The following is a 144,179-nucleotide window of genomic DNA, read 5'->3' as shown; positions in this document are numbered from 1 at the left end:
CCTGCAAGCCTCATCACGCCACTTATATACACTTTTTTGTATTCTTTTATATACATCAAAAACACTTCTTGCACAAATTGCACATATGTATGTATGTTTGTAATTCTTTAACTTGTTTACTTACTTCTCACTTTATATCTATATATATATATCTTATATATATAAATCTCCTGTCACGATGTTTGTCCGCGATGGACTCCTAAACTACTTAACAGATTTTAAATTCAATTGGCACACCGTGAGCAGTCTGGTCCAACTTGAGAGATAGGATAGCTGAAATCTTTAATTATAGTCGCAATTTTATTTTATTGCAAATTATTTGTCTATAATAAATTGACAGTCACAATATCTTTCAGCATTGCCAGATACGATTATATTTGACTTCACAAGCAAAGCGCGAAATTTGAATGTAAAAACCGGTATGTCATTACCAAACAACCTAATATATAAAAGGAAGTTGTGTTAGTTACATCACTTATAACTCAAGAACGGCTGAACAGATTTGGCTGAAAATAGGACATAGGATACTTTTTATCCCAATCCACATACCAACAAGAAAGGAAGCTAGCTTCGGCAAGCCGAAGCTTATATACCCTTGCAGTCATCAAATATTTCGAACAGAATACACAAAGGCTAAAAAACATCGAAGCAACGACGACTTTTCTATTCATTTTTCATATTTTTGACTATTGTTCATATGACAGCTTTATGATATAGTCGTCCGATTTTGATGAAATTTTATTTGTTATTCAAGAGTCGTTAGAAAACTCTATATTCCAAAAATCATGATTTTCTGATGAGAAATAACGATGTTATCATTTTATTTCCGTTAATTCTATATAGATTTTTCGATCTTTCCTATGGCAGCTATATGATATAGTTGTCCGATTTTTATGAAAATTTTTTTATGAACCAAGTCTAGTTAAAAAACTTGATACTCAAAAAATCATAGTCGTGTGATGAAAAACAATCACCTTATCAATTAATTTCCATTAATTCTATATATATTTTTTGATCTCTCCTTTGGCAGCTATATGATAGAGTTATCCGATTTCGATAAAATTTAACCCGAAAATCAATAGTAACTAGAAAACGCCATGTGGAAGAAATCAAGTCGATCTGATCAAAAACAACGGCGTTAGAATTTTGCATTTCAATCTCTTGTATGGGAGCTATCCTATATAGTCGCCCGATCCGGCCCGTTCCGGCTTATATACTGCGTGCAATAGCTACACACCTTTTGGGAAAGTTTCAGCAAGATAGATTTAAAAAATGAGAGACTAGTTTGGGCAGAAACGGACAGGAGGACAGACGGACAGACGGACAGACAGACAGACAGACAGACGGACAGACGGACAGACGTACAGACGTATTTCGATTCAGATGGTGATGCTGATCAAGAATATATATACTTTATGGGGTCTAAGGTGTCTCCTTCACTGCGTTGCAAACTTCTGGCCAAAATTATAATACCCTTTGCTCTGCAAGGGTATAAAAATCGCATATAAAGTGAGTTACTACCTCATCACACCGACAAACACACGCTACCATAGCATTTTGACTCAATTTTTGTGGTTTTGGTGAATTTCAGTGAAGTGAAGTTTTTTGTGGTTTTGGTGATGGGTTTGTTTTGAGTAACATTTCGTCAGCGTTCCCGTGTGACGGGAAATCTTCTAAAAAATTTTCTGTACGCGTGTTAGTCATTGAACTCCTCCCAAACGGCTGGATCTTTTTTTTATGAAATTTTTGTGTGTATTCCAGGCGGTTTGAGGATGGTTTAGATTCACAATATTTAAAAAAATATTTATTATTTTTAGGGTTTTTAATGTTTTAATAATTTTACAAATTTTTCCGCTTATACATTGCAAACTCAGTAGGTAATCACACTAATATTATAAAGAGGTCAAATTTGTTTGTTTTTTTGTAAAGAATAGGCTCCGGAAATACTGGCCCGATTTAAAAATTCTTTGACCGATAAAAAGCTACATTATCGGGGAGTAACATAGGCTATAATTTATTTTGAAAAAAATTTGTGAAAGGTAACTATTTAAAAAAAAACCGGGCGAGGGGCGACCGCCGTGTAACGTACGCGATTTTTAAAGAAAAAAAATTAAAAAACGAAAGGTGAGGAAAGAAAGTTAAAAGTTATTTTAATTTTAAATTTAACGATCTAATTTTGTGCCAGAAATGTTATTATTGATCTTTTTAGGAGTTCCAGAGAGTCAGAAGAAGATACTATAGAATACAGTCTATTATAGTCTGAACAAAGTACCCTGAAAGGCTCATGCACGTCGTAATTAGATCTACAAAGATTTAAAACTAAAGGAGCATAATTTCTAGTAATTCTACTTGGTACTGAGAAATTTAGTCTACTCAGCAAGTATGGACAGTCAATTTCACCACGTATAAGGTTATGAATAAATACAGTACCAAGCACCGTTCTACGGTTAGTAAGGGAGGGCAAGTTAATGAGGAGCAATCTATGAGAATATGAGGATAGGAATAGGTTTGCATTCCAGTTTAGGCGGCGTAGGGCAAAAATTAAAAAGTTTTTTTGTACTGATTCTATGCGATCAGCATGTACTCCGTATTGAGGACTCCAAACGGGTGCCCCATACTCAAGGATTGGCCGGACCAACGATATAAATAAAGCCTTGGTAACGTAAGGATCCTCAAATTCCTACGACCATCGTTTAATAAATCCAAGCATTCCCCTAGCTTTATTAACCATGTTCGAAATATGAGCAGAGAATTTAAGTTTGGGGTCCAATTGGACGCCAAGATCGTCAACAAGCGCTATTCTTTCCAAGGCACCACCACTTAGTGAATAGGTGACATTTTGTGGATTGACCCGACAAAACCTCATCAGCTTGCATTTAGAGCTGTTTAATTTCAGTAAATTTTCGTTACACCAGTTTTGAAAATTGTTTAGGTCTGCTTGAAGGTTTAAGTGACGGGAGTAATCATGCAGACACAGTTTTACATCGTCCGCGTACATAAGTACGCGGGAATGCGCAATGATCGATGGAAGATCATTGATAAACAAGGTAAAAAGTAATGGTCCCAGATGGCTTCCTTGTGGTACACCAGAGGTAACTCTGAGGATACTACTTAAGGAATTTTTGAAAAGGACTCTTTGCGTTCGGCCACTGAGATAACTAAAGATCCAACTTAAAAGATCTGCTGGAAACCCCATCATGTCAAGTTTGCGAATCATTAGGAAGTGATTTACAGATTCAAATGCTTTACTGAAGTCTGTGTAAATGACATCAGTTTGGAAATTATTTTTAAAGCCATCTATCACGAAGGATGTGAGCTCTAAAATATTTGTTTTGGTAAACCTGCGTTTCATAAATCCGTGTTGGCATGGAGTTATGATTGATCTACAAAGGTGCTGCAAGTGGGGGTTACTGCACGTTCGAAAAGCTTTGGAATTGCTGACAATTTAGAAATACCTCTATAATTGCAAGCATCAGACTTGCTTCCCTTTTTATGAAGGGGAATAACAAATGACTCCTTCCAAATAAGGGGAAACTGACAAGTTTGTAGGGATAGGGTAAACAGCTTGAATCCCGTCAGGACCTGGGGAGTAAACTGGTGTAACACGTTGAAGATCCAAAAGTAGGGAGCTTTCGTTTAAGGTGGGACGAAATATTAGGTTCGACTTAGGTATTGCGTATAAATATTGCTCACTTGAATGAGACACTGTTGAAAGAATTGGGCAAACAGATCGGCTATTGCCTGATCATTGTTTGCCGTCTTACTTTCAAACGAAAGCGAAGGCGGAAAGGAACATGATCTGCGCTTAGTGTTGACAAAATTATAGAACTGTTTGGGATCCCGTAAAAACTGAGACCTGCAACGGACTAAATAATTTTTGTAACACTGAGCGTTAAGCACGGTAAAGTTTGACCGAGCTCTTAAGTATTTTCCAAAAACAGACTGACAACCTGAAATTTTATATCTATATATATAAAAGCAAGTTGTGTTAGTTACACCACTTATAACTTAAGAACGGCTGAACAGATTTGGCTGAAAATTGGTAGGAAGGTAGCTTAGAGCCCGGAATAGGACTTAGGGTACTTTTTATTACGTTCGACATACCAAAAATCGCATATAAACTGAGTTATTACCTCATCACACTGACAAGCACACTACCATAGCATTTTAACTCAATTTTTTTGAAGTGAATTGAAGTTATTTGTGATTTTGGTGAATTGAAGTGAAGTGAAGTTTTTCGTGCTTTTTGTGAATTGAAGTGAAGGGAAGTTTAATTAATAATGCCGCGACCAAGACGATCGAATCTTTCCCGACAAAGCCGTAATTCAAGAAGATTACAAAATACTGCAAATGAAAGGACTGAAGGAGAACAAAATATTGCATGTGAACAGCGCCGCGTTGGTATGGGTCGACTTCGTGCTTCTCAATCAGCAGAGCAAAGAGAGGCAATCCGTAATACGGCTCGGTTGACAATGCAGAATCGTCGAGCTTACAACAGAGGTCAAGAAATAGATCATTTGCGACGCAGAAGAAATTTATCAAGTGCTGATTTGAATCGAGCAGCGTTTCAATACGATTGCATCACTGATTACAGCTTGCATCCTAGCGTTTGCATTGGGCAAATGGACGTTGTTTGCGAGTATTGCGGTGCACTGAAGTTTTCCGGAGAAACGCCTGGATTATGCTGCTTTAATGGTAAAGTTAAATTGCCATTGTTGACTCCGCCACCTGAGCCATTGTATTCGTTGCTTTGTGGTGAAACACAAGAATCACGCCACTTTCTTGCAAATACCCGAAAATACAATGGTTGTTTCCAAATGACGTCATTTGGGGCAGATATTATCGAAGAACGAGGATTTAATCCGACATTTAAGGTTTTTTTTTTTTTTTATTACATAGAATATAGTTAAAGAATAACTTACTTTATCTTAGATACAAGGGCAGATTCACCATCGAATTGGATCATTACTACCTTTCGAAGATACACAAAAAAAATTTTTACAAATATATTTCATGGGCAACATGGAAGAACAACTTGATCGACGTCTAGCGATCAATGCAGGGATGAAGCGAGCAATTCTTCAAGACTTGCAGTGTCTGCTTCATGAAAATCATGCGATGGTCAGGTTGTTTAAGAGTGCTTTAGAGCGCATGCCAAATGATGACTATAAAGTTGTCATAAAAGCAGATAAACGACCATCTGGAACACACGAAAGGACATTTAATGCTCCAACAATAGACAAGTTCGCCATCCTGATTGTGAACAATTTGATGAATGAGGAGATACATTATCGGGTTTTACTCTTGATCGAAGATAATATATGTGTTACCTCATGTGCGGTAATATATTAATCAGGTTAGAATGCCAGCGCCAAATCGTGAAATGAATGAGGCATTTAATCGAGAATTAGAACGGGAACGTGAATATGATCACCAGGAATTAAATTTATTAGTTCAAGCGAATGTACCCCTGTTGAATTCCCAACAGAAGAAAGTTTATAATACTTTAATGAAGGCAATCGATGAAGAAAATGGTGGTTTATATTTCCTAGATGCCCCTGGTGGTACTGACAAGACATTCCTCATGTCATTAGCTTTAGCAACTGTTCGGGCGAGATCCAACATAGCTGTTGCAGTTGCTTCTTTGGGAATAGCAGCCATATTGTTAGAAGGATGCCAAACGGCTCATTCAGCATTAAAATTACCGTTAAATCTTCAAATTATTGAGGAACCAAAGTGTAATATTGCAAAACACTCGGAAATGGCCAAAGTTTTAATGGTATCGAAATAAAATTTTTCCTTTTCATATATAAAACAAAAAAAAATTTTCTTTATCTTTTAAACACCAAACGAAGTTTTACCTAAAACTATCGCCATCTGGTGGCGGAACGGAGTTCGCTGGGTTTACTAGTTTTTTATAAAGTCTGGACTTTAAATTCCTAAGGTGTGTCAACTCTTTGCTAAACCAAGGTGGTTTATGGGATGTTGACGGGTTAAATAGCGGAACACACGAGTTAAAAAACAGTTTGATTGCCGAATAAAAAATTGTAATGGCGTCTTCCATATTATTGCAGGAATAGAGATCGGACCAGTCATTGCCAGATATAAGATGATTAAGTCTCAGAAAGTTAGCCTTGCGAAAACAATGAATTCGCTTGGCTGGCTTTGTAGCATTATTTTAAACTGTTATACCAGTGTCGATGGTCACCTCGAAAGCAGGGTGATATGGATCTTCAGGCAGCGTAAGTGGAGTTGCTCTAGAGAGAACAACACTTTCAGGATTTGAGACGAGGCACAAATCAAGTAAGCGATCTAAAGAATTTCGAACATGGTTTACCTGACACAGAGGTATGTCAAGTAGACCGTCAATGAAATCATTTTGGCCTATGGGTTGTAAAGCGTTGGAATTATCATCCGAGGACCACGTAGTTCCAGGTATATTAAAATCACCTAGAACTACTAACTGATCCATATCGGACAAAGAACTCGAAATTGACTTTATGACTGAAAGGTGCCTAAAATAGTCCTCAAGTTCGGACGAAGGAGGTATGTAAGAGCAGGTAATAAAAATTAACCTGCCAGCGACAGACAGTTTTACGCATAAAAATTCTATCTCAAAGTTCAAATGATCTTCTGTCAAAACCTCTTCTGACGTAAGGTTAGCGTCCACTGCAATAAGGACGCCCTCTCCCCGTCTAGAGGGACGGTCATGCCTATATATTGTGTACTTACCGGGAAAAATTTCGGAGCTAAAGATCTCCGGCTTTAACCAGGTTTCTGTGAACACAATAACTTGGGATGCAAACGAAAAGCTATCAGTATACAATTTGGCTAGCTTGCTACGCAAACCTCTTGTATTCTGATAGCTAATTAGGAAGTTAGTGATTAGTTTTTTGAGGAAGGAGCTAAGGACGGCGCAGTTTGTTGGTCCCGGCCGGGGAGTTTAATTCCCGTAGGGCCTTTCTTTTTTATTTTCGCTACGAATATAGTATATATATTATTCTTGTGACCTCCCAAACCCTTGGCCAGGGGACGAGTGGTAACTGGCGCAGTCGATTTTTACTCCAAATCCACTACTGGAAGGAGAGAACCTGATTCAACAGTGAAATATAAAAAAAATTATAAAAGCGTAAGCGAATAAGACGCATTATATAAGATATCTAGAGGTCCTGTGTCCGCTTCGCTGGTCAACACAATTTCAACATAAAAGTCAATGTTGGAACATTTTTCAAATATATGGAAGTATAGAAAGATGGTGATTTAACACTTTTCCAGTTTGACTCTTCAACTTGCGCAGCACAATCCAGCCGTTTCTCTTTTAAACTTTAACGCACTGCAATATCGGTATATAGTCGCCATTGGTCCAATATCTAAATTTTCATTATCACTGTAGTTCGCAGTGGGGTCATATTGGAATGCCAAGCGATTGTATGATGCCAATGATCTCCATGTGCTCGTTTGTCATTCTTCGCTTAAGTTTTGTGAATATACTCGTTGCTGGCTTATATATCTGCGGCCAATGTTTTCACGTCGTCCCCTAAGCATTTTGGACAGAGTGGTGAATTTATCCTCAAATGCACGATCCACATAATTTTCACAGTTCAATTTAAATTGAATAAAAATTCTTTTTTTTTCACAATTTCACAGTGAACACAAAAATTGAGTTAAAATGCTATGGGAGCGTGTGTGTCAGTGTGATGAGGTAGCAACTCACTTTATATGCGACAATATTGCAATTTTCTTACGGATCCCTAATTTTTTTCAAAATAAATTATAGCCTATTTAACTCCACGATAATATAGCTTTCTATCGGTGAAAGAATTTTTTAAATCGGACCAGTAGTTTCGGAGTCTATTCGCTGCAAACAAACAAACAAACAAACAAACAAACAAACAAACAAACAAACAAACAAACAAACAAACAAACAAACAAATTTTACCTCTTTATAATATTAGTATAGATATACATACATATACATATGTCGGAGTTTATTTAGAATAATCAGATTTAATCATTAGGATTAAGTCTCTCAGAGTATCGAAATATGAAATGAATAAAAATCAAAAGAAATAAGAAGAGAATGACACATAGAAAAGCTTTAGATTGAGAGCGCGGTAGGGAAGGGGAGAGAAATCCTTACTGAGCGTGGCGCAAGGATAGGAAGAGAGGTGTACTGTGAAAAGCAGCGGAGAAGGGCAGTCTATGCTAGCCTTCGCGAGTGGATAGACACAAAAAGACATCCTTGCGACTCGCTGCGTTCCGCTGAAGTAAAAGGAAAGTAAAAGAAGTGAACTAGTGAGCAAATTGGCCAATGTACCTGACCCCTCATCTCCAACATCAGAAGTGGGATCACCACCCCTACAAGAAAACTCGGAGAATAGCTGGCGCACTCTTCTAGAAACACAAAATAGAGTGATAGCGGAATTACTTAAAGCTACACAGTCTGGACCGGGGCCTGCCTCTCGAGAAGTTTCGGCAGTGCTGCCATCGTTCGACCCTGAGGCTACCGACGCTGATGCTGCAGCATGGTGCATGACATCTAACATGATTTTATGTGAACATCCACAAGAAGGCGCATCACTGGTGATGACTCTTAGCAAGTCGCTTCTCGGTAGTGCATCACAATGGCTATCGCAGATTTGCTTTCCTGGAATGAGCTGGGTACAATTCAAGGAGCTCTTCATGGAACGCTACGAAGGCAATGAGACGCCGGCTGCACTGTTGCTCAACATGCTTAAGGGACGCCCAAATCCCAATGAATGTCTTTCGGTGTATTCTAGCCGTCTGGTGACATCCCTGTTGACCCAGTGGAAAGGGATGAAACATGAAGAAATCGCCATATCATTGGTTTTGGCGCATACATCGCAAATTGATCCCAGACTGCAACGTCTAGTTTTTACAACAAACGTAAAAACACGAACAGAGCTACAACAACAACTCAAAGCTCACTCGTTCGCCAGAAAATCCGAAGTCCTCGGATCGGAGCGGGGCCCTGAAAAGAAGAGGATGAAAATGCTAACACCGATAAGATGTCACAATTGTGGTAAACTCGGACATAAGGCAATGGAGTGTCGCAAGCGGAAAACGGACGATAGAGAGACGAGACATGGTCACAACAACAACAAACCAGCAATAACCTGCTATAGATGTGGCGGCGCTGGACATATTGCATCAGTGTGTACGAAAGGGACAGCATCACCGAATATCGTAATCGAGGGAAGAGTGGACATGTGTGCGGTACTTCAGCCTAATGGGACAGCAATACAATTTGGTGAGCGGTTTCCATTTTTCTTTGATTCCGGTTCCGAATGCTCTCTGGTAAAGGAAATAATTAGCGAGAAACTTGCCGGCAAAAGGTGCCATAATCTAGTAGTTTTGAGAGGCATAGGCGACAATGTTTTCAAGAGCAATGTGCAAATCTTGTCCACCGTACAAATCTCTGAATTTCATTTTGAATTATTATTTCATGTAGTAGATAACAATTGCCTCAAATATGATATGATAATTGGACAAGATATTTTTCAACTTGGTTTTGGAGTAATGATGGAAAATAATAAATTGGATATTTATAAAAGTCAAACCGTATTGTCAGTAAACAATGATGTCATATCAAATAAGATCGACTATATGAATAATGTAAACCTAGACTTAAATGATAGTGATAAATTAAAATTAAACAACATGTTGGCCAAATATTCAAAATTCTTTATCGATGGTATCCCTAATAGACGTGTAAATAAAGGTTGTTTGGAAATCCGTTTGCTAGATGGAAATAAGACGGTTCAAAGGAGACCGTATCGCCTCAGTGAGAATGAAAAATTGATAGTAAGAGATAAAATTCAGCAAATGTTAGAAGCAAATGTAATAAGACCTAGCAGTTCTCATTTCGCTAGCCCAATGCTGTTAGTTAAAAAGAAAGACGGCAGTGATAGATTATGCATTGATTATCGGGAACTTAATTCAAATACAGTATCGGACAAATATCCACTACCATTAATCTCGGACCAAATTGATCGCCTCAGAGGCAGGAAATATTTTTCCAGCCTAGATATGGCCAGTGGTTTTTATCAAGTGCCTATCCATCCCGATTCCGTAGAAAGGACTGCATTCGTGACAACGGAGGGTCAATATGAATTTCTAGCAATGCCTTTCGGACTTAAGAACGCGTCTGCTGTTTTCCAACGAGCCATAGTCCGAGCCTTGGGGGATTTAGTTAATACCTATGCAGTGGTCTATATAGATGATGTGTTAATTGTTTCAAAATCAAAAGAGGAAGCATATGAGAGACTAGAGGAGGTGTTGAGTGTGTTATCAAAGTCAGGGTTTTCTTTTAATGTAAAAAATGTCAATTCTTACACACACAGATTGAATATTTAGGTTTTCTTATAAAAGAGGGTGAAATAAAGTCCAACCCACGAAAAATCCAAGCATTGTCTCAACTCCCTAAACCAGCTTCAGTAACACAGATTAGACAATTTATAGGTTTGGCATCCTATTTTAGGCAATTTGTTCCACGTTTTTCGGAAGAAATGAAGCCGCTATATCAATTGACTTCAAAATTAAATGAATTTGAATGGAAAGAAGAACATGAAAAAATTCGTCAGAAAATTATTAAAGTTTTAACTAGTGACCCTGTATTGATTATATTCGATCCCAAATTTCCGATTGAGCTGCACACAGATGCAAGTGCCAATGGATATGGTGCTATGCTTATACACAAAGTAGACGGCAACCGCAGGGTAGTAGAATAGTTCAGCAAATGCACTACACTATCAGAATCGAGGTATCACTCATACGAGCTCGAAACGCTGGCGGTATATAATGCCATCAAACATTTCAGGCATTACCTTAGTGGTAGAAAGTTCACCGTATATACAGATTGCAATTCCGTTAAGGCGAGTCGAGAGAAAACAGTACTGACCCCACGGGTGCATCGATGGTGGTTATTTATGCAGCCGTTTGAATTTCAAGTAGAGTATCGAAAGGGAAGCCAAATGGCACACGTTGATTGCTTATCAAGAAATCCTGTTTCGGTAGTAGCTCAGACGAATACAAACAAAATAAGTGAAGTACGAGTTGACTTGGCAACTATCACTCACAACTGGCTAGTATCCGAACAGCAGCGCGATGAAGATATAAAGAGAATTATAAATGAATTAAATAGTGATGAAATGCAGAAAGAGATGGCAAACACATATGAAATTAGGAAAAGTTTGTTGCATCGCATTATTCAAAGAAATGGCAAGACGCGATGTTTACCTGTTGTTCCGAGAGCGTTTAATTGGTCGGTAATTAATCACATTCACGAGAGCATAAAAGACGTTAGATAAGGCCTACGAGAAGTATTGGTTTGAAAATATGAGTAAATATGTCCGAAAATTCGTAGAAAATTATGTGACATGTAAATTGTCAAAATCGCCATCGGGCAAAACACAATCAGAACTACACCCCATTCCCAAAATCGAGATACCCTGGCACACAATTCATATCGATATTAGTGGGAAATTAAGTGGCAAAAAAAACGAAAAGGAGTACGTCATCGTACAAATTGATGCCTTCACTAAATTCGTCTATTTACATCATACTTGGAACCTAGATTCCATAAGCTGCATACAGTCGGTAAAATCTGCCATGTCAATATTCGGTGTCCCCAGTAGGATTGTAGCGGACCTTTACAAGTGGCGAGTTTCGCAAGTTCTGTTCTACAAATAAAATTGAATTACACACAATAGCGACAGGTGCTAGCTGGGCGAATGGCCAGGTAGAGCGCGTGATGAGTGTGTTGAAGGGCATGTTAACGGCAATAGAGACTAGCGAGCGTTCGTGGCAGGAGGCATTGGGAGAAATACAATTGGCTATTAAATGCACTACTAATCGGGTGACTCAACATAGTCCATTAGAGTTATTGATAGGTAAAGAGGCGAGGCCTATGGGAATGTTGACTATCAATGAAGAAATGCAAGTCGACTTGGAGAAAGCAAGGGTTGATAAGAAGCATGAACAAATAGTGAAGCATAAAATTGGGGATCATGTATTGTTGAAGAGCGAGGAACGACACCAAACAAAATTGGCTCCCAAATTTAAGGGTCCATTTGTTATTACTGAACTGCTAGATGGAGATCGATATTTGTTGAAATCATTAACTACAAAGCGAGTGTACAAGTACCCACATGATAGTGTGCGTAGTATACCTGATGAGCGAGAGGTTAGCGAGTTAATAGAAGAATTCGATGATGGCGAGAGAGGCATACGAACAAGAAGCAAATCGGTGACCTAGAAGAGGTGAAAGTGGAGCCATACACAGGGACTAAGTTTGAAGGAAAGTAATCAAACAGAGAGTGTGGCACGGTGGTGCGTAGCGTCGCAGAAATGTGGCAAGAGTCCGAAACTGTGGTATGAGCGAATTGGTATGGTCGAGTTCATGTAGAAGAGAGTGATTGTACTCTATGAGTAAGAGAATAGCCTACTGAACTGACATTTGATGGTTTGAAAGATTGATAGCCAGACGATTGGGCTTGAGCAGAAGAGAGCTCGTACTCTAAGAAGATGGTAGATTGGTATCCTGCTAAGTCAATGTCTGATAGAGTGTGAAGTGAATATCCGAGTTGTTGGATTTGTGCGGAAGAGATCTGGTACTCTAAAGGAAAGAAAAAGAGATTATCCCGCCAAATTAACATTCGAAGATAAGAGAAAGTGTATGCGAAATGGCTTTGAAGAGTTAAAGCCGATTAAAATTAAATTGAATGCCATCTTTAGTTAGACTAACTAACACGAGGACGTGTTATAGTCAGGAAGACCGTGTCGGAGTTTATTTAGAATAATCAGATTTAATCATTAGTATTAAGTCTCTCAGTGTATCGAAATATGAAGTGAATAAAAATCAAAAGAAATAAGATGAAGAGAATGACACATAGAAAAGCTTTAGATTGAGAGCGCGGTAGGGAAGGGGAGAGAAATCCTTACTGAGCGTGGCGCAAGGATAGGAAGAGAGGTGTACTGTAAAAAGCAGCGGAGAAGGGCAGTCTATGCTAGCCTTCGCGAGTGGACAGACACAAAAAGACATCCTTGTGACTCGCTGCGTTCCACTGAAGTAAAAGGACTAAAGTAAAAGAAGTGAAAGAAAAGAAGTGAACTAGTGAGCATAATGGCCAATGTACCTGACCCCTCATCTCCAACATATATATATATATATATAATATATATATATATATATATATCACAAGAATAATGTGGGCTTTGTCGTATTCAAACTCTGTATTGGTTTTGTAATAATAGCAACCGCCTCCGTTGAGTGTCAAAACAAGAATCAGTGAGTCAGAACTTCCTTGCATGTACATCCGAATTGAATTATCTCTCGTGCTTCGTGGAACCCGTTAGATCGTGGAAAGAGAGGATCTGTTACCATTCATTCCAGCAGTTCTCTCTGGCGCTGATCTAGGATGCTGTTGTTGTAGCGAGGTGGCATCGTAACTCCCGCATACCTTTTTCCCCTTCACCTACGCTAAGCTTATCTGGTATCTCTCTGGACAGAGGTATGTCAAGTAGACCGTCAATGAAATCATTTTGGCCTATGGGTTGTAAAGCGTTGGAATTATCATCCGAGGACCACGTAGTTCCAGGTATATTAAAATCACCTAGAACTACTAACTGATCCATATCGGACAAAGAACTCGAAATTGACTTTATGACTGAAAGGTGCCTAAAATAGTCCTCAAGTTCGGACGAAGGAGGTATGTAAGAGCAGGTAATAAAAATTAACCTGCCAGCGACAGACAGTTTTACGCATAAAAATTCTAACTCAAAGTTCAAATGATCTTCTGTCAAAACCTCTTCTGACGTAAGGTTAGCGTCCACTGCAATAAGGACGCCCCCTCCCCGTCTAGAGGGACGGTCATGCCTATATATTGTGTACTTACCGGGAAAAACTTCGGAGCTAAAGATCTCCGGCTTTAACCAGGTTTCTGTGAACACAATAACTTGGGATGCAAACGAAAAGCTATCAGTATACAATTTGGCTAGCTTGCTACGCAAACCTCTTGTATTCTGATAGCTAATTAGGAAGTTAGTGATTAGTTTTTTGAGGAAGGAGCTAAGGACGGCGCAGTTTGTTGGTCCCGGCCGGGGAGTTTAATTCCCGTAGGGCCTTTCTTTTTTATTTTCGCTACGAATATAGTATATATATTATTCTTGTGACCTCCCAAACCCTTGGCCAGCGGACGAGTGGTAACTGGCGCAGTCGATTTTTACTCCAAATCCACTACTGGAAGGAGAGAACCTGATTCAACAGTGAAATATAAAAAAAATTATAAAAGCGTAAGCGAATAAGACGCATTATATAAGATATATACATACATATACATATGTCGGAGTTTATTTAGAAAAATCAGATTTAATCATTAGGATTAAGTCTCTCAGAGTATCGAAATATGAAATGAATAAAAATCAAAAGAAATAAGAAGAGAATGACACATAGAAAAGCTTTAGATTGAGAGCGCGGTAGGGAAGGGGAGAGAAATCCTTACTGAGCGTGGCGCAAGGATAGGAAGAGAGGTGTACTGTAAAAAGCAGCGGAGAAGGGCAGTCTATGCTAGCCTTCGCGAGTGGACAGACACAAAAAGACATCCTTGCGACTCGCTGCGTTCCGCTGAAGTAAAAGGAAAGTAAAAGAAGTGAAAGAAAAGAAGTGAACTAGTGAGCATAATGGCCAATGTACCTGACCCCTCATCTCCAACATCAGAAGTGGGATCACCACCCCTACAAGAAAACTCGGAGAATAGCTGGCGCACTCTTCTAGAAACACAAAATAGAGTGATAGCGGAATTACTTAAAGCTACACAGTCTGGACCGGGGCCTGCCTCTCGAGAAGTTTCGGCAGTGCTGCCATCGTTCGACCCTGAGGCTACCGACGCTGATGCTGCAGCATGGTGCAGGACATCTAACATGATTTTATGTGAACATCCACAAGAAGGCGCATCACTGGTGATGACTCTTAGCAAGTCGCTTCTCGGTAGTGTATCACAATGGCTATCGCAGATTTGCTTTCCTGGAATGAGCTGGGTACAATTCAAGGAGCTCTTCATGGAACGCTACGAAGGCAATGAGACGCCGGCTGCACTGTTGCTCAACATGCTTAAGGGACGCCCAAATCCCAATGAATGTCTTTCGGTGTATTCTAGCCGTCTGGTGACATCCCTGTTGACCAAGTGGAAAGGGATGAAACATGAAGAAATCGCCATATCATTGGTTTTGGCGCATACATCGCAAATTGATCCCAGACTGCAACGTCTAGTTTTTACAACAAACGTAAAAACACGAACAGAGCTACAACAACAACTCAAAGCTCACTCGTTCGCCAGAAAATCCGAAGTCCTCGGATCGGAGCGGGGCCCTGAAAAGAAGAGGATGAAAATGCTAACACCGATAAGATGTCACAATTGTGGTAAACTCGGACATAAGGCAATGGAGTGTCGCAAGCGGAAAACGGACGATAGAGAGACGAGACATGGTCACAACAACAACAAACCAGCAATAACCTGCTATAGATGTGGCGGCGCTGGACATATTGCATCAGTGTGTACGAAAGGGACAGCATCACCGAATATCGTAATCGAGGGAAGAGTGGACATGTGTGCGGTACTTCAGCCTAATGGGACAGCAATACAATTTGATGAGCGGTTTCCATTTTTCTTTGATTCCGGTTCCGAATGCTCTCTGGTAAAGGAAATAATTAGCGAGAAACTTGCCGGCAAAAGGTGCCATAATCTAGTAGTTTTGAGAGGCATAGGCGACAATGTTTTCAAGAGCAATGTGCAAATCTTGTCCACCGTACAAATCTCTGAATTTCATTTTGAATTATTATTTCATGTAGTAGATAACAATTGCCTCAAATATGATATGATAATTGGACAAGATATTTTTCAACTTGGTTTTGGAGTAATGATGGAAAATAATAAATTGGATATTTATAAAAGTCAAACCGTATTGTCAGTAAACAATGATGTAATATCAAATAAGATCGACTACATGAATAATGTAAACCTAGACTTAAATGATAGTGATAAATTAAAATTAAACAACATGTTGGCCAAATATTCAAAATTCTTTATCGATGGTATCCCTAATAGACGTGTAAATAAAGGTTGTTTGGAAATCCGTTTGCTAGATGGAAATAAGACGGTTCAAAGGAGACCGTATCGCCTCAGTGAAAATGAAAAATTGATAGTAAGAGATAAAATTCAGCAAATGTTAGAAGCAAATGTAATAAGACCTAGCAGTTCTCATTTCGCTAGCCCAATGCTGTTAGTTAAAAAGAAAGACGGCAGTGATAGATTATGCATTGATTATCGGGAACTTAATTCAAATACAGTATCGGACAAATATCCACTACCATTAATCTCGGACCAAATTGATCGCCTCAGAGGCAGGAAATATTTTTCCAGCCTAGATATGGCCAGTGGTTTTTATCAAGTGCCTATCCATCCCGATTCCGTAGAAAGGACTGCATTCGTGACAACGGAGGGTCAATATGAATTTCTAGCAATGCCTTTCGGACTTAAGAACGCGTCTGCTGTTTTCCAACGAGCCATAGTCCGAGCCTTGGGGGATTTAGTTAATACCTATGCAGTGGTCTATATAGATGATGTGTTAATTGTTTCAAAATCAAAAGAGGAAGCATATGAGAGACTAGAGGAGGTGTTGAGTGTGTTATCAAAGTCAGGGTTTTCTTTTAATGTAAAAAAATGTCAATTCTTACACACACAGATTGAATATTTAGGTTTTCTTATAAAAGAGGGTGAAATAAAGTCCAACCCACGAAAAATCCAAGCATTGTCTCAACTCCCTAAACCAGCTTCAGTAACACAGATTAGACAATTTATAGGTTTGGCATCCTATTTTAGGCAATTTGTTCCACGTTTTTCGGAAGAAATGAAGCCGCTATATCAATTGACTTCAAAATTAAATGAATTTGAATGGAAAGTAGAACATGAAAAAATTCGTCAGAAAATTATTAAAGTTTTAACTAGTGACCCTGTATTGATTATATTCGATCCCAAATTTCCGATTGAGCTGCACACAGATGCAAGTGCCAATGGATATGGTGCTATGCTTATACACAAAGTAGACGGCAACCGCAGGGTAGTAGAATAGTTCAGCAAATGCACTACACTATCAGAATCGAGGTATCACTCATACGAGCTCGAAACGCTGGCGGTATATAATGCCATCAAACATTTCAGGCATTACCTTAGTGGTAGAAAGTTCACCGTATATACAGATTGCAATTCCGTTAAGGCGAGTCGAGAGAAAACAGTACTGACCCCACGGGTGCATCGATGGTGGTCATTTATGCAGCCGTTTGAATTTCAAGTAGAGTATCGAAAGGGAAGCCAAATGGCACACGTTGATTGCTTATCAAGAAATCCTGTTTCGGTAGTAGCTCAGACGAATACAAACAAAATAAGTGAAGTACGAGTTGACTTGGCAACTATCACTCACAACTGGCTAGTATCCGAACAGCAGCGCGATGAAGATATAAAGAGAATTATAAATGAATTAAATAGTGATGAAATGCAGAAAGAGATGGCAAACACATATGAAATTAGGAAAAGTTTGTTGCATCGAATTATTCAAAGAAATGGCAAGACGCGATGTTTACCTGTTGTTCCGAGAGCGTTTAGATGGTCGGTAATTAATCACATTCACGAGAGCATAAAAGACGTTAGATAAGGCCTACGAGAAGTATTGGTTTGAAAATATGAGTAAATATGTCCGAAAATTCGTAGAAAATTATGTGACATGTAAATTGTCAAAATCGCCATCGGGCAAAACACAATCAGAACTACACCCCATTCCCAAAATCAAGATACCCTGGCACACAATTCATATCGATATTAGTGGGAAATTAAGTGGCAAAAAAAACGAAAAGGAGTACGTCATCGTACAAATTGATGCCTTCACTAAATTCGTCTATTTACATCATACTTGGAACCTAGATTCCATAAGCTGCATACAGTCGGTAAAATCTGCCATGTCAATATTCGGTGTCCCCAGTAGGATTGTAGCGGACCTTTACAAGTGGCGAGTTTCGCAAGTTCTGTTCTACAAATAAAATTGAATTACACACAATAGCGACAGGTGCTAGCTGGGCGAATGGCCAGGTAGAGCGCGTGATGAGTGTGTTGAAGGGCATGTTAACGGCAATAGAGACTAGCGAGCGTTCGTGGCAGGAGGCATTGGGAGAAATACAATTGGCTATTAAATGCACTACTAATCGGGTGACTCAACATAGTCCATTAGAGTTATTGATAGGTAAAGAGGCGAGGCCTATGGGAATGTTGACTATCAATGAAGAAATGCAAGTCGACTTGGAGAAAGCAAGGGTTGATAAGAAGCATGAACAAATAGTGAAGCATAAAATTGGGGATCATGTATTGTTGAAGAGCGAGGAACGACACCAAACAAAATTGGCTCCCAAATTTAAGGGTCCATTTGTTATTACTGAACTGCTAGATGGAGATCGATATTTGTTGAAATCATTAACTACAAAGCGAGTGTACAAGTACCCACATGATAGTGTGCGTAGTATACCTGATGAGCGAGAGGTTAGCGAGTTAATAGAAGAATTCGATGATGGCGAGAGAGGCATACGAACAAGAAGCAAATCGGTGACCTAGAAGAGGTGAAAGTGGAGCCATACACAGGGACTAAGTTTGAAGGAAAGTAATCAAACAGAGAGTGTGGCACGGTGGTGCGTAGCGTCGCAGAAATGTGGCAAGAGTCCGAAACTGTGGTATGAGCGAATTGGTATGGTCGAGTTCATGTAGAAGAGAGTGATTGTACTCTATGAGTAAGAGAATAGCCTACTGAACTGACATTTGATGGTTTGAAAGATTGATAGCCAGACGATTGGGCTTGAGCAGAAGAGAGCTCGTACTCTAAGAAGATGGTAGATTGGTATCCTGCTAAGTCAATGTCTGATAGAGTGTGAAGTGAATATCCGAGTTGTTGGATTTGTGCGGAAGAGATCTGGTACTCTAAAGGAAAGAAAAAGAGATTATCCCGCCAAATTAACATTCGAAGATAAGAGAAAGTGTATGCGAAATGGCTTTGAAGAGTTAAAGCCGATTAAAATTAAATTGAATGCCATCTTTAGTTAGACTAACTAACACGAGGACGTGTTATAGTCAGGAAGTTTATTTAGAATAATCAGATTTAATCATTAGTATTAAGTCTCTCAGTGTATCGAAATATGAAATGAATAAAAATCAAAAGAAATAAGATGAAGAGAATGACACATAGAAAAGCTTTAGATTGAGAGCGCGGTAGGGAAGGGGAGAGAAATCCTTACTGAGCGTGGCGCAAGGATAGGAAGAGAGGTGTACTGTAAAAAGCAGCGGAGAAGGGCAGTCTATGCTAGCCTTCGCGAGTGGACAGACACAAAAAGAAATCCTTGTGACTCGCTGCGTTCCACTGAAGTAAAAGGACTAAAGTAAAAGAAGTGAAAGAAAAGAAGTGAACTAGTGAGCATAATGGCCAATGTACCTGACCCCTAATCTCCAACATATATATATATATATATAATATATATATATCACAAGAATAATGTGGGCTTTGTCGTATTCAAACTCTGTATTGGTTTTGTAATAATAGCAACCGCCTCCGTTGAGTGTCAAAACAAGAATCAGTGAGTCAGAACTTCCTTGCATGTACATCCGAATTGAATTATCTCTCGTGCTTCGTGGAACCTGTTAGATCGTGGAAAGAGAGGATCTGTTATCATTTATTCCAGCAGTTCTCTCTTGCGCTGATCTAGGATGCTGTTGTTGTAGCGAGGTGGCATCGTAACTCCCGCATACCTTTTTCCCCTTCACCTACGCTAAGCTTATCTGGTATCTCTCTGGACAGAGGTATGACAAGTAGACCGTCAATGAAATCATTTTGGCCTATGGGTTGTAAAGCGTTGGAATTATCATCCGAGGACCACGTAGTTCCAGATATATTAAAATCACCTAGAACTACTAACTGATCCATATCGGACAAAGAACTCGAAATTGACTTTATGACTGAAAGGTGCCTAAAATAGTCCTCAAGTTCGGACGAAGGAGGTATGTAAGAGCAGGTAATAAAAATTAACCTGCCAGCGACAGACAGTTTTACGCATAAAAATTCTAACTCAAAGTTCAAATGATCTTCTGTCAAAACCTCTTCTGACGTAAGGTTAGCATCCACTGCAATAAGGACGCCCCCTCCCCGTCTGGAGGGACGGTCATGCCTATATATTGTGTACTTACCGGGAAAAACTTCGGAGCTAAAGATCTCCGGCTTTAACCAGGTTTCTGTGAACACAATAACTTGGGATGCAAACGAAAAGCTATCAGTAAACAATTTGGCTAGCTTGCTACGCAAACCTCTTGTATTCTGATAGCTAATTAGGAAGTTAGTGATTAGTTTTTTGAGGAAGGAGCTAAGGACGGCGCAGTTTGTTGGTCCCGGCCGGGGAGTTTAATTCCCGTAGGGCCTTTCTTTTTTATTTTCGCTACGAATATAGTATATATATTATTCTTGTGACCTCCCAAACCCTTGGCCAGCGGACGAGTGGTAACTGGCGCAGTCGATTTTTACTCCAAATCCACTACTGGAAGGAGAGAACCTGATTCAACAGTGAAATATAAAAAAAATTATAAAAGCGTAAGCGAATAAGACGCATTATATAAGATATATACATACATATACATATGTCGGAGTTTATTTAGAATAATCAGATTTAATCATTAGGATTAAGTCTCTCAGAGTATCGAAATATTTAATGAATAAAAATCAAAAGAAATAAGAAGAAGAGAATGACACATAGAAAAGCTTTAGATTGAGAGCGCGGTAGGGAAGGGGAGAGAAATCCTTACTGAGCGTGGCGCAAGGATAGGAAGAGAGGTGTACTGTAAAAAGCAGCGGAGAAGGGCAGTCTATGCTAGCCTTCACGAGTGGACAGACACAAAAGACATCCTTGCGACTCGCTGCGTTCCGCTGAAGTAAAAGGAAAGTAAAAGAAGTGAAAGAAAAGAAGTGAACTAGTGAGCATAATGGCCAATGTACCTGACCCCTCATCTCCAACATCAGAAGTGGGATCACCACCCCTACAAGAAAACTCGGAGAATAGCTGGCGCACTCTTCTAGAAACACAAAATAGAGTGATAGCGGAATTACTTAAAGCTACACAGTCTGGACCGGGGCCTGCCTCTCGAGAAGTTTCGGCAGTGCTGCCATCGTTCGACCCTGAGGCTACCGACGCTGATGCTGCAGCATGGTGCAGGACATCTAACATGATTTTATGTGAACATCCACAAGAAGGCGCATCACTGGTGATGACTCTTAGCAAATCGATTCTCGATAGTGCATCACAATGGCTATCGCAGATTTGCTTTCCTGGAATGAGCTGGGTACAATTCAAGGAGCTCTTCATGGAACGCTACGAAGGCAATGAGACGCCGGCTGCACTGTTGCTCAACATGCTTAAGGGACGCCCAAATCCCAATGAATGTCTTTCGGTGTATTCTAGCCGTCTGGTGACATCCCTGTTGACCAAGTGGAAAGGGATGAAACATGAAGAAATCGCCATATCATTGGTTTTGGCGCATACATCGCAAATTGATCCCAGACTGCAACGTCTAGTTTTTACAACAAACGTAAAAACACGAACAGAGCTACAACAACAACTCAAAGCTCACTCGTTCGCCAGAAAATCCGAAGTCCTCGGATCGGAGCGGGGCCCTGAAAAGAAGAGGATGAAAATGCTAACACCGATAAGATGTCACAATTGTGGTAAACTCGGACATAAGGCAATGGAGTGTCGCAAGCGGAAAACGGACGATAGAGAGACGAGACATGGTCACAACAACAACAAACCAGCAATAACCTGCTATAGATGTGGCGGCGCTGGACATATTGCATCAGTGTGTACGAAAGGGACAGCATCACCGAATATCGTAAACGAGGGAAGAGTGGACATGTGTGCGGTACTTCAGCCTAATGGGACAGCAATACAATTTGGTGAGCGGTTTCCATTTTTCTTTGATTCCGGTTCCGAATGATCTCTGGTAAAGGAAATAATTAGCGAGAAACTTGCCGGCAAAAGGTGCCATAATCTAGTAGTTTTGAGAGGCATAGGCGACAATGTTTTCAAGAGCAATGTGCAAATCTTGTCCACCGTACAAATCTCTGAATTTCATTTTGAATTATTATTTCATGTAGTAGATAACAATTGCCTCAAATATGATATGATAATTGGACAAGATATTTTTCAACTTGGTTTTGGAGTAATGATGGAAAATAATAAATTGGATATTTATAAAAAGTCAAACCGTATTGTCAGTAAACAATGATGTCATATCAAATAAGATCGACTATATGAATAATGTAAACCTAGACTTAAATGATAGTGATAAATTAAAATTAAACAACATGTTGGCCAAATATTCAAAATTCTTTATCGATGGTATCCCTAATAGACGTGTAAATAAAGGTTGTTTGGAAATCCGTTTGCTAGATGGAAATAAGACGGTTCAAAGGAGACCGTATCGCCTCAGTGAGAATGAAAAATTGATAGTAAGAGATAAAATTCAGCAAATGTTAGAAGCAAATGTAATAAGACCTAGCAGTTCTCATTTCGCTAGCCCAATGCTGTTAGTTAAAAAGAAAGACGGCAGTGATAGATTATGCATTGATTATCGGGAACTTAATTCAAATACAGTATCGGACAAATATCCACTACCATTAATCTCGGACCAAATTGATCGCCTCAGAGGCAGGAAATATTTTTCCAGCCTAGATATGGCCAGTGGTTTTTATCAAGTGCCTATCCATCCCGATTCCGTAGAAAGGACTGCATTCGTGACAACGGAGGGTCAATATGAATTTCTAGCAATGCCTTTCGGACTTAAGAACGCGTCTGCTGTTTTCCAACGAGCCACAGTCCGAGCCTTGGGGGATTTAGTTAATACCTATGCAGTGGTCTATATAGATGATGTGTTAATTGTTTCAAAATCAAAAGAGGAAGCATATGAGAGACTAGAGGAGGTGTTGAGTGTGTTATCAAAGTCAGGGTTTTCTTTTAATGTAAAAAATGTCAATTCTTACACACACAGATTGAATATTTAGGTTTTCTTATAAAAGAGGGTGAAATAAAGTCCAACCCACGAAAAATCCAAGCATTGTCTCAACTCCCTAAACCAGCTTCAGTAACACAGATTAGACAATTTATAGGTTTGGCATCCTATTTTAGGCAATTTGTTCCACGTTTTTCGGAAGAAATGAAGCCGCTATATCAATTGACTTCAAAATTAAATGAATTTGAATGGAAAGAAGAACATGAAAAAATTCGTCAGAAAATTATTAAAGTTTTAACTAGTGACCCTGTATTGATTATATTCGATCCCAAATTTCCGATTGAGCTGCACACAGATGCAAGTGCCAATGGATATGGTGCTATGCTTATACACAAAGTAGACGGCAACCGCAGGGTAGTAGAATAGTTCAGCAAATGCACTACACTATCAGAATCGAGGTATCACTCATACGAGCTCGAAACGCTGGCGGTATATAATGCCATCAAACATTTCAGGCATTACCTTAGTGGTAGAAAGTTCACCGTATATACAGATTGCAATTCCGTTAAGGCGAGTCGAGAGAAAACAGTACTGACCCCACGGGTGCATCGATGGTGGTCATTTATGCAGCCGTTTGAATTTCAAGTAGAGTATCGAAAGGGAAGCCAAATGGCACACGTTGATTGCTTATCAAGAAATCCTGTTTCGGTAGTAGCTCAGACGAATACAAACAAAATAAGTGAAGTACGAGTTGACTTGGCAACTATCACTCACAACTGGCTAGTATCCGAACAGCAGCGCGATGAAGATATAAAGAGAATTATAAATGAATTAAATAGTGATGAAATGCAGAAAGAGATGGCAAACACATATGAAATTAGGAAAAGTTTGTTGCATCGCATTATTCAAAGAAATGGCAAGACGCGATGTTTACCTGTTGTTCCGAGAGCGTTTAGATGGTCGGTAATTAATCACATTCACGAGAGCATAAAAGAAGTTAGATAAGGCCTACGAGCAGTATTGGTTTGAAAATATGAGTAAATATGTCCGAAAATTCGTAGAAAATTATGTGACATGTAAATTGTCAAAATCGCCATCGGGCAAAACACAATCAGAACTACACCCCATTCCCAAAATCGAGATACCCTGGCACACAATTCATATCGATATTAGTGGGAAATTAAGTGGCAAAAAAAACGAAAAGGAGTACGTCATCGTACAAATTGATGCCTTCACTAAATTCGTCTATTTACATCATACTTGGAACCTAGATTCCATAAGCTGCATACAGTCGGTAAAATCTGCCATGTCAATATTCGGTGTCCCCAGTAGGATTGTAGCGGACCCTTACAAGTGGCGAGTTTCGCAAGTTCTGTTCTACAAATAAAATTGAATTACACACAATAGCGACAGGTGCTAGCTGGGCGAATGGCCAGGTAGAGCGCGTGATGAGTGTGTTGAAGGGCATGTTAACGGCAATAGAGACTAGCGAGCGTTCGTGGCAGGAGGCATTGGGAGAAATACAATTGGCTATTAAATGCACTACTAATCGGGTGACTCAACATAGTCCATTAGAGTTGTTGATAGGTAAAGAGGCGAGGCCTATGGGAATGTTGACTATCAATGAAGAAATGCAAGTCGACTTGGAGAAAGCAAGGGTTGATAAGAAGCATGCACAAATAGTGAAGCATAAAATTGGGGATCATGTATTGTTGAAGAGCGAGGAACGACACCAAACAAAATTGGATCCCAAATTTAAGGGTCCATTTGTTATTACTGAACTGCTAGATGGAGATCGATATTTGTTGAAATCATTAACTACAAAGCGAGTGTACAAGTACCCACATGACAAGCAAATCGGTGACCTAGAAGAGGTAAAAGTGGAGCCATACACAGGGACTAAGTTTGAAGGAAAGTAATCAAACAGAGAGTGTGGCACGGCGGTGCGTAGCGTCGCAGAAATGTGGCAAGAGTCCGAAACTGTGGTATGAGCGAATTGGTATGGTCGAGTTCATGTAGAAGAGAGTGATTGTACTCTATGAGTAAGAGAATAGCCTACTGAACTGACATTTGATGGTTTGAAAGATTGATAGCCAGACGATTGGGCTTGAGCAGAAGAGAGCTCGTACTCTAAGAAGATGGTAGATTGGTATCCTGCTAAGTCAATGTCTGATAGAGTGTGAAGTGAATATCCGAGTTGTTGGATTTGTGCGGAAGAGATCTGGTACTCTAAAGGAAAGAAAAAGAGATTATCCCGCCAAATTAACATTCGAAGATAAGAGAAAGTGTATGCGAAATGGCTTTGAAGAGTTAAAGCCGATTAAAATTAAATTGAATGCCATCTTTAGTTAGACTAACTAACACGAGGACGTGTTATAGTCAGGAAGACCGTGTCGGAGTTTATTTAGAATAATCAGATTTAATCATTAGTATTAAGTCTCTCAGTGTATCGAAATATGAAATGAATAAAAATCAAAAGAAATAAGAAGAAGAGAATGACACATAGAAAAGCTTTAGATTGAGAGCGCGGTAGGGAAGGGGAGAGAAATCCTTACTGAGCGTGGCGCAAGGATAGGAAGAGAGGTGTACTGTAAAAAGCAGCGGAGAAGGGCAGTCTATGCTAGCCTTCGCGAGTGGACAGACACAAAAAGACATCCTTGCGACTCGCTGCGTTCCGCTGAAGTAAAAGGAAAGTAAAAGAAGTGAAAGAAAAGAAGTGAACTAGTGAGCATAATGGCCAATGTACCTGACCCCTCATCTCCAACATCAGAAGTGGGATCACCACCCCTACAAGAAAACTCGGAGAATAGCTGGCGCACTCTTCTAGAAACACAAAATAGAGTGATAGCGGAATTACTTAAAGCTACACAGTCTGGACCGGGCCCTGCCTCTCGAGAAGTTTCGGCAGTGCTGCCATCGTTCGACCCTGAGGCTACCGACGCTGATGCTGCAGCATGGTGCAGGACATCTAACATGATTTTATGTGAACATCCACAAGAAGGCGCATCACTGGTGATGACTCTTAGCAAATCGCTTCTCGGTAGTGCATCACAATGGCTATCGCAGATTTGCTTTCCTGGAATGAGCTGGGTACAATTCAAGGAGCTCTTCATGGAACGCTACGAAGGCAATGAGACGCCGGCTGCACTGTTGCTCAACATGCTTAAGGGACGCCCAAATCCCAATGAATGTCTTTCGGTGTATTCTAGCCGTCTGGTGACATCCCTGTTGACCAAGTGGAAAGGGATGAAACATGAAGAAATCGCCATATCATTGGTTTTGGCGCATACATCGCAAATTGATCCCAGACTGCAACGTCTAGTTTTTACAACAAACGTAAAAACACGAACAGAGCTACAACAACAACTCAAAGCTCACTCGTTCGCCAGAAAATCCGAAGTCCTCGGATCGGAGCGGGGCCCTGAAAAGAAGAGGATGAAAATGCTAACACCGATAAGATGTCACAATTGTGGTAAACTCGGACATAAGGCAATGGAGTGTCGCAAGCGGAAAACGGACGATAGAGAGACGAGACATGGTCACAACAACAACAAACCAGCAATAACCTGCTATAGATGTGGCGGCGCTGGACATATTGCATCAGTGTGTACGAAAGGGACAGCATCACCGAATATCGTAATCGAGGGAAGAGTGGACATGTGTGCGGTACTTCAGCCTAATGGGACAGCAATACAATTTGGTGAGCGGTTTCCATTTTTCTTTGATTCCGGTTCCGAATGATCTCTGGTAAAGGAAATAATTAGCGAGAAACTTGCCGGCAAAAGGTGCCATAATCTAGTAGTTTTGAGAGGCATAGGCGACAATGTTTTCAAGAGCAATGTGCAAATCTTGTCCACCGTACAAATCTCTGAATTTCATTTTGAATTATTATTTCATGTAGTAGATAACAATTGCCTCAAATATGATATGATAATTGGACAAGATATTTTTCAACTTGGTTTTGGAGTAATGATGGAAAATAATAAATTGGATATTTATAAAAGTCAAACCGTATTGTCAGTAAACAATGATGTCATATCAAATAAGATCGACTATATGAATAATGTAAAGCTAGACTTAAATGATAGTGATAAATTAAAATTAAACAACATGTTGGCCAAATATTCAAAATTCTTTATCGATGGTATCCCTAATAGACGTGTAAATAAAGGTTGTTTGGAAATCCGTTTGCTAGATGGAAATAAGACGGTTCAAAGGAGACCGTATCGCCTCAGTGAGAATGAAAAATTGATAGTAAGAGATAAAATTCAGCAAATGTTAGAAGCAAATGTAATAAGACCTAGCAGTTCTCATTTCGCTAGCCCAATGCTGTTAGTTAAAAAGAAAGACGGCAGTGATAGATTATGCATTGATTATCGGGAACTTAATTCAAATACAGTATCGGACAAATATCCACTACCATTAATCTCGGACCAAATTGATCGCCTCAGAGGCAGGAAATATTTTTCCAGCCTAGATATGGCCAGTGGTTTTTATCAAGTGCCTATCCATCCCGATTCCGTAGAAAGGACTGCATTCGTGACAACGGAGGGTCAATATGAATTTCTAGCAATGCCTTTCGGACTTAAGAACGCGTCTGCTGTTTTCCAACGAGCCATAGTCCGAGCCTTGGGGGATTTAGTTAATACCTATGCAGTGGTCTATATAGATGATGTGTTAATTGTTTCAAAATCAAAAGAGGAAGCATATGAGAGACTAGAGGAGGTGTTGAGTGTGTTATCAAAGTCAGGGTTTTCTTTTAATGTAAAAAATGTCAATTCTTACACACACAGATTGAATATTTAGGTTTTCTTATAAAAGAGGGTGAAATAAAGTCCAACCCACGAAAAATCCAAGCATTGTCTCAACTCCCTAAACCAGCTTCAGTAACACAGATTAGACAATTTATAGGTTTGGCATCCTATTTTAGGCAATTTGTTCCACGTTTTTCGGAAGAAATGAAGCCGCTATATCAATTGACTTCAAAATTAAATGAATTTGAATGGAAAGTAGAACATGAAAAAATTCGTCAGAAAATTATTAAAGTTTTAACTAGTGACCCTGTATTGATTATATTCGATCCCAAATTTCCGATTGAGCTGCACACAGATGCAAGTGCCAATGGATATGGTGCTATGCTTATACACAAAGTAGACGGCAACCGCAGGGTAGTAGAATAGTTCAGCAAATGCACTACACTATCAGAATCGAGGTATCACTCATACGAGCTCGAAACGCTGGCGGTATATAATGCCATCAAACATTTCAGGCATTACCTCAGTGGTAGAAAGTTCACCGTATATACAGATTGCAATTCCGTTAAGGCGAGTCGAGAGAAAGCAGTACTGACCCCACGGGTGCATCGATGGTGGTCATTTATGCAGCCGTTTGAATTTCAAGTAGAGTATCGAAAGGGAAGCCAAATGGCACACGTTGATTGCTTATCAAGAAATCCTGTTTCGGTAGTAGCTCAGACGAATACAAACAAAATAAGTGAAGTACGAGTTGACTTGGCAACTATCACTCACAACTGGCTAGTATCCGAACAGCAGCGCGATGAAGATATAAAGAGAATTATAAATGAATTAAATAGTGATGAAATGCAGAAAGAGATGGCAAACACATATGAAATTAGGAAAAGTTTGTTGCATCGCATTATTCAAAGAAATGGCAAGACGCGATGTTTACCTGTTGTTCCGAGAGCGTTTAGATGGTCGGTAATTAATCACATTCACGAGAGCATAAAAGAAGTTAGATAAGGCCTACGAGCAGTATTGGTTTGAAAATATGAGTAAATATGTCCGAAAATTCGTAGAAAATTATGTGACATGTAAATTGTCAAAATCGCCATCGGGCAAAACACAATCAGAACTACACCCCATTCCCAAAATCGAGATACCCTGGCACACAATTCATATCGATATTAGTGGGAAATTAAGTGGCAAAAAAACGAAAAGGAGTACGTCATCGTACAAATTGATGCCTTCACTAAATTCGTCTATTTACATCATACTTGGAACCTAGATTCCATAAGCTGCATACAGTCGGTAAAATCTGCCATGTCAATATTCGGTGTCCCCAGTAGGATTGTAGCGGACCTTTACAAGTGGCGAGTTTCGCAAGTTCTGTTCTACAAATAAAATTGAATTACACACAATAGCGACAGGTGCTAGCTGGGCGAATGGCCAGGTAGAGCGCGTGATGAGTGTGTTGAAGGGCATGTTAACGGCAATAGAGACTAGCGAGCGTTCGTGGCAGGAGGCATTGGGAGAAATACAATTGGCTATTAAATGCACTACTAATCGGGTGACTCAACATAGTCCATTAGAGTTGTTGATAGGTAAAGAGGCGAGGCCTATGGGAATGTTGACTATCAATGAAGAAATGCAAGTCGACTTGGAGAAAGCAAGGGTTGATAAGAAGCATGCACAAATAGTGAAGCATAAAATTGGGGATCATGTATTGTTGAAGAGCGAGGAACGACACCAAACAAAATTGGATCCCAAATTTAAGGGTCCATTTGTTATTACTGAACTGCTAGATGGAGATCGATATTTGTTGAAATCATTAACTACAAAGCGAGTGTACAAGTACCCACATGATAGTGTGCTTAGTATACCTGATGAGCGAGAGGTTAGCGAGTTAATAGAAGAATTCGATGATGGCGAGAGAGGCATACGAACAAGAAGCAAATCGGTGACCTAGAAGAGGTAAAAGTGGAGCCATACACAGGGACTAAGTTTGAAGGAAAGTAATCAAACACAGAGTGTGGCACGGCGGTGCGTAGCGTCGCAGAAATGTGGCAAGAGTCCGAAACTGTGGTATGAGCGAATTGGTATGGTCGAGTTCATGTAGAAGAGAGTGATTGTACTCTATGAATAAGAGAATAGCCTACTGAACTGACATTTGATGGTTTGAAAGATTGATAGCCAGACGATTGGGCTTGAGCAGAAGAGAGCTCGTACTCTAAGAAGATGGTAGATTGGTATCCTGCTAAGTCAATGTCTGATAGAGTGTGAAGTGAATATCCGAGTTGTTGGATTTGTGCGGAAGAGATCTGGTACTCTAAAGGAAAGAAAAAGAGATTATCCCGCCAAATTAACATTCGAAGATAAGAGAAAGTGTATGCGAAATGGCTTTGAAGAGTTAAAGCCGATTAAAATTAAATTGAATGCCATCTTTAGTTAGACTAACTAACACGAGGACGTTTTATAGTCAGGAAGTTTATTTAGAATAATCAGATTTAATCATTAGTATTAAGTCTCTCAGTGTATCGAAATATGAAATGAATAAAAATCAAAAGAAATAAGATGAAGAGAATGACACATAGAAAAGCTTTAGATTGAGAGCGCGGTAGGGAAGGGGAGAGAAATCCTTACTGAGCGTGGCGCAAGGATAGGAAGAGAGGTGTACTGTGAAAAGCAGCGGAGAAGGGCAGTCTATGCTAGCCTTCGCGAGTGGACAGACACAAAAAGACATCCTTGTGACTCGCTGCGTTCCGCTGAAGTAAAAGGACTAAAGTAAAAGAAGTGAAAGAAAAGAAGTGAACTAGTGAGCATAATGGCCAATGTACCTGACCCCTCATCTCCAACATATATGTATATATATATATATATAATATATATATGGGTGATTCCATATCAGATTTACAGTCGATATCGGGAAATTCGACGAGATATTTTTTTCATGCTCTTTATCGAAAATAAATCGACACGTATTTTTTATTTGGCTCAGAAAATTTTTTTGACAAAGTTATGATTTTTGAATTTTTGATGAACTGCCCTTTTTTTGATGACAGTCGCGTTTTCCAGCCCCAATAACTCGAAAACCGTACGTCGCAGAAAAAAAATGAATAGGAAGTAAAAATTTCATCCTTCCTTCTTCTTTGCAAAACTTTCGTGAAAACATTTTTTAAACAATTTTTCACCACAAAAAGTTCAAATGTTTATAACAAATTCATTTTTCTCCAACTTGGACATTTTTGATTTTTTTTTTTTCACAATAAATCCTTCAATTTCTTCTGATGAACATACTAAAATTTCAGAATGGGATCAAAATTAGTTTTTGAGTTATAGAATTTTAAAGATTATCATGCACGGTCCGCGCGCTCGGTCTCAGGGCGTGCGCCGACCAACGACTCTAACGAGCGTCAATTCGCTTCGCGCGCGCATAGTAAGGGTCAATGAAATGAATTTTTAATGCTATTTAATTCTATAACTCAAAAACTAATTTTGATCCCATTCTGAAATTTTAGTATGTTCATCAGAAGAAATTGAAGGATTTATTGTGAAAAAAAAAAAATCAAAAATGTCCAAGTTGGAGAAAAATGAATTTGTTATAAACATTTGAACTTTTGTGGTGAAAAATTGTTTAAAAAATGTTTTCACGAAAGTTTTGCAAAGAAGAAGGAAGGATGAAATTTTTACTTCCTATTCATTTTTTTCTGCGACGTACGGTTTTCGAGTTATTGGGGCTGGAAAACGCGACTGTCATCAAAAAAAAGGGCAGTTCATCAAAAATTCAAAAAATCATAACTTTGTCAAAAAAATTTTCTGAGCCAAATAAAAAATACGTGTCGATTTATTTTCGATAAAGAGCATGAAAAAAATATCTCATCGAATTTCCCGATATCGACTGTAAATCTGATATGGAATCACCCATATATATAGTGACATATCCATAGCACCACCACATAAACTATGTACATGTCTACACACCCATACACTCACACACACACATCTAATACTTGCTAGAACTTACCCTTGACACTTAGATTCAGATATGCAAATGTACCGAACATGATCCTTAACCAAATTAAACCTAAACATAATTGAGGATGGAAAAGTACTTGTAAACCAATCCTCAGACTAAACATTTTAGATAGAAACGCGCATTCAGCACGTTCCCATAATTCAGATTCCCAAACCAAAGTCGTAAACTCAAATTTCGGGACCAAGGCCATAAACAAATTCAAATCCAAGAATCCAAAGTCCAATCGGGAAAGTTCTTAGCCTAAACAATAAAACACACTCAAGTAAAGCTCGAAAGCTCCACAACCGAGGAATGATCGTAAAGGAAGTCAGAGTTAGGAGTGGAGTTCAGTTTGAGACGTGCAAGTGACAGGTCGGTGTTCTTCCAACTAAAGAATATTTGTAACCAGTTGAAGATAAGAAATAAAGTTAAATTTTTTTTATTGAAAACTTATGGTTCAAACATTTAATTGGCGCAGTCGGTAGGATTTCTTAAAAAAGTCCTTTAAGGGGTTATATCCAGTTGCGATTTTGAAAAAATCGAAATTTTTTTTTTTGCCTATTTTGAATGTATATATATCTAAGAAGATTGTCTGAAATTTTCAAAGTATTCCGGTAAATAGTATTGGAGTAATCAGTGTATTTGTAAAGACGCCTCCCATGTAGTTCAACTAGTAGCCAAAACTTTAAGTGCGTTTTTCTCGAAACTATGTCTTCAAAGTCGGTGAGCAAAATTTCTCAGAGACGGCTTGTCCGATTGACTTGAAACTTTCACATTCTCTTCTTAGATATTTTTTTCAGGTAATGAAACTTGGAATTTTGGCTCCGACAAAAACTTCGATTTTTTAGCCACTTCAAAGTTGAAATTTTTGTGCCAAAAACAAAGTTTTATGTTTGGGAAGCCGCCATTTTGTCAAAAATCAAAATTTTGAAAATCCCAAGTCTCATTACCAGCATTTGTCTATTCTTTACGTAATCCTTTTGGTTTTTTGCATTTCAGATAATTTGGACCGGAGATATTTTGCTCACCGCAAAACCTTTTTTGAAGTGGACCCTCGGGAGATCCTCTACAGGACCGACGGAGTCCAAAATTTTTTTTTTTTTAAATATATTCTAAAACTAGAAAAAATGACCTATCTTTTCATATAAGTTAACAGTGCAGTTATCTCCCCTACCCTCGTCGCTCCAGCGATGAGCCAAAACTGCACACGCGCATCCGGTTACAGCCCTACGTTCACACGCACCCTGCGCCGAGTCAGCAATCTCAGGTGCCGCTGAAGCAGCGGTCCCGTATCCGCTGCCCTGTTGCCCAATATCAGCAAGTTCGAGGCCAGCGACGTTTCTCAAGTGCCGTTGACTTGGATGGAGCCGCGGCACAACAACAAGCCGCTGAGCCAACGGTCCGATATCCGCTGCCCCATTACCCAACACCAGCAAGTTTGGGGCCAGCGACCCAACAACATACAGCGGTCAAGAATTGCAATGCCTGCAATTCGGCCACTAAGCACAACACCTCTGCCGACGTCAAGTTTGGGGCCAGCGACACAACAACACACAACGGTCAAGAATTGCAATGCCTGCAATTCGGCCGCTAAGCGCCTCGCCGCTGCCGGCGTCGCCGCGAGCTCTGCCGGCGAGCAGAAGCTTGATAAGAAATGGAACGAGTGGAGAGCGATACTTCTAATTGGACTGGAGAACGATCAAGTCGATTATCATTTTTATAATTTACAAACAATAAATTTATAACGTTTATTTAAACTTAATCTCACCTAATCTCTTGACTTGGGGGATCGGAACGGAGAAACAGAGCTACGAATCTATATTGCGAGTCCTGCACGCGTCGGGATGTGCAAGGACTTAACTGGCGCCCGAACAGGGACCCTATCGAAAAAAACGATGGGGATTCCCGAATCAAAAATCAAAATAAGGAGAAGAATAAGTTCGTGAAATTGAGAGGTTGTGTGTGAGGTGTGAAACAAGTGGAGAAAATAAGAAGAAAATATTAAAAATGAAAAGTGGAGAAAATATGAAATTAAAATTAAAAAAAGTGAAACACAATCAATTCCTCGATTACAAAATAAAATGAAAAATTATTTAAATGTTGCAATAAAATAATAAAAGTAACAGACCCGCTGCGGTGATTTTTTCAAATCACGAGCGCAAAAAAACGTTACGAATAAATAATAGAAGTGACAAACCCGCTGCGGTGATTTTATTACGAGCGCAAAAATGTTACACTGAAAGTAAAAGAAGTGACAGACCCGCCGCGGTGATTTTTTTAAATCACGGGCGCTAATTGTGCGTCACAGAAATTATAATAATCGGACAAAACAACCGCTGCGGTAAAATTGATTACGAGCGGCCCCTTATAAAGAATAAGTTTATAACGAAAAAGATGGTGGTGGTAGCTTACTAGATACGCTCAGTGTAACCAGCACAGTGAGGGCCGCCTAGTGAGCTGTGTGGTTAACCGTACCTTAGTAGGCAGTAAGCCAAAGGGGAACAACACGGCCCACCGTGCCTAAAGCCTTCTAAAATGGAATTAGAAAAATGATTGTGAAATAAAAAGTCCACTGGGGAAAAAATGTTACACCCCGAAAAATTAGAATTGTTATGAAACAAGTCCACTGGGAAAAATTATATCCCACACACGCACCTAACTTCTCAAATGTTTACGAATTAATTATTTTGAACACCACTAAAATCACTCTTTATGTTTAGGATCTGCACGTTGTAAGTGACGGCACCAACCATCAACCCTACGCAAACGACTCATACGAATACACCAAGAATCACACAAAGAAAAACGGAATACCGGTGAGTGAAACGTCTTCAGGCATAAAATAAAAAATATATTAAACAAGATATATTAAATATTGAAATATTAAAATATTAAATATATTAAAATATAAAACCCGAGTCTTAACAGTCGCTCTGTACTCTTATAATAAAATCCTACTAAGTTTCGCCCGTGTTAATTTACCTAAATATGGAGGAAATGAAGGCAGCTCTTACTAAATTCGAAGCCACTCTAGCCTTGTTGCTTGGCCAGATGGTCGATGTTAGAGAGGATGTGAAGAAAGTTAGTGACAAGGTAGTGAGTCTAGAGGCGGCTCAAGAAAAGGTTAACGAAGTTGTTCCCCAACCGAAGCCCTTGAATCCCGCTCGCACGGAGTACGAGTTAAAAGAGATAGCTAGATTGCCGGATTGCGTAAAAGAACTACAGGTGTTTGAAGGTGAAGCTGGTAGCTACGATTCTTGGATGGGTAGAGCGGAGTCTATTCTGAAAGATTATGAAATAATTAAGGAAAGACCTCTTTATCGTTCTATAGTCGTTAGCATTAGACAAAAGATTAGGGGTAATGCTGAGACGACCCTTCTGTCGTACAACGTGGCAGAAGACGACTGGCCCGAGACAAAACGCGTCCTAACGCTCCATTATGCCGATAAGCGAGATCTACGCACATTAGAATATCAGCTGGGTCAAATGACTCAGGGGGCGAAGACCATGGAAACATTTTACTCGGGAATAAATGCTCATTTTGCCCTGATTATACGCTGCCTCAAAAACAGCAACCAAAACCCGGAAATTCTTGGTGCGCTGGTCGAAACTTATAGGGACAGAGCCTTGGATGTTTTTATTAGAGGGCTGAGCGGCGACCTCTCGAAACTACTGGTAATTCGTGGCCCAAAGAATTTGCCGGAAGCCTATGCAATCTGTTTAGAGTTGCAGAATCTGACCTCAACGGATCATGGGACGTACCCTAACAAGTTTTCATCCCCCCAGCCTTACCGCCAAAAGTACTCTTGGCCCCAATCTAATTACCCTTCCTATAATAACCAATACCAGTACCAGAACACAAACAGGAATTCCCAGTCCCCGCATAGGTATTCGAATCCCAGAGCGATCAAAATGGAGCCCCACCAGTCTGGCCACTCCTATCGCTCAAACCAGGGAACCAGTAATCCAAGCGTTAAGCGCAGTCCCAGCACCTCATCTAACCTTAACCCCTTCCGAAAATCGCAAAGATTGTATCAGTTAAATGCTGCCCCATCCTCGGGCGGGGGCACTTTGAGCCAACATGAGGAAGAAACCGTCAGTGAGGCTTACGGCAACGAAGCCTCACCAGACAACCAGGCAGGCCACCCGCACACGGAGGCTGGCAATACTGGGACGGTAAATTTTATGGCCGACGCCTCTCTAGCGTTCCATACATAGAGTATGGCGTGAAAGATGGGGCTAAGCTACAATTTTTGATAGACACTGGCGCAAATAAAAACTTCATTAGCCCCCAGATAGCCAAGGGATGCCAGCCCTTGCCGAAACCCTTCCCAGTCCAATCCGCTGGAGGGGAGATAGAAATAACACACCAATTGACCGGACCTTTTTTCGGGCCCATAGGTAATGACTCTCCGATCACCTTTTTTGTTCTTCCCGGTTTAACTGCCTTCCATGGCATTATTGGGGACGACACTTTAAAATCCCTTAAGGCAATTATTGATAGGAAGAATGATTCTTTAACTATAACACCAGGAATAAAAATTCCGCTACTCGCGATGCCCTCACTAAATGTCCATTCGCTAATTGACAGCAATCACCCAGTAGAGGCAAGGGAATGCCTTGAATCCCTGATTTCCGAATTCTCCACAATTTTCGATCCACTCTCGCCAGGCGAGGCTGTGGATACAAGCGTTCGAGCTGAAATCCGGACGAGTACCCAGGAACCCATTTATTCAAAAAGTTACCCCTACCCCGCAAACATGAGAGGGGAAGTGGAGAACCAGGTCGACGAGCTCCTGCGCGAGGGAATAATTAGACCCTCCAAGAACCCCTACAATAGCCCGGTGTGGGTAGTCCCGAAAAAACCAAAGCCCAATGGGGAAAAACAGTACAGAATGGTGATAGACTTCAAGCGTCTCAACGCAGTCATCATCTCCGACACTTATCCGATCCCTGATATAACGTCCACCTTGTCCAGCCTTGGGGAGGCAAAGCTATTTACCACTCTTGATTTAACGTCCGGGTTCCATCAAATTCACATGAAGGAATCCGACATACCCAAGACAGCGTTCTCTACCCTGAACGGGAAATATGAGTTTCTGCGCCTGCCATTCGGGTTGAAAAACGCTCCGGCTGTTTTCCAAAGAATGATTGACGACGTGTTGCGAGAGCACATAGGTAAAATTTGTTACGTCTACATCGACGATATTATCGTCTTTAGCAAAGACTATGAGTCTCACTGGCGTAACCTTCGCGCCATATTTGAAAAATTGAGGCAGGCCAAGTTGCAGGTGAATTTGGAAAAGACACAGTTTTTGCGCACCCAAGTTGAATTCTTGGGTTACGTGGTAACAGCGGATGGGATCCGCGCAGACGAAAAGAAGGTCAGAGCCATTAAGGAAATGCCTCCACCCACGAATTTGAAAGAACTTAAAAGTTTCCTAGGAATGACCTCCTATTATAGGAAATTTATCTGCGATTACGCTAAAGTCGCGAAGCCCCTGACGAACCTCACGAGGGGAGACCATGCCCAGATCAAGGCTTCTCAATCTAAGAATATTTCAATTTCGCTTGATGAAGAGGGCATGAGGGCCTTCGATGATTTAAGCACCATCCTCGCCTCATCGGAGGTTTTAGCATTCCCAGACTTTAATAAGCCTTTCCATCTGACTACCGATGCTTCCAATTATGCTATAGGGGCCGTTCTCTCTCAAAGTGACGGCGGCAAGGACCGCCCAATCGCCTATATTTCTCGGTCCTTGAATAAAACAGAGGAGAACTACGCAGTAAACGAGAAGGAAATGTTGGCAATAGTATGGGCCCTTGATAATTTACGATCCTACCTCTATGGTGCCGCGTCAATTAAAGTTTATACCGATCACCAACCCCTAACCTTTTCGTTAGGTAATCGGAACTATAATGCTAAGCTTAAACGCTGGAAAGCGCGCATAGAAGAGTACAACTGCGAGCTTATTTACAAGCCGGGCAAATCCAATGTGGTTGCTGATGCTCTCTCCCGCATCATCTCGAATGTGAACTACCTCAATGCCGATACGGCCTCGACTTCGACAACGGATTCCGTTGCCACCGTCCATAGTGCGCTTCAAGACGCATCGGACTTAATCCCTCACGTGGAAGCCCCTATTAACGTGTTTAGGAATCAACTTGTTTTTGACCCAGATAGGCTGGAATATTCTTGTGAAACTCCGCATACAGGATACGTGCGTCACTGGATCCCCATTGATTGCACACAAGATTTACTACCCTGTTTAATGAAATACTTGAAGCCATTAATTATTAATGGCATAAAAATTCCTGAGAACTACTTACAGTCTCTGCAAGAGTGCTGCCAGGAGAATCTCCCGGGGTACAAACTTCGCATTACTCAAAGATTAGTAACTGATGTAGCGGGCGAAGAAGAGTCGAATGGAATAATAAACAAAGAACATTCTAGAGCCCACAGAAATCCGAAAGAGATGAAGATACAGATCTTGGAAAAGTTTTATTTCCCCAGAATGGCTAGCCGCATTAAGTCGTTGGTCTCTTCTTGCTCAGTTTGCAAAATGTTTAAATATGATAGGCACCCCAACAAACCAGAGCTTCAGCTAACCCCTGTTCCAACCTACCCATGCGAGATTTTGCATATCGATCTTTTCATGATCGAAAACTTAAAATTTCTAAGTTGTATAGACAAATTCTCCAAATTCGCAAAACTTTTCCCAATTGCGTCCAAGTCATCATTACACCTACGTGAGAGACTGACCGAGGTGCTACATTACTTCACTGCACCTAAAACCATGGTATCGGACAATGAAAGAGGCTTACTTTGCCCAACGGTACTAAACTACCTGCAATCTCTAGGAATCGCCGTGTACCACACGCCATCCCAGAAAAGTGAGGTAAACGGCCAGATCGAGAGATTCCACTCGACCTTTCTCGAAATTTATAGGTGCTTAAAGAAGGACAACCCAGACCTTAAAGTTATCGAACTGGTTTTTATAGCCGTAGACAGATATAACAACTCTGTCCATTCGGTTACGAACCATAAACCAGTCGATATTTTCTTCGACCGAACCTCCCGAATAAACTACCAAGGCCTCTCAAATTTTAAAGAGACTACCCAGGAGGATATAAGGGGGTTATTATTACACAAACAGAAAATGTTCACCGATAGGCTTAATAAAAATAGAAAAAAGCCTATCGTTTATAATCAGGGTGAAACTGTTTATGCCGTCAATAAACAAATCAAAAGTAAAGACAGGCATCTCTTCAAACCCGAAGTGGTACACGAAGACCGCAGAGTAACCGTTAAGACCAAATCGGGGAAACTTTTGCATAAATCTCACCTTAAAAATTAATAACAAATGCCCTGAAACCGTTTTACGCGCTTAAAATTCCATTAACGCAAATAGAATAAGAACATAAACATAAAACAAAAACAAAAAACTAATACACAAAAAAACCAACCAACTTGTAATACACAAAATTAGAACAATAAGTAATAAATTTTCTCCAAGAATCGCGATCGTTCATATCGCAACAACTCTCCACATCTTCCAATATGATAATGAAACCAAGCGGCGATGATCTTCATTATGGTCGCCCTACTGTATGTCGTGTGGCGGAAGATAACATCTACCAAGGGCATTCCGGCACATCGAGGCATAGACGGACTGGAAGCATACTGTGCCAGTTCGACCCCCCCGAAAGACCACTGATCTGCGGGACGCAGATCTTTAAAGGGGGAGGAGTTAACAGTGCAGTTATCTCCCCTACCCTCGTCGCTCCAGCGATGAGCCAAAACTGCACACGCGCATCCGGTTACAGCCCTACGTTCACACGCACCCTGCGCCGAGTCAGCAATCTCAGGTGCCGCTGAAGCAGCGGTCCCGTATCCGCTGCCCTGTTGCCCAATATCAGCAAGTTCGAGGCCAGCGACGTTTCTCAAGTGCCGTTGACTTGGATGGAGCCGCGGCACAACAACAAGCCGCTGAGCCAACGGTCCGATATCCGCTGCCCCATTACCCAACACCAGCAAGTTTGGGGCCAGCGACCCAACAACATACAGCGGTCAAGAATTGCAATGCCTGCAATTCGGCCACTAAGCACAACACCTCTGCCGACGTCAAGTTTGGGGCCAGCGACACAACAACACACAACGGTCAAGAATTGCAATGCCTGCAATTCGGCCGCTAAGCGCCTCGCCGCTGCCGGCGTCGCCGCGAGCTCTGCCGGCGAGCAGAAGCTTGATAAGAAATGGAACGAGTGGAGAGCGATACTTCTAATTGGACTGGAGAACGATCAAGTCGATTATCATTTTTATAATTTACAAACAATAAATTTATAACGTTTATTTAAACTTAATCTCACCTAATCTCTTGACTTGGGGGATCGGAACGGAGAAACAGAGCTACGAATCTAGGAGAAAGTCTTAATACCTGGACACATGTTTAGGTAATATTGCGAGTCCTGCACGCGTCGGGATGTGCAAGGACTTAACTTATATATTACGTATTCATACAATAAATAGCCTTTCCAAAAATAATTTTCAAAAAAGCTCATTTTTTTGGCCTCGCAACTGGATATAACCCCTTAAAAAGTCATCGGTACTGATCAACAAGAAGGATAATACTATACGACTAGTTTATCCTGATCAGCGTAAAAATCCGTGAATAAAGAAAGTGATTAAAAAGAAATCCGCAAAAGAATTTATGTGCAGCGCGACTGTATATAAAGACAATTAACTAAAAATTCAATTCGGTCAATAACTCCGCGAATTTTCGTGTGACAATATTGCAACAATATCTTCAAAAAGAGTAAAAACTTCAAAAGACGATAACATGACGACATCACAGTTAGCCCAACTATCCGAGATCCATCTCAATCAGTTGATTGGGCAGATCAAAGAATTACCTTATTTCGACGGTAACCCAATAGAGCTCAGCCGGTTCATCACACGGGTCGAGTATCTGTTGCAGTTGTACCCAACACAGGATGTGAGGCAAAACCATATCATCTACGGGGCCATCGAAAGGACTATTGTGGACTCAGCACAAGCCGTCATCCCAGAAGAAAAAGCTACAACATGGATGCAGACGAAAATGGCCCTGATTAAAGCGTTCAAGGACCACAGGCCATATGAGGATGTCATCCGCAATGTACACCAGACACCTTACCAGGGAAGCATCAGTAAGTTCGTAAATGAACTTAAGATCAGATCCTCCGTAGTTTTAAATAAGTTAGAATTAGAAATGGACCAAACAGATAAGGCAATTTACACAAGTTCATTGAACAGAACAATCTGGGATTGTATCGAGAAAAAATTACCGGACAGATTATATAATTCCTTATCGAAAAAAGATATCACAACCATCACTAACTTAAAAGAAGCAGCAATGACTCTAGGCCATTGGGACTCAGACCCATATGATAATTATAAACCCAGGCATTATGACCATCGTAGGAATTCGGGAAATTCAAAGCAGAATCATTACTATCAGAAAAATAATTCAAATCATTATTCTCGATATAATTATTCAAATTATAATTCAGGATCACATAATTCAGCACATACTCCGAATTCACCTAACAAAAATCAAAATACTAATCAATACCAGCAGGGTAATTATCACGAATATAAAAGGAATTTAAACCAAGGTAGAGCTCAAAACCCTATGAATCATCAAACCCAATCCACTAATTCACCCAACGCACCTGTCAAAAGACAGAGGGAAAGCGAAAGCGCACAGAATAGAATGGACGTAAATTTTCAGCAAATAGCCTCGGAAACGGAAAACACTATCCGTATATCAGAGTAATAATTAAAGATAAAACTTTGAAAGCAATGATAGTACAGGATCTTCCATTAACATCATGAAGGAAAATCTAGGAAATTTCAAAGAAACCAGTGAAAATCAGAAAGTCTATACAATAAGTGGGCCTACCAATCTACTTAAAAGCGTAACATTAAGCCCCAGCAAAATTTGCCCAGTAAAACAAAAATTCTACTTGCATAATTTTTCAGATAATTATGACATACTAATAGGCAGAGATTTTCTGAAAGAATGTAAAGCCAAAATAGATTATGAAGAAGAATCAGTCACATTAGGAAACAAAAAACTTTTTTATGAATATGGTGAAGATAATAAAGAGGGCAAGACCGCACCAAAGTGCCTTAGCCCAAAATCATCTGAAAAGAAAGAGAAAAAGGATAAGATCGCACAAGAGTGCCTTAATCCACCTCTATCAGAAGATGATTCATTTAATTTTGCCATAAAAAATGAACTCAGGGAATGTAACGAATTCCGTCTTGAACATTTAAATGAGGAAGAGAAAGAAAAATTAAAAAAGGTTTTGTTTGAATTTAAAGACATTCAGTACAAGGAAGGTGAAAATTTGACTTTTACTAGTACAATAAAGCATTCAATACAAACAAAACACGAGGACCCAATATATAAGAAGCCATACAAATATCCACAAACTTTTGATGAAGAAGTCAATACTCAAATTAATGAAATGATTGAACAAGGAATAATTCAAAAGTCAAAATCTCCTTATTGTTCACCCATTTGGATAGTACCAAAGAAAAGTGATGCTTCAGGAAAGAAAAAATTCAGATTAGTAATAGACTACAAAAGTTTAAATGAAATCACAATAAATGACATATTCCCAATCCCTAGAATGGATGAAATTCTAGACAAACTAGGAAAGTGTCAATATTTCACAACAATCGATTTAGCCAAAGGCTTCCACCAAATTCAAATGGATGAAAACTCCATAGCAAAAACAGCATTTTCGACTAAGCATGGCCATTACGAATACACTCGTATGCCATTTGGTCTCAAAAACGCCCCTGCGACTTTTCAAAGATGTATGAACAATCTCTTAGAAGATTTAATCTATAAAGATTGTTTAGTATACTTAGATGACATTATAATTTACTCCACTTCGTTAGAGGAACATATTTTGTCTCTTAAGAAAGTCTTTGGAAAATTAAGGAACGCAAATTTGAAATGACGCTAGATAAGTGCGAGTTCATGAAAAAAGAAACTGAATTCTTAGGTCATGTTGTAACCACAAATGGTTTCAAACCTAACCCTAATAAAACAAATGCTATAACAAATTTTCCAATACCTAAGACTCCAAAACAAATAAAGTCATTTTTGGGACTATGCGGCTTCTATCGCAAATTTATTCCGAACTTCGCGAATATAGTAAAACCAATGACAGCAAAATTAAAAAAAGGAGCAGTAATAGACATAAAATGTAAAAATTACATAGAAGCATTTGAAAAATTAAAAGTACTTATTACTTCAGATCCAATTCTTATTTACCCCGATTTCAATAAAACATTTTTTTTAACCACTGATGCAAGTAATATAGCAATCGGTGCCGTATTATCACAAAACCATAAACCCATATGTTATGCAAGCAGAACTCTAAATGAACACGAAATTAATTATGCCACAATAGAAAAAGAATTGCTAGCAATCGTTTGGGCAACAAAATATTTCAGATCCTACCTATTCGGAAGACCCTTTCAAATACTTAGTGACCACAAACCCCTTGTTTGGTTGAACAATATTAAAGAACCAAACATGAAGTTGCAAAGATGGAAAATAAAATTAAATGAATTCGATTACGAAATCAAATACCTACCTGGAAAGGAAAACTATGTAGCTGACGCTCTATCCCGAACAAAAATAGAAGAAAACATGCTAGGAGAAGTAGCAGACAGTGTAGACGCTACTGTACACAGTGCACAAGAAGATAATCAAAATTACATACCAATTACGGAACGACCATTTAATTATTTTTCTAGACAGATTGAACTAATCAAAGGAAATGAAGACAAAACAGACGTTCAACATTATTTCCATAAAATCAAAATCAAAATAACTTATAAAGAAATGACAGAAGACCGAGCGAAAGACATAATCAAAGAATACTTGTGTACTAAGAAAAGCGCTATCTACATGCATAACGAACCAGATTTCCCAACATTCCAGAAAGTTTTCGTTGAAATAATTAATTCAAATCATTTAACAAAACTAGTGAAATGCACCATCAAATTAGTAGACATATTAACGTATGCAGAATTCAAAGAAAAGATATTAAGCAATCATAAAGAACTACTACATCCCGGAATAGAAAAGACAATCAATTGGTTCAAAGAGAAATATTATTTCCCCGATCATCAGAATCTAATCCAGAACATTATTAACGAGTGCGAAATTTGTAATATATCTAAAACGGAACACAGAAACACAAAACTTTCTTTCGAAAGCACCCCAGAAATTCAAAACATCCGTGAAAAATATGTAATGGATTTTTATATAGTGGGTAATCAACAGTTTTTGTCTTGTATTGATGTGTATTCGAAATTCGCCTCATTAGTAGAAATATCAAGTAAAGACTGGTTAGAAGCGAAAAGGGCTATAATGAAAATATTCAACGAAATGGGAAAACCGCAGGAAATTAAGGCAGACAAGGATTGAGCATTTATGTGTGTAGCTTTACACAATTGGTTAAATTCAGAAGGAGTAAAAATTCAGGTAACAACAAGTAAAAACGGTATATCAGACGTGGAAAGATTCCATAAGACAGTTAACGAAAAATTAAGAATTATCGGAAGCGAAACAAATATCGAAAATAGGTATACCAAATTCGAATTGATACTCTACATTTATAACCACAAAACAAAACATAACGCCACAAACAGAATACCAGCCGACATTTTCATGTATGCAGGAACACCCGATTATAATACTCAAGAAAAGAAAATTAATAAAATTAACCAGTTAAATAAAAATAGACACGACTATGAAATAGATACCAAATATAAGCAGTCACCATTAGTAAAATCAAAAACAACTAACCCATTCAAAAAGACAGGAAACATCAGACAAGTAGATGAAAAACATTTTGAGGAAACCAATAGAGGCAGGAAAATCACTCATTATAAGTCTAAATTCAAAAAGAAAAAGATTATTAATGAAAGCAAATATGATAATTCCAGACAAACCGAAGAAACTTACTGGATTCGTCAACCTCTATAAAATCATTATGTTTATGAGCATACTAACAACTTCACTTCAAATGGCGAAAGGACAAAGTATCGAAATTAATCCAATAAAAGCCCAAAATGGATACTTGATGTTTAAAACAGGCACGATAGATATTCCAACTAATTACGAAAACCATTTTATAAGTATTAATATCACGAAAACAGAGCAAATCTTTGAAAAATTAATAGAAGAAGCAAATGAATTCAAAGGAATAGTGCAGATAGAATACTTAGTGGGAAAGCTCCAAAGAGAAATTAATGGAATTAAAATCGCAAAACGTAGTAAAAGAGGGTTATTAAACATCGTAGGAACAACTTACAAATATCTATTTGGAACAATGGATCAGGATGACAAAGAAGAATTAGAACAGAAAATCGATACCTTAGCCGAAAATAGTATCCAAAGCAATGATTTAAATAAGATTATCGACGTCATAAATAATGGATTAGATTTAATCAATAAATTCAGAGACGAAAAAGAGAAAGAACAACAAGCTAATGTACTAATATTTAACCTACAACATTTCACAGAATATATAGAAGACATTGAGTTAGGAATGCAACTAACAAGACTTGGAATTTTTAACCCCAAACTACTAAAACACGATAATTTAAAACAGGTGAATTCCGAGAAATTGCTCAAAATCCAAACTTCTACTTGGCTCAAAACTGATACAAACGAAATTCTGATTATTTCCCATATTCCTACCTAAATATTTAAAGCCCCTGTTTTCGAAATTATTCCATATCCAGATGAAGATAACAACATACTAACAGAGAGTACAGTCAATAAATATTTCCTACACGAGGAAAAAGTATTTGATAAAGAAACAGGAAAGATAGTATTTGACGAATGTATAAATGGAGTAATTAGACAAGAAGACACAGGCTGTAAATAAACTAAAACTCATTAAAATTTCCAAATTAATTATATTGAACCAAACATTTTATTGACATGGAATATCCCTAAAACGTTTTTAAATCAAAACTGCATTAATAAAGAAATTTCTATTAGCGGAAATAACTTGATTAAAATCCTTAATTGTTCAGTTCAAGTGGACGAGTTCATCCTCTCAAACACAATGTCAGATTACACTCAAACCGTTTATGTCAGCAATAATGTAACAAAATTAGAACCACTAGCTTACATCCAAACAAAAGAAATTATAGAAACACATACAAAATATTATAATGTATTCCAAATAATAACTACAACTACATTTGTAATTACAATTATAAGTTTATCTTTGTATTTATTCTATAAGTTCAAAAATATTCCAAGAAAATTAATTGTTAAATATGTAAAACCAAAGGAAGAAACACCGAAAGATCCAGAAATTGTAAACGATCAACCTAGCATGAACATAGGAGAAAACATAATGTTATACCCAAGTTTATCGTCCTGAGGACAGGCCGCATTCAAAGGTTGGGGGAGTGACATATCCATAGCACCACCACATAAACTATGTACATGTCTACACACCCATACACTCACACACACACATCTAATACTTGCTAGAACTTACCCTTGACACTTAGATTCAGATATGCAAATGTACCGAACATGATCCTTAACCAAATTAAACCTAAACATAATTGAGGATGGAAAAGTACTTGTAAACCAATCCTCAGACTAAACATTTTAGATAGAAACGCGCATTCAACACGTTCCCATAATTCAGATTCCCAAACCAAAGTCGTAAACTCAAATTTCGGGACCAAGGCCATAAACAAATTCAAATCCAAGAATCCAAAGTCCAATCGGGAAAGTTCTTAGCCTAAACAATAAAACACACTCAAGTAAAGCTCGAAAGCTCCACAACCGAGGTATGATCGTAAAGGAAGTCAGAGTTAGGAGTGGAGTTCAGTTTGAGACTTGCAAGTGACAGGTCGGTGTTCTTCCAACTAAAGAATATTTGTAACCAGTTGAAGATAAGAAATAAAGTTAAATTTTTTTTTATTGAAAACTTATGGTTCAAACATTTAATTATATATATCACAAGAATAATGTGGGCTTTGTCGTATTCAAACTCTGTATTGGTTTTGTAATAATAGCAACCGCCTCCGTTGAGTGTCAAAACAAGAATCAGTGAGTCAGAACTTCCTTGCATGTATGTACATCCGAATTGAATTATCTCTCGTGCTTCGTGGAACCCGTTAGATCGTGGAAAGAGAGAATCTGTTACCATTCATTCCAGCAGTTCTCTCTGGCGCTGATCTAGGATCCTGTTGTTGTAGCGAGGTGGCATCGTAACTCCCGCATACCTTTTTCCCCTTCACCTACGCTAAGCTTATCTGGTATCTCTCTGGACTTTTTAGTATTTTATCCAGGATCGATACCGTGGGTGGGGTTTATGACCTCGCTTTATATTCTGATCCCAAATAAACTTTGCTTTAACGTAATTATATGTGTATTTGGCTCCTTGCCGCCGACTTCAGAGTTTTTTCTCTTATATCTATAATAAATCCTTATAACTATAAAACCAAAACAATACTTCATAACGCTTTTCTCCTAGAACTAATGATAATAATAGTAATAATAATATTGAGAATAGTTCTCAATCCCATCGGTGCGTTTCTCCGCTGGCTGTGACGGTCTGGCCAACCGGCCGCATCGTCACAACGTTTTTTGTAGTCTTTCGTCAAAAAAAATACCCCATCTCTGTTGCAAATTTTTTTTTGAATTTTGTAAGACTGTGTTATTAGAACTTTAGATGTCAAATCTGTCGCATAACGTCATTTGCAGTAAGCGCAGATTTTTCATCTATTTACAATATGATTAGCACTTATGCAGTGTATAAACAGTGAGTTAAATTTATAAATAAACTTTATGAATAATATTTTGTGATAAACTATCTACCGACGAACATTCGGCTCTTGATTGCCAAAACCTGTTTGCTTCAACAATATTGTTCGATATGTATACGGTCTGAGGTTGTATGATCATGTCTCGACACTAGCATGTAATATATTAGGATTAAGTATAAAAGACTGGTCAATTAGCTGGATCAATTGGGGCGACGGAGCATCCGACGATCTCACTCCACCCAGATCAGTCGCAGTGTTTTCACGCTGACGCTTGGTAACAGGTGGCATTTTGTTACGTTGTTATTACGTTTGAGTGCTTTTCTTAAGGGTTTTTTTCTTGAGTGCTTTGTTTCCCGTTCTGTTTTGAGTGATTCCGCTTAGTTTCGATTGGGTCTTGTGCTGTTGTTTTCCCCAATTCTGTTTTCGACAAAAATTTTGACGCGCCAAATATAATTTGGAAGTTTGCACAGATATTTATTTGTTAATTGACCAGATTGTATTTTGCGGTCTAAGTTCGTTATCTGATCTTGTGTTTAACGCACTTTTGCGAGATAAAAATCGTCTATTTTCGAAGTTTTTTGGTTACACGGCGGAGCGATTTAAAAACATGTCTGCTAGGCTTGATTGTTTGTTTTATTCAAGTTTTAGAACTTTAATATTACTGCACAAGATTATTTATTCAAAAGAACCAGCGTACCTGTACAGAAAACTTCAGTTTGCCTCTTCAGAACGAATGAAAAACATTATAGTTAAAAGACACAGAACATTGACCTTTCTGAGGTCAATTCTTTATTCACGCTATTCGCATTTGGAATCAATTACCTGTTCAATAAAACTAATTGGGAATGAAACGCTCTTCAAAAGGGCGCTATTAAGTATATATCAAAATACAGCATAATGAAAATAAAAAATAAAAATGAAAATAATATTAAAAATGAAAATAAAATTAAAATTAAAAAGTAAATAAAAACTAAAAATAATTCAAGTTTTAGATCTCAAATTCAAGCAAAGCCTTTTTAAATTTTAAATTTCTAAATGATAGTTTTAAGTCACTTTAAGCATATATATATATGTTAAATTTTAATTCAATGTGACTAGGGCAATAATAAATAAGCAATAGCTTGTAGCCCTGGGAAAATAATTAAATAAATAATAACAATAATAATAAAAATTTTAAATTCGTCTTGTAAGCAGTCGTCCTAAGCAGTTACTCAAAGTAAGTAATATTATATAAGTTAACAGTGCAGTTATCTCCCCCACCCTCGTCGCTCCGGCGTTGAACTAAAACTGCACACGCGCATCCGGTTACAGCCCCACGTTCAAACGCACCCTGCGCCGAGTCAGTGATCTCAGGTGCCGCTGAAACAGCGTCGCCGCGAGCTCTGCCGGCGAGCAGAGGGTTGATAAGGAATGGAACGAGCGGAGAGCGACCCTGCTAACTGGACTGGAGAACTATAAAGTTGATTGGCATTATTATAAGTTACTTAAACAATAAATTTAAAACGATTATTTCAACCAAATCTCTTAACTTGGGGAAGCGGAGCAGAGATACAAATCTCTAGGAGAAAACCTATAAACCTGGACATGTTTAGGTAATATTACGAGTCCTGCACGCGTCGGGATGTGCAAGGACTTAACTGGCGCCCGAACAGGGACCCTATCGAAAAAAATGATGGGGATTCCCGAATCAAAAATTAAAATGATAAGAAGAATAAGTTCGTGAAATTAGGAGACTGTGTGTGAGGTGTGAAAAGAGTGGAAAATAAGAAGAAAATATTAAAAATGAAAAGTGGAGAAAATATAAAATTAAAATTAAAGGTGAAACACAATCAATTGCTCTGATTGCGCTGAATTTTTCAAATCACGAGCGCAAAAAACGTTACGAATAAATAATAGAAGTGACAAACCCGCTGCAGTGATTTTATTACGAGCGCAAAAATGTTACACTAAAAGTAAAAGAAGTGACAGAACCACACAAAGAAAAACGGAATACCGGTGAGTGAAACGTTTTCAAGCATAAAACAAAAAATATATTAACAGAAAAACCCGAGTCTTAACTGACGCTCTGTACTCTTATAATAAAATCCTACTAAGTTTCGCCCGTGTTAATTTACCTTAAAATGGAAGAGATGAAAGAAACCCTGACGAAGTTTGAGGGAACCTTGGCAGCATTGCTTGGCCAGATGGCCAATGTTAAAGAAGATATAAAAAAGGTTACGGATAAGGTAGTGGGGTGAGAGGACTCCCGGGACAAGCAGAACCAAATTATCCCGCAGTCGAAGCCCTTGACGCCCGCGCGCTATGTGTACGAACTAAAGGAGATTGCAAAGCTGCCGGACTGCGTCAAGGAGCTACATGTTTTTGAGGGCGAATTTAGCAGTTATGATTCTTGGATCGGCAGAGCCGAGGCCATCCTAAGGGACTACCAAATAATCAGGGACCGACCCCTTTACCGATCTATAGCCCTTAGCATTAGGCAAAAAATAAGGGGAAATTCCGAGACTACACTTATTTCTTATAACGTCCCGGATAACGATTGGCCAGAAATCAAACGGATTCTCACCCTCCATTATGCCGACAAACGCGACCTGAACACCAGATGGGTCAAATGAGCCAGGGAGCGAAAACCGTGGATGCATTTTAATAAAGCGTCAATAACCATTTTGCCTTAATAATTCGCTGTCTTAAGAATGGGAACCAAAGCTCTTGTGGAATCATATAGGGACCGTGCGTTGGATGTGTTTATTAGAGGATTGAGTGGCGACCTATCAAAATTGTTAATCATTCGAGGCCCGAAAAATCTGCCAGAGGCATATGCTATCTGTCTAGAATTACAAAACCTTACCTCAAAAAGTCACACGACTTACGCGAACCATTCACAGACACACCAACCATATTACCACAAATATTCCTGGGGATCGCAGAACACTTATCCTATACCCAATAACCAAATAACAGCAGGTAACCATTATCAGAACGCGGGCAAGAATTTTCAATCCGCCCAAAAATACGCGAGTCCCAGAGCTATCAAGATGGAATCAAATCAATCGGGAAATTCTTATCGCTCCAACCAAAGCCATTGCAACGGCAATTCTAGTGTCAAGCGCTCTCCGAGTGCTTCAGTTAACCATATGGGCCGTTCCTTGGGGACCGCTTCGAGCGAGTTCGAGGGCAGCCCTAATGGTGAGACCCATTATGAAGATGCGTACCGGCATAGCGCCACACAACTGTCAAACGGTCAAACTGTCGACCAATTCCCCGCTGAGGGCGAAGATGGCAGCGCAGATAAGGTAAATTTTATGGCCGACGCCTCTCTAGCGTTCCATACATAGAGTATGGCGTGAAAGATGGGGCTAGGCTACAGTTTCTCATAGAAACTGGCGCCAATAAGAACTTTTTTAGCCCCCAGCTAGCCAAGGGTTGTAAACCCTTGTTGAAACCTTTTCAAGTTCAATCAGCAGCAGGCGAATTTAACATAACCCATCAACTATCCGGACCGTTTTTCAAGGCTATAGGTAATGACTCTCCAATTACATTTTTTGTCCGCCTTCCATGGCATTATTGGAGAAGATACCTTAAAATCACTCAAGGCAGTACTTGACAGGGAGAACGATTTCCTAACACTAACTCCCGGGGTAAAAATCCCGCTATTGGCTAAAGAATCTCATAACGTCCACTCGTTAATTGACTGGCAGCACACGGAAGAAGTAGGAATGTCGCTTGGTAGGTTAATTAAGGAATATTCTATTATTTTCGAACCACTTTCACCAGGCGAGGCCGTGGAAACGAGCGTAAGAGCCGAGATCCACACCAGCACTCAAGAACCAATATATTCAAAAAGCTACCCTTCTCCCGCTAATATGAGGGGTGAGGTGGAAAAACAGGTTGGCGAACTCCTGCGCGAGGGAATTACAAGGCCTTCAAAAAGCCCTTATAACTCCCCTGTATGGGTGGTTCCTAAAAAACCGAAGCCTGGTGGGGAGAAACAGTACCGGATGGTGATCGACTTCAAACGTCTTAACGCGGTCACGATCTCCGACACCTACCGATCCCCGACATAACATCGACCTTGTCTAGCCTAGGCGAAGCTAAGTTCCATTTTTGAGAAACTTAGGCAAGCCCGATTCCAAGTAAACCTAGAAATGACACAATTCTTGAGCACTCAGGTGGAGTTCCTGGGTTATTTTGTAACCTCAGACGGGATCCGCGCCGATGAGAAAAACGTTAAAGCCATAAAAGATATGCAGCCACCATCAAATGTGAAAGAACTTAAAGGTTTCTTAGGAATGACTTCCTATTTTAGGAAGTTTTTTTGCGATTATGCGAAAGTGGCCAAGCCCCTGACGAACCTCAGTAGAGGGAAACATGCTAATGTCAAGGCATCAAAGTCGAGGAAAATTCCAATTGTGCTCGATGAAGAGGGCTTGAAAGCTTTTAAGGACTTGAAAACTATTCTTGCTTCTTCGGAAGTCTTAGCGTTCCCAGACTTTAATAAACCATTTCATCTAACCACTGATGCCTCAAACTACGCCATCGGCGGTGTTCTCTCTCAGAATGACAACGGGAATGACCGGCCTATCACCTACACATCTCGATCACTGAGCAAAACAGAAGAGAACTATGCCGTAAACGAGAAGGAGATGCTGGCGATAGTGTGGGCATTGGACAACCTTCGAAATTTTCATTAGGAAACAGGAACTACAACGCTAAATTAAAGCGATGGAAAGCACGCATAGGGGAGTATAACTGCGAGCTTATTTACAAACCAGGGAAGTCTAACGTAGTTGCTGATGCCCTTGCTCGCATCACGTCAAATCTCAATCATCTTGGCTCCTCCTCTGTTTCAACCACCGAATCCATTGCAACTGTCCACAGTGCCCTTCAGGACCCATCAGATTTAATTCCACACGTAGAAGCCCCCTTAAACGTATATAGAAATCAACTAGTGTTCGACCCTATGAGATTGGATTACGCTCGCGAAGACCCACATGCGGGGTACGTACGCCATTTGATTCCGCTTAAAAGCGATACTTTGCAGACCTTACAGACTTCTTTAAAAAATTATTTAAAGCCGTTGGTGATTGATTTTTTTTTTTTTTTTTTTTAGACTTTGCTTGTTTATTTTGAATCTTCTCTTACGAGACTAACAAAATGTGTTAAAATCTTAAAGTACTACATTATTCTAACAATTTGTTAAACTGTATTTATGTTAAACGGTCCTAATAATTATCGCTGGATGGGAAGGTCGTTACGACGAAGGCGGGAGCGGCTACATACCAACGTCAATGCTCTAGCGAGGTGGTTTGGATGAGTTGACAGCTTTGTGTAGTAATTTTGCATGTGCTGCGCTATTACATCTCGGACGGGGAGTACATTCAAGTCTCTCTGAATATTTACACTCCGAACGTACCACGGTGCCCCAGTGATAATTCTTAGGATCTTTGCTTGGGCTCTCTGCACGATTTCTACGTTGCTGTTGCTGGCGCTGCCCCACAACTGGGAGCCATAAGTCCAGATTGGTTTCAAAACTGTTTTGTAGGTAAGGACCTTGTAGTCCAGACTGAGTGGGGAGCTGGAGTTGATTAGCCAATGCAAACTATTTGCCTTCAGCCTTAGATGAGTTCGTTTAGCTTCAATATGCGTGCGCCAGGTAAGCCGTCTGTCGAGATGTACGCCAAGATATGTTACATCATCTGACTGGGGGAGCACGATGTTGTTTAGTGTAAGGTTTGGGCAGTTTCGTCTATTTAAGGTAAATGTTACTTGTTTACATTTTTGCTCATTTACTTTTATTCGCCAGTCTGAGAGCCATTTCTCCACTACTTCTAGATGTGCCGCAAGTTGCGCTGAGGCTTGTTGTGGACATCTAGATCGGCTGAGGATCGCGGTGTCGTCGGCAAACGTGGACATAGTCAGTTGACTGCTCGTAGGAATATCAGAAGTGTAGAGTAGGTATAAAGTTGGCCCGAGAACGCTCCCTTGAGGAACTCCTGCTTCGATGTTACGTTCAGCTGATATGGAAGTATTGCATCTCACCACAAATATTCTGTTGTAAAGATATGACTTCAAGAGTTTATGCGTGCTATTAGGGAGCATTATTTTGATTTTATGCATTAGGCCGTCAAGCCATACTCTGTCGAATGCTTGGGAGACGTCCAAAAATACCGCAGTGCAGTATTCCCTATTTTCAAATGCACTTCGAATTTCTGAAGTTATGCGGTTCACCTGTTCGATAGTTCCATGTTTTTCGCGAAAGCCGAATTGATGTGCTGGGATAATATTATGTCTTCTGAAGTATGGTATGATACGGGTCAGAAGGCATTTTTCAAAGAGTTTTGATAGACAGGAAAGTAAACTTATCGGTCTGTATGAGGAGGCGAGGGTGTGGTCTTTTCCTGGTTTTGGTATCATTATGATGATTGACTTTTTCCACCTCTTTGGGAAGCAGCCCAGTCTTGTCATCGCGTTGAACAGCTGGCATATGGTACCAACGGCGCATAGTGGGAGTTCTATAAGCATTTTTGGAGTTATTAGATCGCAGCCTGGAGATTTTCTCGGTTGTAGCTCCTCTTTTATAATTTTTATGACTTCGCATGGTCGAAATACAATTGGTTCGGCAATAGGAAGGTCGTCTTCAGTTTGCGATCTTATATTACGCACGTTTGTTACTGGATTTGGCTGGAACACATTTTCAAGGTGGGCAGCGAATGTGTCGGCTCTGTCTTTGTCGCTTCTGGCCCAGCAGCCTGCAGGAGTCCTTATTGGCGTAACCGTTACTGTTGGAGGGCTCAGTGTTGAGTGGGCTTTCCATAGTGGGAATTTTGAGCTGAATGGAGATAGTTGTTCTATATAGCGATGTTGGGACCTGTCTTCTTCTTGTCGTAGTGCCTTGGTGAGTCTGCGTGAAGCTTCTTTTAACTGTTGCTTTGCAGATGGCGATCGAAGAGATTGCCGTACACGTCGGGAACGACGCTTTGCTAGGACTAGCTGCTCTATTTCTGCGTTTGTATTCTTTATGTTATGTGTTGTGTTTTGCCTTGGTGGTGTTGCGATTCGTGCCGCTGAGGCCAAAACTGACTCTAGCATGCATACGGTTCTGTTGATGTCGTCTTCGCCGGTTAGCTGTGGTGTAAGTTCGATGTGCGAACTTACGTATTTTTTGAATTTGAGCCAGTCTGTGCTTCTAGAAGTTAGCATGACGGGGTTGTCATTACTAACTGGCTGTTGGTTTAGGCTAAAAAGTACAGGCGAGTGATCTGATGATAGTTCCGAGAGAGAACTGGCGCTAATTAGATTTCGTGGGATGTTTTTTGTAACTGCGAAGTCTATCAAGTCTGGCAGTTTTCTGGGGTCGCTAGGCCAGTGTGTAGGTGATCCAGGGGAAACGCAGTCAAGTTTGTTGCTAGGATTTATAATTGCATAATACAATTGTCTACCTTTCGGCGTCACGAGGCGAGATCCCCAGTGCGTATGCTTGGCGTTGTAGTCTCCTGCTGCTATGAAGTATTTGCCTAGTGAGTTGAAGTAGTCAGTAAACTGGGCTTCGGATATCATGAATCGAGGAGGACAGTATACCGCTGCTAGAGCTAGATTGTGACAACCCAACTGTATATTGATAGATGTGGCTTGCAGGTAGTTAGTAGCAAACGTGTTGTGAAAGTGGTGCTTGATGCGGTTTTTAATCAGGACTCCAGTGCCTCCGTGGGCCTTTCCATCAGGATGATTGGTGTTGTAAAACATATACCCTCGGATTTGGAAATTATATTTGTTGGTAAGGTGGGTTTCTGCAAGTAACATTACGTCGATTTCATTGTCGTTCATAAATTGTGCTAGCTCAAGTTTGTGCCGTGAAACACCGTTGGCATTCCACAGTGCAATGCGCAGGGGAGCCATTGATTATTTTGATAAAGTGTTTTGGAGCATCTGAATCAAAATATTCTGATTTGTCAACATACTTTGCATGGTCGTCCGCATAAATGAAATGAATTCATCCATACTTTGTTGCAAACTGAGCATCATCGTTTCCATTCTATTTTCTGTGTGCTCTGCTAGTTGGTGAGAGACTGAAGGTGGTGGTTGGACATTGTAAGCGGGGCTCGCATGACCCGATTTTAAAACGCTTGCAAAACTTACGTTTTTATTTGTAGTGGAACTGCCGAGTGATGATCGGGCTGCTGACGAAAAGAAGACTTCAGGTGTGAGTTTAGAGGGTATCAATGGTGTGTGGTGAGATCGTGCTGTTGAGACTCTTTGGTTTATCCGACTTTTTAACTCCTTGTATACTGGACAGCCTCTGTAGTTTGCTGTGTGGTCTCCTCCGCAGTTACTACACTTTTTGCTATTTGGCTCATTTTTTAATTCACACTTAGCTGAGGTATGCAGCCCTCCGCAGGCGACGCATACAGAGCGGAGTGTGCAGTAAGATTTGGTGTGTCCGTATTCCTGGCAATTTGCGCACTGGACTGGGCCATTGCGTTTATGCGGCTCTTCAACCGTGATTCTGCGATGCATTAGAAACTGGAGATTGTAGATGGGATGGACTTCATTTTTCTTAAGCGCCTTAGATTCAGGTGCAAGTTCCACTTTAAAGAGAGGTTGCGGTTGTTTATTTCGGTTACGTATGTTTATAACTGTTTTTACGTTAAAACCTTTGTCTTTTAGTGCCTGCTCGACTTCAGCAGTGCTTACGTCTGGTTCTATTCCTTTTATAACAACTTGTTGACCTTTACTACTTTTTAGCTGGTAGGTGTAGTAGTTCTTTTTCTTGGCGTCTAGGAGCTCCGTCAGTTTTCTAAAGCTTTCTTCGCTTTTGACTTGGACCTTTGTTTCATGTATTTCTCCTTTAGTCAAGGGGATTACGTGGAAGCTATCTTTACCAATCAGATCGATTATTATATTAACGAGGTTGTTGGAGTTTTTCTCTCGAATGTAAAGCGGAGGCGGCCTCGGTTTCTTTTTGTCCGTATCCAAAACTGTAGAAGCGATTTCATCGGACGTGTCAGCCAAAAGTTGAAATCTATTTGCAGTATTAGAGTTTTGCACGGTTCCTTGGCTTGGGAAAGCCCTATTGATTTTTGCGGCGTTGCCCATTTTCGTTCCCTGTGGGCTTAGTTTTCTTTTAATGTTTATGTAGCGATCCATGCCAGTCTGTATGGACGGACCTTGCTTTTTAGTTGAAGCTTCTGACGGTGCTGCGCTAGCTGCAGTTGATAAATTCGCTGAGACAGCAGGTAAAACGCTCGACTGTATTGGGCATGCCGACGAAACTGATGTTGTTGTTGTCATTGCATTTACAGTTGCTAATGACGTTACTGTGCTGGTAACCGTGGCCAGGCATGTGGGCAGTTGGGGTGAGGCAGGGCCAGGAAGAGGGGAAATGCATTTGTCGCTTACCCCGCTTTGCATCGCCGCTGACATATATGGAGAAAGAGAGCGCGCCCTATCGTAAAGAATAGGCTTGAGTTCGTTGGAAGGTGTTGGGGTTAACGATCTCGGTTGATCGACTACTGCAGAAGCTTTTGTTGTTGGTGCTTCTGCTGTCGATACGAAAGAGAAGTATGCATTGCTCTTTTGCAGAGAGAGCCGGCGCTCGTCTTGCTTACGTTGGCGCTGCGCCCGAACTTCGTTTGGGTTCATCACCTTATTTGTTTGATTTTTTTATTTGGTTTTATTTGTATTTCAGTATTAGATGCACTAATTAAAAACACAAAATAATATTAACTTGCGACTTTTCATCGCGATAAGCGTCTTTTCGCCGTTTATTTTTATTTTATATAGGGGTTTTTGTTTTTTGTTTTTATCGATTGTCTTTCGGAGCACAAGAGAAATAAATAAATGCACGTCTGCACTCGCCGACGTTCGAATTTGTTATGATTGATGGCATTAAAATTCCAGAAAACTATTTGCATCTTTTACAGACTTGCTACCAAGAAACATTTTTCGGATACAAAATCCGCCTGACCCAGAGGTTAGTAGCAGATTTAGAAGATTAAGAGGAAGTGTGCAGGATAATTGGTGAAGAACACGCAAGAGCTCACAGAAACCCCAAAGAAATGAGGGTACAAATTTCAGAAAAATTCTATTTAAGCACAAGTGTCTTCTTGCTCGGTTTGTAAAATGTTTAAATATGATAGGCACCCCAACAAACCAGAGCTTCAGCTGACCCCTGTTCCAACTTACCCATGCGAGATTTTGCATATCGATCTTTTCATGATCGAAAACCTCAAATTCCTAAATTGTATAGATAAATTCTCTAAATTCGCCAAACTTTTTCCAATTGCATCCAAGTCGTCAATACATCTACGCGAGATATTGACTGAAATGCTGCATTACTAAAACTAAAACTACCTAAAACTATGGTATCAAATAACGAAAGAGGCCTACTTTGCCCAACCGTACTAAACTACCTGCAATCTTTAGGAATCGCCGTATACTACACGCCATCCCAGAAAAGCGAGGTAAACGGTCAGATCGAGGGATTCCACTCGACCTTTCTCGAAATTTAGGTGCCTAAAGAAGAACAACCCAGACCTTAAGGTTATTGAACTGGTTTTTATAGCCGTAGACAGATACAACCACTCTGTCCATTCGGTCACGTACCGTAAACCAGTCGATATTTTTTTCGACCGAACCTCCCGAATAAATTACCAAGGCCTCACAAATTTTAAAGAGAATACCCAGGAGGATATAAGGGGATTATTACAACATAGGCAGAAAATGTACACCGATAGGCTTAACAAAAATGGGAGAAAGCCTATCGTTTATAACCAGGCCGAGACTGTTTATGCCGCCAATAAACAAATTAAAAGTAAACACAGGCACCGCTTCAAACCCGAAGTGGTACACGAGGACCGCAGAGTAACCGTTAAGACCAAATCGGGGAAACTTTTGCACAAATCCCACCTCAAAAACTAATACCAAATGTCCTGAAAACGTTTTACGCCTTTAAATTCCATTAACACAAATAGAATAAGAACAAAAATAAAAAAAAAAAAAAAAAAAAAAAAAAAAAAAAAAATACATAAAAAAAACAAACACAAAAAAACAAACAAACTTATAATACACAAAAAATTAGAACAATAAGTAACAAATTTTCTCCAAGAATCGCGATCGTTCACATCGCAACAACTCTCCACATCTTCCAATATGATTCACCGGTCGTCCCACTACAACGAGGCGTGGTATGGCGCGTAAATGGAATGTTCAAACTGGCACAAGTAATCGATCTAAAGCAAATACAGCAGATGATCGACAGGACCGCATCGACGCGTTACTGATCACCGATAACAGAATTGGATTGCTGTTGAACCATTACCTGGAGAAAGCTACAGATGGCATTGCTAAGATGATCACCACACACCGTAGGCCCCGTTCAATTCAGTGGCTGGGGTCTGCCTGGAAGTGGGTCGCTGGGTCACCCGATGCCTCGGACTGTAACACAATCCTTCAGTCACAGGATAACGTGGTCCGAAACAACAACCAACAAATCAAAATAAACACGAGGCTGTTCGACGCATCGCATGACGCATTGCAGAAACTAGACGACGTAATGGCTAGGGTGAACGCCATCGACGGAGACGTTCATGTAGCCACGGTACTGATGCAAAAGGCCATGATCCTCGCGAACCTGGTCGACGAAATCACGAGGGCCTGGTAACTAGCGAAGATATCAGTGGTAAAAACCAACCTGCTGGACCAAAAAGAAGTGGAAACCTTGTTGGCAGAAACGAGCAGCCGACCCTACCAAAACGTAGTAGAAGCAGTGGAATTCGCACAGCCATCGATTTTAACCAATGGAACCTCTCTATTATACGTTCTGTCGATGCCCAATGTCGTGGATAAAAATACCGATTGATGCTTCTATACCCAACAATCAATACTGGGAAACAGGTGGTACTGGAATTTAGTAAATTAGCAATGGATCCACTAGAAACCTATGCTGTAATGGGAAATTGCCTCTCCATTGGAAATACGACGGTTTCTCAAGAGAAAGACTTAAAGAAATTGGACGAGACAAGCTGCATTCCTAGACTGCTAAAAGGAGGCCACGCCTTTTGTGACTACCTAAGAAACGACCAGGAGGTGGTAGAATTAGTGGACGACGGCACCCTGTTCCTGACCAACTTCAACGGTACAATCATCGCGGACTCTGGAAACCGTCAAGTGCTCGGCTCATTTATAGTCCTATACGATAATGAGACCGTGAGCATCGAAAATATGTCGTATAGCAGCTATATGTCAACTCCCGTGATGGCCATGCCGGCCGTTTTAATCAATTTAACGGCCGCGGGGTACAAGCTTTCCCTGAAATACGTTCACGACTTTAGCCTTCAAAACCTAAAAGGACTATCGACTGTATCTAATAATTTTTTATTTTTAATTTTAACAGAAGCAGCGATGATCTTCATTGTGGTCGCTCTACTGTATGTCGTGCGGCGGAAGATAACATCTACCAAAGGCATTCCGTCACATCGAGGCATAGACGACGGGGGAGGAGTTAACAGTGCAGTTATCTCCCCTACCCACGTCGCTCCGGCGTTGAACTAAAACTGCACACGCGCATCCGGTTACAGCCCTACGTTCACACGCACCCTGCGCCGAGTCAGCGATCTCAGGTGCCGCTGAAGCAGCGGTCCCGTATCCGCTGCCCTGTTGCCCAATATGAGCAAGTTCGAGGCCAACGACGTTTCTCGGGTGCCGTTGACTTGGCTGGAGCAGCGGCACAACAACAGCCCGCTGAGGCAGCGGTCCGATATCCGCTGCCCCGTTACCCAACATCAGCAAGTTTGAGGCCAGCGACCCAACAACACACAGCGGTCAAGAATTGCAATGCCTGCAATTCGGCCACTAAGCACAGCACCGCTGCCGACGTCAAGTTTGGGGCCAGCGATATAACAACACACAGCGGTCAAGAATTGCAATGTCTGCAATTCGGCCGTTAAGCGCCACGCCGCTGCCGGCGAGCAGAGGGTTGATAAGGAATGGAACGAGCGCAGAGCGGCACTGCTAACTGGACTGGAGAACTATAAAGTTGATTGGCATTATTATAAGTTACTTAAACAATCAATTTATAACGATTATTCGAACCAAATATCTTAACTTGGAGAAGCGGAGCAGAACTACAAATCTCTAGGAGAAAACCTTCAAACCTGGACATGTTTAGGCAATATTACGAGTCCTGCACGCGTCGGGATGTGCAAGGACTTAACTTATATCTTTAATATTCGTTTATTCATATTGTTTGGTCCAGCCCAAACAACTGAAATAATATTCCTTTTGTTTTCTTAACATATAACTAAAACTATTGTAGACTGCCCTGCGAGGCAACTCTCTTAAATTCTCTTGCCCTGCGAGGCAATTCTCTTAACCATCGCTTTGTTCTTCGCTTATCATTTATCACTTCTTACTTCTTCGTCAAGCTCATGCAGCTGCATTGCCGAAAATAATTAACAGCCGTTGCTAGTTGTCGTCGCTATCAAGTCATTGCTAGATCGTTGCATTTAACGCTCAAACCAATTCGGGTTTGTCTGCGCATTCTTCGTATTATTTTGTCGCCGCCCTTGTGCCGCTAAATAAACTATTGTACTCAATAAACATACTTAGGTGAATTTGAAATAAACTTGTTATAATTTCCGTTGGAGCTAATTAAATAACCTTTATAAACCTAAATTAAATCTTTGTGTTATCTTGCCATAGTTAGTGAAAAAGCTCGGTAACTCAATATTTTGGAGGCCCCGGCGAGATAATCACAAATATTAAAAGTGAATTAATTATAAATTAATACAAGCTGCAACGGTGTAATTCGGAGGTCGTTGGCCGCGTGACATTTTTGCCCTCTGTGCAATTCCAGCTTGCGGTATTATCGAGTGATTTTTCTCCCTTTTGTGCTACGTTCGTTTGGTTCTATACGGGGTGTCTTGCCTTGAGTGAAACATGTCGGTAGAAGACAAACCCCTTTCGCCACAAACTCAAGCTACCTTTTTTAAGCTTAAAGCCGAATCAATTTGGCAACGTGCCGAAACAATAAATAAGCAATTAACAGTGGAAATGCTTAGAGGCATGTGTGACATTGATCTTAGTGTTCGAGAAGACCTTGTTAACAAATTCAGTGATTGTTTTTGCCTGGCTCATGACAACTTAGAAAAGGAAGACTTTTATGAAATCGGTGCCCATTACGCGATAATTTCGAAGAATTTATAGCCACCCTAAAGGTCCGCATCCGTGCAGAAATTCGCAAACGCAATTCGACTATGCCTTTATCCTCAACATTTCGTACAGAAGATCCATTTTCGCCTCATTCGATTTTTGTAACTCAAAAATCTCGATTGCCGGATCTTAAACTCCCAACATTTAGTGGCGGCTACTCAATTGGCCGATTTCCATGCCATGTTTTCGATCATCGACAAGGATCCTGGCCTCTCGAACATTGAAAAACTGCAGCATCTGCGCTCCTGCCTCAAGGATACGGCCCTTGACACCATAAAATCACTGGAAATCTCTGACAGCAACTACAGTATCGCTCTTAAAGTATTAAATAATAGATTTAATAATAAACGCATTGTTTTTCAGGCACATGTTGCACAAATCTTTGGCCTAAAGACGATCGAAGATGGGTCAGTTGGCAAGTTAAGAGAACTCTCTGATAGAGTTTTCGAAGTTCCTGGAAAGACGTTGCCAGACGCTTGACAATGTGGAGCTTGCCATGGCTACCCATTCATCCAGCAACTCATCTGGAAGGCAAAATCGTTCTAACAAGGCCCTACTAGCTGCCAGTCCATCACGATGCCGATTCTGTAGCGATAGCAGCCACTCCATATATACGTGCACGAGATTTGGTAATCTTTCCCCAGCACTAAGGCTGAAGGAAGTAAAAAAGATGTCCCTGTGCATAAATTGCCTTAAAGACGGGCATTAATTGCGCTCGTGCAATTCTAGCAGCTGCAGGAAATGTGGATCCAAGCATCATTCATTGCTTCATTTGGGAGACGCACCAACGTCATCTGTAATGCCATCGCCAACTCAGCCTGCGCTGGCTCCAGTCAATATGGCTCAAGGTTCTTCAAATCATTACTCACTGGCTTGCACGCTGCCCTCTGACTCAGCTTCTTCCTCTTTCGAAGGACCTTAAGTTTGCAACTTTGTGCTCTTGGCAACTGCTAATGTTTTTATTAGTAGTTCAATACCTTGTCGTGCCATCCTCGACTCAGGCTCGAAAGTTCACATTGTAACATCTAGATTCGTGCACCTTCTTCAACTCCAAAGGATTAAATCTGCTGCTGCTGTATCTGAGATTCTACCTTCAGAACTACAGGCTTTGCTGTCCAGCTGAGTATATCATACAAATCTACCAATTACTCTGCAAGTATTGAAGCCGTGGTTGCATCCTCCATTGTCAACGATCAACCTGATTTCAATTTCGACTCATCGCCATGGAATATCCCGTCAAATCTACCATTGGCTGACCCAGAATTCAACAAATCGAAAAGGGTTGACCTTCTGATAGGAGCAAGTTTGTTCTACGATTTGTTATGTATTGGACAAATCAAGCTTGGCCCCCATCTTCCTACGCTTCAAAAAACTCGACATGGATGGGTTGTCTCTGGTGGCACGACTCAAACTTGCCACACTCTCATTGCCTCTCAATCTATTTCAGATAAAATACCAGAGCCTGAAGATCGAATTGATGATCTTCTGCAGCGATTTTGGGAATTAGAATCCTGTCCTTTGGAAAGCTCCAAATACACCAAAGAAGAAACGGAATGCGAGGAGCATTTCCAAAACACCTTCTCTCGGCTACCCACTGGTGAATATGAGGTTCAGCTGCCGAAAACTGAAAAAATCGATGGACTTGGAGAGTCATACCAACAAGCATTTCGCCGTTTTCTCAACTTGGAGCGAAAATTGGAACGCCGTCCTGATGTCAAGGAACAATACTCTAACTTCATAAAGGAGTATCTGGAACTCGGTCATATGTCGCTTTTGCCTCCAGAGGATAGAATGCACTGCAGATTTTTCCTCCCGCATCATTGCGTCTTTAAGGAAGATAGCACGACCACCAAACTACGTGTCGTATTTGATGGATCAGCAGCTTCATCATCTGGAATTTCGTTGAATGACACGTTGATGCCAGGACCTACCATACAGGCTAAGCTCTTCAATATTTTAATCCGTTTTCGTACCTTTGCAGTTGCTCTCACTGGAGATATTGGGAAGATGTATCGCTGTGTTCGAATAGCCAAGTCAGACAGCTATTTGCAATGCATTCTTTGGCGCGATTCTGATCAGGATGACATCAGCATCTACAAGTTGGATACCGTAACATACGGTACCAAACCCGCCGCCTTTCTATCAGTTCGAGATATGCATCAGTTGGCCATGGATGAGCAGTTGAAATACCCTGTAGGATCTCAAATCGTCAGACGGGATTTTTATGTTGATGACTTGAACACAGGTGGCAGTTCCATTGAAGAAGTCGAGGAGATTCTTCACCAAACAAACAAAGTGCTCCAATACCCCAGAAGAGGAGAAAGAATCATTCCTGAAGTTTCACGATGGAAGCGACATAACCAAAACTCTCGGATTGGCTTGGGATCCTGCATCAGATGTCCTTCTTTTCTCTTACTTGCCTACGCAGTCCACAACCAAGCCAAACAAACGTTCGGTGCTTTCGGCAATATCCCGATTTTATGACCCGCTTGGGCTCATAAGCCCGGTTATAACCCAGGCCAAAATCTTCTTACAGGAGCTCTGGAAGGAGAAGCTACACTGGGATGAAAGCTTGCCTAAATCTTTAAGCTCAACCTGGTACAGTATATGCCTTCAGTTTCGCAGCGTAGAAAGGACGACATTTCCCAGATTTGCACTACTACCAAAGGGATCAATCGAGATTCATGGGTTTTGCGATGCCAGCATGTCTGCCTATGGAGCATGCGTATATATTGTATCCAGATCTGCTGATAAATCCAATGCCCAACTATTGTGCGCCAAGTCTCGAGTAGCGCCCTTAAAAACTCTGTCGATTCCGAAGCTTGAACTGTGCGGAGCGCTTCTGTTGGCCAATCTTCTAAGCTAGCTTCAAAAAATGGATATATTTTCAGGTCCATACTTCTGCTGGTGCGATTCAACCGTAGTCTTAGCTTGGCTGAATAGTGAGTCATCCCGATTCACAACTTTCGTTGCTAACAGAGTAGCATCCATTCAAAGACTGTCTGCCGGAATGGAATGGCTTCACATACCTACTACACTAAATCCTGCTGATATCCTATCCAGAGGAGCCTTGCCCATGGAATTGAACGCGTCCGATCTCTGGTTTCATGGACCTTCGTTCTTGCTGCTACCGCTGGCCGCCATCCCCTGCCCAAGAGCAGTGCTTACTGGAGCTGCGTAAGGCAACGTGCTTGGTTTTGACGTCACCGATTGATCTGACATCTACGTGCAAGTTTGAAAATTCATTTCCTGCTATGCAGCGAATTTTCGCATACATATACAAATTCTTGTTTCGACTTAGATCACCCACTCTGACTGTTTCAGATTTACAGAATGGTACACGCCTCCTAGTTCGAGCTGTGCAGCGAGCTACCATGTGGGCTGATTTAAAAACAATTCAGGCCAACCACGTCCTGAAGACATCAAATTGCCTGTCATCGCTGTCTCCATTTGTTGACGATTTTGGTCTTCTACGAGTCGGAGGTAGACTATCGAACTCCAGTCTACCCTTTGGCTCTCGACATCCAATGATCCTGCCCAGGAAGCACGCAATTACGTCGGCTATCATCAAGCACTTCCACGAAGAAAGCCTTCACGCAGGACCTCGGACGTTGCTGGCCAGAATCAGACTCCACTATTGGCCCATCGGAGTGAGAAGAATAGTCGCTGTCCTGAAGACTGCAACAGGAATAACCAAGAGAGCTGTTGCCAAATTGTGCCTTTTGCCTACGAAGGATGATGCTGAAAGCCGCAGCCTTCCAACGGGGGGAGAATGTTTGGTCCAGCCCAAACAACTGAAATAACATTCCTTTTGTTTTCTTAACATATAACTAAAACCATTGTAAACTGCCCTGCGAGGCAACTCTCTTAAATTCTCTTGCCCAGCGAGGCAATTCTCTTAATCATCGCTTTGTTCTTCGCTTATCATTTATCACTTCTTACTTTTTCGTCAAGCTCATGCAGCTGCATTGCCGAAAATAATTAACAGTCGTTGCTAGTTGTCGTCGCTATCAAGTCATTGCTAGATCGTTGCATTTAACGCTCAAACCAATTCGGGTTTGTCTGCGCATTCTTCGTATTATTTTGTCGCCGCCCTTGTGCCGCTAAATAAACTATTGTACTCAATAAGCATACTTAGGTGAATTTGAAATAAACTTGTTATAATTTCCGTTGGAGCTAATTAAATAACCTTTATAAACCTAAATTAAATCTTTGTGTTATCTTGCCATAGTTAGTGAAAAAGCTCGCTAACTCAACACATATAACACTATATCTGTTATCTTTTTGTTTATTTACAAGTTTTAGGCTAATTGGTTTGAAGGTTAGGTAGTTTTAATATTTAAAAATAACATGTTGCGTTTCAAGTTGCCACTCGTCATTTAACAATTCAATAAATCATTTTCCATAAAATAACAATATTTGATAAATTCGTTTTTCTAAATTTTAAGTTAATCTCCAACAACGGTGGCGTGACAGAAGATGTAACTAGTAGGCTAGCCAAAGCCAGGTCTGCCTTCGGGAGACTCTACCGCATATGCAGAAGCCGACAAATAAGTAGAAAAACAAAGATAAAGATCATTAACTCATCCGTAAAATCCGTCCTACTATACGGAAGCGAAACGTGGCTCACAATAATCCAGCAATTGAAGGCTTTCACCAACAAGTGAAGTGAGCCAAACAGAATCTCCATCATAGACCTTTGGAATATGACGGGTGAAACAGCAATAAGACTCCAAATCAGGAAGAAAAAATGGAGTTGGATAGTCCACGCCCTGCGAAAGGATAGCATAGTGAGAATGGCGCTAGAATGGAACCCACGGGGAAGCAGACGAGTAGGCAGACCCAAAGCAACCGTCATTCAAGAGTTGTCCCAATACAACATCATATGGGACACTAAACGCTTGCTTTTCTGTGCGCGACATTGGAAACGAATTTCCTTCTTTAGCAATTCTGTCAACGGCTTTACAATAAGTGAGATGTTTAAAAAAAACATTCTGAAATAAAAAAATAAGAATAAGTTTTAATATGTAAGGCTTTGGGTACTCATCAAAAAAAATTAAATTCTTTCACTCCACCCGGGAGCATAGAGTCTCTACAATTTTTGTAGAGGGTTCAATAATCTTTGATTTTCGATCAAACTGGTGATAAGCCAGTTGCGACTTATCCTAGCGGTGGGGTTGCCACCGGGCGCCATCTAGGAGTGTCGAAAGTTCTAATATTGTGTCCATAGTAACGTGGACGGAGGGGGGTGTGCGGATCCGGGTAGCCTAAATTTGTTACTATTGTTAAGTGAGCGATAGAGCATAGAAGTGGGGGAGATTTGGAAAAAGAGACCATTTCTTTTTTCTCGGGGAGCCTGGGATTCGAACCCGGGCCTTCCGGACCGGAGACCAGGGCTCTTCCTGCTGGTCCACCGACCCGCCAATATAACAAGTATATATTCATTATTTGGCAAACTAGTCAATACGTTTCTGAAGAAAGGCACTTTTCTTAAAAATAATCTAGAGATTTTATTCGACAAGGCGATCTAATAACTTCGCAAGGATGTGATCATGTTCATCAATGGAACGTATGGCTAAAATTAAATCGTCCATATAAAATGACTTGACGATTTCTAATCATATATTGCAGAACATCTGAAATAACCCTATAAACTTTTAAGACAGCCGGATCCTTTTTCGAGCTAAAGGGCCTTTTTGTGCCCTTTCAGGTGTTGAAAATAACCGTCATTAGTTTTAGTTACAAATGCTGTATTTCACAGATTCTTCATCTACTCCACTCTTTAAGTCTATTGTAAAAAAAAACTGACGATTCCCCTATGTATTACAGGCAATTCTTAGTAAAAGGCAATGAAAAAGTTTCACGAATTTTTTTTTACTAAAACCACGATGAATGCGTACGGGAAATTACTATGTCGTATTACCTTGACATCCATCCTTTATGGTTCTTGATACAACTTTTTGCGTGGACTAAAAACGTAAACTTGGTCAATCTTATGCTCAAGGTTCATTGGTACCTACATTTGGACCTGCACGACTATGAGTGAAGTTGACGATGACGTCCACCAGGTATTTCCTTGGTCATCCTTTCACCTAAGATTGGTGAACCAACTATTAATAAATTGAGTTTGATTGAGTCTGCCCAGAAGAATAGGCTCATTTGGGGAAGTTTTAATTTGTACCAAACAGAAAAGGCAAGCGCAAGCTATGTAATATTGGCAAAATTTTTCAAAGCTTCCCCGTATGCAAAGCTGCGGGGGCCCTTGCTAGTGAAATATGTACATAATTCATAATTTTTTCTAAACTTATTATCATAACTCGATTTCTTTTATTCAAAGGGCATCCACAACTCTTGCTTTTAAACTACAAAAACCACTGCAGAATCCTGCATAAAAATCAATCATTTATGCCGCCAACTTTTCAATGAAGGCACAAAAATTGATTTTGATCAGCTAATTGACCAAAATAACAGGACTTTCTAAAAATAGAATGACAAAAACGAATTTTATTTATTTTGATGCAATTTCAATTTTTCCGCAGTGGAGTGCACACACAAAATTAAAAAATCTTAAATTTATTATAAAACGCTGTTAAACCAAAAACTATTGGAATGGATATTGTATATAATGGTATATACTTTTTTTGTAGAGATAAATATATAAATAACTTGTGCTGTGTTTCGTGTAAATCTTTGTTAAAAAAGTGCGTATTTTTAGTTCGTATATGTTGTGCGTTACAATGTTTATGTAAAGTTTTAAGTATTTCCCCCGGTTGCCCCCAAATGAAATGTATGTGCCGTTATTTACTAATATTTAAAGATTGTCAAAATGTTTACTTCAGCTGCGGAAGCCTGCAGATGCACATTTGCCATTACAAAATGCACCCTAACCTTATCTTCCAGTAGCTCTATCTAGGAGGGAAGCACGTTTTTCTTCTGTGTCTGTTATGTTGTTGTTGCCATTTTAATTTCTTGTACTTTCGTTTTTCGCTTTGTGTCTTATGTTTTAAGATTATTTTTTCGTTTAATTAGTTAATTCTTTTGCAAGGTACTCATAGTCAATGCGAGTATTCTCGAAAGCATATTTTTAAAATTTGGCTTAAAGAATGCGGTACTCTTGCCCAAAGAACTAGAGATGTGTTGGATGCCTTAATTAAGGACATACAAAATAAGGGATATGAGCCGGATTTGGAAGATTTGCAAAAACAAATAAACTATGTTTGTGGAAGAATGCAAGGCCATCATCGACTCGATATTGCAGACCAATCCGGTACCAATTTAAAAAGGGGACGACTCAGCTCTGCCTAGATGAAAAAGCGTATTTCGAATACAATATTGATAACCATAAAACTAGCAAAGTTGAAATACAAAATACTATGCAACTTGCCATGGTTAATGGTAAAGTTTGTAATGAATTAAGTGAAACAACATCCACAAAATGCTACATATGTACAACAGAAATGAACAACCTAGAAGTTTGTTTAAAAAAGAAGCTCATGAGGAGCAATTTGAGTTTGGACTGCCACCGCCTCATGCGTGTATTCGATTTTTTGAATATTTGCCTCACCTATCGTACAGATTGGACGAAAACGTGTGGCAAATTCGATGCCAAGAGGCTAAAGATAAAATTTCATCGAGAAAAAAATTTATTCAAGATGAGTAATCCTGAAAGATCTGCGGACATAACGGGAATTGATAAGAATTTAATAATTAGAGTCGCAGCTTTGTTTTAAGCGCTATCTTCGGGCTACAAAATAAATTCAGCAAAATTTGGCAACTATGCTCTAGAAACCGCAAAGCAGCTGATTGATCCCTAGTTTTACCTCCCCCATCGGTTGATAAAGCTTAACTTGAATCTCCTGATATTATAAAACATTCTTTTTTATCAATTGGAGAGCTTTCTGCAGAAGCCGCTGAGACGAAAAATAAATATTATGTTGCTTGGTAATGACATACCGGTTTCTTTATTGATTTTTGACGACAATTTTAACATACATAGTTAGCATTGTCCGAGTTAAGTGCTATATGTACCGTTGTCCTTGTCCCTACTGGCAAAAAACTCGGCGATTCGATTTTCACAATCCTCCCTTGAACTCAATTTTTGTCCATCGAAAAAAATTTGCATGGCCAAAAACAGATGGTAATCGCATGGGGCAATGTCGGTGGATGCATTAACACTTCCCAACCAAGCTCCCCTAGCTTGTAACGCGTCACCAAAGATGTTTTGGGCCTGGCGTTGTCATGATGGAACACAACACCCTTACGATTCACCATGGCTGGCCGCTTCTGTTCAAGTGCAATCCCTGTGCGAAATAAAATTTTAAAATTGCCCGAATTTCTGCGCTTGTGAACTCCATATTAATCGATTGTAATTTTTTAACATGGAAGCTCATGTAAACCAACTATATTTCAATACCAATACCTTTCAAACGATATACAGCATTGCCAGATACGATTATATTTGACTTCACAAGCAAAGCGCGAAATTTGAATGTAAAAACCGATATGTCATTACCAAACAACCTAATATTTGACTTCAAAAGCGAAGCGCGAAATTTGAATGTAGAAACCGGTATGTCATTACCAAACAACCTAATATATTAATTTCGATTGCACCATACGCGCAAAATTTCATGAGTCGCCTTAAATACAGATTTATTTAACAGATTGCTTTTAAGCGCTAACCCATTTATTAGTGAGCAAAGAGAAATTACTTTTATCCAAAAATTACCGCTACTAGAAACAACCATTTAGTTACTAAATAAACAATTTAACGATTATGTATATGATTTTGTAATATTGTTCGTTTTCTACTTAAATATATTAAACTATTTTTTTGTTATCATAACTATTTTGAGGAGTTGCTTAACTAATCACAATATTTTTGTATTATAGTTCTATGCTTGTAAATTTACTTACAGTAGAAATATTAGCCTGATCTGACCATTAGAAGTGATTTTATGACTGCTCTCTCATAAAAGCGCCACCACTGATGCAATCTTTCCTATGGAAGCTATAGGATATAGTTGCACGATCCGGTATATTTTTAAACTGTTTTATTAAACTGTTTTATTTAGGTCACACTAGGGTCAAAATTAGAAATTGTAATTTAAGTACCTTCCTGTTGTCAGATTGATCTGAAATTTGGTACAAATCTTCAGTTCCGATGACAATACAATATAGTAATGTCAATAACATTGTAAATCCAAGATGGCGGCCGCAAAGTGGCGGATAACGTAGGTTCTATCAATCCCATCAATATGGGTATCAAATGAAAGGTCTCAACAAGTAGAATACAATGTACTATATAAAATTAAAATTCAAGATGGCGGCCTCTGTAAAATGGCGGATAACTTAGGTTTTGTCAATCCCATCAACATGGGTATCATTGTCACTGTCAAACACATCAGATTAATTCAGATCAGTCTGACAACAAACGGGGTAAGCTATATCTTATATATATAAAAATGAATCGGAGAATGTGTTGGTAAGCGCATAACTCAACAGCGCCTGGACCGATTTTGATGAAATTTTTTGTGTATATTCCAGGGGGTTTGAGGATGGTTTAGATTCACAATATGTTAAAATAATATTTTTTGTTTTATAAAGCAAAACGAGCTAAAGAAAGTGAAGTTGATAGAAACAAAACTGGAGGTTTACCAGCAGAACTGGAAATATTTGTGGGGGCAAAAGTCATGCTACGGTCCAATTTTGACGTTTCGAAGGGATTAGTAAATGGCGCTATAGGCTACATCAACAAAATCGTTTGGCCTCAATTTTGTCGAACTCAGATGTATGCAACAGATGTACCTTCCGTCCGAACTGATTTCGAAAAAGACGGAGTACATCTTATACACGCGAAAGCCATACATTTTCCAGCTAAGTACAATTACGGGACGACTGAGAGAAGAATGTTGCCTTTAATACTATCATGGGCTTCTACAATACATAAAATGCAGGGCAGCACTGTGGATCACGCAGTCGTATACTTAGGTGCGAAACTGTTTGAAGAAGGTCAAGCTTACGTGGCTCTTAGTAGAGTAAGATCTTTGCAGGGACTACGTATAGAGAAGTTGGACTGCAACAAACTAACGGGCAAGAAACCATGCAATAATGAAGCACTAAATGAATTAATCAGAATGCGAATTAAAAACTAATAAAAACTTAATCAAATTTGTTAAAAAAAAACTTTTTAATTTAAAAGGTTTTATGTTAAACATACATTGCAATGTTTAAGATAAATGTACTAATTATTGGACCTCTGGGGGCGTCGACCGTTTAAATGACTATTACTCGTGGGAACAAAATGGTAAAAAAAATATAAATAAAAATGCGAAATAAAAACTAAAAACTAGAAAATAAAAAAAAGGTAAAAAAATTTTTTAAGTTAAACCGTTTTATGTAAAACATGTACTAAATGTACTAAAAGCCTAAAAATAATATAAAATAGATACAGACGTGGGAAATTTAAACATATGCTTAGACTAGACTAAAATAAAACCGTGGGGCAAGTCAATTGTGTACAATCGTTGATTAAAATGTTTGTTTTCCCCACGGTTTTATTTTAGTCTAGTCTAAGCATATGTTTAAATTTCCCACGTCTGTATCTATTTTATATTATTTTTAGGCTTTTAGTACATTTAGTACATGTTTTACATAAAACGGTTTAACTTAAAAATTTTTTTTACCTTTTTTTAATTTTATTATATATTTATAATATTTTTCTAGATTTGTGGTGAAAGTTTTATAGCGATAGCACATCTAGAAGTATTTATGGTCGCGGTTCCATACAAGCCCGACCCCTGTGGAAGGGTAAGATGCCAGATAGGGTACCAGATAATAGGATACCTAAATTTTGTAAATTTAGGGGCACTCCGCCGGGACACTGGATTTAAGCATAATTGCTTATAACCTTATTTTTGTTTTGTCGAATATTATAATGACAAGGCGAAGATTTTTTAAAGATTTTTTAATAATATATTAATAGGCATCATTGTAAAAAAAGAAACAATTATCTTACGTTTTGCTAAAGTTTAAACTATGAAAATGATGCATTTCCACATTGGAGCACGTTAAAGCAAACGTAGCAAACTCTGACAGGTTTGTTAATGCCGAATTTCAAAATTGGTATGTCGTTACTGGAACACTTGGAGCATAGAACACGTCCACAATGCCGGCTTGAAAAACAGAACAGAATAAATCAATAACATTTATAGTTTTCGGTGTTGCAATACCTACCAATGGTGCTTTCGCATAGTAATTGTAAACCTTGTACTACACTCCTGGCATAAGTCGCACTCGGACCAAGGCGATTCTTGTGGCAATAGGTCCAACAACTTATAAAGTAATTGATCTGTAGCAAGCTTAAAATTAAAAATATTTACTCCATCATTGTTTTCAGCCCCAAGGCACGCCCCTGCTTTTACAAGTATTTTACAAAGTGGTGATTGGCCTCTCATAAAGGAAAGCAATAGCGGTGTATTTCCATCCATGTCAGGAAGGTTAATAGGATACTTTGGCATGCACTCGAGAAACAAATCGCAAATAAGTGCTGCTGTATTATCCTCCACGACGCGGCACAATTCGTGCAAAGGATTTCGACCCTTCAAATTGGTTGCTTCTGCGTTTACTCTTGATTCCGTTAAAAGTTCGCGTACAATAAAAAACTGACCGCACCGTACCGCGATATGTAAAGCATTGTTTCCCTCAGCATCCTTTGCATCGTAGTCAGCACCGTTTTGAATTAACGCAGAGACAGCAGAAAGGTTTCCGCGTTCTATGGCAATATGCAGAGGTAATTTTTGGACAGCATCCCGTTCATTCATACGCGCACCAGCCAAAATTAGATTTCTGGTAATCATTTCGTTATGTGATGCAGCCGCCAGGTGTAGGGGTGTAGACTGATTCACATCATGTACCCGAGAATTCACATCTACCTGAATAGATAACAAAAATAAGACACTTTCTAAGTCATCTTGCATAATTGCTATATGCAAAAAGTTTCGTCCGCGTTGGTCCATTTGCTCAGCTGCTGTAGGAAACCGATCTAAAATGTGTTGGGCGGTTTTGTGATTTCGGATACCCAAGGCGGCTGCAAAAGGAGTATTTCCAGCTTTATCACGTAGCTTTAGCTCTATAAGAGGATGACACAGAAGGATTGCTATTATCTCCTCATGTTGGTTTTCAATAGCTATATGAAGCGGGGATTTGTTTTCAGCGTCTAATACGTTAACATTAGCACCATGATCAATTAAAGTTTGAAGCACTTTGTTCAAGCCCCACTGACAACATAAGTGCAACGGGGAGGCTTTTCCCAGAGCAACATCTACACCTTCCCCATTCGGGCCAGGCTGACGGGCAGAGTCTAAGTCGCACTGACTTTGAACAAGAAAAATAGCAATTGATTCCTTGTTTTCATCAATTGCACGGTGTAAAAGGGTTTGTTGGAATCCCTCGGGTCCAGTATCCCAACAATCAGTGTCAACACCGTGCCGCACAAGTAACCGAGCCACTTCTTCATGTCCAAGCTCCAAAGCTGTCCATAGTGGTGACCCTGCATTTTTTTCTGAACTTAAGTCGACTCCTCTTGTACAAAGGGCATCCACAACTCTAGGAAGATTGTTTTTAATAGATAAATCTAATGCAGAATCCTGATTATCTATTTACAGAAAAAAAACAGTTAGAATAAGTTTAAATTAATTCTGAAACAATTTACCTGTGAGAGCTGTGAAATTAGCACCTTGCTGTATTAAAAATAAAGCGGTGTCACTGTCTTTATTTTTAATTGATTGATGCAATAGAGTCAGATTGTTCTTATTCTTTGCATTTACATCAGAGCCGCCCCGAATAAGAGTTTGTACCAGTTGTGTTCTATCAAGAGCTAAACATAGGCTTAGCGGGGATTCCCCATCAATATCTTTGCAGTTGAAATCAAGAACATCGAGGACTTCTTTTTTTATATCAACAAAAGCTTCCAAAGCATCAACAGCATTGGCTTCAACTGCCATATGTATTGCTGACTTTAAACCGTTTTGAACGGGTTGTAAATTGCATGAAGCCCCCTTAAAAATTAACTTTTTTACTAAGTTTGGTAAATTTTTATATGCCGCTATATGCAATGCTGTTAGCCCTTTCAAATTTATGTGATCAAGCAAGGCAAAATCTGACAAAAACATTGCTGCGTCCTCCCCTCGATCACCCTTCATTGCAAGCACCTGTAGTAGACTATCTCCTGTTTTAGACTTTACAGAATTTGGCAGTGCACCTTTATTTAACAGCATTGAAGCTATTGTGAAGTTTGGAACTTCCAGTAACAAACTAAGTTCCAATGCACACTTTTCGTCGAAAGTACGCAAGTTTATATCAATATCTGGCACTTCTAGCAAACACTTTACCATTTCACAATTTTGACTTGCGATGGCTATATGCAAAGGCGTTTCTCCTTTCATGTTTTGGATATTAACGTTTGGATTTTTTTTTAAAATTGTTTTTCCTACATCTAATATTTCGGAAATAATTTCAGGGTTGTTGTGAACATAATTACATATAATATGTAAAACGGTATCTTTAAATGGTCTGAAAAAAATTAAAAATAGTTTATTTTATAAATTTTAATTAAATTCACGTAATTACTGAGATATAAGGTCTAAAAGACAGTTTTGTTCCAAGAGAAAGTGTGCAGAAAACGTGTCACCATTTCTTATAGCAGATATTAGCAGCGTAGATCCCTGTTAAAAATAACATTTAGCTTACTTCAATCCAGTATTTATCCATACCTCTATATCAACAGCATTTACGTCAGCCATTCCAGTTTTCACGAGAGTGTTAGCAATTTTGACGTTTTTCGCGGATAAAGCGATCTGAAGAGGTAAAAGTCCGTCTTCAGAAAAACTATTAACTAGTTTTGGAAGCTGGAAATAATATAAAAATATAGCTGATAATTAATTTTATTACTTTATTAAAAGCATAACCAAAAATACTTTTAACTATGTTCTTTCATTACACCCTTGCAGAGCAAAAGGGTATTCTAATTTTAGTCAGAAGTTTGCAACGCAGTGAAGGAGTCATTTCAGTCCCCATAAAATATATATTTTCAATCAGCATCACCATCTGATGGTGATAGGGATGGGATGGCTTTCATTCGTACAAAGTAAAGTTTTCTGATCGCGGTCAACTTGGTGGCCGCCAAAGCGATCTCTGTCTTCGAATGATTGCAAGTTGACACACAGCCTCCTCGTGGCGCCTCCTGGGTAGCTATTTTAGCATCCGCTAGATAGTGAGCTAATGTGTGCAACGTCACCCGGACGTTAAACGGTTGAGCGCAGGGTTTGGAACCCGCCTCGTAAAAAAGAAGCCCAGTGAAGACCAAAGCGAAAGCCTCGGATAAGACCCCCCTATGTTGACGACCACCGCAAAATGAAAAAGGACTACGATTTGAGGATATGCACCTGAAATGTCCGAACCCTTAATTGGGAAGATGCCTCTAACCAACTGGCGGATGCCCTCGAAAAATTAAAGGGTGACATTACCGCCATCCAGGAAATGAGATGGACAGGACAAGGTTGCTCCAAGAGAGCAAACTGCGATATCTAATACAGCTGCCATGCGGAGAGGCGCGAATTGGGATGCGGATATGTAGTAAGCCGGAGACTTCGTTACCACGTCTCCAATTTCATCCCAGTGAGTGAACGGCTGGCTACAATCCGCGTCAAAGCTAGGTTTTTCAATCTAAGCATAATTTGCGCGCACGCCCCGATGGAGGAGAAGGACGATGCTGTTAAGGATCCAATCTACGCGAGACTCGAGTACAAATACGACCGCTGCCCAGACCACGACGTGAAGATCCTCAGGGACTTCAACGCAAAGGTTGCGCGCGAATGCATCTTTGACCCCACCGTCGGTCGTTTTAGCCTCCATGAGACCACCTCGAACAACGGTCTCAGGCTGATTGACTTCGCCGCGGCGCGAAACATGGTAGTGAATAGCACCAGATTTCGGCACCTCGACATCCACAAGGCCACATGGCTGTCCCCTGATCAAAAGACGCGCAACCAGATTGATCACGTTGTGATAGACGGAAGGCATGCCTCAAGCGTGATGGACGTGCGTACGTTTCGTGGAGTCAACATTGACTCGGACCACTCGGATCTTGTTGCAGCCAAGATACGCATGCGGCTATGCCGAGCGAAAAACATACGCCCTACCACGCAACGAAAGCTTGACGTCACTAGACTGCGATCACAACGGACAGCCATGGCCTACTCCACTCACCTCTCGGAATTGCTCCACCAACCTATCCCTCTCCCTGTTGACGCCGGCGCACTCTGGGCGCACATATCCCACTCCATGCGAGCTGCTGCTGGAACAACCATAGGGTTCAAGCGCCCATCCACACGGAACCAATGGTACGATGAGGAGTGTCGCGTCGCAGCTGCAGCAAAAAACGCCGCCCACAGAAAAACGCTGCAGTCTGGCGCAACGCGAGCTACGTGTGAACGTTACAGGGAGAAAAGGAAGGAAGAGCGGCGACTTTTCAGACGGAAAAAACGGGAGCAAGAAAGGCGAAAGTGCGAGGAACTTGAGGTGTTCTAGGACAGGAATGATGTTCGAAAATTCTACCAACAAGTCAACAGCCTGACACAAGGTTTCAAGACCGGAGCATCTAACTCTCGAGATGAAAATGGAAATCTGGTTAAGAAAGGTGACCCGACGATATGCGCCAACTACCGGGGAATCAGCCTCATTACCATCTCATACAAGGTCCTATCGAGCGTAATATGTGAACGACTGAAGCCGTATACCAGCACACTGATCGGACCTTATCAGTGCGGCTTCAGACCTGGTAAGTCCACCATACCCAGATCTTTACATTACGCCAAATCCTGGAAAAAAAAAACCACAAGAATAACATTGACACACACCATCTCTTTGTCGATTATGCTGAATTCGATAACCTGACGAAGGAACGCCTATATGCCACCATGTCTGAGTTCGGTATTCCCGCAAAGCTAATACGTCTTTGCAGAATGACATTGAGCAGCACCATCAGCTCTGTTAAGGTAGGAACGAACCTCTCCGAACCTTTAAATACCGTTCGAGGTTTCAGACAAGGCGACCCCGTGTCGTGCGACCTCTTCAATTTCGTGACGGAAGCGGTTCTGCGGAAAACCAGTGTACATCCATCTGGGACTATTTTTTATAAAAGTGTCCAGCTCCTTGCTTACGCCGATGATATCGAAATCATTGGCCGCAGCAAGCGTGATGTCACTGCTGCATTTTCCGTTATCGAAAAAGAGTCGGCAAAAGTGGGTTTGGCGGTAAACGAGGGCAAGACGAAGTATATGCTGTCCACAAGCAAAGAGGCGCGGCGCCTAGACTCACATGGGATAGCGCATAGCTATACCTTCGAAATGGTCAAGTAGTTCACGTACTTTGGCACTGCCATTAACCTAGAGATTAAGCGAAGAATCACATTTGCCAATAGGTGCTACTTTGGTCTAAGCAAATGTGCAACAGAGACCTCTCTCGCCGAACAAAATTGACAGTCTGCAAGACACTCATCTTACCCGTGCTTTTATATGGCGCAGAAGCATGGGTAATATCACTGACGGATGCAGCAGCGCTTGGAGTGTTCGAGAGAAAAATTCTTCGCAAGATCTTTGGTCCCGTTCGGATTGGGGACGACTTTCGAATTCGGATGAACCACGAGCTGTACGAGTTGTACGACGACATGGACGTGGTCCGGCGCATCACGATACAACGTCTGCGCTGGCTCGGCCACGTAGTGCGTATGGATGAAGAATCTCCAGCTCAGATGGGTTTTGAAGCGAGAGTCGACTACGGGCAACGGCGAAGGGGACGACCAAAGCTCCGATGGAAGGACCAAGTGGAGGAGAACCTGACTGCACTGGGTATTTCCGATTGGAAGATGCGCGCGAAGAGCAAAGGCGCCTGGAGGGAGATGCTGAGGTCGGCTAAAACCCGAATCGGGTTGTAGTGCCACCTAATAATAATGACATACACAATCTTTTTATACCCTCGCAGAGCAAAAGGGTATTATAATTTCAGTAAGAAGTTTGCAACGCAAGGAAGGAGACATCTCAGATCCCATAAAGTACACATATTTTCGATCAGCATCACCATCTGAATCGAAACACGTCTGTCCGTCTGTCCATCTGTCCTCCTGTCTGTTTCTACGCAAACTAGTCTCTCAGTTTTTAAGCTATCCTGCTAAAACTTTACTAAAAGTTGTGTAGTTATTGCACGCAGTATAAAAGGCGACTATATCGGATAGCTCCCATACGAGGGAATGAAATAAAAATCTCTTACTCCGTTATTTTTAATCACATCGACTAGATTTCTTCCAGATGGAGTTTTCCAACTACTATTGAATTTCGGATTAAATTTAATCAAAATCGGATAACTCTATCATGTAGCCGACATAGGAAAGATCGAAAAATATATACATATGTATATAAATAATGAAAAAAAAAATTATAACTTCGTTGTTTTTAATCCCACGAGAATGAATATGGAGTTTTACAATAACCCTTGATTAGAGAAACAAGGAAAGATTGAAAAATCGTTGTTTATTATCAAACAAGCATGATTTTTTTTATTTTTATTACGAATTAAATTTCATCAACATCGGACAAATATATCATATACCATAGCTGCAATACGGACAATAGTCGAAAATATGGATAATATAGATGTTGTTTAGCCTTTATGTATTTTTTTTGAGATATTTGATGACTGCAAGGGTATATAAGCTTCGGCTTGCCGAAGCTAGCTTCCTTTCTTTTTTTTTACTTAAATTAGAGTAATCTACGTCAGTCTAAAGCTTTTTTGAAGCCATATATTATACAAGCTTCAAGAGTTTTGACTTCATCTTACAATGTTGACATGGAGATATAATTGATCTACAACACCTTTGTAAGTGGGGGGTAAAAACTTTTGCAAAACAAGAAAGGAACCTAGTTTCGGCTATCCGAAATATGTCGAATAAGATACATAAATGTTAAAAAGCAAAGAAGCTATGTCAATTTTTCTATTGCGTTTCTATATTTTCGAAGATTATTAATATAACAGCTATGTGATATAGTCGTCCGATTTTAATGAATGTTAATTCAAAATTCGAGAGTTATTAAAAAACTCTAGATTCCAAAAAATTCCTTGACGGAGTGGGACCCCAGGTGGCACCAGCACCACTCAGGAGCGCAGCTTACATCAGGATCAACGATCGACTGTTCCAGTTCGGGAACGTGGGCAACCGGCAGGACCATCCCGGCCGGCTTGCCCACCCCCCGCGGCTGTACAGAAGACCAAGCCCGCCAATAAGGCAGATTTCCTTCCAGCCAGAGGACAACCAGGAGGCCTAGGCGACCCCAACAGGAAAGCCCTGTCGGGTTCCAAGGTCAAATGGTACCTCAGGTACCTTCAGCAGGGCATGACGCCTGATGAAGCTTTTTAAGAAGGCGAAAGAGCCACGACCAGTGGCACAAAACGTTGCCCCTGCCAGAAAGCGGGCAAATAGTACCCTCACACCTCTGATGGACACCCCGAAAAGGTCCAAGTCAGAGGGCATCAAAGAGGCAGCGGCACCTCCCCCCGCCCCCCAAGGCCTGATGAGCCAAGCACATCGAAGGCGACGGCTCTCACTGGCACACACACCTCCTACGCGGAGGCCGCCAAGAGAGTCAGAGTTGCGGTACTACCTGAGGTTGAGCTTGCCGAGCTGGAGGAGGCCATAATGGACGATGTAGTCACGTCTGAATGGAACTCAGCAGTCGCCTTCAGAGGTATCTACTTTAGGGTCGGATACCTCCTGATAGACTGCTTGAACCAGGACTCGGCGGACTGGCTGAGGGCTGGAACGCCTCAGCTAAGAACATGGAAGGGCGTGCCCCTTGACACTTGGGTAGAAGAAGACATTCCTGCGGCATACAATGTCACAGTCTTCTGCCCTAGAAGTGCAGAAAGAAGCAATGAGGAGCTTCTCAGAAAGCCACAAGAGCCATTGGGTGCAGAGGAGGAGGCTATCGCCGATATGGACGTGGAGAGTGAGGATGAGCATCCCTCGCCCTCCCAGGAGGTAGCACGAGAAGGAAGCCGACGTCAAGGCAGTGAAGGGGAATGCCCGCCCCCAAAACATGGAGCACCCGCTCCAGTAATGGCTGCACACCGCAGCACGCAGCTAGCCCAGGGGAACTTACACCGGGCCAAGGCGGCATCCGCCTCATTCAGGAGCCTTGGTGCAATCAGGGCATTAAAGGCCTGTACACCAAGGAATCAAAGGTAATATGCGACCAACGGGGTGCACACCCAAGAGCATGCATATTAATAAGGAAAGATATCAATTATAATATCTTTTCAGAGTTCCTAAGCAGGGACTGTGTCGCGGTAATGGTGAGCGGCACAGGAAAATTACCAGCGATCGCCATAGCATCGGCATATTTCGCTGGGGATGCAGCATGCCCACTACCGGAAATCATCGGACTCGTGGAATGCTGCAGGAGGAAGAAGATACCCCTAATCATAGGATGTGACGCCAATGCACATCACGTCATATGGGGAAGAACCGACGTCAACAACAGAGGTGAGCAGCAGCGTTGCCAGACGTCCCGATTTTGGCGGGACGTCCCGATTTTTAAATTAAAATTAAATGTCCCGCGCGGGACAGGTTCAGTCCCGCTTTTTAATGATATTTCGAACTGATGAAGCGCTCAGGAGTGAGAGAGGCGCGTGCGACTGCGACTTCCTCTCTTTCTCTTCGCTCTTTCCTTATTTTGCTTTTGCTTATGATTATCAACGAAAGAATAACGATTACCGTTTGTTTTAGTGCAGTGAAGCATTGATATTTTAGTGAGTTGCATTGCGTGCGTAATTGACATACACAGTTTGATTTCATTAAGAAAAGAAAAGTAAGTTTTTCACGTGTTTTTGTTCGTGAATTATTGGAGTTTACTTATTAAAATCCTTTAAAGATGAATGAAGCTGATAGTGATGTTTCGGATTCCTCAGAACTGGAAAACCTTACACCCAAGAAGAAAATCAAATTAGGAAAGCATCGCCTGACGAAATTCAGTACTAATTGGCAGAAAGATTTTAATTGGTTGTGTAATGTGACGTCGGATCCGTTCAGAGCTTATTGTAAATTGTGCAAAAAAGAGTTTACTATTTCTCATGGCGGATTAAACGACGTATCAAAGCATTCAAAAACAAGTAGTCACTTGAAAATCTCGAGTTCTCGTGCTGCAAGAAACATAACAAGCTATTTGCAGGCACCAGGTACTTCCACGTCTGATAGTGATCATGTTATATACAAAACGTCAGCCGCAGAAATTACTTCTATATATCACACAGTTAAACATTCCTTAAGCTACAATAGTATGGATTGTTTACAAAAATTATTACCTCTAATGTACGCCGATTCTAAGATAGCTAAGAATGTCAAATGTGGTAGGACAAAAAGTGAAGCAATAGTTTGTGAAGTATTGGCAAAAGAAGCTTTGAAGGACGTTATTCAAAACTTAAAAGATGATTTATTTTTTTCGATTTCTACGGATGCCAGCAATAAAGGAAACCGGAAAATGTTTCCAATATGTGTGCGATATTTTAGCTTTGATAAAGGAATACAAAACAAATTAATAGATTTTGTGGAGAGCAATGACGAAACTGCCGACCAAATAACAAATGTACTTTGTGAAACATTAGATAAAAATAACTTGAAATTATTGCAAGTAACATCATATGGTGCTGACAATACAAATGTAAACTTTGGTTCAAATCATTCTGTTTTCATAAATCTTGTTGCCAAAAATGAAAAAATATTAAAAGCTAACTGTTCAGTTCATATCTTGCATAACATGAGTAAATTTGCATGTGATAGACTAAACATCGATGTAGAAGCTTTAATCTTAAAAATATACGGTCATTTCTCACATTCAGCTAAACGTCGTGCGAAATTGATGGAGATATTTAAAACGACGGATATGGAATGGGTAGAATTATTACGTCATGTAAACACAAGATTTCTGACGCTCTGTCCTGCTGTTGAGAGAATAATTGAGGTTTGGCCTGCTTTGAAGAGCTACTTTCATAAGCAAGAATCATGTGCAAAAGCCATTGAAAAGATTTTTTACTCTGAAGCGGAGGAAATGAAAACTCTAGCCTACTTGCATTTTGTTCATAATGTGATGAGTGCTTTTAATACATTAATGAAAAAGTCTCAGGGAAATGATATTGCCATAACAGAAATGCATGAGTCATTATGCCTCTTCCGCTCAAAGTTGACTCAAAGACTAAAGGATGGGTTTTTTGGCTATCAGACAAAACAGATTTTAAATAATTTGGTTGAATCTGAACAGATAAAAGCCATCGAAGACTTCAAAAATTTTTACACAAATTGCCAACAATATATAGACAAACGTTACAATTTTTCTGATGAAAATATTTTTTCTAGACTACAATTCATAAGCCTGAAAAGTGAAGTTAGTTTTGACATGATTGAAAATGCTGTATCCTTAATAAAATTGACAGGCGATATTTCGGTAAATAACTTATATGAAGAATTTAACTTGTTGAAATCATCCTTGGACGTATTAGTGGGAAATTGCAAAGACACCACTTCCACCACCGGACAGAAATGGCACCAGATCTTTAAACAGTTTCCAAAAAAAGATACCAGGAATATGTTTAAACTAGTGTCTTTTATATTAAGTATCCCAACATCAAACTGCTTTCCTGAACGCGTTTTTTCCCAGATGAATTTGAAATGGTCGGATACCAGAAATAAATGCTCCGTTAATTTAATGAAATCAGAATTACTTATTCAGTTTAATCTACAGCTAACCTGTGAAGAGTTCTTCATTTTTATTAAAGGAAAAACTGAAACTTTAAAAGAAGTGAAATCTTCAAAGAAATATAATGAATAAGTTATGAATAGTTATTATCTTATTGTAAGTTAAAATTTAAAAAAATAGAAAATATCATTGGAATTATTATTTTTTTGTTAAAAATTTTCTAAAGCTAATACTATCTATTGTACTTGAACTTAATTTGGATGACAATAAAAAGTTAAATATTTTAAAAACTTATGGTTGTATACGTTTTTTATTATGTCCCGCTTTCGACGTAAGAATCCCGCTTTTTTCACAAAAAAATTTCCTAAGTCCCGACTTGGCAAAAAAAAAAACTGGCAACGCTGGTGAGCAGTTAATAGAGTTTATTATAAATAGTAACCTAGAAATCGGTAATGTCGGGTCCACACCGACATTCACTACTAGAGTAAGAGAGGAGGTGCTAGACATAACTCTGATGAGCAGGTCTCTAGGACCACTTATCAAGAACTGGCATGTGTCGCCAGAGGAATCAATGTCGGATCAGCGAATCATTAGATTTGAATTAGACTTCAACACCGCTAGGGACGCCCCCAAAAGGAACCCAAAGAAAACAAACTGGGATTGGTTCAAGTCCTCTCTTGAGCTCAATCTCTCTAACGAACCGTCAGGTATACCCAGACATTCTTTAGAATTAGATCAGGCAGTGGAAAACCTCTGCAAGAAGATAGCCAATGCTTTTGAGGACAGTTGCCCTCTTGGCAAACGGAAAGCAGAAAGAGGCGCCCCATGGTGGAACGCCAACCCGCCGGCTCTTCAACAGAGCAAAAACGAGCGAGGATAACTAAAGACAATATAAACAATGCCTGACGCTCTACAATAAAGAGATCATGAAGGCCAAACGGAAGAACTATAGAGACTTCTGTGAGGCAATCAGCACAGCCCATGAAGGGGCAAGATTGCACAAGGCTATGGCCAAAGCTGCACTAGAAAGTAACCTAGCCCTGAGGAAATGTGATAACTCCTACACTTCCGACGACAGGGATAAACTAGCTTTACTCTTTGAAACACACTTCCCTGGGAGCTCACCCCTGGCGGAAGATATGTCCACTCCGAGATACCTCAGACCAAGCGTAGAGGACTGGGCAATTGCCAAGTCTCTAGTCTCTCCGGAGAGACTTAAATGGGCAATTGGGACCTTCCAACCATTTAAGTCACCAGGTCTGGATGGTATCTCCCCATCATTCCTGCAGCCAGGACTGGATTTACTCCTAACCTGCTTAAGGAGACTGATGCTGAGCAGCCTAGCAATTGGACACATCCCAAATGCGTGGCGTAGAGCTAGGGTGGTCTTCATCCCCAAAGCAGGGAAGAAATACATCACCAACCAAAAGTCCTTCAGACCTATCAGCTTAACTTCGTTTTGCCTTAAAACGTTGGAAAAGCTGGTAGACTACCATATTAGGAGCACAGTGCTTAAGGACTGTCCGCTGCAACCCACGCAGCATGCATACAGGGCAAGTCGTTCAACAGACACTGCACTGTACCACCTTTGTCACACTCTTGAAGGGGCAGTGGACAATAAAGAAGTTGCAATCTGCGCCTTTGACAATGAGTCGCATGATGCTGTCTTAGCGGCCCTTGCCAGAAGGAATATAGACGCGACAACAAAAAAATGGATTGGAGCCTTGTTAAGCTCCAAGCAGGCAATGGCGACCACTGGCAATAGCACAATGACCGTTGCCACAAGCAGAGGATGTCCGCAAGGTGGAGTTTTGTCTCCTTTACTGTGGAGCCTACTAGTAGACGAACTACTAAAGAAACTCGTCGATAGAGGAATACAATGCCAGGGCTATGCCGATGACATAGTAATAGTAGCCAAAGGGAAATTTGAAGAAACGCTCTGCGATATAGTCCAACTCGGACTCAAGATAACGCTTGACTGGTGCAGGGAAGTTGATCATAACCTCAACCCCGCAAAGACAGTCATTGTTCCTTTTACAAAGAAGTACAAACTACAGAAAATGAGACAAATTATGCTACTAGGTACTCCCGTAGCAATAAGCCGGGAAGTTAAGTACATCGGAGTTACCTTCGACAGGAGACTAACGTTTGCAAACCAAATGAAAAAGACAGTGGATAAGTGCCTCAGGGCTCTCTTCACCTGTCGGAAAATTGCATGGAAATCTTGGGGGACCTCACCCCAAATCATCAGATGGCTATTGTGACGAAGTCCCAAAATCGCGACCTACCCCACGTTGAAACAGGTTGCCACCCTCGACACACATAACCCAAAACAACAATAGCCCTGCCATCCCGCCAAAACTAGGACCCAAGTCCAAACAAACAATAGTCCACCAACACTGCAACGATCACCCTCCCGATCACTACGATCTGGCAAAACCGAGAAAAAAAAAACAACGATCGGCACGCGACGCCAACCGAAGGGCCGGCGCAAGCAAAAGTCTGCAGCGCTAGGCTTGCGAAAAGGGCAACGAGAAACGATCGGGGAGTCGAATTCCAACGTTCACAGTGAGCAGGTCGCGAACAGAAAACGAGCCGCAAACATAGCGCGAGTGACCCGAGTGGAAAATTACCAGCGTCAAGGAACAACGGCACCGGCAGTGACGCAGAGGACACATTATTACGCATTACAACTTTTCATAATAAATACACACATACCTACCCAAACCCAACACTTCCCAACTTGCTATTTTATGGGGTAAGCCACACACACTCGTACACACCCACATGCCCCCTCCAACGCCTCTACAAATCCTTGCGGTCGGCTCTTAAAAAGGAGATCTCCGCGAGCAAAAAACAATGCTTCGCAAAACTATGCGATGACGCAAACGCACGCCCCTGGGGAACAGCGTACAAGCTGGTAATGGGGAAAGTGGCGGCCTTCAGCCAGCCCACCCCAACATGTCCTGAGCAGCTTAGCAACATAGTGGCGCAACTCTTCCCGTCGTGCGAAGCACTGCAGCCACAGCAGGAGCCCCCCGCGCTACAAAGTGATAACATGTCCATGTCCACTAATGCCGCGGAAGTCTTGGCTGAAGTTAGGAGAACCAAAGTCGAAAAGGCCCCTGGCCCAGATATGATTCCTAACAAAGCGTTAAAGATCATAATGACGGAAAGATTAGAGATCTTCGTCAAGCTCTTCAATGCCTGCTTCGCTCAGAGAACTTTCCCTGAAGCCTGGAAAATGCAGAGACTGGTACTTTTACCCAAGGGCAGTCAAAATGATGAACTTGCGGCATATAGACCACTCTGCATGCTTGATACAGTGGGAAAGGTATATGAGAGGCTCATCTGCAACCGCATCTAAGTTGCACTGTCCGAGGGTCCGGGCTTATCCCATAACCAATTTGGTTTTAGGAAGAAGCGCTCCACAGTGGACGCGATCGGGCTGGTACACAAACTGGGCTCTGAGGCAATCCAGGGAGCACGGTGGCGAGGTGGTAGTAAAAAATACTGCCTTGTGACTACTCTAGACGTAAAGAACGCATTTAATACAGCAAACTGGGTGTGGATACTTTCGGCCCTGAGACGCTTACAGGTCCCCAGCTATCTGGTGGACATAGTCTCAGAGTATCTTAGCAACAGACAGCATCTATATGGCACTGAGGAGGGCCGTCGAAGCTATGCAGTTTCAGCAGGAGTTCCTCAGGGCTGTTCTGGGTCCTACCCTCTGGAACTGCATGTACGACGGAATACTTAACCTACAGCTCCCTGAAGGAGCTACGATCATTGGCTTCGCAGACGATATTGCCGTCATCGCAGTAGCGAAGCATTTAAATGAAGCCGAAGCAGTAACAAATGCGTCCATCGAGCAAGCTTCCCACTGGCTATGTGCCAATGGCTTGAAGCTAGCCGAGCACAAGACGGAATCCGTCTTGATTAGCAGCAGGAAGGCGGTAGAAACCGCCCAAATAATAGTGGGTAGGACTACTATACGGTCCAAGCCATTCATTAGGTACCTTGGCGTAATGTTGGATCACCGGCTTACGTTCAAATTCCATCTAGAGGTGACGGGCAACAAAGCTGCTAAAGTTGCCACGTCCTTAGCTAGAATGTTAGGGAACGTTAACGGGCCAAAACAGCAGAGTAGGCGCCTTCTGGCAAATGTGGTGAAATCCACAATCATGTATGCGGCACCGATCTGGGCTCCGGCCATGACCTCGCCTACATATAGCCGCTCATGCCGCACTCCGAGTTATATGTGGCTTTCGGACCATTTCCGAGGAAAGCGCGTTATTTCTAGCCGCCACGACGGCCCTAGACCTGCTCGCAAAGCAGGCGCAGGAGCTGGCCGGCGAATATGCATCGATCGAGGAGATCAGAGCCCGCGTGGTCTCAGCGTGACAAAACCGGTGGAGTGGAAGCACAAAGGGTAGGTGGACGCACAAGCTGCTGCCCGATGTGGAGCGTTGGGTAGAAAGAAAGCACGGACAGGTTTACTTCTACATGACGCAACTCTTGACAGGACATGGGTGCTTTAAATCCTATCTTCATAGGTTTGGGCACGAGACGGACCCGTTCTGCACACAGTGTACTGGTGCAATCGAAGACGCAGAACATGTTTTCTTTTTATGTCCGAGTTTTGAAGCTATAAGGCATGAGCTCAGCCTAGCAATTGGGAAGCCGTTCACGGTCTCTGACCTGATGGATACGCTACTGGGCTCACAAAACAATTGGGATGCCGTCAGCAAAATGACAGTCTTTGTCATGAAATCCATGCGTCGCGCTAACCTAGTTTAATTACTAGTTGCGGCTTTTCAGGCCATCTCCCCCCTCGCGAAGTAATACCCAAGGTTAACCCCTGCGGTTGTACCGTGAGAAGGGAAACGGAGAGTAGGTTCATGGTTTTACTGGGTGAAAGACCCAGACTTCGGCTCTTCAAGCTTTCCCCCTATACAAAAAAAAAAAAAAAAAAAAAAAAAAAAAGCCCACATGCCCCATTTACACACACTCACATGTACCTACGCACATACACACCTACATCTACGCACACAGACACACACTCACATTTACACAGAAAACCACCAGCATCGGCACCTTTAATTGCTTTCCTCCCTCTCCGCGGCAAGTGACCCCGCAGGTACCCGAGCATGGCACAGTTCACCCTTTCCGCCCTGCCCTGGTAGTTATGGCGCCTGGAATTTTTACCACGCCACCAACTACCTCGGCGGGCGCTCGTCCCCAGCGTGCCTGAAATTTTTACCACGCGCTGGGTCGGCGGCGGCAGGAGCTACTCCGATTTCCCAGCGATCAGCTTTACTTCGATCGGGCCCACCGGGCTCCCGCCCTCTCTCTCTCTGTCTCCGATTCCGCCCTCCATCGTCAGCCATTTGTGCCTGGAATTTTTACCACGCACGGGACTGGCTACGGTGGAGGTGACTGGGCTCTCTCGACCACAGCGCCCGGGACCATGCCTGCCGATCGTAGCCGGCACCGACATTGGCACGGATCCCCACTTTTCGCCCCACCCAGGTAGTTATGGCGCCTGGAACTTTTACCACGCCAGCGACTGCCTAGCTGAGAGCCAACTGGGCCCCTCGCCCCTCCCTCGTGCTGCTTTCAGCCTCGTCGTCTGCCACCCAGTGTGCCTGGAATTTTTACCACACACTGGGTCGGCTGCGACGGAAGCTACTCCGACTGGCCAATGACCACCCTTACCGCCGTCGCCAGTGCTCTCCCTCTCTAGTACCATGCGTCACCCACCTCCCACGATCCTCCAGTGTCCCTTCATAGTTTCTTATAAATTTTCTGTGATGAACACCCCTGGCACCGCTGAGGCTTCACCCCGGCATAGCCAGAACATCCTTACACTATACCTTATAATTGTGAGGCCAATACTTACATATGGTTCAGTAGCCTGGGGTAAAAGAGCTAGGCTCATTACCGCACAGAAACAGCTCCAAAGGCTGCAAAGACTGGCATGCATATGTATGGCAGGAGCAATGAGAACCTGCCCCACTGCGACACTGGAAGTTTTCATGGAACTCACTCCGCTACACTGCGTAGTAGAGTTACAGAGGAAAGCCACCCTACTAAGAATCAATTCTTGTGGTAATGGCAGTGACCGCATCCTCAGTCCTAGGGATGCAGCAAAACTACTAGTCTAACTTCCCCTGAGTTCACACCCCAGGGACGAAATGACAGTAGAATTCATCTTCGAAAAGAATTTCTCTGATCATCTGAGCAACAAGAAAGAATGGACCACCATGAAGGAAGTACACTCCATGGCGAGTCATACTATAGCATGGTATACAGACGGGTCTCTAACACACCAAGGCACTGGCCTTGGAGTAATAGGACCACGAATCAAGTACCATGAATCGTTAGGCCAATACACCAGCATATTAAAAGCTGAAGTATGCGCCATAGGACGGTGTACAGGGCTCAATATGGAGCGTGGGTACACAAACAAGGACATTGCGATCCTCTCGGACAGTCGAGCGGCTATTACTGCACTCTGCAGCAATAGAATCACCTCGAAGCTGGTTCGAGAAGTAAGAACAAAGTTGAACCTTCTGGGCAGCAACAACAGGCTGTCATTAAGATGGATTCCAGGACATAAAGACATATCCGGGAATGAACTAGCCGACAGGTTAGCAAAACTAGGGCCGGAACGACCCCTTATAGGACCAGAGCCTTACTGTTGCATAGGCAGGCACACAATCAAAGATTACCTAAGGAAGGAAGAGTTACATATGAGGCAAACCTGCTGGGGAAACACCACAGGCCAAAGACAAGCCAAAACCCTCATCGTCAATTATGACATGAAGAGGTTTAAGAAACTTATACTACTAGGAAAGAGATCACTTAGGATAGTTACCGGCTTACTAACCGGACATTGCAAACCTATTATATATATATATATATATATGATATAGTCATCCGATTTTGATAACATTTGAATAAAAAATACCATCTGAAAGAAATCAAGTCGATATGACCAAAACCAACGGTAAATTTCATAAAAGCCGGACGACGACGAATTTTTTAATGACTCTCAAGTTTCGATTTAAATTTCATTAAAGTCGGACTACTATATCATACAGCTTCCAAATAAACAATCGCTGAAAATATAGATACTTAATAGAAAAATTAACATAGCTTCGATATTGCTTAGCCTCTATGTATTTGGTTCGACATTTTTGATATCTGAAAGTGTATATAAGCTTCGGCTTGCCGAGGCTAGCTTCCTTTCTTGTTTGATCATTTGTTAAGGAATTTTCGCTTGCTTAATTTTATTTCATTAATGTTGTACTTTATTTTGATAAAGTATTTCTTATTTCAAAATGTTTTTTAAATTCGAGCCGGCATGGGCGAAGCATAGTGTGAGAGTCACGTCTCTTATACCGACAGCCTTATATTGTCCGATTGGTTGCTAATTCATCTGGTTGCTTGCTGATTAATTATTTCCTTTTTGTAAAAAAGTTCATCAGAATTAAAATCTTATTGTCAAATGTGACAGAAAAGCAACTATCATGTTTCGCATCGTAAAGAAATTATTTCCTCAAACTAAATAAAAAGGCAAAAAGAAAAAATCATGTTTTTTTCTACGATTAAAAACTATTACAATTCTGATAAAACAATTAAAATAACAATGTTTTGTTATGAGGATGCTTTCAAGCAAAGTAAGAAAAAACTAGCTTCCATCTTTTAACACATTACCATATCCTCTTATAAGGATTTAAACGTTAATCACCCAGCCCATTTTTATACCCTTGCAGAGGGTATTATAATTTCAGTCACAAGTTTGCAACGCAGTGAAGTAGGCACCTCAGACCCCATAATACAGCCTTAATCAGCATCACGATCAAAATAGAAATACGTCTGTACGTCTGTCCGTCTGTCTGTTTATCTTTAAACTAGTCTCTCAGTTTTGAAGCTATTTTGTTAAAACTTTCCCAAAAGTTTAGTAGTTATTGCACGCAGTATATAAGACGGAACGGGCCGAATCGGGCGACTACATCGGTTAGTTCCCATACGATAGATTCAAAAAAATAATTATCACTCCGTTGTTTTTGATCATATCGAATTATTTTTTTCCAGATGGTGTTTTTGACTATAATAATATTTTGAATTAAATTTCATAAAAATCGGCAAAAAAAAAATGATAACGTCGTAGTTTTTTATCCCACGACTATGACTTTTAGATCATCGAGTTTTTTAAATACCCATGAGCCGAGAAACCAAATTTCAAAAAAATCCTATACCTATCTCATACAAATAGGAAAGATCAAAAGATCTATATAGAATTGAAGGAAATTAACGGAATAAAATGATAACATCGTTGTTTTTCGTCAGTTAAGCAAAATTTTTAGAATTTAAGCCTTGGCTCGCCGAAGCTACCTTTATTTCTTGTTTTTGTTTACGTTCTGGAATATAAAATAATTTGATAGCAGTCAACGGATATATTTGGATCCCAATGATCAAAGCCACTTAAGTTACCAATTAAACAACTAATCAATGACAACAGTGACAGATATGTTCGAACTTTCCAAAATCGACCCAGTTGTAAGAACCCAACCTCATTATTTTATACTAGAGCAGTTAATAATGTTGCATTTGTCACATTTTAATTGGCCTGTAAGGCATTCACTGGCTTACTAGAAGATGACAAGCACTGGAATTGTACTTTAGAATAAGTTATTTTATGCAAATCGGCAATTCATTTGCGTAATTTATTTGCAGTGATGATAGTAAATTGTCAAAGGTCCAATGCCACAAATCTTTGGAAAATGTTTAAAGAGAGCTTTTCAGAAGATTGTGCAATAGGTTGCTAACTTGATCTAGCGGTAATGGAAAGTGTTAAAAACCGTATTATTTTGATTGAAGATATAAGGCTGTCTGTATAAGAGAAGTGCCTCTCTGAGTATGCTTTGTCCATTCCAGCTCGAATTCTAGAAGCATTTTAAAATAAGAAATACTTAAACAAAATAAATTACAATATTAATGAAAAAATAAAGCAAGGAATAGTCCCCTAACAGATTGTCAAACAAGAAAGGAAGCTAGCCTGGGCAAGCCGAAGCTTTTATACTCTTTCAGACATAAAATATGTTGAATATATAGAAATTTCATAGAAAAATCGACATATTATTTGTACATACCACATATGTCAGTTGCATATCGATAGTTGTTCAGTATATCAACTCCGGTTCACGAAATGGAACGCTTCTCGAACGAACAACGCTGGGAAATGGTAAAATTTTACTTCGAAAGTAACGAATCAGTTGCCGAAACTGCAAGGAAATTGCGTACAAAGTATGGTCGCGAAATGGCACCTTCCCGATTTGTTTTGGCCAATTTTTTTAAACGTGCGCGTGAAACTGGTTCACTGAACAACAAAACAACACGAAAACGTGAGTCAACTGTTCGTACTGCTGAAAACATTGCTGTTGTAGCCAAAGATGTGCGCGATCTTCCGACAACCTCCACTCGTCAACGAAGTCAACAATTGGACATCTCACGAACCTCTTTGAGGAGGATTTTGCATAAAGACCTCGGTATGATACCTTACAAGGTCCAATTGACTCACCAGCTCAGACTCAGACTGCGATTTGACGCCATTGGACTATTATCTCTGGGGTGCCGTTAAGGATAAGTGTTATGCCAAGAATCCACAAACAATTGAAAACCTGAAAGCCGAAATCGGCGAAGTTATTGGCCAGATACAACCCCACACGCTCGAGAATGTCGTCAAAAATTGGTCTGATCGCATCCGCTACTGCCACGCCAGCCGCGGCAGCCACATGAACGATGTTGTGTTCCAACATTAAACCGGAAGAATTAAGCTTTACAATAAAAAAAAAATCAGAATTGAAAAATATTGACTCGTTTTCATTTTATAGCCATTTCAAAAGGTGATTTTTAATTGGCCCACCCTGTATATATTTTCAAATTTCTGACTGAAATTATAATACTTCGCTCTGCAAGGGTATAAAAGTGATATTTGAAAAAAACATTACAAAGTTCTCTTCGAAAAACGGTGAAATTTTTTTGTATTCTCTGGTGGCACAGGTAAGACATTTGCATTTAGTTTGTGAACACAAAAATACAGCATTAGCTGTTGTCTTCTTAGGATTCGCTGCTAAATGGTTTATTGGAGGCCGCAAAGTTTGTATACTCCACATGAATAAAAGTAGATATAGAAACTCCACGCTGCTTGATATCTGATCGGTCTAAGAATGTAGATTTTTGTTTGGGATTAGTGTGAAAGTGTGTATTATCTGGAGATTTTCGACCAAAACATCCTAAAATCCTATTTACAAGAAAGAAAGCTAGCTTCGGCAAGCCGAAGCTTATATACCCTTGCAGTCAATAAATATGTCGAACAAAATACATAAAGGCTAAACAACATCGAAGCTATGACGACTATTTGTTATATGGCAGCAATATGATATGTCCGATTTTGATTAAATTTACTTTGTTATTCAAGAATCATTAGAAAAGTCTATATTAAAGACCTCGGTATGATACCCTTCAAGGTCCAATTGACTCACCAGCTCAGACTCAGACTGCGATTTGACGCCATTGGACTATTATCTCTGGGGTGCCGTTAAGGATAAGTGTTATGCCAAGAATCCACAAACAATTGAAAACCTGAAAGCCGAAATCGGCGAAGTTATTGGCCAGATACAACCCCACACGCTCGAAAATGTCGTCAAAAATTGGTCTGATCGCATCCGCTACTGCCACGCCAGCCGCGGCAGCCACATGAACGATGTTGTGTTCCAACATTAAACCGGAAGAATTAAGCTTTACAATAAAAAAAAATCAGAATTGAAAAATATTGACGCGTTTTCATTTTATAGCCATTTCAAAAGGTGATTTTTAATTGGCCCACCCTGTATATATTTTCAAATTTCTGACTGAAATTATAATACTTCGCTCTGCAAGGGTATAAAAGTGATATTTGAAAAAAACATTACAAAGTTCTCTTCGAAAAACGGTGAAATTTTTTTGTATTCTCTGGTGGCACAGGTAAGACATTTGCATTTAGTTTGTGAACACAAAAATACAGCATTAGCTGTTGTCTTCTTAGGATTCGCTGCTAAATGGTTTATTGGAGGCCGGAAAGTTTGTATACTCCACATGAATAAAAGTAGATATAGAAACACCACGCTGCTTGATATCTGATCGGTCTAAGAATGTAGATTTTTGTTTGGGACTAGTGTGAAAGTGTGTATTATCTGGAGATTTTCGACCAAAACATCCTAAAATCCTATTTACAAGAAAGAAAGCTAGCTTCGGCAAGCCGAAGCTTATATACCCTTGCAGTCAATAAATATGTCGAACAAAATACATAAAGGCTAAACAACATCGAAGCTATGACGACTATTTGTTATATGGCAGCAATATGATATGTCCGATTTTGATTAAATTTACTTTGTTATTCAAGAATCATTAGAAAAGTCTATATTAAGGACCTCGGTATGATACCTTACAAGGTCCAATTGACTCACCAGCTCAGACTCAGACTGCGATTTGACGCCATTGGACTATTATCTCTGGGGTGCCGTTAAGGATAAGTGTTATGCCAAGAATCCACAAACAATTGAAAACCTGAAAGCCGAAATCGGCGAAGTTATTGGCCAGATACAACCCCACACGCTCGAGAATGTCGTCAAAAATTGGTCTGATCGCATCCGCTACTGCCACGCCAGCCGCGGCAGCCACATGAACGATGTTGTGTTCCAACATTAAACCGGAAGAATTAAGCTTTACAATAAAAAAAAATCAGAATTGAAAAATATTGACGCGTTTTCATTTTATAGCCATTTCAAAAGGTGATTTTTAATTGGCCCACCCTGTATATATTTTCAAATTTCTGACTGAAATTATAATACTTCGCTCTGCAAGGGTATAAAAGTGATATTTGAAAAAAACATTACAAAGTTCTCTTCGAAAAACGGTGAAATTTTTTTGTATTCTCTGGTGGCACAGGTAAGACATTTGCATTTAGTTTGTGAACACAAAAATACAGCATTAGCTGTTGTCTTCTTAGGATTCGCTGCTAAATGGTTTATTGGAGGCCGCAAAGTTTGTATACTCCACATGAATAAAAGTAGATACAGAAACACCACGCTGCTTGATATCTGATCGGTCTAAGAATGTAGATTTTTGTTTGGGATTAGTGTGAAAGTGTGTATTATCTGGAGATTTTCGACCAAAACATCCTAAAATCCTATTTACAAGAAAGAAAGCTAGCTTCGGCAAGCCGAAGCTTATATACCCTTGCAGTCAATAAATATGTCGAACAAAATACATAAAGGCTAAACAACATCGAAGCTATGACGACAATTTGTTATATGGCAGCAATATGATATGTCCGATTTTGATTAAATTTACTTCGTTATTCAAGAATCATTAGAAAAGTCTATATTCTGATTAAAAAAAAAAAAAAAAAAAAACAACGATGCAATCATTTTATTTCCGTTACTTTTATATAGATTTTTCGATCTTTCCTATTGTTCCTAAAAAACAACGACGTTATAATTTTATTCCCATTATTTATATACATATTTTTTTGTCTTTCCTATGGCAGCTATATGATAGAGCTATCCGATTTTGATAAAATTTAATCCGAAGTTCATTAGTAGTTAGAAAACGCCATCCGGAAGAAATCAAGGCGATCTGATCAAAAACAACGTCGTGAGAATTTTTTATTTCATTCTCTAGTAGCTCATTCTCGGTTAGCTCCCAAACCGATATAGTCTGCCGATCCGGCAAGTTCCGACTTATATACTACGTGCAATAATTACACAACTTTTGAAAAAATTTGAGTAAGATAGCTTTAAAACTGAGAGGCTAGTTTACATAGAAACAGACAGACGGACAGACGTACAGACGTATTTCGATTCTGATCGTGATGCTGATCAAGAATATATAGGGGAGAGTGGGGATAGGTTAACCATGGGGATAGATGAACCACTAGTAATATTTTACATTCTATCAGGATTTTGTGCACCATCTTCATATGTGTTGTTTATCCAGTCGGTATCTTAACATCACACGTACGCGTGATCGAGTCAAACAATTGCTGTCATTTCTATCACTTATCAAAGTTTTTGTGCGCCTTTCGCAGCTATTTGCGACCTGACGTTTTCTTGGGAAAAATTTATTGTGCTCCGCCTGTGGCATTGAACTCTTTTTTTTTTTTTTTTTTAAAAGCTTTGCTCTGTTTATTGAATCTTCTCCTTACGAGACTAACAATAAGTGTATCAAATCTTATACTATAACCTAACTATCAGTCATATAGACTGGAACAGTAAAAATGGCCCTGACAAATTATGGCTGGGTTGGAAGGTCTTTACGTTGCAGGCGGGTTCTTCTGGAAACCCGAGTCAGATCCCTTGCAAGAGGATTTGGGTGTGCTGAGAGTTTTTCCTTGTATGACGCTTTTTGCTTTTCTATTTTATCTTTTACTGCGAGAATGCCAAGGTCCCTGTGGATGTTTTCGTTTCGAATATACCATGGTGCCCCAGTGATAGTTCTCAGGATCTTTGCTTGAGCGCGCTGTATGATGTCTATGTTAGTTTTGCTCGCGTTTCCCCAGAGCTGGGAGCCATACGTCCAGATTGGTTTAAGAGTGGAGTTGTAGAGCAGTACCTTGTAGTCCAGACACATGGGCGATCGGGCGTTTATAATCCAGTGGAGGCTGCTGGCTTTTAGTTTTAAATGTAGTTTCTTGCATTCGATGTGTCTACGCCATGTTAGACGTCTGTCGAGGTGGACGCCGAGATACGTTACTTCGTTGACTTGGGGGATCATTGTGCTATTCAAGTGGATCGGAGGGCATGTTTGTCTGTTGAGAGTAAACGTTACGTGCTTACACTTCTGTTCGTTTATTTTGATACGCCAGTCGGATAGCCACTTCTCTACTACCGTGAGGTGGTTGGCTAATTGGGATGTTGCACGGACTGGGCATCTGGAGCGGCTGAGGATCGCAGTATCGTCAGCGAAGGTGGATGTTAGTAGTCGGTCGCTCGTGGGAATATCCGCTGTGTAAAGGACGAATAGAGTTGGTCCAAGTGCGCTTCCTTGTGGGACTCCAGCTTCGATTTTATAGTTTTCGGATGTTGTTGTGTTGCACCTCACTGCGAAGACTCTGTTGTAGAGATACGACTCGAGTAATTTGTGAGTGTACCCGGGAAAGTGTGTTTTAATTTTATGCATAAGACCGGTGAGCCAGACGCGGTCGAATGCTTGGGATACGTCGAGGAATATCGCGCTGCAGTATTCTCTATGTTCGAAGGCTGTGCTTATCTCTGATGTTACTTGCTCGATAGTTCCATGTTTTTCTCTGAAGCCAAATTGATGGGCTGGGATGATGTTGTGAGCTCCCATATATGGTAAAATGCGTGTTAGAAGGCATTTTTCGAACAGTTTCAACAGGCATGATAAAAGACTTATTGGTCTGTATGAGGACGGAATCGTGTGATCTTTTCCAGCCTTTGGTATCATTATAATTATTGACTTTTTCCATTTTTTTGGATAGTAGCCAAGACTTATGATCCCATTGAAGAGTTTACAGATGACCTCAATAGCACAGTTTGGAAGTTCAATTATCATTTTTGGAGTTATTTGGTCACCGCCGGGAGCCTTTTTCGGGTTTAGACTCCGGATGACTTTGGTGATCACATTCGGTCGAAACGATGGTATTGTGGATTCGCTTTCAGTTTGGATTTCCGGTAGAACGAAAGGACTTGCGGCGGGATTCGGTTGGAAGACGCCCCTGAGATGTGAGGCAAATGTTTCGGCTCTGTCTGTGTCGCTGCGCGCCCAGCCACCTGAAGAATTTCTTATCGGGGAGACGGTTTCAGCCGGAGAGCTTAGATTTGGGTGAGCCCTCCACAAATGATGCTTTGCACTTGTTGGAGAGAGTTTCTCGATATATCTCAGTTGTGCGTTTTCGGCATCTTGCTTCAGAACCCGGTTTAGTTTGCGGGTGGCTTCATTTAGACGTTGCTTTGAGCTTGGCGATCTGCTGGTTTGCCACGCCCTTCGCAGACGCCTCTTTTCCAGAACGAGCTGTTCGATTTGCAGGTTGGTTTTGAACTTCTTTATTTGCGCATCATGTCGTTGTGGTGTTGAGATCCTGGCTGCTGTGACGAGTACCTCTTCCAGGGCGGCGGTAGAGCAGTCGATGTCCTCTTCGATATTGAGCTGGGTGTTAAGCTCAATATGGGAACTGACGTACTTCCTATATTTCAGTCAGTTCTGTGCGACGTCAGCCTGTAGGTCTGGTCGGTAATTTCTGGGCTTTGAAGAAGGGTTATCAACAATGGAGAGTGGTCTGATGAGAGATCGGGTAGGGCCGTGGCGCTTATTAGGTTGCGTGGGATGTTTTTTGTAACCGCGAAATCAATTAGATCTGGGATCTTTCTAGGATCTGCTGGCCAATATGTGGGGCTACCAGGAGAAACGTAGTCCAACTTATTTCTCACATTTATAAGTGCATTATAAAGTTGCCTTCCCTTGGGAGTAACGAGGCGTGATCCCCAGTGCGTATGCTTTGCGTTGTAATCTCCAGCAGCTATGAAGCGATCCCCAAGTGAGTTGTAGAAATCCATGAATTGAACTTCAGAGATTGTAAAGCGAGGTGGGCAGTAGACAGCGGCGATGCAAAGGTTGTCGTTTCCTGACTGCACTTTTATAGACGTGGCTTGCAAGTAATTTGTTGCAAACCTTTGGTGAAAATGGTGTTTGATGCGTTCTCTAATTAAGATGCCGGTGCCGCCGTGGGCTTTACCATCGGGATGATCTGTGCGGTAGAAGGTATACCCCCCTATATGGAAGTTATATTTGCTTGTGAGGTGAGTTTCTACCAGCAACATGGCGTCGATGTGATTTGCATTTAGGAATTGTGTTATTTCCAGTTTGTGCCGTGAAATGCCGTTGGCATTCCACATGGATATTCTTAGATTGGTCATTTATTATTTGGACTGCTATTGTACAAGCATCTGCATCACCATATTCTGGTTCTGGACCAGCGTTTGCATGGTCGCTTTCATAAATGACATGAACTCCATCATACTTTGTTGCATACCTGTTTAGCGTTTTCTGAGTGTGGCTGGAGTGGTTTTTCCATGCCCGTTCGTAGAGCATCAGCGTAGGAGATGCCGTTTATGGTACTGAGCGGACCGAACGAAGATCTGGCTGCCTTGGCGAAAAATACGTCTGGCGTAGTTTTTGATTTAAAATACACATTTTGTGTATTTTGTTGACGCGTAGCTGTCGCTTGTCGCATGCGACTCTTCAGCTCCTTGTAGACCAGACAGCCTCTGTAGTTTGCCGTATGGTTTCCTCCGCAGTTCCCACATTTTTTTGTATGGGGGTCTTCTTTGTTAGCCGGGCAGTGTGCGGAATTGTGGAAGTCTCCGCAGACTACACAAACTGACCGAAGTGTGCAGTATGTCCTGGTGTGCCAAAACTCCTGGCAATTTGTACATTGCACTGGGCCGTTCCGTTTGTGTGGTTCTTCCACTGTGATCCTCCGGTGCAGTAAGAACTGCAGCTTGTAGATCGGGTGCACTTCATTTTTCCTTAGGGTTTTGCTATCTGGCTCGAGCTCGACCTTAAAGAGAGGTTGCGGCTTTTTATTTTTGTTGATAATATTGCTAACATTCTTAGCAAAGAATCCCTTGTCTTTAAGAGCTTCTAGTATCTCAGAGGGGGAGGCGTCGGGTTCGATTCCTTTTAGTACTACCTGCAGTCCTTTGCTGCTTTTTAGTTGATAGGTGTAAAAATTCTTTTTAGTTTCCTCCAGGTATTTGGAAACAGCTCGGAAGTGTTCTTCATATTTCGTCTGAACTTTGGTTTCGTGGATGTTCGCTTTAATAAGCGGAACAACACGAAAATTTTCGTCCCCGACCAGCGCAACAATTTTGTTGACCAAGGCGTTTAAGCTTTTTTCCCTAATGTAAATAGGTGGGGGCTTTGGTTTCTTTTGGGTCACTTGCTCCGGCTCAGCTTGGGTCTCACCATCTGCTAAGAGGGAAAATCGGTTGCTGTTGTTTGAAATACTGGTTTTTTCCTTGGCTTGGATTGTACGGTTGATCTTTGGTTTGTTACCAACCGTGTTTTGCGAACTAAGCTTACGCTTTATCTGGATGTAGCGATCCATACCGGTCTGTATGGCCGGAACCGCTTGTTGCTTATCGAAGCTTACGGTTTTTGTTGCCGTTGCAGTTGGCGATGGAGCCGTTGACACCGTTTTCGCAATATTGGTCGTTGCTTTAGTTGTTGTCTTTACTTTTGCTGAGGTAGCAGAAATTGAAGCACTGCTTGTTGTTGGTGCGTCACCCGGTGGTGGTGGGGTCTGGCATTGATAACTCCAAGATGTAGGAGTTGGAATAAGTAGGGCTGGTGATAGAGAGCGAGCTCTCGAGCTTTCGACGGTCAGTAGGGCCCTACTGACGCTCTTTGTAGACGTTTTCTCTACTTCGGTATCGCGGGTTGAGAAATAAGCATAACAAGCGTTTCTTTGGTTTACGGAGCTTCTACGCTCATTATTTTGCTCGCCGCTCATTTATTTGAGCTTATCGCGCGTGGCAAATTTTGTGAAAAAAAACTGTATTATATCACTTATATTAGCAATTAGATATAGGCAACATAAGTACCCACGCGTACCCTGAGCGAATTTTGCGAAATAGAAATCTGATATTTCCGATGTATTTTTAGTTACTCGGCGGAGCGATATAAAAACACGTCTGTTGTCATTGACAGTTGATCGTTCCAATTCATTGCATTGAACTCTAAAAAATCTTTTGTTAACTTAAATAGACGCAAATTATGTTATTTTCACGTATATCTCATGCATTTCAAAATATTCCATTAGTCTGAAAGGTGGTTCAACTATGTTTGTGGGGTGGTTCAAGTAGACGACAATGGTTTATTCGAGACAAAAATTTAAAATGCTCATAAAGTTAAAAAAACGTGACATATTATTTTCACAAAATACTTTAAATGCAAAGGAATGAATGCTCTTTTAGATTCCTATAAACAGCAGACCCTAACGTCGAATTGTTGTTGACATAATAATGTTCAACAAAAAAAGTGGTTCACCTATCCCCACTCTCCCCTATACTTTATGGGGTCTGAGGAGTCTCCTTCACTGCGTTGCAAGCTTCTGACTGAAATTATAATACGCTTTGCTCTGAAAGGGTATAAAAATCATCCTTTATCTTGTCGACTATAAAAATAATGGGTTTAACCAAAAACATGGAAGTTTTACTTCTGGAAATGACAGAGCTGTGTTAGTAAAATTCTTATACGGTGATAAAATTTCATATAAGTCATTCTGATTTGATTAATATATTGGGTTCGATAAAGTTTGAACTGTAGAATGTGTTATGCTGTTAAAAATAAATCGACTCGTTGATGATCTTGATTAAGAATAATTCAATTTTATGAGGTCGAAAGTGCGTCATTCTACCTTTTTCACATTTTGCAACATATAAATTATACCAATTCACTCTTTGAGAACTAAACCCGGTTCTTGAATTATTGTGGTAGACTAAATAACACGAAGTGCAGATGAAAATTAAAGACGAAAAACGAAAAGCGAAAATAGTATTAGGTTGTCAAAAAAGTCTTGCGGTATTTTTATTGAATTTTCAATTGTTCATAAAATTGGTTACAATAATGCGATTCAAGTCAAATATGCGCCGTTTTGTTCGATGACGCGTTCCCAACGAGATGCCAACTTCATAATGCCCCTCTCATAGAAACTCGCTTCCCTATTGGCAAAAAACCAGGAGAGCTAATTTTCACAGGACTCTCTTGTGGCAAACTTCAGACTACCAAGCGCGTTCGCCATGGACAGAAACAGGTGGTAATCACTTGGTGCGAGATCCGGACTGTACGGTGGATGCACAAGAACCTCCCATCCGAGCTCCCGGAGCTTCTGGCGCGTCACTAAAGATGTGTGTGGCCTGGCGTTGTCCTGGTGGAAGGCAATTCGGCCTCTGTTGATCAACTAGCAAAAAAGTCTTCCGGTATTTTTATTGAATTTTCAATTGTTCATAAAATTGGTTACAATAATGCGATTCAAGTCAAATATGCGCCGTTTTGTTCGATGACGCGTTCCCAACGAGATGCCAACTTCATAATGCCCCTCTCATAGAAACTCGCTTCCCTATTGGCAAAAAACTAGGAGAGCTAATTTTCACAGGACTCTCTTGTGGCAAACTTCAGACTACCAAGCGCGTTCGCCATGGACAGAAACAGGTGGTAATCACTTGGTGCGAGATCCGGACTATACGGTGGATGCACAAGAACCTCCCATCCGAGCTCCCGGAGCTTCTGGCGCGTCACTAAAGATGTGTGTGGCCTGGCGTTGTCCTGGTGGAAGGCAATTCGGCCTCTGTTGATCAAAGATGGCCTCTTCTGCATGAGTGCTGTCTTCAAGCGGTCCAGTTGTTGGCAGTAGAGGTCCGAATTGAGCGTTTGGCCATAGGGGAGCAGCTCATAGTGGATTATTCCCTGCCAATCCCACCAAACACATAGAAGAACCTTCCTGTCCGTCAATCCAGGCTTGGCCACCATCTGGGCCGCTTCACCCCTTTCTACCACGACCGTTTTGCGCCTTACGTTATCGTAAGTGACCCACTTTTCATCGCCAGTCACCATACTCTTCAAAAACGGGTCGATTTTGTTGCGATTTAGAAGCGATTCGCATGCGTCGATACGGTCAAAGATGTTTTTTCGAGTCAATTCGTGTGGCACCCATACATCGAGCTTCTTAGTGACTCCAAGCTTCTTCAAATGGTTAATAACGGTTTGATGACTCATGTCCAGCTCTTGACCGATACTACGGCTTCTACTATGCCGGTCTCTTTCGACCAATTCAGCGATTTTATCGCAATTTTCGACGACAGGCCTTCCGGAGCGTGGCGCATCTTCAACCACCTCTGCACCAGAACGAAATCGTTGTGCGGTGGAAATGGAAACAGTATCGGGTCTATAAACTGCACAAATTTTATTGGCGGCTTGAGATGCATTTTTGCCTTTATCGTAGTAGTACTGTAAAATATGCCGTATTTTCTCTTTATTTTGCTCCATGATTGCGACGCTATAACTAACGAACGACTTAAAAGAAAAGACAATCAATCAAACACGTGTTAGCGCGTGAAATGAGCTTTCTTAAAAGGTATAGTATGCGACGAATAAAACAAGAACTACGCGCTTTCAGCGCCAACTAGCGAAAATACCGCAAAACTTTTTTTTTGACAACATAATATTTGTATTCTGTGCACTTCAGAGTATATATATTTAAGTAAACAAAATCGGTCGCCCATAAACAAGGGCAATAAAAAGGCCCATCTTTATACCTTTAAAGAGCTTTTACACTTATGATTAAACTAAATTAAAGGTAACATAAAAAAATTATTAATCGGCCTGTGCTTGGATATTAATCCATGTATGTACACCGATAGACTTGGCCTTTGAAGGTAGTTGAGAATATCCTGCATTACATTTTTGAGATATTCTCTTAAGATAAGCATTTTATTTATATTTTGCAGTTTGTCCAAAAACCCAATTGATTAACAGTTTGACCATGGTACCAGCATTTCGGTGAACTTTGAAAACTTTGTTACTACACAGAATAAAATTTTTCCGCTAGCGACCTGTTTATATTTTTGTCAATGGAAAATAGCTCGCAGCTTAATCAGTATTTATGGGTTAATTTAGAAAACTGTCGTTTACTGATATTGGCACCTAAACAAGCACAGGACAATAAATGCCTGTATCCTTATTTTGTACTGAGTCCATGTTTCGCCTAACACGAGGATTGCTAGGAACGTATCCCCTTTGTTAAGCTAGGTCCAAGTGAATAGACATGAACGTTTTACGATTTTTATAATCCAAATCTAATAACTTCCAACCCCGAACAGATACTTAAAAATAAATATAGATGGAAAAATCTATATTTTACCAGGGATCAAGGTTAACGAACCGTTGTTGATAATATACCATTAGAGGAGAATGACGTCCATCAATCTACAAACTTCAGCGCTCTCAGGGTTCTTCCGCACAGCAGGCACTCGATGCACAGCAGCAGATTACACACAAGAGACCTATGAACTCTCAAAGGTTGCTGACTTAGTTAGTTAATCATCTGTTTGAAGAAGATAAGGGTGGTCAAACCGAGGATTATTATAATCAGATTGCTAGTGATGAGGTAGATGACATCGACGGTGAAGAAAAAACGGACTATGAAAGTGATGCCGTGCATGATGCTTCATCAAAGATTTCGCATCAATAGCGAGACCTTTGATAGAGTTAGAAGGTGGCAGGGTCAGCAATAACCGTTCAAAAGGCATTTCGGTGAGCTTTGATAAGCCCCATTTAAGCGCATTTGACAAGCTTAGAAATATCCTTGCCTCAAGAAGAGGATCAGCAGCATCATCGTCACTGATCGTGGCCACCACCTGGTCTCGATCGGTGCTCTGTATCTTTATACGAGTGCAGAGGCATCTACCAAGTGACCGACCCTTGAAGGCAGCGACTTGCCGCATCGGTTACATCAGAGCCAACACTTCCGTGAGCAGCACGTGCCACGGTGGAAACCTTCTGCAAGAGCTGTGCAGGTGGAGATTATTGTGGGCAAACACGCTGCTACAATTTAAAAAAACCTTATCTTATACATATACATATGATATATTCCCTGCAGTTCTGGCTGTCACCTGGTGTCTCGTGGCATTCAAGCAATCAATGTGTAGGAAAGGAAAAGGGATATTCCTAAGTTTCCCTCTCTTTCTCACTCTTATAATACGATTTCGTTGCTTGCACCCGACGGCGGCCCGACTCCAAATTTGTCTTCTATTCTTTCGTTTTTCTAATTGCACTGTTGTCATTCTCCGTTAGAAACAAAAAATTGGTTACCAATGGAAAATACGGCTGAGGGGCGCTCGACTTATGTATACTCTTTTGATGTTAAAGTTCTTCAAATATTAAATATAATATATATTATATTTTATATATTTTCAACATTATATAAATTATTAAACCAAGATAAGCATAACACAACATTGATTGCAAATATAGATATAATATAACTCGCGTGTCATTTATGGTCGGTTATACCCAAAAAAGAAGGGTATACTAAAAGGGTGAAAAATAAAATTGAACTGCTCATTCTTTTGCGTTGTGCGTTGACAAGTTGTGAAATTACTTAATTTGCGCAAGGCGCAGCGGAATCGTTTAAAAATCATGTAAGTGTCGTTAAGTTTACAAAAATATTATGTTTTTTACTACAAACTTTTTTAAATCTTTTTAGAATATACAGGCTGTACGATAAATTCGTTTGAAAGGTACGATTGCTTTAAATTAAAAAAAGTAATACATATATAATATGTAATAATAAAAATATTTTTTGTACCATAGATGGACGCAAAACAGCCGTTGTCCTGTAAATATTCCACATAAATGGTAAACAAAAACTTTCTAATTTCATATTATTTATGTACTTATCTCTTATGTTACAAAATAAGATTTATTAATAAAATAAAAAAAAATTAATATATATATATTGTTTTTCATATGAATTTGGGGATGACATTTCAGACATTGGCATAGATGATTTCACTAAGGGTACCCTCGCAAAAGCCATCGATGACAACATCGCCTCCACGCCATCTACGATATCATCGATGTCTTATACGAATTTTCTCCATACAAAATTCGTATAAGCCATCGATGCCTCGCTCGATGACTCGGACAAAATGGTCATCGAGAGCGACATGCATGTCAAATCCTAGAATGCCATACAAAACTTTATATGAAGTGACATCAGTGCGACACCAGGTGCTACGGACACTGGCATCGGTGGGTCGTCGTCCATGTCATCGACGACAAGCCACTTTTGGAACTGCAGGGTCACAACTACCAGTGACCATAAATGACACGCGAGTTATATTATATCTATATTTGCAATCAATGTTGTGTTATGCTTATCTTGGTTTAATAATTTATATAATGTTGAAAATATATAAAATATAATATATATTATATTTAATATTTGAAGAACTTTAACATCAAAAGAGTATACATAAGTCGAGCGCCCCTCAGCCGTATTTTCCATTGGTAACCAATTTTTTGTTTCTAACGGAGAATGACAACAGTGCAATTAGAAAAACGAAAGAATAGAAGACAAATTTGGAGTCGGACCGCCGTCGGGTGCAAGCAACGAAATCGTATTATAAGAGTGAGAAAGAGAGGGAAACTTAGGAATATCCCTTTTCCTTTCCTACACATTGATTGCTTGAATGCCACGAGACACCAGGTGACAGCCAGAACTGCAGGGTAGCTACACATACATACATATGTATGGACATTTGTACAATGAAGTTTTAGAAAGTTTCAAAACGGACCCAAATGAACGCGTTATCATATTATTGTTTGCTCATTCCCATAGTTGAGTTGATATGTCAGAATTGTCAACTTTATATGTTTTATTATATGTACACAGATGTATTAAAGTGTTGAATAAGCTAAAAATTAAGTACTTTAATCGTTTAATAAGGTTTTAAAAAGTAGGGCAATAAACATAAACCTGGTTATTCCTAAAATTGTTTTCAAATAAAACAAGAAAGGAAGCTAACTTCGGCAAACCGAAGCTTATATACCCTTGCAGTCATCAAATATGTCGAACAAAATACATAAAGGGTTATCAACATCGAACTATGTTGATTTTTCTATGAAGTTTCCGTATTTTCGACGATTGTTCATATGACAGCAATATGTTATAGTCGACCGATTTTTATGAAATTGAATTCGAAATTCAAGATTCATTAGAAAACTCTATATTCCAAAAATCATGATTGTCATTTAACTCCGTAATTTCTATATATTTTTTTGATCTTTCCTATGGCAGATATATGACAACGATGTTGGATTTTAATGAATTTTTTTTCTCGATTCAAGGGCTATTAAAAAACTCCACTCCAAACTGTTTTGAAAATCATGCTCTTGGGATAAAAAACAACGACGTTATAATTTTTTTTTTTCATTATTTATATATATATTTTTCAATCTTTTCCATTACATATGATAGAGTTATCCGATTTTGATAAAATTTAATCCGAAATTCAATAGTAGTTAGAAAACGGCATCTGGAATTTTTTATTTCATTCTCTCGTATGGGAGCTATCCGATATACATAGTAAACCGATTCGACCCATTCCGACTTATATACTGCGTGCAATTACTACACAACTTTTGGGAAAGTTTTAACAAAATAGCTTCAAAACTGGGAGACTAGTTTGCGTAGATTATTGATTATGATCGTGATGGTGATCAAGAATATATATACTTTATGGAGTCTGAGGTGTCTCCTTTACTCCGTTGCAAACTTCTGACTGAAATTATAATACCATTTGCACTGCAAGGGTATAGAAATTTAACAATTATTTGTATATTTTTATTACAGCCGAACATACCTTGGGGGCCGTCCATAAACCTCGTCATGCTAATTTTTGGCTTTTTTGACCGCCTCCCTCCCTATGTGACGCATCACATATGTATATAAATTACAACCTCCTTACAACAAAGCGTGACTCTCTGATGAACCCCCAATGATGATGATAATGATGAGCGTCACGAGGTTTATGAACGGCCCCTTGGCTGACATATTAAAATGCTTTAAGTGCTTCGTATCTATCGAAAAATATGTTGTAGACCAGTATTTTCTAAAGTGTGGGTCGCGACCCATTGGTGGGTCGCGGGTAGATTTTTGGTGGGTACTAATTGCAATATAGATCTTTCAATTTTTTGTGTAGATGGGTCGCGGTCCCAACATGTTTGGGAAACACTGTTGTAGACAATAAATCGATTACGACAACACTGTGTTCACAGTTTCAAAAGTATTTTAATAACATCGTACTGTGCCCATATTCAACGAAGTGTTTGAAATCTATTTCAATTCTGCGGAATAGATGTTCAAACTGTCAAAGACAACAGACGTGTTTTTATATCGCTCCGCCGAGTAACTAAAAATACTTCGAAAATATTCAAATTTATCTCGCGAAAAGACACTCAGGGTACGCGTGGGTGCTCCTGCTCATGTTCCCTATATCTAATTACTTTTATAAGTGATAAAATACAGTTTTTCACAAATATTGCCACGCGCGATTAGCTCAAATAAATGAGCGGCGAGCAAAATAATGAGCGTAGAAGCTCCGTTAACCAAAGAATCGCTTGTTATGCTTATTTCTCAACTCGCGATACCGAAGTAGAGAAAACGTCTACAAAGAGCAACCCGGCCCTACTGGCCGTCGAAAGCTCGCTCTCTATCACCAGCCCTACTTATTCCAACTCCTACATCTTGGAGTTATCAATGCCAGACCCCACCACCACAGGGTGACGCACCAACAACAAGCAGTGCTTCAATTTCTGCTACCTCAGCAAAAGTAAAGACAACAACTAAAGCAACGACCAATATTGCGAAAACGGTGTCAACGGCTCCATCGCCAACTGCAACGGCAACAAAAACCGTAAGCTTCGATAAGCAACAAGCGGTTCCGGCCATACAGACCGGTATGGATCGCTTCATCCAGATTAAGCGTAAGCTTAGTCCGCAAAACACGGTTGGTAACAAACCAAAGATCAACCGTACAATCCAAATCAAAGATAAAACCATGATTTTCAACAATAGCAACAGATTTTCCCTCTTAGCAGATGGTGAGATCCAAGCTGAGCCGGAGCAAGTGGCTCAAAAGAAACCAAAGCCCCCACCTATTTATATTAGGGAAAAAAGCTCAAACGCCCTGGTCAACAAAATTGTTGCGCTGGTCGGGGACGAAAATTTTCATGTTGTTCCGCTTATTAAAGGGAACATCCACGAAACTAAAGTTCAGACGAAATATGAAGAACACTTCCGAGCTGTTTCCAAATACCTGGAGGAAACTAAAAAGAATTTTTACACCTATCCACTAAAAAGCAGCAAAGGACTGCAGGTAGTACTAAAAGGAATCTAACCCGACGTCTCCCCCTCTGAGATACTAGAAGCCCTTAAAGACAAGGGATTCTTTGCTAAGAATGTTAGCAATATTATTAACAAAAATAAAAAGCCGCAACCACTCTTTAAGGTCGAGCTCGAGCCAGATGACAAAACCCTAAAGAAAAAATGAAGTGCACCCGATCTACAAGCTACAGTTCTTACTGCACCGGAGGATCACAGTGGAAGAACCTCACAAACGGAACGGACCAGTGCAATGCACAAATTGCCAGGAGTTTGGGCACACCAGGACATACTGCACACTTCGGTCAGTCTGCAAAACAAAAAAGACCCCCATACAAAAAAATGTGGGAACTGCGGAGAAAACCATACGGCAAACTACAGAGGCTGTCTGGTTTACAAGGAGCTGAAGAGTCGCATGCGTCAAGCGACAGCTACACGTCAACAAAATACACAAAATGTGTATTTTAAATCAAAAACTACGCCAGACGTATTTTTCGCTAAGGCAGCCAGATCATCTTTCGGTCCGCTCAGTACCACCAAAGGCATCTCCTACGCTGATGCTCTACGAACGGGTATGGAAAATCCACCCCAGCCACACTCAGAAAACGCTCAACAGATCCCAGTCCAGCCACAAAGCAATTTGGAAACTATGATGTTTACCATGCAACAAAGTATGACGAAGTTCATGTCATTTAGGAAAGCGACCATGCAAACGCTGGTCCAGAACCAGAATATGTTGATGCAGCTGCTGGTACCACAACAGTCCAAATAATCAATGACTAATCTACGAATATCCATGTGGAATGCCAACGGCATTTCACGGCACAAACTGGAAATAACACAATACCTAAATGTGAACCACATCGACGCCATGCTGCTTTTTGAAACCCACCTCACAAGCAAATATAACTTCCATATACGGGGTTATACCTTCTACCGCGCAGATCATCCCGATGGTAAAGCCCACGGCGGCACCGGCATCTTAATTAGAGAACGCATTAAACACCATTTTCACCAAAGGTTTGAAACAAATTACTTGCAAGCCACATCCATAAAAGTGCAGTCAGGAAACGACAACCTTTGCATCGCCGCTGTCTACTGCCCACGTCGCTTTACAATCTCTGAAGTTCAATTCATGGATTTCTACAACTCACTTGGGGATCGCTTCATAGCTGCTGGAGATTATAACGCCAAGCATACGCACTGGGGATCACGCCTTGTTACTCCCAAGGGAAGGCAACTTTATAATGCACTTATAAATGTGAGAAATAAGTTGGACTACGTTTCTCCTGGTAGCCCCACATATTGGCCAGCAGATACCAGATCTAATTGATTTCGCGGTAATAAAAAACATCCCACGCAACCTAATAAGCGCAAAGGCCCTACCGGATCTCTCATCAGACCACTCTCCATTGTTGATAACCCTTCTTCAAAGCCCAGAAATTACCGACCAGACCTACAGGCTGACGTCACACAGAACTGACTGGATGAAATACAGGAAGTACGTCAGTTCCCACATTGAGCTTACCACCCAGCTCAATACCGAAGCGGACATCGACTACTCTACCGCCGCCCTGGAAGAGGTACTCGTCACAGCAGCCAGGATCTCAACACCACAACGACATGATGTGCAAATAAAGAAGTTCAAAACCAACCTGCAAATTGAACAGCTCGTTCTTGAAAAGAGGCGTCTGCGACGGGCGTGGCAAACCAGCAGATCGCCATGCTCAAAGCAACGTCTAAACGAAGCCACCCGCAAACTAAACCGGGCTCTGAAGCAAGATGCAGAAAACGCACAACTGAGATATATCGAGAAACTCTCTCCAACAAGTACAAAGCATCCTTTGTGGAGGGCTCACCCTAACCTAAGCTCTCCGGTCGAAACCGTCTGCCCGATAAGAAATTCTTCAGGTGACTGGGCGCGCAGCGACACAGACAGAGCCGAAACATTTGCCTCACATCTCAGGGGCGTCTTCCAACCGAATCCCGCTGCAAGTTCTTTTGTTCTACCACAAATCCAAACTGAAAGTGAATCTACAATAACACCATTTCGACCGAACGAGATCACCAAAGTCATTCGGGGGCTAAAAGCGAAAAAGGCTCCCGGCGGTGACCAAATAACTCCAAAAATGATAATTGAACTTACAAACTGTGCTATTGAGGTCATTTGTAAACTCTTCAATGGGATCATATGTCTTGGCTACTACCCAAAAAAATGAAAAAAGTCAACAATTATAATGATACCGAAGCCCGGAAAAGATCACACGATACCGTCCTCTTACAGACCAATAAGTCTATTATCATGCCTGTCCAAACTGTTCGAAAAATGCCTTCTAACAAGCATTTTACCATATATGGGAGCTCATAATATTATCCCAGCCCATCAATTTGGCTTAAGAGAAAAACATGGAACTATCGAGCAAGTCAACAGAATAACATCAGAGATTCGCACAGCCTTCGAACATAGAGAATACTGCAGCGCGATATTCCTCGACGTATCCCAAGCATTCGACCGCGTCTGGCTCACCGGTCTTATGCATAAAATTAAAACACACTTTCCCGGGTACACTCACAAATTACTCGAGTCGTATCTCTACAACAGAGTCTTCGCAGTGAGGTGCAACACAACAACATCCGAAAACTATAAAATCGAAGCTGGAGTCCCACAAGGAAGCGCACTTGGACCAACTCTATTCGTCCTTTACACAGCGGATATTCCCACGAGCGACCGACTACTAACATCCACCTTCGCTGACGATACTGCGATCCTCAGCCGCTCCAGATGCCCAGTCCGTGCAACATCCCAATTAGCCAACCACCTCACGGTAGTAGAGAAGTGGCTATCCGACTGGAGTATCAAAATAAACGAACAGAAGTGTAAGCACGTAACGTTTACTCTCAACAGACAAACATGCCCTCCGATCCACTTGAATAGCACAATGATCCCCCAAGTCAACGAAGTAACGTATCTCGGCGTCCACCTCGACAGACGTCTAACATGGCGTAGACACATCGAATGCAAGAAACTACATTTAAAACTAAAAGCCAGCAGCCTCCACTGGATTATAAACGCCCGATCGCCCATGTGTCTGGACTACAAGGTACTGCTCTACAACTCCACTCTTAAACCAATCTGGACGTATGGCTCCCAGCTCTGGGGGAACGCGAGCAAAACTAACATAGACATCATACAGCGCGCTCAAGCAAAGATCCTGAAAATTATCACCGGGGCACCATGGTACATTCGAAACCAAAACATCTACAGGGACCTTGGCATTCTCGCAGTAAAAGATGAAATAGAGAAGCAAAAAGCGTCATACAAGGAAAAACTCAGCCCACCCAAATCTTCTCGCAAGGGATCTGACTCGGGTTTCCAGAAGAACCCGCCTGCAACGTAAAGACCTTCCAACCCAGCCATAAATTGTCAGGGCCATTTTTACTGTTCCAGTCTATATGACTGATAGTTAAGTTATAGTATAAGATTTGATACACTTATTGTTAGTCTCGTAAGGAGAAGATTCAATAAATAAGCAAAGCATTAAAAAAAAAAAAAAAAATTCTGCGCCTACAAAATGGCCAGAACCAAGAAGCTGTTACCAGAGGATGAGCCCAACAAAAAAATACAACTCAGGTGTGGTCAAAAATTCTTAATCATCAACAATTCGTCAGTGCTATTATAGATGTTCATTATTCACAGAGTATGAATCCAGTTTAATGATTAAATGAGTATAGTATAAAGAACGATTTGATTTCCCGAAATAAGTATGTATACAATCCGTTTAACCCATAAAAGCGATATTTTAAAATAAACTGCGTACATAATACGAGCGGGGCAAAAAATAAGAAAACAAGAAGAGCCCAAGCTATACACCAAATATAATATTTCGAGCCAAATACATAGATTTTTCATAGATACATCGATTTTTCTATGAAGTTTCTATATTTCCGACGATTGTTCATATGACAGCTATATAATATAGTATATATCCGATTTTTATGAAATTTAATTCAAAATGCGGTAGTAGTCAAAAACACCATCGGAAAGAAATTGACAGACATAACCAGGGGCGGATTAAGACAATTTGCCGCCATAGGCAGTTTTGATTTTGCCGCCCTAGACTGCAGCCTAATTTTCACCTTTATATCATTGTTTTATTGACCTTGTGTTACACGTTTGCATGAATTTCCACATTAGGAATATGGGTTCAATTAGAGAAGCAGGTAGTGATGGTTCAGAATTCTTTTTTAATATCATCTTTTTTGTCAGTTGTACATATTAACATAAGTATTTGTATATCTGTGCGTTTGTTCGTTTATTCGGTTGTTTCATATCAGTGGTTTGTGCGTTTATTCGGTTTATGTGTTCTTACGTCGTGCTTTACGAATCGCAAAATCAGAAATGATTGCATCGCATTCTACCTCACGTAAAACTTCCGCTTCTATTGTCAACAAAGCCAAAGAATTCAAGCGATTTTGTTTCAAACAAGAAAACGAAAGAAATTTGGCTTTTTTTCAGCAACGGTCGAACTACTCGAACTACCCGCATCACTTTGACTTCCGTGAAGCGTGAAATACGAGGACAGTTTTTTGGTTTTTGCTATAACCTCGTCATCTTTTATTTTTCTTTTTACGGCTTGCTTGCGATATTCGGCACCGCTTAATCGATTTCGCCCGTCACTCATTTTTATTGAAAGTTAAAAAATAACTATTCTCTTTATCGATATATGGATCTTTCAATTCAAATTGATGAAAACTTAAAAGAAATTTTTACGATTGACACATTTTCAACAATGTGATTGCCCGATATTGCACACATATGTCTTCACAACAATAACACGAGCCTGGTCACATCGGGAGCGTACCTTCGCGAATTGGCGCGAAGATGGCTGCCGCGAACGCGCGGGAAATTCAAACGCACGGTAATTTTCGGTTATAATGATTGTGCGTTTGAATTTTCGCGTGTTCGCGGCAGCGAAAAGAAGTATATTGAACAATATGTTAGAGTTGAAGACCTTAGAGTAAAAATTTTTTGTGTCTATTAAAAAGTAGTATTTTATGTAGTGTTAACAGTCGAAATTTGCCGCCCCTAAAATTTGCCGCCCTAGGCAGCTGCCTATGTTGCCTACACGGTAAATCCGCCACTGGACATAACAGACATGAATTTTGGAATATAGAGTTTTCTAACGACTGTTGAATATTTAATTAAATTTCGGACGACTATACCATATACAGAAGAATCCTCTTATAACGACTCCGCTTATAGTGTCCGTCCGGGTTGTGCGACGAAAACTCGATGGTTTGGTTGGTCCCCATACAAACTTATATGAAAGGGCCTCCGCTTAGAGCGTTTCCGCTTTTAGCGGTTTGTCGCTTATACGAACAAAATTTTTCAAGGAAATTGAAACATTTTACCGGATATTGCGTCGTGCAGAAAAAAAATACATTGCAATAGTGCCAAATTTAAGCATCAAAACACGCTGTTAGAAATGTATGTATTTATTAGTGATCGGCACCCATGCTTGTGTGCGTAGCAGCGACATGAAGGATCTTACATTGTCACTACTCTTTGTTAGTTTTAGCTGTCGCCTTAACATCGTTGCTGCGAGAGAGAGAGAGAGGGAGAGAGTCGAAGTGCAATGCCGACGTCACACTGTGTGTGCAGACCTCATAGTCTATTCCATGAGATGTGCCGTTATATTTCTAGTTTTTTCTGCTTTTTTCCGAGAAAACTGAATGTTTTAATTTGCCAAATGCAATATGTGCAATAATAATCTCATTCAGTTTTCAGTATTTAGAAAAACCTATGTTTTTGAATTTAATTTATTAAATTTTTCGTTTTAATTAAAAAATTAATTTGAATTATTTTAAAAACCTATTACAAACACAGCAACCATAAAATAATCCAAAAATATATATTTTTTTCCTCCTGTTGCTTAGTGCGTCTTCCGGTTATAACGACGAAAAATGGTCGGTCCCTTGAAAGTCGTTATAACCGGATTCTACTGTACATATTAGCTTCGGCTCGCCGAAGCAAGCTTCCTTTCTTGTTTTTCTGCTATTTTTGCCAATTCGAAAAAGGGAAATCAAATTGATGCAAATACATAGTTAAGAGAGTTAATAGTTTAAAAAAAAGTACTTCATTTAACCTATTTTCAGATCTTTCGCAGTAAACATTGGGAACAGGAATATTAGGCTCAGGAAGTTTATGATGAGGATTGTACTCTTATCAAGACCGATATATTGGGAAGAGCAGTAAAAAAAACAAACATATTGTCGTGGAAATTTATTATTACTTACATTATTTGTTATTTTTATCTTCAAAGCAAATTTAAAGGTTCGTTTCATTTGGATAGGACTGCTAGCAACTTTTATAGTTGATCGCTCGTAGCCAAGACAAAAATAGTTGAAAGCTAAAATTTTTTTTTAAGTTATAATCTCACTTCTATTGCGATTCTAAAATGCAGTTATATTTTTTTATTATTGCTTTCCCCACTTTTTTTATTGAGTTTTTGCACTGCTGCATGGATTTTTGCATGCTGAAATCGTTTCATTACATTAAAAAATATTAAAATAAAGCTTAGCAGGAGCCTTTAAGGCAGGTTCTTTTTCATTTTTTTTTTCTGATCCTAGTTCATTTTATTTTATGCACAGTACTGTACACTTTAAGAATCTTTTCGGTTTTTGTGTTTCTGATCACCCGTTTTGGCTGAATCACTTCCGTAAGCGGGACCCCTTTTTGCCGAAATGTTGCAACTGAGGAACGCCCCCTCCCCCCTTTTTTGATTTTACAATTTTGAAATTTTTTTTCGCAAAATAAATATGTTTTCAAATAAAGTTACAAATTTCAGATTTTTATCTTTAACCCTTTTTTCAAAACACTTTTTTTTAAAATGTCAATTTTTTGGCCCTACAAGGTGAGAACCTGCCTTAAGAATGGCTTACTGAGCGCCAATTCGTTTCAATATTTTTTTCTGTAAAATTGTGCCTGACGATGGATCTCTGTGATTCTTGGAGAACTTGCCATTTTTGATAGCACCAAGTGTTGGCAAGTATGTAAAGTCCGCCAAATGGTGGTTTTAGACACCTTGTTGGCCTCATAATGAGCCAAACCGGCGCAGGACAAAGTGGAATTGGAGGCCTTTTTCACTATAAGCCGCTTATCTCAGACGTTTAACTTTGTTTTTTGGAGCCCTTTATAATTTTTTTTTATAGTTTTCACTATCTGCCAATAACCGTCTACAACATTTCGCGATTTTTTTATTTTCGTGGCGATTTGGCTCACATTAAGGCCTGAGTCCAAATATGCATCAATTTTCCCCCATCCATTTTCCCATCTTTATCCAATCAAATGCCTATTTTAGTTTCATTTGATCAATAATAGCATCAGATTGAAAAAAAAAAAACGTTTTAAATTAACTGCGCACTGTACACACAAGTGATTACTGACAACGGTCCTATCCAAATGAAACGATTTTCAGCATGCAAAAATCCATGCAGCAGTGCAAAAACTCAATAAAAAGCAAAAATGAAAAAATTTTAGAATCACAATAGAACAGAGATTATAACTTTTAAAAAATTTAAGCTTTCAACTATTTTTGTCTTCGCCACGAGCGATCAACCATAAAAGTTGCTAGGTGTCCGATTCAAATGAAACGAACTTTATGTATGTGTCTGTGTGGGAATCTGATATAAGATCCGATTTCTACAAAGTGTGAAAGAGCATTTCAACACATCCGAACGCGTCAACGTTTAAAGTTACTTCTTCGTTTAGGCATCTTTGATGATTAACATACATACATACAAATTAGCTACAATGTATGTACATACATGTGTACATATTCAATGATTTTGACGTGATAAACATATTTGTGTACATGCACACATCCATACATACATACGTATAAAAATTGATTTAACCAACAATACGAGGCCCGGTCGGTTTGTACAGCCAGCTCTTGTTTAGTTTAACCCATCACTTCATTCTCTTTTACTTGTTTGGTAGATCTAAGTACATATGTACATACATAATTATTATCATTTTTTTATGGACTTTTTTTTACAAATAAAAGGTTTGTACATATATACATATGGAGTAATTAAATAATATTTTTTATCATTCATGTACTGTTAAAACATATATTTTAATATATGTAAGTGCATCTGTGTGTATGTTCGTTTTTTGCACATATGTATGAATAAGCTGAAGTAAAGTAAATATTTACATATTCTTAATTTCAGATAAATTGGCTCTTTTAAGGAAACGTGGCCTGATTGACATTAAGTCACATACATATTTAAGTTCATACATATACACATGCATACCTATGCATAATTATGGACGGCGTGAAAAAATCACTCTGCAGCTTAATTTTAACTGTTGCATTTGTTTTAGGTTTGTATTGATTATTATCAGGGCTAACAGAGTTATGTTCTTAAAAACGTAAAAATATGTATGGATTTATGGACGAAAAAATAGAGAAATATGGACAAAAAAGTTGACAAATATGGAATAAAATGGATAAATATAGGTAGTATAGACGAAAAAAGGGATAAATATACATAGGTATAAAAATGGATAAACGTAGACGATTATATCGATCATATTAACTTTTTATGACATGAACAATTAGAAATCGCTACAAACAAAAGTTCGCCGTTTGTCTCAAAGATCATTGCAGAACAATATGACATGTTGTGTCAGATTAGTAAAAACAAAACTACGGCGTTTGTATGATGTTGTTGTGTTTGTGTTTATATGATGAAAATGAACGCTCAACATCGCAAGATGTAACAGGAGCATTTGCATATGCATTCAGTTCAGCAGGTGATAAATTCAGGATAAGATCGTCACCTTCTGTAGAACTATCAATGAGATTTCCTCCTAACATTCGCGATATGTCCTGAAGAATAAGAACTGAAAGCATGAAATATGGAATAAAAACTGAATCTTAAAATATAAACTGCATCATAATTGTTACATTCGATGATACATATTTTGATTGATTAACGACGCAACGATGTTTTGTTTACATTATTTATTATCGAGTATAAGGCAAAAGACAGAAATTTTATAATACATATGTATTTGAGCCAAACATATCTTTCTATAGGTTTTCAGACACTTTAATGCTCAAAATATGGATTTATTCAAGTGATTGTGTAAAATATGGATTTATAGGAAAAAAAGGCGAAAATATGGAAATAAATATTTTTTCATTTAAAAACATAACTCTGTTAGCCCTGATTATTATAAATTTGTACATATACATACATACTTGTACATATGTATACAGACATGAACGTTTTTTTTTTGTATAATCCAAATCTAATCAATCCTGAATTACGAATTAAGTTTTGTTGAACTCGGAAGACTACATATGTTATGTACATATGTTTATAATTTAGCTGACATACATAAATATGTAGGAGAAGTTTAAGATTATTACCGAAACAAGAAAGGAAGCTAGCTCCGGCGAACCGAAGCTTATGTATATTCCCTTGCAGTCATCAAATGTGCTGAATAAAATACTTAATGGCTAAACAACTTGGAAGCTATTACGATTTTTCAATTCATTTTCTACATTTTCGAAGATTTTTCATATGCCAGCTTTATGAGATATTTTATAAAATTTTATTCAACATACATATTATGATTTAAGGGGTTATATACCTTCTTTGTCGAAGAAAAAGAGGAAAGTTCGTATTTTTTTTAGGTATGTAGTTATTGTTTAATTACACGGATGTTTTAATTTTTTGATAGTACACTTTATTAACAATTTTTGTGCAAAATTTCGTGGAAAAATATTAAATAGTTTTTAAGGGATGGCTGTTTCCCTTAGAGGCCTTTTTTTTGAAGAGCCTTGCGGTAATAATTCCCCAGGTCGAACAGGTCAACCGAAACCATAAAAGTAAAAAATTTCTTTAGTTTAGTGTAATTCCTTGTGCTTGAACGAACGATTTTAAAATTTTTTGTTTTTTTATGCATACGGGAACGTTTTATGCTAAAAATGAGCTTTTTGGTCTCTAGAAATTTCACTAAAAAATTCATTTCGGCGAAAAAAAAGTTTGTGCGTGAAAAGTCGATCGTTCAAGCACAAGACAATTTCATTACGAACATTTGAAAACAATTTGAAGTAAATCGGTTCAGTAGTTTTCCGCCAATCGTTATCACCGCAAAGTCATTTTTCAAGAAACACCATTTCGAGATATTCGCGTTTAAAGTTTTAAGTTCAGTTGCGGGCCGCGACAAGGCGCGCGGTTAGGAGCGCTGTAACTTTTTTTCTACTGCTCGAATCTCTATGAAAATTTGGGAAAATGTTCTCAAGGAGTTGTTCTTTAAGATAAAGCAATAAAAAAATTTTCGATTTTTTGAAAATAAAAAAGGGAAATATAATCCCTTAATTCAGAAGTTTGCAACCCAGTAAAGGAGATTACTTCCAGATAGTGTTTTCGTTACTATCAAATTTCGAATTAAATGTTGTTAAAATCGGATTACTATATCATATGCCAAACGAAATATAGGGGAGAGTGGGGATAGGTGAACCACTTTTTTTGTTGAACATTATTATGTCTGAACAATTCGACGTTAGGGTATGCTGTTTATAGGAATCTAAAAGAGCAATCATTCCTTTGCATTTAAAGTATTTTGTGAAATAATATGTCACGTTTTTTTTAACTTTATGAGCATTTTAAATTTTTGTCTCGAATGGTTCAAGTATCCGCACCCGTGGGGATACTTGTAACAACCTTTCAGGCTAATGGAATATTTTAAAATACGTGAGATATACATGAAAATAATATAATTTGCGTCTATTTAAGTTAACAAAAAATTTTCTAGAGATCAAAGAAAACGTCAGGTCGCAAATAGCTGCGAAAGGCGCACAAAAACTTTGATTAGTGATAGAAATGACAGCAATTGTTTGACGCGATCACGCGTACGTGTGATGTTAAGATACCGACTGGATAAACAACACATATGTATGTATGTATGTACTATGTACATAGATATGTAGCTTTGATGTTGTTTAACCTTTATGTATTTTTTTTCTTGTTTTTTTTTTTTTTATAATCATGAATGCTTAAAAAGAACAGTGTCTCGAGAACTAAGCATATGGGCTTAAAAACAATGAAGTTTTAATATTACATTTTTAATGGACAGTTACATATGTACATGTCACCATATACAGTAGTGGACACGAGTTTAGCACACTATGCAATCCCCATTTTTGAACTCCAATTTCACCTTTCCTCGAAGATTTTTCGCCGAATTTTTTTTATGTACGTTTTCTCTATTAATAGGACAACATGCACCGTTAATTTTGTCCCATTCGCTTTTACCGTTTTCCTTTACCAAGCCTCTGAACCTAAATATGTACCTCAAAATCAGGCTGGACACCAGTTTAGCACACTCTTCAAATTTTTAGTTTTTAATACCGGCGGTCTCGTTTTTTTTTTGGTTAAAGTTAACTGATGATTCTTGTTGTCATTAAGAGAGTATAAAAAGATGTGCTTGAAGTCCAACCACTGATTGTTTGGAAAAACGGTTTTGGAAACAAATATATTTGATCGATCTATCAGATCCGAATCGACAAAACTTAGATTCATCATCCCACAGAAAATTTTTCGAAACAATCAGTGGTTTTTTCAAATGCTCCTTTGCAAACTGAAATCTGGCATACAATTTTTTTTTTTGGATACGTGCGGCTTTTGCACAGCTATGCACCCTCGGACATTTTTATCATTTCATCGCCTTCTTGCAGTCCTCGAGTATAAAAAGGTGAAATTGGAGTTCAAAATTGGGGATTGCATAGTGTGGTAAACTCGTGTCCACTTCTGTACATTGTATACGAAAGAATTAACTCTTAGGTACACATATGTACATAGATTACCTGCAAAAAGCAATGAAGTTTTAGAAAGTTTCAAAAAGGTGCCAAGTGAAAGCGGTATAATATTATTGTTTGCTCATTGCCATAGTTGAGTTGATTTTTTAGAATTGTCAACTTTTTATGTTTTATTTTATGTATGTATGTACATAGATATATTAAAGTTGAATAAGCTAAAAATTTAATTTTTGAATCGTTTAATAAGGATATTAAAAAGTAGGGAAATAAACAAAAACTTGGTTATTCCCAAAAATTTTTCATATAAAAAAATTTAACAACTATGTATTTAATTTTTTCATATAAAAAAATTTAAAAACTATTTTTATATTTTTATTACAGCCGAACATTCCTTGGCTGAAGTATTAAAATGCTTTAAGTGCTCCGTATCTATTGAAAAATATGTTGTAGACAATAAATCGATTACTACACCACTGTGTTCGCAGTTTCAAAAGTCTTCTAATTACATCGTACCGTGCCCATATTCAACGATGTGTTTGAAATCTATTTCAATTCTGCGCCTACAAAATGGCCAGAACCAAGAAGCTGTTACCAGAGGATGTGCCCAACAAAAAAATACAACTCAGGTGTGGTCAAATTTTTAAAACCATAAAAAATTCTTAATCTTGAGATCATCGGCCATTTGTCAATGCTATTACAGATGTTTATTTTTTAAAGAGTATGAATCCAGTTTAATGATTGAATGGGTATAGTATAAAAAACGATTTGATTTCTCGAAATAAGTATACAATCCGATTAACCCATAAAAGCAATATTTTAAAATAAACTGCGTTCATAATACGAGCGGGGAAAAAATAAGAAACAAGAAGAGCCGAAGCTTATACACCAAATATTTCGAACCAAACACACAGAGGCTAAAAAACATCGAAGCTACATATGTCGATTTTTCTATGAAGTTTCTATATTTTCGACAATTGTTCATATGACAGCTACCTTCTGTCAAAAAAGTACCGGGACTGGATTAATTAAAACGCCTGTGCTAAACCGATTTCGAAAATTTTTTTTTTGTTATGTTGGTAACACTGTTCTGCATTACTAAGTAAAGTTTGATCGCGATCTGTGAAGTAGTTTGTTTACAGTCGCTGGTTACGTCAGTCTATGTTCTGATTGCTTGCCGAATTTTATAATGAACAACTATATTGAACAAAGAATTTGTCTTAAATTTTGTGTTGCGAACAAAATTTCTTGTACTGACGCGTTAAAAATGTTGCAGAAGGCTTATGGTGATGCAGTTTTATCGAGAACACGTGCTTTTGAGTGGTACAAAGCATTCCAAGAGGGTCGTAAGATTCTCGAAGACATGCCTCGTTCGGGACGACCATCCACCTCTCTCACCGACACTAACATCGATGCAGTGAAGGAATTTATTTTTGAAAATCATCATGTCAGCTTACGAGAGATAGCACAAGTCCTGAACATCTCTCACGAGTCAATTCGTACCATTTTGACTGACCGTTTGGGTATGAAACGAGTCGCTGCACGGCTTGTTCCAATGCGCCGCCGCATCGAGCTACCATTGTCAACGAATACAAGGTCAAAAACTCGATAAATACCATCGAACAAGCTCCGTATTCGCCAGATTTAGCTCCGTGCGACTTCTTTTTGTTTCCTCGACTCAAGTTGCCGCTTCGTGGAACCCGTTTTAGCACCATTGAAGACATTAAACAAAATTCGGCACGGGAGTTGAAGGCTATCCCGGAAAACGCTTATAAAAAATGTTTCGAAGACTGGAAGAATCGCTGGCATATGTATATTGCCTCTAATGGGGACTACTTTGAAGGCGACAAAATAAATTTGGATGAATAAATAGAAAATGTGAGTGTTATTAACCCAGTCCCGGTACTTTTTTGACAGAAGGTATATGGTATAGTCATCCGATTTTTATGAAATTTTATTTAAAATGCGATAGTAGTCAATTCAAAAAATGAATTTTGGAACATAGAGTTTTCGGGGAGATTTTAGTTTCGGGGACGCCAAGATTTAAGGACATATTTTGGGTAATTGGACCAAAGTCAACACTTTTTAATAAAAAAATTTTTCGGTTACTCGCACCGTTTACCAGATATCGAGCTTAAAAATGTCGGATTATAGTGAGAGCTTGTAGCGGGCGAAATTACTTATTGCACATATTTTTCGCGGAACTTGCAATATTTGCGGTACTTTTGGCCGAAGACAATTACCTCAAAAAATAATATAGCATATGTATCAATGCACAAGAGCGCGCGCACTATAGCACTATATAGGTAGTCCGGTCTCAGAAGCCTCTTGTGGGGGTATATTTGGTTGGTTAGGTGGAATTACATTTTGAGAACCACCTTCGGACAAATCGGAACTTTTTAGAGGCGTTGGTCTACACTCCACTGTGGATTGATCGGGGTCCGAATCTTTTTTGGCTGCCGATCTTAGCAACATTTGAGGGGTTGCTAAAGTCGGCTGCTCATCCGCAGAGGAGTTCTGCCGGTCTCTTCGGAGTTGCGGGGCGACTCCCTCAGGCCTACCACCAGCAGCCCTCTTGCGCTTCGGGGACTCCTCTAATAGCTTAAGGCTATTAAACTCCGAGTCCAGCGCTAAGAGTAGATCATTAGCCCTGGCAAAACTATCTCTAGCTATGCCAAAACTAGCGATCAGTCCCTTAAGGCCGCCTTTAGTTTGGCTCATGAAGGACTTCATTTCCTTCGCAACTTCGCGACAAGCTTCGCAGCAGAACTGTAAACCAAGGCCTTTACTTAGATCATCACTTGTCCGCCCTGTGAATCCAGCGCACTTAGTGTGCACCATCCTGTCACAAAGCCAACAAGTGAGTTTACCCTGCTCAGGCTTTATTAACTGAAGGCAGGTTTTTTTAAACAGAAATTGCAAGATTCCATGTTTATTAAATCAGGGACCACTGTGCCAAGAGAAATTGAAATCGAAATTTTAAAGCAAGAAACTCAAATGTACCGCAACAATTGCACGCTTAGAACTTTCGAGTTTGTTAGTCCAAAAAAAGAAGAGCGGGAGAGCGAGAGAGCGGAAGAGCGGGGACAGTTAATGTGCATGCACTTGTTACAACAACACTACTGTTGACGGACGAAGCACAAAAGAAAGTCAGTAAGACAAAAATTAAACCATTAAATAAATCGTTAAATGCACAAAAATTCACTCGCGAAGCGAACGGTTTCGAACACAAAGGTATTTAAGCAAATTAATATTCAAATTTGATAACAGAACCACCGCTGGTTGTATCAATAAAATGAAAAATTCGGAGCGCACAAAAAAACACGACCGTTCGCTTGAAAAGAGAATCAAGAGATTTTCTCCCGTAGCCCGTAACCGTGACGTGTAACGACCACACTAATAGCCGACATTTAAGGCTCGATATCTCGTAAACGGTGTGAGATATCGAAAAATGTTGTTTTATTAAAAGTTTTTATTTTGGGCCAATTACCCAAAAGGTGCCCTCAAATCTTGGCGCCCCGGAAACTAAAATCGTGCCGAGTTTTCTAAAGACTGTTGAATATCTAAGAAAAAAGATAATAGTAATAAATAAATATATTGGCTTCGGCTCGCCGAAGCAAGCTTCCGTTCTTGTTTTTCTGCTATTTTTGCCAATTCGAAAAAGGGAAATCAAATTGATGGAAATAGTTAAAACCTTAAGGGGTTTGCCGCTGCATGCCTTTTTGCTGTTTAAAAAAAGTAGGGGAGAGTGGTCCCATACCGACCGGTCGTACCATCCCGACCCCCCCCATGTTTCTCAGAGATGGCGATGCTAGCCGAATTGTCGGTAACTTCAGTGAAAAGCTGTTATAACACAGACATTTTGGAGATAGATAGCCAATTTGACTTCTTTTGTTTTACTGCAATTTTTCCGTTTGTTTTGTTTCAACGCCTCTGACATTCAGTTTTTTTTCTTTTCTGAACTTGAGCTTAAATATTTTTAAAATTTTTTTCTCCGCATAAAAATCGGAGGGTAAGGTTTTCTGATAGTTGATAGTCCTAGCTTTCACTCACATAATTAGAATTACATCGCTCTTTGCGTCTTTAGTTAATGCCGAGCAGTTAATAAGAAAAGGTCGTGGTGGTCCGAAACCGACCGCTAGGTTATGGTCCGAAACCGACCCCCATTTATTGGCAGCTTAATATGTCATAGCGTATTTTTGAGGGAAAATATGAAAAAGTAAACAAGATTCAGTAAAGAAAAGTAACAGAAACATCAAAACACATCAGAAGAAAGCGAAGAGACAGTCATCAACGAGCGGCTTTCGAAAAACAACTCGAAAACAACGCGAAAACTTACTATGAGAAAGAGGACAACTCAGACTTCATCAATTGACTACAGTGCCCTTTATTTCATACAGTAATTTTTATTTTCTGGAAAGAACCTTCAATATATTTCTTAATAAACGTCAAAATCATTAAATTCTATTTTATGTTATTAAATTTTTCTGTTAAGAAATAGGGGGTCGGTTTCGGACCACTACTTTTGAGTACGACCAAAAAGTAGAGTTTTATATTTGCCTGAATATCTAACGCTTCAAAGCACCTACGCACTTACTAATCATTTAGATGTATAGTAAACTGATCCCTCTACATAGTAAATTTTTGAACTGAACTGAAAAATTGATTTTTCTCACCTTTATCGCTTTTGCCTTTTAGGGGGTCGGTATGGGACCACCCTCCCCTACGAGAATTCAGGGACATCTCTAATTTGTTACCACTTAACTTATTTTCAGATCTTTCGCAATAAACATTGGGAACAAGAACATTTAGTTCAGGAAGTTTATGATGAGGGTTGTACTCTTATCAAGACCGATATTTTGGGAGGAGCAGTAAAAAAACACTGCTATTGTCGTGGAAATCTTTGTAATCCAGCGAGTTGTAATAGCCCTAACAATAATTTATTACTTGCTATATTTGTTATTTTTATCTTTAAAGTGAATTTAAAGGTTCATAAATATATATACCCCTTACTCGTTTAACATATTACAAAAACTCTATCTCCTCCTTCGTTCTACACTAGGGTAAACATACTCTACACTGAATCAGGATTAACACACGAGTCTATCTATATCTTCCTGTCCGTATGAACGACGAGATTTCGAGAACTTTAAATGTAAATACAATGGTATAGCATTTTGGATTGGTATTTTTAATTTTTAAAATAATTTGTGGGTAAATACAGGACCAATTTGTGGCACTGAAAGTTTTTGTGTTATTGATTTGGAACCCATTGAAAGGCATGACGATTTAGACACACATTAAGGAGTTACAATGCTTCACTGTTTTAAAAAATCTTTTTTTTTGTTAAAGTTTGCAAAATGTCTGGAATATTGCCCCAAAACTTCAAATCGTTTCGAGCAATAGTTTTAAAGGATTTTAGTTTCAACTTAAACTATTAAATGTCGCAAATTATAAGACAAAATTTGCATTTTCTCGTAAAAACCACTGCCAAAACTTTAACTTTCTTTATTCCTTACTAAACACGGTAAATACGACGGCGAACCTGTTTCCCGAGGCTTCCCAAAAATGACGTCAGACCGATTAATTTTTTTATACCGTTGCAGAGCAATTTCAGTCAGAAGTTTGCAACGCAGTGAAGGAGGCACACTTCAGACCCTCAGTCTGTCCGTCTGTCTGTTTATCTTGAAACTATTCTCTCAGTTTTAAAGCTATCTTGCTCAAACTTTACCAAAAGTTGTGTAGTTGTTTCACCCAGTATATAAGTCGAAACGGATCGGGCGACTATATCGGATAGCTCTCATATGAGATAATGAAATTAAAAATTCCTACGCCGTTGTTTTTGATCAGATCGACTTGATTTCTTCCATATGGCGTTTTCTAACTACTATTAAATTTCGGGTTAAATTGTATCAAAATCAGATAACTCTATCATATAGCTGTTTTTTTTATCAGACAAGCATGATTTTTGGAATATAGAGTTTTCTAATGACTCTTGAATTACGAATTAAATTTTAACAAAATTGAACAGCTATATCATATAGCTGTCATGTGAACAATGCTTCAATGTTGTTTAGCTTTTATGTATTTTGTTCGACAAATTTAATGACTGCAAGGGCAAGCTGAAGCTAGCTTCCTTTCTTGTTAACATAAATATAAGCTTTTTACTAATACCTGTTCTTAAATCGGAAAGTAATCATTACGATAAAACCTATGCCTAATTTTTTGCTCACTCCCACAGCACACAGAGGTTCACATAAGCAAGAACATAAGCAAGAACTTCGAGGCGAAACAAAATTTCGAAAAATTCAGGCGTTAGTGTTTGGAAAATTGGAGTTGATAGCCGAGCAAAGCAATAACTTGTTCTTAAATGATAAAGTAATTTTTTCTACGGTTTATAGAATCCACCTGTTTAAGAGGTTTTTTTAATGACAGCGTTTTTAATAACACAGTAAAACTTTCCAGTTGCTTATTTTGAAGATTTGTATTTATTGAGGGCGAAGGTGTCGGTCACCTTCGAAATGCATAACTAAAACTGTTGGAAAGATTCCGATCAAACTTGAATTTACTCATTGTTTATTTTTTGCGGATCAGTCAAAGAAATCTCGCTGATTTTGTAGTAATCAATTTTTTGTTACAATTTAAAAAAAAACACGTTTTTCAGAATAAACTAAGAAAAACTTAGAAACAAAACAGAATTTTGTATTTGTGTAGACCAAATTCAAAACAATTTCTTAAAAATATCAGTATGAAAATATGACGATACCTTGTTGTTGTTTTTTTTTTTTATAAATTTAGCATTGGTCTTTCCAATTTTCGTTGGCAATTACGAATATAAATGTCAGATATTTGGTAAAAGTACGCATATCATAACCATTTGAAATTCTTGACTATATCTATAAAACTCGCTGCAGCGGATTTTTAAATTTAATTTGTAACAGATACATACCATATATCCTAGACTAACTTTTAGAGGTGTGATATTTTAAAATACTGATCAAGATATGGAACTAACAGATTTGTATTTGAATATTTTACCTGGATTTATCTATTAATATAATAAGAAAAAGTACTTACTTCATCACCATTTTCTTGAAAAATAAGGCTTACAACGTCATCCCGTTGGAGTCTAACAGCAGTATGAAGTGGATAATTTGTTTTGGTCCTTAGCATTTCAAGCATTAAGGATCCGGTCATGTGTTCAAAGTCTTGCGTTGTAAGATCTTCCCAGTGCGTTGATATTATACCAGAGCAATAGTCTAACAGAGTTGTTGAAGCCACTTGTTTCGCAACACAATAAAATCGTATACAAGATCTTTCTTCTACGGAAGCAACTAACGCCAACTCACACAGTCTAAAAAGAGATGACAAACCAAATCGATGTGATGCTCTAAGAAGATCCAAAGCTAGTTCGTCATTCTGCAAATCAATAAGGTCTGTGTAAATCCATCGCAAAAGTGCTAACACAACATCCTCATTAAAATCGCTCCAGTCCAGCTCCTCTGTGTTTGTTAACACATCATCTCCCCATTTCTTTGACCGTGCATGAAGGACGATCTTATGAGCCGGAAATATTTTCTCATGATTTCGTATGTAGATATCAGCATAAGTATGAGTACCAAATAATGAAGCAACTGTCAACGACAGCCGTGAAACCAAGTTGCCAAGGTCTTTTGAGATTTCTTCATTAGCTGATGTTGCAATAATTTTGTTGTACTTATGCTGTAGTTCCGTATAAATATGTTGCTGCTTTGCATATTCATCCTTTAGCAATCCCAATTGTTCTTCCAATTTCTGTACGGAAGCACTGTCACTTTTACCTTTAAATACAATGAGATTGATCAGTAAATAAAAAAGGAAGCCTTACAGTCGTTTTACATAATACAATATTTTTCATCAAGGTTTTACAGTTGCGTAATCTTTAACTAGTTTTTATAAATAATACAAATTTAATTACTTAACTTTATTTTGTATGTAAAATAATTATTACTATTTTTGAATAAAACAAAGAAATTTGTAAGATTACAAAGGAATCCAACAATGAATAGGTTACATGACTTTTCATTTCCCTTGTGCTTTTTTGCAAAAGGGGTATTTAACTGAATATTGTTATTTTAATAGAAATTAAATGTTGTAAATATAAGTTAACTGAAGTCAACCAGACAGAGTCGACGTCCGAATGTACCCAAGCAACGGCGAAATCGCTGACACAGCATATTTGCGTGGCCGTTATGATTTTCCAACTTATGTTAGCTTTAAGTAAAAGAGTTGTATTTAGTTAAACTTTAGATTCAAACGAATAAAGAGCATTAGCTCATAAAATCAACTCCGACGACGGTTGTTAATAGCTTAAGGCTAGTAGTTAAAAAAGACAGTTTCCACTCAGCATAAATTCGGTTATTGATAGAGATCCTGCTTCCTGTCGGATTCTCTCTTCTCCTAAAGACTGGTGTTGCGGTACGACTACTCAGTGACAAAGTGTGGCTAACGACTGTCACCTACCCCGCATCTACAAATTGTTCGGTCCCGGTAACGGTCCCCTCTACAGGTTAGCAGCAAAGGGCACAAGCAGTTCAGCTATTCGGTGCGGCCAGCTACGGGCACCCCCTTGTGTCCCTGATATCCACAGGCGACCACTACAAGTGGTTCCTGACCGAGTACTTTGGTGAGACATTAGATGTTACATGTCGCATACACCGAGGACAACGAAATATTATTAATTGGCGCTCAACGATAGAATAAACCCAATCCTCTTCCCAAAAGGTTTTGTTTTTTTGGTAATACAAGATCTGAGAAAACAGCATACCTAGTAAATTCATGTAAGTGGGCACGTTTTTCTATTTATTTTCTAAAAAAAAACCTGCGTAAAATATATTAATTAAACGGGCAATGCAAAAACTTTAATTAAAACTACCGTCTGCAGTTCCAAGAAAAAAGTAAAAATATTAATAAAGGAAAAGAATAGAAGAATTTGTTAAATAAAATTCAGAATTTTATTAATAAATTAGATATTGTGGTTGAGTTTGATTTCAACAAGAGTCAAGTGATTCACTACCCCTACACCCACCATACGCTATATTTCATATAGTTCACAATAAATTTTACTAACCTCTACCCAAGCAGATGCGCGAAAGCGCTGCTCGGAAAATAATAAACAATTATAAACTTATTGTACTCTTTGCGGAACAACGCCAAATTTGCTAGCTTCGTATTTAAGTGACCTTCACCATGAAGGGATACAAGCCCGCATTTCACTAACTTCGTCTTTTTTTTGGTTTGGTTGATTTTTTTTTCGTTTGTTCAGTTTAGCTCAGCTGCATATGCGCTCGCCATTCCTTCAGTATACAAGCGCTAAACGATACCCTAGCGATTGAAGGTGAACAACTCATTCGGGCATCCAGGGGCGGCGAGACGTTTTGAATCCAGGTGGGTAATTTTCCTGAAAGACGATGAGCGGGGAGGGTTCCTTTATGTTCCTTTATTCGCTTACGAAAAAATTCGGTGTGATTCAGGTGGGTAATTACCCACCTTTAAAAGTTCCAGGTGGGTAGAACTACCCATAGTACCCACGCCTTCCGCCGGCACTACGGCCATCGACACCAATAATTTATAACGCGTTAACAGAACAGGCCGCCACAAATCGAAAAAGAGAAGTACAATTAATTCGCTGGCCGGCCAAGTTGCAGAATTACGCAAGGCACCTGCCGCAGCCGAACGCCTGACGCCTGCCCTATAAATAAGAATATACTCCGCCATACAAATCTGGGATGATGTTCAGTGTAACGAACCCCTGGATGCCGTCAAATGTCTACCCGAGTTCGCGGGGGTCAGGATGCATATCTCTCGTGGAGACAAGCGGCCGCAGAGGCTTATCATATATCAGGCAGTTATCATTATCAAAAGACAAGAAAGGAAGCTAGCTTCGGCAAGCCGAAGCCTATATACCCAGAATTCAAATATGCCGAACAAAATACATAGAGGCTAAGCAATATCGAAGCTATGTTAATTTTTCTATTAAGTATCTATATTTTAGGCGATTGTTCATTTGAAAGCTGTATGATATAGTCGTCCGACTTCAATGAAATTTAAATCGAAACTTGAGAGTCATTAAAAAATTTAGCGTTGGTTTTGGTCATATCGACTTGATTTCTTTCAGATGGTATTTTTATACCCTTGCAGAGCAAAGGATATTATAATTTCAGTCAGAAGTTTGCAACGCAGTGGAGGAGGCACCTCAGACCCTATAAAGTATATATATTCTTGATCAGCATCACGATCTGAATCGAAATCCGTCTGTACTTCTGTCCGTCGGTCCGTCTGTCTGTTTCTATGTAAACTAGTCTCTCAGTTTTAATGCTATCTTGCTGAAACTTTCCCAAAAGGTGTGTAGTTATTGCACACAGTATATAAGTCGGAACGGGCCGGATTGGCCGACTATATCGGATAGCTCCCATAAGAGAGATTGAAAAAAAAAATTCTCACTCCGTTGTTTTTGATCGGATCGACTTGATTTCTTCTAGATGGTGTTTATTAACTACTGTCGAATTTCGGGTTAAATTTTATCAAAATCGGATAACTCTATCATATAGCTGCCATAGGAGAGATCGAAAAATATATATAAAATTAATGGAAATTAATTGATAACGTCATAGTTTTTCATCACACGACTATGATTTTTTGAGTATCAAATTTTTTAACTAGCCTTGATTTATAAAAAAAATTTCATAAAAATCGGTCAACTATATCATATAGCTGCCATAGGCAAGATCGAAAAATCTATATAGAATTAACGGAAATAAAATGATAACATCGTTATTTCTCATCAGAAAATCATGATTTCGAATTTGATCAAAATCGGATAACTCTATCATATAGCTGCCATAGGCGAGATCAAAAAATATATACAGGTATAAATAGTGGAAAAAAATTATAATGTCGTTGTTTTTAATCCCACGAGCATGATTTTTGGAACATCAAGTTTTTTAAATACTCTTAAATCGAGAAAAAAATTTCATAAAAACTAGAGTAGGTACTATATCATATAGTTGCCATAGGAAAAATCGAAAAATCTATATAGAAATAACGGAAATAAAATGATTACCTCGTTGTTTTTCAATAGACAATTAAATTTTTGGAACATAGAGTTTTCTAATTAGTCTTGAGTTTCAAATTAAATTTGATCAAAATTGGACGACTATATCATATATGTAGCTGTCATATGAAGAATTTAGAAAATGAGTATAAAAACCGTCGTAGCTTCGATGTTGTTTAGTCTTTGTGTATTCTGTTCGAAATATTTGATGACTGCAAGGGTATATAAGCTTCGGCTTGCCGAAGCAGGAAGCTAGCTTTTGTTTATTCAAATGTTATCCAAATCGGATGACTATATCATATACCTACCATAGGAAAGATCGAAAAATATATATACGAGCATGATTTTTGGAAAATCGCCTTTTTGAATTACCCTTGCATCGAGTGAAAAATAACTACATATATCATTTGTAAGATGGCATAGGAATCGAAAAATCTATATAGAACTAACAAAAATTGGAGGAAAAAAAGATAACATCGTTGTTTTTCATCAAATAGGCAAATTTTTTGGAATCTAGAGTTTTTTAATAACTCTCGAATTTTGAATTAACATTCATTAAAATCGGACGACTATATCACATAGCTGTTATATTAATAATCTTCGAAAATATAGAAACGCAATAGAAAAATTGACATAGCTTCTATGCTTTTTAACATTTATGTATCTTATTCGACATATATCGGATAGCCAAAACTAGCTTCCTTTCTTGTTTCGAAAAAGTTTTTAACCCCCCACTTACAAAGGTGTTGTAGATCATCAATTATATCTCCATGTCAACATGGATTTGTAAGATAAAGTCAAAACTCTTGAAGCTTGCATAATAAATGGCTTCAAAAAGCTTTAGACCGACGTTGATTACTCTAATTTAAGTAAAAAAAAGAAAGGAAGCTATACCCTTGCAGTCATCAAATATGTCGAACAAAATGCCTAAAGGTTAAACAACATCGAAGCTAAGACGATTTTTCTATTCATTTTCCATATTTTCGACTATAGATCATATGGGAGCTATATGATATAGTTGTCCGATTTTGATCAAATTTAATTCGTAATTCAAGAGTCGTCTGAAAAACAACGATGTTATAATTTTATTTCCGTTATTTCTATATAGATTTTTCGATCTTTTCTATGGCACCTATAAGATATAGTTGCCCGATTTTTTATGAAACTTTTTTCTCAGTATGAGAGTTGTTAAAAAACTTGATATTCAAAAAATCGTGCTCGTGGGATAAAAAACAACGATGTTATAAATTTATATCTATTAATTCTATATATATTTTTCGAACTCTCCTATGGCAGCTATATGATAGAGTTATCCGATTTTGATCAAATTCGAAATTCAATAACAGTTCGAAAACGCCATCTTGAAGAAATCAAGTCGATCTGATCAAAAACAACGACGTGAGAATTTTTTATTTCATTCTCTCGTATGGGAAGTATCCGATATAGTCGGCCGATCCGGCCCGTTCCGACTTATATACTGCGTGCAATGACTACACACCTTTTGGGAAAGTTTCATCAAGATAGCTTTAAAACTGAGAGACTAGTTTGCGCGGAAACGGACAAACGGACAGATGGACAGACGCACAGACGGACAGACGTGCAGACGTATTCCGATTCTGCTCGTGATTCTGATCAAGAATATATATACTTTATGGTGTCTCCTTCACTGCGTTGCAAACTTCTGACTGAAATTATAATACCCTTTTGCTCTGCAAGGGTATAAAAATAACTTCTACTTTTGCCCCGTGCAGACGTGTTTCTTGATCGCTCCGCCAAGCGAGTCAGTTAGTTTATTATTTAAGTGAAATAAAAACTGAAAATAGAAGCGAAAAGACGCTGGCAGCAATACCAAACCATATTAGCTCCCTTTCTTTGTTTTCTAACAGATCAAAGTAAAGAAAACAAGTAATTTCAAACAAAATACAATGCCTGCGGGTAAATCACTAATATTATAAGTGCAACTAGCAAAACTACGAGTCAAAGTCGAGTGCAACAACAACAAAAGCAAGACGAACGCCGACTGTCTTCTGTCCGGAATAATGCTTATGTAGCAATTGTTTCGGAGACAGTAAGTAACGAACACGCAACAACAAAAGCAATGTCACTGACCGCTTCCGAGAGAGCGCGCTCTCTGTCGCCTGCACTCCTAAGCTCAAGCAGCGCTGCCATGGCCCAGTCGTGGAGCTCCCAATGCCCATCTCCCCTCTCACTACTCGGTGCACTGACCATGGTACAACTATATCATACAAGGTTGTCTCGTCGGCTCGTCACTCACCTATCGACACTACAATTAGAGCGAGAGAAAGAGTGTTTTCCTACGAAAACCCGAGCGTTCGGGTCGATAGGGGAGTAAATCCGAACAATTCTGGAGCCGACGAGACTACCTTGTATAGTTGTACCATGGCACTGACTACGTCAGCTCTGGTGCTGACTAGCACGGCGCCCTCTCTTACAACTGTTATTTTGACGACGATATAAAGCATCATCCTCAGGACACATTCGCTACTAACTACCTGCAGGCCACATCCCTACGTATCAATATAACCAGCGGTCCACTCACACTATTAGCTGTGTATTGTCCCCCACGATTCAATATTCCAGAGAATTAATTTTTGGGCTTTTACAACTCACTAGGTAACTGCTTTATAGCTTCCGGTGACTATAATGCAAAACACCACTACTGGGGCTCTCGTCTTATTAACCCCAAAGGACGACAACTATACAATGCTATTATCAAACCTAGCAATAAGCTAGATTTTGTTTCACATTATCGATTTTGCCGTAACTAGGAGAGTGCCGCCCAGGCTGGCATGCGTTAAAACACTGGCGGAACTGTCATCTGATCATTCGCCAGTTCTTCTCTGTCTATTTGAACACCCAAAGCTTGTAAAGCGACCAAAATTTCTTACTTCCAATACAACAAACTGGCTAAAGTATAAAAAATATATCAGCTCTCACATTGAAATCGAACCCAATATCTCGTGTGAAGCTGACATTGAAAACTCACTTAAGCACATAGCAGATGTAATGTCTTCAGCTGCCAAACACTCTACACCTGACCCTTTAGCTACATCCCTCCCAAATACTATGCGTACAAACATGCAGATCCAATCGCTCCTTCAAGAAAAGCGTAGACTTCGCCGAAACTGTCAGACACACCGATCCCCAGCCACTAAACAAAGCTTTAAAGAAGCCTGTCGGAAGCTATCTAAAGCCTTAATAACTGAGAAAAATCAGGCTCAACGTGCGTATATAGCAAAGCTCTCACCCACTAGCAACAAATTTCCACTCTGGAGAGCGCACCCAAACATTCAACCACCTATAGAGCCCGATTTTGCAATTCGATCACCATCAGGTGTATGGGCGCGTAGTGACGAGGAAAAGGCCAACATCTTCGCCTCTCACTTACAAAACGTCTTCCAACCACATCCGCCGGCGAATCAATTTACTCTGCCAAACATCCCACCAGCAGAGCCTTCCTCCACAATCATTCTTAAAACAAGTACAGTCACAAAAGCCATTGCAGAACAGATGAATCCAAAAAAAGCCCCCGGCCATGATTTAATTTCGCCTAAAATGATAATTGAACTGCCAGCATGTGCAGTTAAATTCATCACCACCATATTCAACTCAATTCTCAAATGGGGCTATTTTCCTCTGCAATGGAAAAAGTCCGTTATCACAATGATACCGAAACCAGGCAAGGACAAATCCCAACCTTCGTCATACAGGCCCATTAGCCTCCTTCCGTGCTTATCAAAGCTATTTGAAAAGCTGATTTCATGCCACCTAAGAACACACCTCCAAAACAACAGAGCGATTCCCCTGCATCAGTTCGGCTTTAGGGAAAAGCACCGAACTATTGAACAGGTAAATCGCATAACAGCTGAAATACGCATAGCTTTTGAATACAGGGAATACTGCAGTGCCATATTCCTGGACGTGTCTCAAGCCTTCGATCGCGTTTGGATTGAAGGTCTAGTTTACAAAATCAAGACCGTCTTGCCACAAAACACCCATAAGTTGCTTGAATCTTACCTCAAAGATAGAGTTTTTACTGTAAGATGCAAAAATTTCTTCTCTGAAAACCACAAAATCAAGGCTGGAGTACCCCACGGAAGTGTGCTCGGACCGATCTTGTATGTCCTATACATGGTTGATATTCCCACAAGCAGTCAAACAATTCTATCCACCTTTGCTGATGACACAGCTATAATCAGTCGCTCAAAATGTCCAAAAACAGCAACAGCTCACTTAAAAAACCATCTGACGGACGTGGAAAAATGGTTTGCAGATTGGCGTATACTAGTCAACGATCAAAAGTGCAAGCACATTACGTTTACACTCAATCGGGAAACCTGCCCACCACTGTCCCTAAACAACAATCAAATCCCCCAAGTCAACAAAGTCACCTACCTGGGCATCCACTTAGACAGGCGGCTTACCTGGAGAAGGCACATCGAAGGGAAGAAGACCTGCCTAAAACTCAAGGCCAACAGTTTCCACTGGCTCATCAACTCTCTCTCACCTTTTCCGCTGAAATACAAAATTCTACTATATAACTTATGTCTAAAGCAAACCTGGACGTACGGGTGTGAACTCTGGGGGAATGCAAGCAGCAGCAACATAGAAATCATCCAATGTGTGCAGTCGAAGATTCTGCGAACAATAACGGGGGCCCCCTGGTATATTCGCAACGCAAATATCCATAGAGAGCTGGATATAAAACCCGTCAAAGAAGAAATTGATAGTAAAGTTTCGAAATACGAAGATAGATCCAAACCAACTAGCCAGGCAGCTCAGGAGCCACTCTCGTCTACAGCGCAAAATAATAACATATAGTATAGGTTAAGATTTGAATTCTTATTGTAAGTCTCTTCAAGAGAAGATTCAATAAAGATAAAGTTAAAAAAAACAAGAAAGGAAGCTAGCTTCGGCAAGCCGAAGCCTATATACCCTTGCATTCATCAAATATGTCGAACAAAATGCCTAAAGGTTAAACAACATCGAAGCTAAGACGATTTTTCTATTCATTTTCCATATTTTCGACTATAGATCATATGGGAGCTATATGATATAGTTGTCCGATTTTGATCAAATTTAATTCGTAATTAAAGAGTCGTCTGAAAAACAACGATGTTATAATTTTATTTCCGTTATTTCTATATATATTTTTCGAACTCTCCTATGGCAGCTATATGATAGAGTTATCCGATTTTGATCAAATTCGAAATTCAATAACAGTTCGAAAACGCCATATTGAAGAAATCTGATCAAAAACGTCGTGAGAATTTTTTATTTCATTCTCTCGTATGGGAGCTATCCGATATAGTCGGGCGATCCGGCCCGTTCCGACTTATATACTACGTGCAATACCTACACACCTTTTGGGAAAGTTTCAGCAAGATAGCTTTAAAACTGAGAGATTAGTTTTCGCGGAAACGGACAGACGGACAGATGGGCAGACGCAGAGACGGACAGACGTACAGACGTATTCCGATTCTGCTCGTGATGCTGATCAAGAATATTTATACTTTATAGGGTCTGAGGTGTCTCCTTCACTGCGTTGCAAATTTCTGGCTGAAATTATAACACCCTTTTGCTCTGCAAGGGTCTAAAAAGTTAACAAACATAAACTGACAAAATCGACGGATAATTTAGTCAGAAAAGGACGACCACGCGAAACTACGCCTAGACAAGATCGTCTAATCCTTGCAAAATTAGAAGATGATGCCCTAATTACACCAAAAGCAGCTTCATTTGAAGTTAAAAAATATTATGATATTTCAAGTAGTAGAAAAACCGTCGAAAGAAGATTGAAAGAGGCTAACTTTGCTACTTATGCGGCCCGTCCGATACCTTTCATTTCACCTAAAAACAAGAAAGGAAGCTAGCTTCGGCAAGCCGAAGCTTATATACCCTTGCAGTCATCAAATATGTCGAACAAAACGCATAAAGGCTAGACAACATCGAAGCTAAGACGATTTTTTTATTCATTTTCCATATTTTTGACTATAGATCATATATTCCAAAAATCATACTTGTCTGATGAAAAACAACGATGTTATAATTTTATTTCCATTATTTCTATATAGATTTTTCGATCTTTCCTATGGCAGCTATATGATAGAGTTATCCGATTTTGATCAAATTTAATCCGAAATTCAATAACAGTTAGAAAACGCCATCTTGCAGAATTCAAGTCGATCTGATGAAAAACAACGGTGTGAGAATTTTTCATTTCATTCCCTCGTATGGGAGCTATCCGATATAGTCGACCGATCCGGCCCGTTCCGACTTATATACTGCGTGCAATAACTACACACCTTTTGGGAAAGTTTCATCAAGATAGCCCTAAAACTGAGAGACTAGTTTGCGCGGAAACGGACAGACGGACAGACGTACATACATATTTCGATTCAGATGGTGATGTTGATCAAGAATATATATACTTTATGGGGTCTGAGGTGTCTTCTTCACTGCGTTGCAAACTTCTGACTGAAATTATAATACCCTTTTGCTCTGCAAGGGTATAAAAAGTTGAATCGATTTAACCTTTGCCAAATCATTTGTTAACAAGCCCAATTTTTTTTGGAAACAAATTTTGTGGACCGATGAGAGTTCTTTTGAGTACCATGGTTCAAAAAACAAAATGTACTGCATATTACCCAAAAATATTTGGAAGAAAGTGGACCTATAATTCAACGTCCCTGCAAGCCTTTGGAAGATAAATCGCCTATAATCGCCTATAAGTCACTTCTGGAAGATAGAAAGATGATAGAAATTTTTGGAAAAAAAGAGAGTTTTTTATCGCCTAGAAGACACTTTTTAGACACTTCTGGAAGATAGAAAGACGATAGAACACATTTTACAAAAGCAAAATACACATCTATCCCAAAGAAGACACTTCTGAGTTACTTCTGGACGTTAGAAAGACGATAGCACACATTTTAACATACAACAACAAATATACAAAAAAAATATCTCCCAACTCACTTCTGGAAGTTGATAGGAAGATAGTAAAGCAAGGGTCCCAAAAATTTACCGATATTCTGGTTTTACTGAACATTTTTTTGTTTTTTTTTTTTTTACCCGCGTACTGACTGTGCTGCAAAGCGTCATTTAGTTTCTAGATTGCTGTCTTGCCAGTTCAAGTCTGAAAATTGTTAAGTGTTTAAAGATATTATTACGTCTAACAACGCGTATAATGCCCGAAAAAATGCAGCACATGTTAAGATCAACTATTTTTTTTTATATAAAGGTCTAATAATGTTATTTGTTTGTTTTCTTTTAGAGTTTACATTTGTTAAATTTCCGGATGATTCAGAGCTGAAAAATTAAAAAATCTTCCAATCCAGTTCATCGGGTGTACAAGCGTCGAAAATATACAAAATTATATTAAAAAAATTCAAATTTTTAATAAATATAGTAAAAATATTTTCTATTATTTTTTTTTCCAATTGGGAATATTCTTCTGGGTAACTTCTGGAAGTGTCGCGGAAGTCACTTCTGGAAGTGTCGCGGAAGACACTTCTGGAAGTGTCGCGGACATTATACTTTTCACTAAAAAAAAATAAAGTACGCGTGCACTTCTGCATTGATACATATGCTATATGATTAATAAGTAATTTTTCTAAAAAAAAAAAAAAAAAAACTAAATTAAAAACTGAAAAAATAAACCTAAACTGAAAACTGAAAAAATAACATTTTTTTAGAAAAATTAAATTATTAAATTCATAATGATTTTGTGGCATCTTTGACATTGATTTTTTATGTGGAAAAAGCATTCATGCGCAACTCGGAAGTTTTTTTTTTTACCATAATCGGTTTTTTGCTCAACTTGGACGTTCATTTTTTATGTGCAAAAATCGTTTCTGCTCAAATCGGACATTCATTTTTTATGTCGAAAAAAGGTTTCTGCTCAACTCGGAATTTTTATACCCTTGCAGAGGAGTGTAGTTATTGCACGCAGTATATAAGTCGAAATGAGCCGGATCGGCCGACTATATCGGATAGCTCCAATACGAGAGAATGAAATAAAAAATTCTCAGGCAGCTGTTTTTGATCGGATCGACTTGATTTCTTGCAGATGGCATTTTCTAACTGCTATTGAATTTCGGATTAAATTTTCTCAAAATCAGATAACTCTATCATATAGCTGCCATAGGCGAGATCAAAAAATATATACAGGTATAAATAGTGGAAAAAATTATAATGTCTTTGTTTTTAATCCCACGAGCATGATTTTTGGAACATCAAGTTTTTTAAATACTCTTAAATCGAGAAAAAAATTTCATAAAAATCGGTCAACTATATCATATAGTTGCCATAGGAAAAATCGAAAAATCTATATAGAAATAACGGAAATAAAATGATTACCTCGTTGTTTTTCAAAATACAATTAAATTTTTGGAACATAGAGTTTTCTAATGAGTCTTGAGTTTCAAACTAAATTTGATCAAAATTGGACGACTATATCATATACAATTTGTCACAAAAGTGTTTTCGCGTGAAGATCCACTGTCAAATAAGTGTTTTCGTTTTAAGGAACTGGGTGATAATAATAATTATTATTGATGTAATTAAATTAATCAATATTTGGTATGATGTCCTTTGGCCTTAACAACAGCTTGGAGTCGAGATTTCATTGAATTTATTAATTTTTCTATATAATCTATTGGGATCTGATTCCATTCTTCCAAAAAATTTTCCTTTAGCATTGGTCGCGATGTGGGATGCCTTTTTCCGACCTTCTTTTTCAAATACGCCCACACATTCTCTATAGGGTTGATATCCGGGCTCTGGGCTGGAGTCTCAATCACCTTACCGCAATTATAGAGCGTCCACATTCGTACACTGTCAGCCTTATGTTTTGGGTCGTTGTCTTGGTAAAACTTAAAGCTGCGCCCAAAACGAAATGTGTTCGCGCTGTTTACCAAATTTGTTTTTAAAATGTCAAGATATTGTTTAGCATCCATCGTATTTTCGATAAATACTAAATCACCCACTCCTTTGCTTGAGATGCACCCCCACACCATGACGGACAGCTTGCCGAATCTTACAATCGGTATTATGTTTTTATTTTGTAGGGCACACAACGGTTTTCGCCACACTCGGTTGGGTCCTTCGTTATAATGTAACATTATTTTCGACTCGTCACAAAAAATCACGTCGTTCCAATAGCTTGGGGGCTCATCCAAAAGAGTTTGAGCGAATGAAAGACGCTTTTCAACATTTTGTTTTGATAACAGGGGTTTCTTTCTAGCTACTCGGGATGTGAAATTATGGCTCCTAATAGTTCTGCGAATAGTTTCATGAGAAACATCCACTCCACATTCTTCCCTTACCTCCTCAGCCAGTTTTCTTGTTGAGATCATGGGGTTCTGGTATACTTTTTTCTTTATAATCCGAATAGCTCTGTTTCAGAGCTTACCCGGCCGACCATTTACTGGCTTATTTTCGAGCCTATTCTCTTTTTTTGTCCGACTTATTATATTTTGGACACTTCTTATATTTAATTTAAACATATTTGCAATGTCCGAAGTCCTTTTCCCAATGGTATGGCTGTAATATACCAATTGGGGTCACATCAAAAGAAACTCTTTTGCCCGGCATTGTAAAACACTTATTTATACGACTATTATCGTCTGTAAGTACGGAGAGCTGACATTGAAATGCTCAAAATGCATATTAATATCATCTAGTCGATCCTAAAAGTCAACTTGTGGAGAATAAGTAGACTTTTTTTGTTTTTGTTATAACTTTTTTTATAGTTGGAAAATTTATGTTTTGTTTTTTGTGTATTCTTAAGAAAAACATGAATAATATAAAATTAAAAAAAATCTTTCTCAAAACTTATGGCAAAGTGGTTTTTTTTAATAAGAATGGGAAATTTATAAAAAAATCTTCACGCGAAAACACTTTTGTGACAAATTGTACATATGTAGCTGTCATATGAACAATATAGAAAATGAGTATAAAAACCGTCATAGCTTCGATGTTGTTTAGCCTTCATGAATTTTGTTCGACATGTTTAATGACTGCAAGGGTATATAAGCTTCGGCTTGCCGAAGCTAGTTTCCTTTCTTGTTTTTTTTTTACCGTAATCGGCTTTTTGCTTAACTCGGTATTGCCCCGGTTGTATGTTCAAAAATTCATATGTATGAATGTACATATATGCATATACACTTTATGGGATCGGAAGTTTCTGTTGCATTTAACACACTAAGCTTACATATACATGTATGAAATTAGACTTTTCCATATGTATGTATGTACGCACATTATTAATCTAAGTATTTTATTGTCTGCAAGTATATTTACATACAAAAACCATACACTGCATTTTACTTAAATATCATTACTATATATACATACATACGTAAATAAAAATCAAATAAACACTCAAAAAAGGTCCTTAAAAACATATTTGTCGACATACTGTACTGTTACTTAGTATATCCGTGCATACATGTACGATTATATGCTTACTGCAGTAACTAAACAAACGAAAAGCGGTTGCAATGACAATTAAAATACATGTATATACATTTATATTTGCATAGCATAACATAGCATTGATTTAAATATTTTTTGTTCGCATACCCATGTTAAGCACGGTTTGAAAAATATCCAATAAACTTTATGTTAACCGTACTGCTCCCCTGTTTTTAATCTTAATTTACTATCAGCTGTTTGTCTTCATTCTAGAGCTGGGAAACTATCGAGGTATCAAATTTTTAACTTGTCGTCACTAGGCATCATCATCACATCACTGACATCAGCACAGTACAGGAGGCTTGGTTAAAAAGTCGAAAAAATTATATATTTTTTTCTTTTTTAAAAACTTTAGGAATAAACTAAATATTTTAAATTCATCATCATTTTTATTATAATAAAGTTTTACCAGTCACAATAAATCATTTTGAACTTGGACGGAATGGCCAACCTAACATTGGAGCCATTGTTTTTATAGTGGATTTATACGTAATGCATATCAACAGGCACTGCCTCCCAGCATGCAATATGAGCGTTTTCGGAGCGTTTTTTGAACCTTTCTTTTGGGTAAAAACACCCATAAAGTGTTCCGAAAAGATACCGGAAAGAGCGTTTTTCCCCTTGAAAATGGTCCGTCATAAGGATGGTAATTTGAGAGTCCGATAAGTGCTCTTTTTTGAATCCTAAATAGGTGCTTTCACCCTCCGAAAACGCACCGAAATTGCTCTAAAATATGTGTTAACTCAAAAAACGATCCTAAATCGCTCTGAAATATGTGTTTACTCCGAAAACGCTCCTAAATCGTTCTGAAATATGTGTTTACTCCAAAAACGCTCCGAAGCAGGGCTCTTTTCAGACACCTAATTCGGAGCGCTCCTAACTTTGCATGCTGGGCTGTTTACACTAAAGTGAAGTTATGGAGTTATTGAATTAAGCCTATGTTAGTATGCAGATTAGGCATTTATGAATAACTTTGGTAATTGTTTACAAGTGCGGTCCACGGTAAA

At 39.6% G+C, this 144,179-nt stretch overlaps 3 protein-coding genes and 1 long non-coding RNA gene across 8 annotated transcripts; 2 read left to right on the top strand and 2 right to left on the bottom strand.

Annotated features, from left to right (window-relative positions):
* Positions 1-72,871: 72,871 nt before the first annotated feature.
* LOC108093265 (rabankyrin-5) lies at positions 72,872-143,379 on the bottom strand. 2 transcript variants are annotated; one of them, XM_043208511.1, is made up of 7 exons: positions 143,281-143,379; positions 128,661-129,403; positions 75,702-75,836; positions 75,559-75,653; positions 74,642-75,501; positions 73,165-74,584; positions 72,873-73,103 (listed from the first exon to the last, which is right to left on the bottom strand). In XM_043208511.1, exons 1-7 carry the CDS (start codon positions 143,282-143,284, stop codon positions 72,965-72,967), a joined length of 3,396 nt encoding a protein of 1,131 aa, XP_043064446.1. In that variant the 5' UTR covers positions 143,285-143,379; the 3' UTR covers positions 72,873-72,964. The 2 variants fall into 2 exon arrangements, with proteins under 2 accessions (XP_043064447.1, XP_043064446.1); XM_043208512.1 differs by lacking the exon at positions 128,661-129,403 and having other exon boundaries at positions 72,872-73,103; positions 143,281-143,365.
* On the top strand, positions 92,126-95,203 carry LOC122320327. The gene is made up of 2 exons (XR_006245624.1): positions 92,126-93,303; positions 94,268-95,203. It is a non-coding gene; the product is annotated as an uncharacterized LOC122320327 (long non-coding RNA).
* Positions 101,361-105,461, bottom strand: LOC108102191 (histone-lysine N-methyltransferase SETMAR-like). The gene is made up of 2 exons (XM_017206894.2): positions 103,148-105,461; positions 101,361-102,749 (listed from the first exon to the last, which is right to left on the bottom strand). Exons 1-2 carry the CDS (start codon positions 103,845-103,847, stop codon positions 102,547-102,549), a joined length of 903 nt encoding a protein of 300 aa, XP_017062383.1. The 5' UTR covers positions 103,848-105,461; the 3' UTR covers positions 101,361-102,546.
* Positions 116,619-123,500, top strand: LOC108100612. 4 transcript variants are annotated; one of them, XM_043208516.1, is made up of 4 exons: positions 116,619-117,684; positions 118,004-118,138; positions 121,968-122,212; positions 122,860-123,500. In XM_043208516.1, the coding sequence occupies exons 2-4, from the start codon at positions 118,081-118,083 to the stop codon at positions 123,193-123,195; spliced, it is 639 nt and encodes a 212-aa protein (XP_043064451.1). In that variant the 5' UTR covers positions 116,619-117,684; positions 118,004-118,080; the 3' UTR covers positions 123,196-123,500. The 4 variants fall into 4 exon arrangements, with proteins under 4 accessions (XP_043064451.1, XP_043064450.1, XP_043064449.1 ...); XM_043208515.1 differs by having other exon boundaries at positions 116,620-117,680; positions 117,985-118,138; XM_043208514.1 differs by having other exon boundaries at positions 116,620-117,684; positions 117,985-118,138.
* Positions 143,380-144,179: the final 800 nt, after the last annotated feature.

Source organism: Drosophila ficusphila, unplaced genomic scaffold (assembly GCF_018152265.1).
Source record: "Drosophila ficusphila isolate 14025-0441.05 unplaced genomic scaffold, ASM1815226v1 contig_470, whole genome shotgun sequence".
Classification (NCBI taxonomy): Eukaryota; Metazoa; Arthropoda; class Insecta; order Diptera; family Drosophilidae; genus Drosophila; species Drosophila ficusphila.
The sequence above is the reverse complement of the archived record's forward strand: the minus strand, read 5'-3'. Positions and strand labels throughout refer to the sequence as shown.

Excerpts from the sequence above, each read along its gene's own strand:
- LOC108102191 (XM_017206894.2), bottom strand. The coding sequence starts at position 103,847 with ATGGAGCAAAATAAAGAGAAAATACGGCATATTTTACAGTACTACTAC. Across the intron at positions 102,750-103,147 it reads GCCATCTTTGATCAACAGAG|GCCGAATTGCCTTCCACCAG; the intron begins GCCGAATTGCCT and ends TGATCAACAGAG.
- LOC108100612 (XM_043208516.1), top strand. The coding sequence starts at position 118,081 with ATGGACGGCGTGAAAAAATCACTCTGCAGCTTAATTTTAACTGTTGCA. Across the intron at positions 118,139-121,967 it reads AACTGTTGCATTTGTTTTAG|CCGAACATTCCTTGGCTGAA; the intron begins GTTTGTATTGAT and ends TTTTTATTACAG. Across the intron at positions 122,213-122,859 it reads AACAAAAAAATACAACTCAG|AAGGCTTATGGTGATGCAGT; the intron begins GTGTGGTCAAAT and ends AAAATGTTGCAG.
- LOC108093265 (XM_043208511.1), bottom strand. Across the intron at positions 75,502-75,558 it reads CTTTTAGACCTTATATCTCA|ACCATTTAAAGATACCGTTT; the intron begins GTAATTACGTGA and ends AATTTTTTTCAG. Across the intron at positions 73,104-73,164 it reads ACTATGCGAAAGCACCATTG|CCGGCATTGTGGACGTGTTC; the intron begins GTAGGTATTGCA and ends CTGTTTTTCAAG.